General features: G+C 57.3%; 10 protein-coding genes and 2 non-coding genes across 16 annotated transcripts; 4 read left to right on the top strand and 8 right to left on the bottom strand.

Moving 5' to 3' along the window:
* Positions 1-730: 730 nt before the first annotated feature.
* On the top strand, positions 731-5,872 carry TMEM208 (transmembrane protein 208). Its single transcript, XM_032700876.1, has 6 exons — positions 731-777; positions 851-946; positions 1,035-1,094; positions 1,210-1,346; positions 4,292-4,376; positions 5,421-5,872. Exons 1-6 carry the CDS (start codon positions 772-774, stop codon positions 5,556-5,558), a joined length of 522 nt encoding a protein of 173 aa, XP_032556767.1. The 5' UTR covers positions 731-771; the 3' UTR covers positions 5,559-5,872.
* A 620-nt stretch (positions 5,873-6,492) lies between these two features.
* On the bottom strand, positions 6,493-18,184 carry KIAA0895L (KIAA0895 like). Its single transcript, XM_032701522.1, has 6 exons — positions 17,765-18,184; positions 13,489-13,632; positions 9,347-9,479; positions 8,671-8,976; positions 7,833-7,930; positions 6,493-7,315 (listed from the first exon to the last, which is right to left on the bottom strand). The coding sequence occupies exons 1-6, from the start codon at positions 18,182-18,184 to the stop codon at positions 7,151-7,153; spliced, it is 1,266 nt and encodes a 421-aa protein (XP_032557413.1). The 3' UTR covers positions 6,493-7,150.
* A 736-nt stretch (positions 18,185-18,920) lies between these two features.
* On the bottom strand, positions 18,921-25,057 carry LCAT (lecithin-cholesterol acyltransferase). Its single transcript, XM_032700843.1, has 6 exons — positions 24,828-25,057; positions 22,133-22,289; positions 21,569-21,684; positions 21,134-21,229; positions 20,822-21,046; positions 18,921-20,059 (listed from the first exon to the last, which is right to left on the bottom strand). The coding sequence occupies exons 1-6, from the start codon at positions 24,973-24,975 to the stop codon at positions 19,437-19,439; spliced, it is 1,365 nt and encodes a 454-aa protein (XP_032556734.1). The 5' UTR covers positions 24,976-25,057; the 3' UTR covers positions 18,921-19,436.
* Positions 25,058-26,861: 1,804 nt separating this feature from the next.
* Positions 26,862-26,934, top strand: TRNAK-UUU. The gene has a single exon. It is a non-coding gene; the product is annotated as a tRNA-Lys (tRNA).
* Positions 26,935-28,855: 1,921 nt separating this feature from the next.
* Positions 28,856-28,927, bottom strand: TRNAH-GUG. Its single transcript has one exon. It is a non-coding gene; the product is annotated as a tRNA-His (tRNA).
* Positions 28,928-30,370: 1,443 nt separating this feature from the next.
* Positions 30,371-32,845, bottom strand: LOC116793197 (C-factor-like). Its single transcript, XM_032700865.1, has 6 exons — positions 32,571-32,845; positions 32,161-32,212; positions 31,762-31,949; positions 31,282-31,440; positions 30,856-30,978; positions 30,371-30,574 (listed from the first exon to the last, which is right to left on the bottom strand). Exons 1-6 carry the CDS (start codon positions 32,715-32,717, stop codon positions 30,461-30,463), a joined length of 783 nt encoding a protein of 260 aa, XP_032556756.1. The 5' UTR covers positions 32,718-32,845; the 3' UTR covers positions 30,371-30,460.
* A 50-nt stretch (positions 32,846-32,895) lies between these two features.
* LOC116793198 (C-factor-like) lies at positions 32,896-37,255 on the bottom strand. Of its 2 annotated transcripts, none has more exons than XM_032700867.1 (6): positions 37,087-37,255; positions 36,677-36,728; positions 36,278-36,465; positions 35,798-35,956; positions 35,352-35,471; positions 32,896-32,976 (listed from the first exon to the last, which is right to left on the bottom strand). In XM_032700867.1, the coding sequence occupies exons 1-6, from the start codon at positions 37,231-37,233 to the stop codon at positions 32,911-32,913; spliced, it is 732 nt and encodes a 243-aa protein (XP_032556758.1). In that variant the 5' UTR covers positions 37,234-37,255; the 3' UTR covers positions 32,896-32,910. The 2 variants fall into 2 exon arrangements, with proteins under 2 accessions (XP_032556758.1, XP_032556757.1); XM_032700866.1 differs by lacking the exon at positions 32,896-32,976 and adding an exon at positions 34,870-35,070.
* A 1,482-nt stretch (positions 37,256-38,737) lies between these two features.
* On the bottom strand, positions 38,738-41,016 carry LOC116793200 (C-factor-like). Of its 2 annotated transcripts, XM_032700869.1 has the most exons (6): positions 40,707-40,946; positions 40,297-40,348; positions 39,898-40,085; positions 39,418-39,576; positions 39,184-39,303; positions 38,740-38,903 (listed from the first exon to the last, which is right to left on the bottom strand). In XM_032700869.1, the coding sequence occupies exons 1-6, from the start codon at positions 40,851-40,853 to the stop codon at positions 38,790-38,792; spliced, it is 780 nt and encodes a 259-aa protein (XP_032556760.1). In that variant the 5' UTR covers positions 40,854-40,946; the 3' UTR covers positions 38,740-38,789. The 2 variants fall into 2 exon arrangements, with proteins under 2 accessions (XP_032556761.1, XP_032556760.1); XM_032700870.1 differs by lacking the exon at positions 39,184-39,303 and having other exon boundaries at positions 38,738-38,903; positions 40,707-41,016.
* A 1,555-nt stretch (positions 41,017-42,571) lies between these two features.
* Positions 42,572-44,775, bottom strand: LOC116793191 (C-factor-like). Its single transcript, XM_032700856.1, has 6 exons — positions 44,579-44,775; positions 44,169-44,220; positions 43,770-43,957; positions 43,290-43,448; positions 43,056-43,175; positions 42,572-42,772 (listed from the first exon to the last, which is right to left on the bottom strand). Exons 1-6 carry the CDS (start codon positions 44,723-44,725, stop codon positions 42,659-42,661), a joined length of 780 nt encoding a protein of 259 aa, XP_032556747.1. The 5' UTR covers positions 44,726-44,775; the 3' UTR covers positions 42,572-42,658.
* A 1,651-nt stretch (positions 44,776-46,426) lies between these two features.
* LOC116793194 (C-factor-like) lies at positions 46,427-50,211 on the bottom strand. Of its 3 annotated transcripts, none has more exons than XM_032700860.1 (6): positions 50,050-50,211; positions 48,021-48,072; positions 47,622-47,809; positions 47,142-47,300; positions 46,908-47,027; positions 46,427-46,627 (listed from the first exon to the last, which is right to left on the bottom strand). In XM_032700860.1, the coding sequence occupies exons 1-6, from the start codon at positions 50,194-50,196 to the stop codon at positions 46,514-46,516; spliced, it is 780 nt and encodes a 259-aa protein (XP_032556751.1). In that variant the 5' UTR covers positions 50,197-50,211; the 3' UTR covers positions 46,427-46,513. The 3 variants fall into 3 exon arrangements, with proteins under 3 accessions (XP_032556751.1, XP_032556752.1, XP_032556753.1); XM_032700861.1 differs by lacking the exon at positions 50,050-50,211 and adding an exon at positions 48,431-48,676; XM_032700862.1 differs by lacking the exon at positions 46,908-47,027.
* A 7,278-nt stretch (positions 50,212-57,489) lies between these two features.
* Positions 57,490-63,026, top strand: LOC116793209 (C-factor-like). The gene is made up of 6 exons (XM_032700887.1): positions 57,490-57,654; positions 60,103-60,154; positions 60,966-61,156; positions 61,487-61,645; positions 61,919-62,029; positions 62,733-63,026. The coding sequence occupies exons 1-6, from the start codon at positions 57,514-57,516 to the stop codon at positions 62,844-62,846; spliced, it is 768 nt and encodes a 255-aa protein (XP_032556778.1). The 5' UTR covers positions 57,490-57,513; the 3' UTR covers positions 62,847-63,026.
* Positions 63,027-82,012: 18,986 nt separating this feature from the next.
* Positions 82,013-97,876, top strand: RIPOR1 (RHO family interacting cell polarization regulator 1). Its single transcript, XM_032700889.1, is given in 28 exon segments — positions 82,013-82,527; positions 82,529-82,598; positions 85,467-85,593; positions 87,793-87,857; positions 87,860-87,947; positions 88,279-88,325; positions 88,328-88,356; positions 88,669-88,692; positions 89,175-89,227; positions 89,336-89,384; positions 89,386-89,490; positions 89,583-89,646; positions 89,729-89,772; positions 89,973-90,098; positions 90,341-90,489; positions 90,700-90,829; positions 91,034-91,168; positions 91,916-92,507; positions 92,510-92,727; positions 93,181-93,320; positions 93,671-93,845; positions 93,997-94,132; positions 94,303-94,464; positions 94,601-94,759; positions 95,120-95,316; positions 95,422-95,505; positions 95,815-95,905; positions 96,930-97,876. Coding segments are annotated over 28 exon segments (3,735 nt in total). The 5' UTR covers positions 82,013-82,149; the 3' UTR covers positions 97,028-97,876.
* Positions 97,877-104,602: the final 6,726 nt, after the last annotated feature.

Raw genomic sequence — 104,602 nt, 5'->3', positions numbered from 1 at the left:
ACCTCTATCAGTATCTGAAAGGGAGAGTGTCAGAGGATGGAGCCAGGCTTTGCTTGGTGGTGCCCAGCAATAGGACAAGAAGCAACGGGGCAGAAACTGATGCCCAGGAAGTTCCACCTGAACATGAGGAAGAACTTCTTTACTGTGTGAGTGACCGCACACTGTAACAGATCACCGAGAAAAGGTGTGGAGCCTCCCTCACCGGGGCTACTCAAGAACCATCTGGACACAGTCCTGTGCCACTTGCTCTGGGGTGACCCTGCTGGAGCAGGGGTGTTGGAGCAACTGACCCACTGGGGTCGCTTCCAAACTGACTCGTCCTGTCATTTTGTGGGAGGGCCCCGGGGCAGGGATGTCCCCGACACAGGGATGTCCCCCAGGTCAGCAGTGTCCCCTGGGTCAGAGGTGTCCCCGGCACAGGGATGTCCCCCGGCACAGGGGTGTCCCCTCCCGGCACAGGGGTGTCCCCCGGGTCAGGGGTGTCCCCTCCCGGCACAGGGATGTCCCCGGCACAGGGGTGTCCCCTCCCGGGTCAGGGGTGTCCCCGGTACAGGGATGTCCCCGGCACAGGGGTGTCCCCTCCCGGCACAGGGATGTCCCCTGGCACAGAGGTGTCCCCTCCCGGCACAGGGATGTCCCCGGCACAGGGATGTCCCCGGCACAGAGGTGTCCCCTCCCCTTCCCGGTGCCGCCGTTCCCGGCGCGGCTCCGCCGCTTCCGGCCCGTCACGTCCGCGGGAAGCGGAGCGCGGAGCGCGGAGCCGGCGCGGCCATGGCGGTGAGTTGGGGCCGGGGGAGCGGGGCCGGGCGGGCTCCGGGGACGCGCCTGACCGCCTCTCTTGGCTCCGCAGCCCAAGGGGAAGGCGGGCACCAAGGGCAAGAAGCAGATCTTCGAGGAGAACCGGGAGACCCTGCGCTTCTACCTCCGCATCATCCTGGGGGCCTCCGTGAGTGCGGCCGGGGGGGCCCCGGCGGGGCGCGGGGCCGGGCCGGGGTGGGCGGCGGGCAGACAGCCGAGCCATGCTCTCTCCGCAGGCCATCTACGCCCTGGTGAACCTGGTCATCTTCTACCCCGCCGCCTCCGCCTGGACGTGGGTGAGCGCCGGGCACCGTCCCCTGCCCCGGCGGGGGCTCCTGGGCCCGGGTTCCTCCGAGGCCCGCGGGCCCCCGGCCGTGCCCTTTGCCGCTGACCGCCGTGTCCTCCTTGCAGCTCGCGTTCGCCTTCAGCTCGGTGGTCTACGGCACCAGCTACCGGTCCATGAACTCCATGGCAAAGCCGTCTTTCACAGACGATGGCAGCCTTGCCGACGGGGGAATTGACCTGAATATGGAGCAGGGGATGGCAGAGTGAGTGTCCACACCCGCACGAGTCCAGGTGAGCAGGACCTGCTGCCTGAGCGTGCGCGCAGAGCCAGGAGAGGCCCCCGAGGAGAAGGCCAGGCCTCAGCTCCTGCCCCAGATTGCCCATGGTGTGGGCATGAGGGGAGCTGGAAGCCCATAGCTGTGTTTTCTGAGAGTGTACCCTAACTGCCCTGGTTATCTGAACACTTGGCTTGGCGTGCCCCAGTCAGGAGCTGCCACGTGGGTGTGTCAGCCTGGCACAGTCACTGTTCTTAGGGCCGAGGTGCAGAGGTAAGAGATCACAAACGGTTCAGTGGGAGCAGTTTATGATCATTTTTCAGTGAAGAAACAGCACTGACACTGTGCATGCTGCCGCAGCACACAGTGATATATATTTTCTTTTTAAACCAGCACTGCAGGTGGTGCTTGACTGAGCAGAAGGGCATGTGCTGCCAGTTATCCCATCCTGGCTGCAAACTAGCCGTGTCTTGAACTGTCCTACACACTGAAAATTCTCCCCTCTGTCTCAGCCAGCTCCTGTGACCTCCTCAGCCATTTCTATCCCCCATGCTTGTCCATTCCTCATGTCTATCTGCAGACAGTGTTTGCCTGTCCAGTGTTCTTGGCACTGCTGTAACTGGTCTTTCCTTGGTCAAGGGACACATAACAGTAATTCTTGAGAAGTGCTGTTAGATAAAATAAGGAGACAGCAGTACTGGAACAGCAGAAATACCTTCTAGATTTACTTGTTTTCCACCAGTGAGCCTCAAGCTAGTTACAGAAAACTGCCAGGTAGTTGTGGACACATCAGGCTTTGCTCTCTGTCCTCCCTGCCCTCAGCCTGTGTCTGTTGGTCCAGCCTCTGCTGGGGATCTTCAGCACGTGCTTAGTGAGATACTGGGGTCCTCGGCCCCTTCCTTCCCATGTCCTTGGCCTACCATTCAGGGTTTACCTCCATCCTTCCCCTGCTGCCAGGCTTTTGAAGCAGCACAGTGGGGCCTTGTTTCCAGCTGAGCCCTCTGTGTCACATCAGGTGTTCTCAGTGTTGGCAGGGCCACATATTGATGTGTGTAGTTTTAACTTTTCCTAACGTCAGTTTGATTTTTGGCTGGGGATGTTATCAGCAGGCAGACCGACTTGGGGGGCACGGAACCTGCTCTCTGTGCACAGGGTGAGCTCTCATCTTGTGTGTTAGTGGAGTGGCACCTTTTTGTACCTGCAGCAGGAGTGACTCATGTCTGGTGTTAGAGACTCAGCTGAGGGACGAGGTGGCCAAGAGGAGAGGGGGTTATTTCTAGTGTGACCTGTGAGCTGGGTGCTTTACCCCCTCTTCATACTATAGAGACTTCATTTTCCTACTGGTCAGCCAGGTGTTTTTCTCCCATTTTCCACTGGTTTGGCTCTTTAGAGTGGAATTGCAAAATATTTTTAATACCTTTGTAGTGAAACAAAACGTGGGACAGTTGAGGAGGGAAAATACTGAAGTTTGATGTTTGTGGTTGTGAGAGATGCCCCTGGGAGTTGTGCAAGGCAGAGAGGGTGCCCCAATAACCGTCCCATGTGTGTGTGATGGTGCTGCCAGAGGAAACGACTGACAGGATGTAGCACAGGGAGCCCATTACCTGCTCTGCTGCAGTCCTGGTTGCAGATGTACTTCCCTTGGTATTGAGGCATTGAGGTTTTTCTGCCTGAGCAATTGGGCTGAGGTTTATGACACATTAAAATGAATTGATGCTTATCTGAGGCAGGGGTTGTGCAAAACACAGAGGAGGCAGAGCTGTAAGAACAAAACCTGTAGAGCTGAAGTTCCCATCCCTACCCTGTACCTCTAAATTACCTCTTTTGGGACCAAGGAACCACTCTAAGCTAGTGGTTACTTCAGAAAGAAGTGGATGTTCCTGCCTCTCAGCTGAGTGTGCTCCTTTGGAGGTGCTCCTGGAATGCTGTGGCTTTGATAGTGTTTCTCTCGTGCTGTCTGTAACTGAAATGGATGCTTTGTGTTGCTCTGGGGTTGAGGAAGACCAAACTTGCTGGTCTCTGGGAGAGCTGGGTTTGGTGGGAGCTCACCCCTCTGTGGCCTCTGGTGATGCCTGAGATTACTGAACCTCCATGTCTTGTTGTAGAGCTGTTGGTGGTGGATTCTGCAGTGTCTTGACTCGATGTTGTTTGTGGTCAGTTTGCTTTGCACTTTGCCATTGCCTTTGTTTTGTTGTCTCCAGTCTTGGATGTGACTGGAGAATTTCTTTCTCCAGCAGCTGATGATTTAACAAGAGTGAGAGTTGGTGTTTTTCTAACCCTTCATGGCACTCCCTGAGGCTTGTGTTGAAAAACTAATACCTGTTTACCTCTCCTGGGTGTCAGATCCCCTGAGGGTGGTGGTTGAGGCGGGGGTAGCTTGTTCCCCTCCATAGCTGCTCCCAGCTCTGCCTCAGGCTGGCATGGAAGATGCTGGAGTCAGATAAACAAGAGGGGAGGAGGAGCCAGTCTGTTGCTGTAGCTCAGCTTGCTGATGTGCTTGTCCTTTGGTGACCCTGAGTGTGTCTGTCAGCCTGTGAAATGGCACGGGGAAGATTCCTGGCTCCCTTCAGCACAGCCAGTCATGAGCAGCTATACTTTATGTCAAGATAGGTGTCAAATCAGCAGGCCCTGGCTGCTGTTTCAGCTGTAGGGCTGGGTGGCGGTTTTGGTGCTGGTTTCCATTCCCCATCAATTCCTCAGCTTTCTCAATGGCCTTTTTTTTTCAGAGGGAGCTCAGCTCTTTAACCCATCAGATTATTTTTTGTTGCTTGTTTACCACTCAGATTCTTCTAGATAACTGTGTCTGGCAAAGCAGGGCAGTCCTTGGGTTGGGTGGGGCAGGGTCCCTCCCTGGAGGTGCAGACAGGCTGGGTTGGCAGAGGAGCTGGCGTGGGCTGGAATGGAACCTCAGTGCTTTGCTTTTCTTCCCTCAGGCACCTCAAGGATGTGATCCTGCTGACAGCTATAGTCCAAGTGCTGAGCTGCTTCTCACCCTACGTCTGGTACTTCTGGCTCTTGGTAAGCCCCAGCCACTGCTGTTTTCCTTCTTGCTGTGCACTGTCCGTGTCTTTCCCTGTCTTCAGGACTGCGGACATTATTTATCCATTTCAATTCAGTGTCCTGTTTCAGGCCCAAGCTATTTTCTGATATGTTTTTTAATCTCCTTGTCAAATCTTGTTAAAAATGAGGCCATACATGGCAAAGAAGTCCTGATCCCTCTGGGTCAACCACACAAAAACTAGGCTGGCCTTTGCCTTTCCCTCTGGTCCTGTGAAAGGGCAACAAGAAACACGAGGCAGATCAAAGCTGTCTTTGAGCACAGAGCCTGTCTGTGACTGTAACAAACAGTGTTTCTTCTTGTTTGGCTTTCTCAGTCATTCAGCATGGACCAAGGCTGGACACTGTGCCTATTGGTAGATAAAATGCTGTAGGCATTGATTTCCCCTTAACAGACCAAACTCTTTCTGCTCCTAAAACATTTGTCATGTGCCTCCAGCTAAAGCTGCTTGTGCAGAAGGACAAAAAATCTCCAGTTGGTTAAAAAATCCCACAGTTGCTTTGAGGATATCACACAAAGGTACAGAAGGCAATTGTGGGAGAATGGAAAGTTACCCCATTTCAGTCCTTGATCTCATTTCAGTCCTCACCCACAAATTCCTCTCTAGCTGGCCTGGCAGAGGGCAGCCTAGACTTGGTTGTCCCCTGGAGACCATCTGGATCGCTTTTTTTTTCTTTTTTTAAATTCAGAGCAATGTGGGTGTGTTTTCTGAAGGAAGGAGAGACGGAATGTCTGGGCAGTTGGATCCCTCTGGGTAATTCAGACCCGATGCTGGGATTTCCATATATGAAGCCTAAGAGCTGTATACGTATGCGAGTTCCTGAATGAAATGAAATGAAATCAGGCCGTTTATTTTGGCCGCCCGCCACCACCTTTGATTTCCCTGCATCCTGAGGTGCCTCTGATCCAGCCTGTGGGGATACTCCAGCTCCTTTGTCTCCCTCAGTAGGACCAGCCCGTGCTGTCCCCAGAGTGACCGAGTTTGTGCCACGTGTGTTTTGCAGGCTCCGGGGCGCGCGCTCTACCTCCTCTGGGTGAACATCCTGGGGCCCTGGCTCACGGCAGAGGCTTCGCCCACCGCCCAGGAGCCCAATGAGAAGAAGCAGCGCCGACAAGAACGCCGGCAGATGAAGCGTTTCTAGCCCTGGCCGGGGGTAGATAACGTGGTCTCTCATCTCCACGCTGTTGTTTCATCAGGGATGCGACTGAAACCAATCCGAAACCACCGCAGTAGCTCTTGCCCCTCTGCCACTGCTGCCATTCCGCTCGAAAGGCCGCAAGAGACTTCCCTTGGTTGGGTCTTGGTGCCGGCTGAGGCCTTGCTCCTTGGGATGACAAGGGGGGGTGATGCTGGGATGTGTGTAAATACCTTTTTAAAGCAGCGCTGTATCGCGTTCGAGGTTGGGGAGTGCAATGTTGGAGGAAATAGTACATTAAAGAGCAGAGTCTAACTGACCGTGCTGGCAGTGCGTTCACGCAGGGGAGCTGTGAAAAATGCCAGCGTGTTCCTGGAAATCTGCACCAGAGGGAAGCTGAATCCCCAGACACAAGTGCTTTCCTCCTTTTCCCATGCTTGGTCTGTGCTGCCCTGCCTGCCTCAGCCTCTGCACCCTGTGGAGGAACTGCAGCTGCCCTGCGGGATCAGGAGTGTGGGGCAGCTGGGGGGTGCTGGGCACTGGGTTTGCAGCCAAACTTTATGCTTTTGGGATTGAGCCTGAGCTCTCTGGAGCCATAGGCTGGCCTGTGCTACGTTTGCGGGAGCTCAGCATGATGTAAGACAAGAAGCTGTGGGTTTGGTTTTTTTGTATTTTTTGAGGAGGGTTCTCCCAGGGGAGCCATGACTGCTACAGAGTTCATGTGTTAGAGACCAGGGCAGTTTTTATGTTTGCCTACTTTGATTTATTGATGTTGTCCCTGCCCAGTATATTGTTTTACAGACCCCAGTGACCCCTTCCTGCTCCTGACGCACCAGCTCAGACCACGCAGCTTTGCCTGTGCCAGTGAGATGCACAGTGGGCGCTCACAGTGGTGCCAGTCTGGTTTTTGATGCTATCCACAACCTTTTGCCCACACGTCTTTTCCATTACATCATCTTTATTACACGCTTTTGACTAACATCAAGCCCAGTCCCCACCCTGAGTCCTCAAAGCCAGGCAGGGTGGCTGTAGTTGGGGTGCAGAGCTGGGCAGAGATTGGTATTTGGGGGATTAAAGTCCTTCCTCCTGCTGGTGGGGGGCATGATGGAAAGGGTAGGGAGCGGCAAAGGCATTCATGGGGAGATCTGTGCGTGCAGGCCAGCCCTTACTCCCTGCCAGGCACAGCCCAGAGCCCCCAGCCCTGGCTGCTGACCCCATGTCGGTGCCCCCACAGTGCTGGGAGCACCCCTGGAACCCTACGGAAACCCCCCCATTGCAACTCCCCCAGCACAGCCTTCTGCACTCAGGGACCAGCACATCGCCCCAGCTCTGCCCTCCCTCCCCCTGAACACTCTTCTCCAGCTCCCCAAAACCACGTGGAGCTGCACAGCCGTCCCCAAAATACACAGGGACGATGTTGGGGGGGGACACATCAACACTAACCACACCGGCCCTCGGCCGCGCTACCCTACACAGCGGTACATGCACAGCAGCCGCTCCGGCGCCCGGCTCGGGCTCTGCCCTCTCCTCCAGCCCCAGTAAATACCCAATAAATGGCACCAGTTACACCCTTGGGGTGCTGGTTTGGGGGATGCCCCTCAGTCAGGCAGCAGCTGCTCCAGTTCCTCCTCATTCAGGCCGTTGGTGGTGACAATGTGATCCAGCTGCTTCATGTACCGCTCCAGGTCCTGCATGAAATGGGGGATGCGGGCCTTCTCCAGGACCCCGAATTTCTTCAGCCGATTCACATCTTCATAGGAGACCTGATGGGAAGCAGGGAGATGCGGTCAGTCCCCTCCATTCCAAACCCTGGCAGGTGCTAAGGGGGCATCTGGCCCCCTTGCAGACCACCTGGTTCACCCCCTACCCCCCACTGCCCAAATATCCCTCCTGCCTGTGGAGAGGCAGCGGGAAAGCTGCTGGGGATGTGGGATTTGCAGGGATTTGTGGTTTTGGTAATTTTCTGTCACTGCAGGGCCAGGTGACAGCAGGACTGCTGTGGCTGAGGGCCAGCAAAGCTTAACCTGCTGGGTTAAGCCTCTTCCCGAAAGTCTCCCACAGAGGATTATGGATTGTCCTGTCCTTCCTTGCATCCTACCCGGCACTGCCTTTCCCTGCTCCACAGAGACCTGTAAGCGCAGGGAAAGACAAAGAGTGGAAGGGCTGCCAGGCAAGGGCTGGGTTTTGGGAAGCCATGGGATCAAGAGAGAGCCTGTGCGATCTTAGGGATGGGACTCTGGGATGAGCCACTCCCTGCCCCACCCCACTCCCAACCATTACCTTTCCAAGGGCAGCCAGCAGTGGGAAGTCGATGGTCTGCCGATGGCGCAGGATGCGGAGAATCCCATCCAGGTAGACCTGGTCCTTACTGAAACAGCCTGGAAGAGCAGAAGAGGCCTGGGACAGGGAGCCTGGCTTCCCACCACCCACCACTTCCCAACTGTTTACCGATTGCAATAAACACAATGAGAGCACTGGACCACGAGTGTGCCAGGGCTCAGGACTGCTGGGTGCCAAGGCACGAGCACTGGGGAGGCAGCTGAGTGCAGCAAGAGCTCCCCAGACCTCACTGGGATGATCTCATCCTTCTTCCAAAGTAATTTTTTTAATGGTTAAACCAGTGCAAAAATCCAAATGTATCCACAGTAATTCTCATTTTTCCTCTCCTTTGCTGCTTCCCCAGAAGCTTATGCAAGTCACTCCTATGGGACAAGTGTAATCCCAGAGGAGAGTGGTGCTGGGGATGGGGAGGGATGTGAGGCAGGGCTGCCATGGCTACGTGTTGGGAGGAAGGGGTTAAAAACAGAAGACTGGTAGGGTGAATTGTAAACTGCTCAAGTGACCTTGCACCTGGGAGTAACTCTTGATAAGCCTGCGAACAGCAGGCCAGTGATCCTCTGATCTTGTGTACCCTCTGCTTTGGGGATCCCCTGGTTAGTGAGGTAATGGAAATAAATTTACTCTTTGTGTTCCAGCCGCTGCCTGTGCCACCACTACAGGACTGGTGACGCTCAACCCACCCAGAGCAGAACACAGCCACCCACTGGTTTGCCTTTAACAAAAAATACACAGAACCCTTCCCAAAACCCAAAGGCTCTGCACCCCCCCCTCGTGGTACCTGGCTGTGAGGTGTCAGTCTGGCCTCTCTTCGCCCGCACACAGTACTCCCACCGGACACCGGCGTCCTGGACGTACTGCTCCAGGTCCTGGAAGAGGGCGGAGAAGGAGAGGCGGCTGGCCCGCTCGATGGTGTAGTAGAGCAGGGCTGCCCGCCACAGGAAGGGCTGCTTGCGGAAGAGGACGCTGTGCAGGCTGGCCAAGCCTTCCTCCGTGGGGTTGGCGGGTTTCAGGCTGTACTGCTTGCGGCCCTCGGAGCTGTGCCAGGGCTGGCGGGTGTTGTTCACCCCCCGGATGTAGTGGGTGCCTGGGGAGGGGGGACAGGAGTGAGTGTGGTCACCCACAGCCTCCAAAAAGGCTCAGCTCCCACCACCCCTGCCCTGAATTGCTGGGGTTGGGTGCCAGCTCCAGTCTTGGCCGGTGATGATGCCATGGGGCATCTGCTTTCTCTGGTACCCAGGAGGAGGCCAGGACATGAGTAAACAGGTGGGTGCCCAACATGCCCTCCCTGCGCAGAGAGGGATGCAGGTGGCCTCAGCCCCTTCCAAAACCTGCCCAGGATGCCTCCTTGCAGGACCTGTGGGTACCACCTTGCCCCAGGCTGTTACCCCAAGGATGTTCACAGCATCCCCCCTGCTGTGCCCCCCCACCCACAGCCACCTTCCCCCCCTGCTGACCTATCTCGTGGCGCAGCATCCCCTCCAGCCAGTGCTGCCGGGCTCCAGCCAGGTTGATGGCCAGTGTGGGCCTGCTGTCCTCCACCATCATCACTGCCTGGGACAGGAGGTCATCTGTGAGCTGCACCACCACCTGCAGAAGGAGGAGGAGGAGGCAACTGCCATCAGCAGGGTCTTGGCTCTCAGCAGAGCCTTACATGGTGGCAGATGGTCAGAAAAAAGCCACTGACACCACGGGTGGCACCGTTTGGCTCTGCTGCACCATCACCAGCATGTGCTGCAGCTCCCCAAAGGAACCACAGAGAGCAGGAGCCACTGGGGGGAATGATGAGAGGAAAGAGATGATCCCATGCAGGGGATGAAATAGCTCCTTTAATCTCTTTACAGCCAATAAAGCTGAGCAGGCACTGTGGGGGCAGTGGGCAGCTGCTGAGCAGCCTCCTCCAGCATCCCTCTGGCTTCAGCATTACCTCCACCGGCTTGTTCCCATGGACTCCCCACAATTTTGTGGCCACACATGACAGGCATGCTCTGGAGACTTGCCTGGTCCCCCTTCTGCATCCCCAGTGGCAGTGGGATGGAGCACTAACTTTGGCCACCAAAACAACCCTGCTCTGAACACCCAACAGCACCAACGTTGTTATGGGTCCAACCTCTGCACCCCCCAACAAACATCTCCTTAGGGGCTCAAGGCTCTGCCTCCATTTTCATGGACTCCCCTGCAGATTCTCCCCATTCAAGGCTCCAGAACATGAGCAGTGAGGATGGCTCCATGCCAGCCCACCCTCACAGAAGGAACCGTGTGTGCTGGCCATAATTCACAGCAGGGATGGGCATCACATGTGCAGGACTAGTCAGTATCTTTACACAGAAAGAACCAGCTATTTTAGGAAAACTGGCTACTGCAAGCACTGGAGCCAAGGGAGCTGCTCTCCATGAACAGGAGTTAATGTGCAAACCAAGCAGCATTTTTTGACCACCCAACTTCAGACCTGCAGTGACTCAAAGCTGCAGCATGGCTGGAGATGGTCCCTGGGAGCTCTTGCATCCAAGGTTTGGCAGTGGCAATCCTAAGGACAGCAATCAAAACTGTTCCCCTACATACATATTAACTCTACAAACCATCTGTTATTTCGCAGCTGACACTTTTCAGGATGAAAACATGTGCATGCATTACTAAGTGACAGTTCTTTCTTTCAATAAAAAAAAAAAAAAGAGAGGAGACTGAATTGGTTTGCTTTAAATCAGATTTATTATTAATATTATTATTTATTATGAAAGCCAAAAGAGCAGCTTAACAGACTCCACCGCTGGGCAAACGAACAGCACAAAATACTTACAGCGCAACTGCTTACCTGGATTAAAATACACCAGTGTGAAAAGGGATCACTCCAATGCAGAGAAGAGACTTGTCAGTTCACCTCTGACTCCCCACACAGAGCCAGTCACCCAGGAGCACTGGAAAGGGACTTCTGGCATTGCTGGAGACTGCAGCTTCACAAACACTGCCATTCTGGTGCCTGCTGCAGCCCATCCCATCCCACTGAGCAGCACCACTTGCCTTATTTCAGGACCCTCCAGCTTTGCTGATGTTGTTACAACCAAGGTTGTGACTCCGGCCAAAATCCTGCTCCTGCAGCAGCAGCGCCAGCCCTCCAGGTCTGTGACCTCTCTTGCTCTGAGCAGCCTCCCCAGTGCATTCTCATGGCCCAACGAAGCTTCTGCTCAGCTTTCGTGGATTAAATGGTAGAGAAAAAGCTCATCCCAAGGAACGGAGGGAAGGCTCCTGGTGGCCCCACAGCACAGGGTTCTGCCTCTGCCCAGGACACCAGCACTGCTCAGGACCTCCAACACTGAGAAGGCAGCTCAGAGGTAGTGGGACACCAAGGATGGGATCCCAGGAGACACCAGCTAGTGCTGTTTAGGCTGACAGCATTCCACAACCCCAGGGATTACCATGCAGAACTTACCAACGGAGCCAGGTGTTTCTCTGCTGCAAGCTGTGAGCTCGCCAAAATCCATACGGAGACCTCCGAGCTCCGGCAGCGTCACCTCCATCCTGAGGCAGAAGAAAAGCAGAAGAGCTTCAGGATCTGCAGCTTGGACCCCGAAAAAAGCAGCTTTTGAGGGCACAGAGTTAATTACAGCACGAATACTTACCCAGGAGCGCGCTGCCTGCGGTGCCAGAAAGCGGGATCCTTCCTGCCTTTGCCGATCGGTGACGGGGACATAGGGCAGCTGCCTGCAGGGGCTGCCACCAGCCTGGCCATGCTGCCTGCCAGGACTGACTGTGGGCAGGGACACACCAGCCGCTCGGTCTCTGGGCCTCACGCTACCACCACATGAGTTTCTCCTTTTTTTTTTTTAAGCAAGCCATCGTGATTAGTATGAACCAGGGAAGCAAAGGGCACGGCAGAACAGACAGGGCACAGATGGTGAAAGTCAGGAATCAAGAGGTACAGGTGCAGGGAGAGAGATACACGCCTGAAAAAACCACCCAGTTCCCCGACAGGGTGTGAAATTATCAGCGACGCAGAATTTTCAGCAGGTTTTGCTCCTGCACAGGGAGTGAGCTCTGCCAACATCGCTGCGTTGAGAGCAGGTGAAACCCTTCCCTCTTCCCTACTCCAGAGACATTCTAATGGATAGAAAGGAACAAACTAGGGCTTTAATTGTTTTAAAAGCACTTAGCAGAAGTCCCAGATAAAACAGCCCCGTTATCTCGCACACCGATGCGCAAACACAGTGACTGAACCCTGCATTGCCCTGAGTTGGAAGGGACCCACAGGGTTCATCGAGTCCAAGCCCTAATAGCTCTGAGCAAAGGGAGAATTACACAGGGTTGGAAGGAAGCCACTTTACACCATGTAAGAAAAAAAGATGGCTTTCTGCCCAGCCGGAGACCAGTTAATGGAAAAGAAAATACTTAAAACTGATCAGTTAATAAAACCAAGATGTAGAGCTCAACTAGCATGTCATAAGTGTCATGGCCAGCTTTCTGTCTGGGTATTGAGACTGGTTCTGGGCACTCAAAGGCAGCTGAATTATAGGAAAAGATCTGCAGAAATCCTTTCTGTCCAAAGCAAAGGCTTAGGAGGCCAAGGTGCCAAATCCACATCACAGGGACACCCTCAGGAGGGATCAGGGCAAACCAAGGGTGCTGGAGGAGAAACATCCCCTGAGCAGGTGGGGCCTCAGGGAACCACTCATTCCCACTTTTGCAGGTGTGGAATGCTCTGGGAACCACTGGGCAAGGTGATGCTTTGGAGAAATGCTCATCAACAACCGTTTGGAGATGGAGGTGAAAAATCAGAGGTAGGAAACACAGTCTGGCCAAGAGGCAGTGGTGAGGAAGCTGCCACGTCAGCCAGCACTGCATGAGCTCTGCCCTGCAGCCAACAGCCCAAGGTAGCCCTGCAAGCCAAACCATACAAAGCCAGGTCCAGAAATCCTTCTTAGCCCTTGAATCCAGGACACTGGAAGTATTTTGCCCACACCTTGCTGGCAGAAGGGGAAAAAAGAATGCCCCTTTTAACTGCAGCTGTGGGACATCCTGTCCTGGATGCTGCTGGGGGTGCAGAGAAACCAGGTTAAGAGATGCTGAACTCCCCGGGCTCCATCCCACATGGCTACTGTTGCATCTTAACCACCTATTTCCCAGCCTTAAAACCCAAGCTTGGGGTTTCAAAGCACCATGACCTGGCATGTCTTGTAGGACAGCAGGAAATCTCTGCCCCTGGCTTTGCTTTTGGACACGTGGGCAAAGGCAGCTGTTGGAGACGTCTGCCATCCCACCGCCAACAGCAGATGACTTCCCCACAGTAATTGATGCCTCATGCACGCAGCAAAAAGGCTCCTGGCATGGCCACACAGACAAGTAGCAGCTCCCTCTTCTCTCTCAAGCATAAAAGGGAGATACATGTGGAAAAAATCACAGGAAATTGGTGGGAAACCAGCACCCATGTCCCAGTGCCAGGGTACAGCGAACACAGCCAAGCCGAAGATGAAAGGACAGACACCACAGCTCAGAGCAGAAAAATCTCCTCTTTGTAGCCAAAACATTTCTTAATCTGAGTGCTTTTTATCAGAAAATAAATATTTTGCTGTATTTTACGAGCGATAAAGGAGGGATGTGGATTTACCTCTCCCACACAGCCTTCCTTCTGCATGTACTTTCGGATCACGGACCAGATCTGGCACTTGCTCAGCAGCCTCCCGCCCGTGGCAACCTCGAAGCTCTCGTAGGTCCCATACTTCTCCAGGACTGTACGGATGATCCTGATAGCCTGTTGCACACAGAAACAAAACACCAGTGCAAACATCCTCCCTGCTTAAAAATACGCCTTGAAATCCCACGTGTGATGAAGCCAGAGGAGATAATCCCCAATTAACGCCTCTAAAATGAGAGGTGGTTCTGCGATACCTAAAAAAAACAAGAAGACTGACCCAGCTGGAGGCGGCCACCAGGACAGGCAGACACTTCACACAATCAGCACGACCCACAGCATGTCCTTTCTGCTTTTTGTCACCCTTGCAAGCATCTCTTGTGGGAACGGGGCCAAGCAGAAGTGAAACTGCGTCGTCCCAGCGTGGTTAAAGCCGTGATTATTTTCAACCTTTTCTGCTTTCAGTTCTCCTTTCAAACTCTGGTGCTTGCACAAAAGAGCTCCAGCTTCCCTGCTTCCTTTTTCACCCCGAGAGTTTCTCACTACAGCGCTCAATTCCAAGCCTGGCACTGAATTCCAAGCCTGGCAGTAAGGTTGTGCATCACCCTCTGCAGCAGCGCTGCTCCAAAGAGGGTCTCAGCACCACCAGCCTGCTGCACACCCAACAGCCTTCTAGTAATAGCAGCACGTGCTCCGTTATCTGCATTAACATTTATGGAGCACCTATAAAACATGAACATTTATGAGCATGTTTCCTCCCCCCAAAGTGTGTTCTCATTGTAGACATTTTCAAGCAATGACTTTCTCCAGTCATTAGAATATATTTTAATATGTATTAATATTAATATTATAGTAATATATATCCCAAAGCAGATGACAATGGCTTTCAACCAGTTCTGGAGGCTTTCCAGCAGTTTTATTGCATCTGCAAACCTGGCTGAGCTGCTGCCAGGCTCCCCAGCCCAGGACCAAGTGCTGCTCTTGAACAGTGGGTGTTTTACCCCCTCCTGCTGAGCAAACCCACTTTGCTCTCATATGGGCTTCAGGCAGCAGCTGGAGCCCCGTGGAGGACATCCTATCCCTTCTCTCCCTTCCTAAGGTCACCCAGGATCAGGAGATGGGTGTTCACCACCAGTATTCATCCAACACTCCATAAGACAAGAGGAAATGGCCTCAAGTTTTGCCAGGGGAGGCTTAGGTAGGATATCAGGAAAAATTTCTTCAAGGAAATGGTTGTCAAACATTGGGACATGCTGCCCAGGGAAGTAGTGGAGTCACCATCCCTGGTGGGATTTAAAACACCTGTAGATGTGGCACTTGGGGACATGGCTTAGTGGTGGGATTGGCAATGTTGGGGTAATGGCTGAACTCGATCTTAAGGGTCTTGTCCCACCTAAACAACTCTACGACCCTAAAAGGAGCTTTGTGATCTGCATCTGGTGAGCAACCTCCTCTACCCCTGCAGAAGGTACTGATTTTCCTTCCCTGGGCAGTTTTCACAGCTGGTTTTTATTCTCAAGTCACTTACAGTGTTTTCCCAGGAGAAGTTGTGCTCGGTTTTTGTGTTCTGATTTTGTTTTGTGTTCTCTAGGTTGGGGGTTTTTTTGGTTTGTTTTTTTTTTTTTGCTTTGTTTGCTGAATGATCATGCCCATTTTTGCAGTGCTGCAAGATAACCTCCCATCGACCAAGGCAGAAAAAAGACCTTTTGTCCTCCCACCTCTGCTCAGCCACTTGCTCTCTCTCCTCCCAGGGGACCCAAAGCACCAAGCCAAGAGAAACCCAGCACAGCTGGTGCCCAGGAGTAAGAAAACAAAGAGCACGCTCCTCCCTGAACTTCAGTGCACATCCTGGAGAGCAAAATTCCTGAGATATCAGGTTTAGTGTTCCGAGCGTCTCCAAATCAATGCACCCACCACATGCAGTGGGATAACAAATCCTCCAGCGCCAGCTCCATGCTGGTGCTGCTCACATTCACGTGACAAACCAGGGATGTGATCTCCAGGGTAATGAGCCTCCACAGGCTGGAAGAATACTCCTGGTTCATTTAATTTTTCTACTGAATAACCCCCCCCAGCACATGCAGAGCAGCTGGTGGAGCAGCTGGAGGCAGGGAGCTGGTGTTGGTTTGCCTGCTCATGTCCAAGGATGCTGACTTAGCAAAACGTCTCACTTATTTAAGCTCTATGATTAATGAAGGTCTTTGCAAATAAAAACAGTTTATAGCTAATAGTGAGCTGACAAGGAAAAAGGCTTCCCAAAATAAAAGAGACTGGAAGGAGGTCACTGCAGGGAAGAGCAAAGGAACAGTGACATGAATACTGTCCCATCACATGGACACAGGAGAACTCAGAGAAACATTGGTAGAGACACTCAACACTCAATGTCCCTTGCAAAATGTTTCAGGATCCACATTTACAGTGGTTACAAGCTCTTAATTCCATTCATTCAAAGTACTGCCCAGAGAAAAATAATCTCAATTATTCGTCTTTTATTATGCTGTAAGTCCACTGCACCAAAAGAGAAAGCACGGGGGAAACAGCTCCGAGCAACTCATTTTACTGCATGACTCAGGGAAAGAAACAGCACTGAAACACAGGAGGGAAATGCAAAAAAGCCAGCGAGGTCTTTGCAGGAGTTGGAGCATCTTCCCTGCAACAGCCTTGCTGGCACTAGTTTATCTGGGGCAGAGGTATGGCAGGCACTGGGAATGATGAACTGCTTAGAAAGCTGTTTACAGAAAGGGCCTGAATCATCCAGATAATAATCCAGGCAGAGACATGGGCAGTGATGCAGGAAGAAGTAAACATTCAAAAAGCAATAAATAAATCAGCAAAGAAGTTGTTATTTGAACAAATCGCTCCCGACTGGGAGGTGCAAAGAAACAGCTCTGGTGTGCCAGTCAGAATTCAGGATCAGAGGTTTTTATCTGTTCCCTTGTTTGTGTGGCAGGAAGGATGCTCTTCCCAGAGGCAGGATGCTCACCCCTGGGAGCAAACTGGTTTTGGCAAACTGGTTTTGGGGCATGGCTGGGCTCCCAGCACCAAGCATGCAGCAGCTGCACTCCCTGCATCCTGGAAAGGCTCGTTTGTGGGCAGAGCACCCTGAAAGCATGCTCCTGACTCTTTCCTCCTGTTGAATGACCAGGAGCTGTTTGCTCAGTGCTGTGCCCACGGCAGAGAGCAAGTTGGGAATATTTCAATAGTGGAAACATGGACACAGTTACACAAAATCATACAGACTCCTTAAGCAGAGTCTACACCAACTAATATCATTAATGACCATATTTGCTGATGCCTTAAGGATGCTGCCATAACCTTTAGGCCTTCCACAAAACAAGCCAGACTTAACCACCAGGACATTCAGGCTAAGGACAGCTTCCCACACCGTCATACATATGCTCCAGACCCTTGGCTGCCATTTCTACAGCAACAAAGTGCAAAAACACACCAGGAAGGTGCCCCTGATGGAGCACAGCTCCCAACATTAAGCAGGAGACACTCTGATCACAGAATCACAGACTGGTTTGGATGGAAAGTGACCTTAAAGATTGTCTAGTTGCAACTCCCCATCCATGGGCAGGGACAGCTTCCACTAGACCAGGCTGCTCAAAGCCTCATCCAACTTGGCCAACACTGGTGGCATCACCCAGCACCAGTATGACCAGCACCCACATCACCCACAGAGCAGGTACTGTTCCTGCAGGTAGGTGAGGTAACAAAAAACAGGTTTAAGAAATCACAGGGTGAGTGTGCTGAAGGCAGGATACAAAAGGTGTTGATGGGAGCAGGATTAGGCAGCAGCTGGGAAGGAAAGCAGGCTATGAGGTTTCACATGGACAAGGGGGAATGGCTTTGAACTGACAGAAGAGTGGGTTTAGGTTGGACATTAGGAAGAAATTCTTCGCTGTGAGGGTGGTGAGGCACTAGCACAGGTTTCCCAGAGAAGCTGTGGATGCCCCATCCCTGGAAGTGTCTAAGGCCAGGTTGGATGGGACCTGGAGCAACCTGGTCTAGTGCAAGATGTCACTGCCCATGGCTGGAGGTGGGGTCTTTAAGATCCCTTCTATCCCAAACCATTCCAGGATTCTGTGAGCATGGACCAGCGCCTGGCCGGCCCCACCACGGAGCGGTCCCACCACGATACATCCCGGCGGCACGTGGGTACCCCACACCCTCTCGCGGAAAATGTGGCGAGCCAGGGTCCCCCCGTTCCTTCTCCTCCCCCCAGGCCGAGCATCCCTCCCCGCCTCACCTGAGTCACGAAGCGGTCGGATGCGGCCCCGTACTTGTCCAGGACGGCGGCGGGAACCGGCTCCGCGTACTCGAACTGCGGGTCGTACGCGAAGCTGGCGCGGAAGAACCGCTCCCGCTCCGCCTCCACGTTGCGCGGCCGCAGCGCCACGAGCAGGCAGGGGCTGCTGCGGCGCCCGCCGCCCTCCTCGCCGCGGCCCCGCGCGATGTGCGGCAGCGAGGCGGCGGCCCGCAGCCCCCCGCGCCCCGCCGCGCCCTCCCCGCGCCGCGTCCCGGCGCCGGTTTCCGAGAGGCGGCGGGTCCCCCGCGGGCAGCGCGGAGCGGGGCGAGGCGCGGGGGGCGGCGGCGACGGGCAAGGGCAGAGCGGGGCGCCGTGTCCCGGCCCGCCCGCCGCCCCGGAGCCCATCGCCCCCGCGCCCATGGCCGCGGCCTCCAGCGCGGCCGCTGCGGGGCTGAGCCGGCCCCGCGCCCCGCCCCGCCCCGCCCCGGGCACGCACCGCCCGCCGCCAATCGGGGACGGGGACGGAGCGGGGACACAGCGGGTGCGGCGGCATCGCCGGGCACGGCGGGTCACCAACCCCGGCAGTATCGCCAACCCCGGCGGTATCGCCAACCCCGGCGGTATCACCAACTCCGGCGGTATCACCAACCCCGGCGGCGTCGCCAGCCCTGGCTGCACAGCCGAGCCCAATTGCGTTGCCGCCTCGGCAGTATCGCCGGCCCCAACTGTGTCACGACATCTGTATTGCCAGCCCCGGCTGCATCGCCGCGCTGCTTCAGTCACCAGCCTTAGGGTGCTGCATCGCTAACCCTGATTGTGTCACCAGCCCCGGCTGCATCGCCATCCCCGGTTACATCACTGGCCCCAGTTGCTTTTCCAAGGCCAGTCATGTTTCCATCCCAGTTGTTTTCCTAGCACCAGTTGCATCATCAAGCCCCAGTAACATCACCAACCCTGGTTCTGTCACCAACCCCAGCCACATTGTCACCAGGACCATGTTGCCAGCCCTGGCTGTGTTGCCAGCCCCAGTTGCATCACTGACCATGTGTTTTTTCCCAAAGCCCTGGCTCCTGAGGTGCCTGTGGGCAGCGAGAACCTCACTTTTTGCTTACAGCTGGCTTCACTACCCTGCTGTGAAGGACAAGGTAGGCTCAGGATGCAGAAGCAAAGTGTGTTTATTATGTTGTAAATCTGCTGATTTTGAGTTGGCCTTGCCTGAGGAGCCTAGCTCTCTGCTCTTGTAAGCCATACCTGCTGTGCCACCCCTGTGCCACCTCCGTGATCACCCCAGTAAGTCAGAGACTGCTGTCATTGTCCCAGGTGAGCAGAGGCTCCAGGTGAGCACCGTGGGCTCCACAGCCTCTAAAGTGCCTAAACATGGCTTGCTAGCGAGAAGGGCTTGTGCATACGCTGGAATTCACGAGTGTGATGTTAATGAGCTGGCAGCATGGTTAATTATCCACCCACTAGTGGGAGGTGACAAGCCTCCGAAATATAATTAGTCACCGTTCCCTAAAGAAAAACCAATCAGTGTGGAAGTGGGTGCCAGCCCATCCACCTGAGCTGTTGGTCTTGCTCACTTTCCTTCCAAACTCAGCTCTGACTCCTTTGCTCCCCTGCATGGCAGTTTGTGGTGGCCACCATCACGGAGGGAAGCTGGTCCTCACTCCTTTCAGTTCTTTTTAGGCTCCTTAAGGACCTTGTGCCCAGGTAAGTTCTTCCCCCCCTTCCCAGCCTCTGGGTTGGATCTCACTTCCCCTGTCTGGCCCTGCTCCTGTTGGCTCCCCAGCAGGATTTCGTTGATGTAACTGAGCGTCAGGTTGCTGAAGACCATGTTAAAGTGGTGGGCACCTCGCAGCTCCTGGACATGCACCTTCTGCTTCTGCTGGTTCCGCCACCGCTTGCACAGCTCCAAACTGCGTGTGTTGATGCTGTCGTCCCCGTCACCATAAATTATGTCCACGGGGTCCTCGTAAGGGAAACGCTCGTCATACACGTAAGTCTCTGCTGTGGGGAAGCCTGTGCCATAGAGGCAGTACGTGTCCACCCCAGGAGGGGGTAAGTCCTTCAGCAAGTCCTTCATGTCCTCCCACATGTACCAGCCATCCTCCAGGTTGACGTCGGTGAAGAAGCGTTGGTAGTCCCGGTAGGTGTAGTTGTAGGAGGGTGTGGAGATGAAAACGTGGTTCTCGGGCCAGGCCAGGGTGGTTGGGAACATCCAGGGGTTGGTGGTGGTCATGCGCTGCTCCTCACGCAGCTTGATGTTGGACATGAGTGGGATGCCCTGATTGTCACCTGTGGGACACACAAGGGCTCAACAGGAACAGCAACACAATCTACCCTCACAGATGGAGCCTTTGGGATCAGCCCCTCCCAACAGCGACACACGGCTGTCCCCTGGCCAGATCCAGCTCAGCTCTTCCTCTCCTTACCCCTACTCTGCCCATGATCATATGTCCTCTCCTCACCCCTCTGGCTACAGCTATCCAGAGCAGCCTTCCAAACTCTTCTCTCCACATCTCGAGCTGCTTGGAGGGGCTGAGCATAGACAAACCTGGACGTGTGATGGCCCAGAACAACCCAGCCCTGAACTTTCCCTGTAACCCCAGCACCTCCCCTCCTACCTACAGGGACAGGAGTGAGCTGAGCCCGACAGTGGGTGGCCAACCTGCATGTCTCCTGCAAGCCTTGGCATTGTGTCTGGAGCCCTAAGACCACGGAATGAACCCAGAGGACCTTAAAAATACCTCTGGCTCTTGTGGAAACAGAGAAAAATACAAGCAGGTGACTTAAGGGTGATGCAAGGGGCCAGATGTTCAAACCTCCAAGCACATGATTTTTATTCCCATGCATTTTTGGAAGCTCAGCTTGTGACTTGTGGATATTCTGGGCTGTCAGTGTTAGGCAAGTGACTGTGGCTTTCTGGGCTGCAAAGAGGCTAAAGAGGAACTAGGTCCCCCACCTCTTCCACCACTGTGTCTTTTCCCTGCCCATCCTTTCCATTTCTGCAGGAGGGAAAGAAAACAGAGAGGTGGCTGCATGTGAGGAGTCACCCACCGGATGCCAGGATACGCAGGGGCTTCACAGACCCTCCCCAGGGGGCACCGAGGGAGATGAACCCCCCAATGTACTGATCTTTCCAGGCCTGTGTCTGCTGCAGCAGGAAGTAGAGGACATGCAGGTTGCCCATGCTGTGCCCGATGAGGAAGACGCCTCTCTGGTACTCGTCGTGCATCTCCTCGATCAGCGCCTTCAGGTTCTGGAAGTACTCGGGCTGGTCCTCTGTGGACAAGAGGGGAACATGATGGCATGAGGCTTATCCTGCTTCCCTCCCTACACAGAGGGCCTGGCCACAACCCCCAGACTTACGGGGTCCAACCCTCCAGTCGTAGGGGGCTGCCCGAACCGTCTGGTCCCTCACGTAGCCATTGTTCACCAGGTTCTGCACCAGCGTGTGCAGGTAACCTGCAGGCAGAGAGAACAGGTGGGGATTAGGTCTGCGGTCTTCTCTTGCCAACCTTTTTCCATCCTGGTCCTGGTCACAACCAAAATGTTCTCTGGTAAGCCCCATAGCTTGGTGGCTCCAGCCAGATGTAGTGGCTCTGTACATCCCATTGTGTACTGGGGTCAAGGACGGGGTGGTCCCTGCTGGCATTCACAGGGAATGTGTCCCCAAGGCTAATGTCCCTCATCCCCAGAGACCTGGGCTCTCTGCAGAACCAGTCCCTGCTGGAGACATGGGGACACCTCCCCATTTGCAGGGAGCACCTGGGATCCCCAGACACCCCTCACTTCTCCTCTCACCTGCCAGCTTGCTCTGATCCAGGTATTCCACAGAATAGGTCTTGCCGAACCCAGGTACGCGGATATGCACCCCCGGGGCATTGGACATTTTCCGAGAGGTTCGGTTGTACACCACCCTGCAGGGACAGGACAGGAGGCAGCAGAAGAGCCATGTCCCCATGGGGACATGGGGCTGGGGTGGAGATCATTGGGTGGCAGCTGGGACCTGGGGGGCTGTTTCCAAGACTTGTGTGGATGGGGAGGTGGACTGGTGCCCAGCCAGTGCCCATGTCTCTCGCCTGGCACCCCGGGACAGGAGGTTCTGATGGAGCAGGCTGCAGCAGCCCCCTCACCCTGTGGCCCTGGGCAGGGTGGCAGCATCTCCAGTGGGTGCTCAGGACAGTCATGGCAGGAACATGGCAAAGGGACAGGAGGTTGGAGCCAGATAGTTGTGTTCCCAAACAATGCCATGGTCCTCCTGTGTTATTCTGTGTGTGCTCAATCATGGCCAGGGGGAGGAGAGGGGAGGGAGATCCTTGGTAGGTCATTTCCCCAGGGAGCTCCCGGGGTAGGGTTGAATGGTACCTGGTGTTATCAATCCAGCAGTCAACCCCCACTGGCAGGAAGGTATTGAGGTTGAGCCAGATGGTGAAATAATCCTCTGTTTTGCGGTAGCACATCCAGTTCACCACATCCGGCTTGTCCAGCTTGGCTTCCAGCTGGTTCCCAAGGCACCCGGGCACTGGAGGCACCACAGAGGGAGAGCAGAGCAAGCTACAGGCCCCATCCCACTGGCCCCGTGGTGCTGCCCACACAGCTCTTGCCCTGGTTCCCCAAGAAAGGTTTCCCTGGGGCTGCCCAGCTGAGGATGGCTGGGCACCTGCAGGAGCTGCATCCCTGGAGAACAGCCCACTCTGCACAGGATCGAGGGTGCTCAGAACAGAGGTGCAGGGTGAGCATGAAAGCAGTGCTAAAAATGCATCCTCAGGGACCCTTCAAGCTGCCTGTCCCATGGGGTGACCCCCAGAGCTGCCACCCTTGGCCCAAATGTGCCAGTCCCCACCAGCACAAAGCATTTTGGATTATTCCCCCTGCCTGGCTGGGTTTCCACCCTCCTCTCCTCCCTGCAGCCTAGAGGAAGGAGTCAGTGCTGCTTGGCACTGCCCATCCATACTGCATTCCTGGAACCTCGTCCTGGGATAGTGGGACAGCTCAGGGATGCAGAGTTCCCAGGGAGATGAAAGTCCCAGCGCTGGCTCCAGAGACCCATGCACTGTTTTCCTGAACTTTAAACCCTCCAAACAAACTGAACAAGGTCTCTGAAATGGTTTGGTGCTGAGCAGGACTGTACTCTGCGGGAGTTCAGTGGGAATAGTGTGTGAGGGAAACATGGTGCAGCTTTAAGCAAGTTCACTTGTGTGACCTGGGCTCCCTCGATGGAGGATGACAGTCACCAGGGTGTTTGGTCTGCTCTGGGAGCTTCAATGTGGCTCCCAGCAGGCATGGGATACCCATCCCAGTGCCACCCTGATTGATATGCCTGAGCTGGGATCAGACACCATGGAGAGCTTTCCCAGCCGGTGTGCAGGAGCCAAGATCCAGCTCCTGGTGCCAGCACTGACCGTGAGGGTGAGGACAAAAGGTGAAGGGACTGCAGGGGACAGTGAACTTGGTCAGATGGGAACACCAGGTGATTCCATGGCCCCAGCAGGTCCAAGGACTTGCCCACAATACACAGCTGGGGTTGGTGTTGATATTCAATGCCAAGGGCACGGCTGCAGGCTCTGAAAGCCTCGTGCCATGCAAGAGGGGAAGGAGATGTAGCAGTTACCTCCCTCAACCTGCTTCACAGCTCCCATCCTGTGGCATGTCCCCAGGGATATAGGGAGGGTCTAAATACTGTTTTCAAAGCACCTGATTTGAGATCAGGCCATCCAGTGGTCCCTGGTGTAGAGAGAGCCCAGGCAGAGGGGATCTTCCTGGTCAGCAAGAGGAGGGGGACCACGAGCTGCTCTGATGGCTCCTAAGGTGCACAGCCAGCACCCCCTCACCCCTGGCACACAGCCCTGAGCTCTGCCTCCCCTTCCAGAGGACATTAGGTAATTATTAAGGGAGTTCCTGTGGGGGCGGAGGGGTTATCGGCGGTCCCAAGGGCACTGGGGGCTTCCGGGACGCCCGGCCCCGGGGGATGGGTTACTTGAGGAAGCTGAGCAGCACATGGGGCAGCCAGATCCAGATGGGCATGGGGCAGACCCTGGGGCTGGCACTGGGGGGCAAGAGGAGATGCTCCGACCACCACAGGTAATCCTGAAAAAAGGCACCTGGTGACAGCAACCCGGGTCTGCTGGGCACCCCAGGAGGACCAGTCCCAGGACATGGAGGATCCAGACACTGTTCCCTGCTGCCTGATGCCTCTGGGAGGGGAGTTTGCAGGGCCAGCCCTTGGCATTGCGGCAGGGAGGGATCTTCTGCTTTTTCTCTTCTCTTTTTTAAGAGGAAACTTGGCATGAGTCAAGAAAAAGGAGGAAAAAAAACAACTCTGTGCAGCAGAGGTTTCATGGCAAAACCTGAGCTCAGGTCCCTAGAGATGGCACAGGGGCAAAGGAAGGCAGAACTGTGCAGGAGAGAGGTACCAGCAGGTGGTAGCTGCTCACACCTCCCTGAGGCAATACTCCCACCTCTCCCTTCATCTTCCTGTGCCCCTTTTCCTGCTGGCTTGTCCCCAGGCAGGGTTGGCATTGGGTGGGATGTGAGATGGATGCCCTTTTGCAGCAACAGAGGAGGACTTAGCCATCACCAGGGAATGGGAGAAGAACACAGGATGGGGTGGGCTGCAGGGGAGTGGGAGGTGGTGGATGCACCCACTGCACCAGCAGCAGCTGCTTTCGGAAGTGGCAGAGAAGGGTGTGCTGCAGCCCCTGTCCCTATGCCAGCAAAGTTCCCCCAGACCCAAGCAAACTCTCTGGGCCAGATGTGAGATAACAGAGCCTCAGTTGCTTGCTGAGGTGCCCAGCCCGTCCCCTCAGCTCCAGAAAGCTCTGGCTGGGTATGGCCAGCCCTGTGTCCCTATCCCGGTGAATGGGAGGGGACTGAGGAGCCGTGTGTCACCCCCCCCTTCCTTGGTGGCTCCAACTCCAGACAGCCAAGAGCCATCGCAGCCAAAATCCACCGGGTCACCGGCAGCACAGCACCCCAACCTCACTGTCTGCTCTGGGGGGCTGCACAGCACCCACGGTGCCCACCCACACCCCGCATGCCGCCCGCGCCGGCGTGACCTTACCGAGCACCACGGGAGGTGTGCTGTTGGTCGGGGGAGCTTCTGGGGTGGTGGTGGGCGGAAAGAGGACATTGAAGAGCCAGAACTGGGACGTGGGCTGCAGGAGCAGCAACAGCGTCAGCAGTGCGAGCCCGGCGCCGCTGCTCCCCATGGCAGGCTCGGCCGGGATCCTCCGGACGGCTCCAGGCAAAACAGCCTTTTATAATTTTTACGCAGGTCCAGCCAAGAGGCACCCGGGCTGCAGGGGAGGGGAGAGCTGCAAGGGGCTGGCCGTGAGGAGGAGGAGGGACGGGGAGGGACGAAGGATTGGCCTTATGGACAACCCATGCCCTGCCAAAGCCAGTCCAGTGGTGCCCAGAGGCTCTTCGTGCCCCGGGAGCCCTGCTCGGGGGTACCACACACTGAGAAACTTCCCAGTGCCTCAGTGTCCCTCTGCCCTGTGCTGGGGTAGTGACTGCCACATTCTGTCCCCTGAATGGTGCTCTGGGGACAACCCCACAGGGCTACCCAGGGCTGCTCCCTCCCTGCCTGGGGGAATACAGCCCCTCTCTGCTCCCTCTGCCCTCGGCAGGGGATGCTGGTGCTGCCAACATGGCCAGGTGGACCCCAGGCATCTGGGAAAAGATAGTGGGGTTGGGACAAGTGAAGACACATCTGAAGACACATCTGAGCAGTCACATGTCAAGTGGCAGCACTATATTCCCCAGTGTCATTCCATGCACTGCCCCTGCCCTGTGACCCCCTGCCCAGGCTGGCCCATGCAGCATCCTCCCAGCATCCCCCCGTAGGCACTTGGCCCTGGGACCCCACAGCTCCTGGCTGCTGCAGGCTCCAGATCCCCACAGGTGCCCACTCAGTGCCAGCCCCAGATGGGGGAGCCCCTGCAGCCCCAACCTCCATGGGTAGGGCTCCAGGTGACCCTGCCTGCGCTGGGGACTGGGAACCCTCGGGAGCCAGCGATGCTCAGGCTGGAAGGGACCTTAAAGTTCATCTCATTTCAAGCCTCTGCCACAGGCAGGGCCACCTCTCACTAGACCAGGTTGCTCCAAGCCCCATCCAACCTGGCCTTGAACAGGGATGGGGCAAAATCATACTCTCCTGCTGAGGGGAAATTGTTTTCTTCCTCCCAGGGAAGAGCAAGGTGGGATGGGTCTGCGTAGGGCTGGAGGGCACTCGTGGGTGGGCTGGACTGGCAGGGTGGGTTCCCTGAGGGGCAGAGGGGTCTCATCCTGCACTAGGGGGAGGAAGAGCAAGAGAATACGTGGGGGCGGCCTTTGGGTGCCCACCCGAGCTCACGGTTCCTCCGAGGGCTCCGTGTCTCTGTAACCCCCCAACTCCTCGCAGCCGCCTCGCTCCCGCCTTACCCGCTCCTGCAAAGGCGCTGCTGGCGCTCGGACCCGAACCGAGGGTGCTGCAGCCCCAGAGCACGGACCCCAAACCCCTGTGCGATCCCAGCCCCAGAGCACGGACCCCAAACCCCTGTGCGATCCCAGCCCCAGAGCACGGACCCCAAACCCCTGTGCGATCCCCGTCCCAGAGCACAGACCCCAAACCCCTGTGCGATCCCAGCCCCAGAGCACGGACCCCAAACCCCTGTGCGATCCCCGTCCCAGAGCACGGACCCCAAACCCCTGTGCGATCCCAGCCCCGAGCGGGGACCCTCCGGCACAGAGCACGGCCCCTGTACGGTCACATCCCCTCCCCGCTCCCCTCCCACGGCAGGACCCTCCCGCCTCCCTCTGGGAGCTCCGGGGAGCGGCGGAGGTTTTACAGCCGCTCCCGCATCATCCTGCTCCCCTCCCTGCCAGCGCATCCCTACGGCACCGCATCTTCCCAGGGCGCATCCCCAGGATGCCGGATCAGTGCCCGCGGGATTCCCAGGAGCCGAGTGTTCAGCCCCGTGTGCGCTGGCAGCCTCGCTGGGTGCTGTGGGGGTGGGAGAGGTCAGAGCAGGTCCCCACACCGTCCTTCCAAACGCTGCAGCAAAGTGGGGTCCCCCCTGCCCGTGCTGGACATCCCCCCAAACCCCAGACAGGAGCCTGGATAGCTCAGTTGGGAGAGCATCAGACTTTTAATCTGAGGGTCCAGGGTTCAAGCCCCTGTTCAGGCGGTGGCTTTATCCTTTAGGAGCCCGTGGGCAGGAGCGGCATCTCCTCCTGCTGGGACAGTCCCTCCTAGGGGGCATGAAGTGGGAGACTGTTTCCCCTGCTCCCACCCTTACTGAAGGGTGCTCAGGAGCCCAAACCGACATCTTGCAGCGGTTTTCTCAAAGTTTGGGCTCCTGTTGGCACCTGCTTTTTCTGCATGACAACCAGGGACTGGAGCATCTCTCCTGGGAGGGAAGCCAAGCTCTGCTCAGTGGTGCCCAGTGCCAGCACCAGAGGCCATAGAGACACACACTGGAACACAGGAGGCTCCATCTGAACATCAGGAGACACTTTTAACTATGAGGGTGACTATTTTCCCAGTAGAGCCCTGCATTGTTTTAAGGGGAGATGGTTCATATGAAACCAGAGGCTGCACCAGCCCATGGGACCACCACACTGCCTCAGCTGAGCCCTGGACTGCACCGTAGGTGTACAGACACTTCAGGTTATTTTTGCAAAATAGAAAATCCTTTAACAGAAAACCAAAGCAATTTTGGATGAAAAATATCCCCCTTAGGATTCTTGACATTTTTCAGCCTGAATATACATCAGTAACTCAGGCACAGTACATTGTTCTTCAGGCAAGTTTAGTGGCCTTACACCCCACATTGACTTTCTGGGGGAAAAAAAAATAAAAGAAAAGAGGAGTGGAGAAGTTATGTATTTCCTTGTGTTTCTGCTTCTCAGCTGGGTAAAAGCAGGGCAGGCACTGCTGCTGCTAAAGGAAAACTTCTCTAGATGTTTGTCTCTTCCTTACTTGTAATCTTGAGAAGGGAAAATGCTTTTTGAGCTTTCCCTGAGTAAGGAAAATATGTTTTCACTAAATGAAGGTTGGAAGAGTGTGAAGTTGTGCAAGTAGTGCCCTACAAACAGTAAATCCTAACGGTAAATGTGCAATGATTTTTTTTCTCCCTCCATTTCTTGCTCTGGATAAGTTACAAAATAAAATAAATTCATTTTGTGCAATAAAAAAAATCTTCCCTCTCCCTTTCCCAAGCACAAGCCCTGCCGACACCTGAGCCCATCTGACTGAATGCTGCAACCTTCTACTGCTTTCAGATACCCCCACAGTGGTGAATAAGCCGACACCCACTGCTTGGGTGGGTGTCTTCTTCACCACCAGCCTGTGCCATACCTTTTGTGATTTCTCTTCTGAAAGCTGCCGTCCAGTTCTGCACGGCTGTCAGGAGAGGGCACCAAGTCCAAGCAAACAGGGCGACTCCATGGTCTGAAGGCTCCAGGACGGTAAAACCAAAAGTTTAAGAGGCTTCCTCAGGCTGAAGCATCTCCCGGTGCACCCACAGATCTCCACCTGCCTCTTGGTGCCCACGAGACCTCCGGTTCCCAGACCTGCAGTGTGCCAGGGGCATCCCTCAGCTCTGGGTGGGGTTTGCCTCTGCTGCGAAAGCACCTCTGGAGCTGCTGCAGCCAAAATCCCCTGGGGCAGGGAGTGCCGGCAGCTGAGCTTTCATCAGGTTAATTTTCCTTCTGCTGTGTCAGGTCCTTCATACCCTGGAGGGCAGGAGGGGCGAGCTGAGCAAGCTGCTGCCTCCCACCTCCTGTCACTCTGCAGAGCAGCCACAGCATTTTCTGGTCCTCTGCCTGCAAAACTGTGAGGAAGGGGAATGTGGGAGGCTGAGTGAATTCTAAATTCTCACGTTTGCCCGGAAAATGGAGAAGCTGGAGTGCTTTCCCAGAAGTCCCGCTGAAGCCTCACTGGAGAGACCCTGGCCAGTGACTACAGGTCGGGAAATCCTTGTTGGCGTGAGTCTGGTCACTCTCGGCAGAGAGACCACCCAAGCTCGTGGCGCCTTCCCCGGGCGTGGCTTCTTTCCAAACCCACCTCCTCGCAGCCGCCTCCCTCCCGGCTCTTGGCAAAAGTGTTGCTGTGACTCGGATTCGAACCGAGGTTGCTGCGGCCACAACGCAGAGTACTGACCACTATACGATCACAGCAGAAGGTGTCAGAAGGTGTCCTGCCACACGCCAGGACCACGGGGAGGGAAGCGCCTGCTCCGACCCCTCCCCTGGCACGGACACCCAACACAGCCCGGGGAACAAATCCACGCTGTTTTATCAAGGAGGCCACAAATGGGCTTGGATGATGCTGTTCAGAGCTCCAGCAGCATGGAATGGGGCCCTGAATTGTGCAGAACACTGGCAGTGCTGGAATGGCACCTGGAGAGCGAGGCTGCTGCGAAGGGTGGCACTGCTCAGGGGTATCATGCAGTGGGGCCATCACACTACAATGCAGCAAATTCAGGGTTATAATAGTTTCAGCTAAATCCAAGTTGTACAAGGGGTGAGAAATTAACTAACTTTTTAGCACCATGTGTGACACAACAAATTTGGGGGAATTCAGTTAAAAATAAACAGCATGAGGATCTCCATGGGGAGCTGAGTGATGCTGTGGGAAGGATCCAGACAGGGAGGTCCAGGTAACCTGGAATGTCCCCAGGGCCCATCATCCATCATTCCCAGGACCCCACTGCCACCTCACTGTCTGATCATGATCCCTCTCCATGTTTCCCCACAATTTTATGCCTTGAAAATTGTGCTTTGATGACTCCAGAGCTGCTTTTGCTGTTGCTGGCCCCGGATGTAGGTTGGGCTCAGTGCTGGTGGAGAAGAAAGGACTCGGTGGGGGTGAGAGCTCCCTGCTCCACATGCTGGGCAGCCCACAGCCCCCCGGGTACCATCCCACTGCCACCTCCTCCCCAGCCCTCCATGCACCACGGGATATGCAGCAGGGGATCCCTGGTGCCCCCACGGACCCCAGGGCCCCAGTGTGCCCACTGGCTCCCTCACCCATCTCCATGGTGAGTCCCAGAGAGACTGTGGGCACCTCTGCTCATCATGGAGCCTCCAGTGCCGTGTATGACCCACGGGAGCCACCCAGAAGACAGGTAGAAACAGGATTTAACAGGAAGACAGAACAGAGTTTCCATCCCTGAGAGGGCTCAGGACTGCACTTACAGACTTCCTGCTTGCTGGTCTTTATGCATGTTTTAAACTACCTTGATCTCTGCTGGAGGAACAACACAGCAGGGCATGAGCAAGCCAGGAGGATCCCGGTGGGTTTGGGTGACAGCTTCCTGACCTGTGTGGCAGAGGAGCTAAGGAGGAGCAGTGCTCTGCTCCAACTTTGAAGAAGTGCTCACTGGGAGGAGCAGCTGAGTCACTGGAATGTGGAGTCATTCCAAGGGAAAGCTGTGGGACAAGCCCAAAGTCCTACCAGGATGGTAGCCAGGTCCCCAGTTAAAGGAGAACAAATACTCAGGCCAACCCAGCTCAGTGACATGCAGAATAACTCTAAGAAGTTCTCTCAAAGCATTACTGAGGACTCTCACAGTGATAGTTATTAGAAGACCAAGAGGGAGAAGGCTCACACAGTTCTACTTATTGTTTACAGACACTAATTTATTAAGGCACAGGCACAACATTGTGTGGCAGCAAAGGTCCCCACGGTGAGAATCCTGAACCAGCATCTCACCATGGCAAGATCTTCCCTTCCCAGTCCAGGAAGGTCCCAGTCTCCTTCTCAGAGAGGGAGGAAAGCACCTTCAACATCCCTTGCACGCTGGCATCAACTGTCAGGGGGGGCTGTGGGGAAGAGGGAGAAACATTTGTGTGCCCCAGGTCAGGACAGGGTCTGCCCTGGAGCAGATCATTGCTCAGGGATTGGGGTTCTCTGGCATGAGAGAGGAGAGGCCAGCACCCAGCAAGAAGAGATCTCAGTCCCTCATCTCCTCTCACATGCCTCCAGGGTATCAGCCCAGGAGCTCCCACAGAGCTCAGCATACCTGGGACTGTTCAGTCCCGAGGAAGCTCTACATTCCTAAATGAAGAGGTTCTTCCAGACCATGGCCAGAAATATCTCTTACCTTAAATGATTCTGAGTTCCCCCCCATTTCAGTTTGCACCCAGCCAGGGTGGAGAGCGACACAGAGGACCCCGTGCTCCTTGTATGCCAGGGACTGGCACTTGGTCAGCATGTTCAGAGCAGCCTGTGGGGAGACAGGGCAGGGATGGTGGTGGGAGGGGAAGGGGGGGGCAAGGGGAATGTGTGCAGATCTCACAGCTGGGGCAGGGATAGGGCAGTTGGACCAAGCTCCTGGGGTACATGATGCTGCCTAGTCGAGATCCTATCCCATCATGTCCCTCTGGGGCAGGACCTGAGGCCAGGCACACGACTGGACTGTGACACTACCCAGGGACTGGGCACATGGACTGAGGAAGAAGTTGGAAGGCATGCACCATCATCTGGAGGGGAAAAGGTCTGGGTTCCCCGCAGCACACTCTGGCAGTACCTTGCTGCAGCGGTACGAGACAACTTGTCCGAATTCCCACACATAGACATCCTCAATAGAGCCTGCATAGCTGGACATGTTGACGATGGCTGCCTTGCTGCAGCTCAGCCCTGAGCCCGGGCTCCCCTGGGCAGCCTTCTTCAGCAAGGGCAGGAACGCCTGCGAGGAGGAAGAGGAGACAGGGGAGACATGGATGTGGCCCAGGGGAGAGGACCAGCTCCTTCCACAGTGGGCAGCACTGGCACCAGCATCAGAACATTCTCCCTTCTCTCCCCACTGCCCCAGCCTGCCAGGCTCCAGCTCCTGAGCTCCAGCCCATGGCTCCACAAGCTTCTCATCAGTGGACAACCCACTGGGCACCAGAGGGCAGGCAGGACACCCTCTCAACAGCCCTTCCCACCCTCTGTGATGTCCAGCTTGGAGAGCCAGGGGCACAGGAAGGGAGGCTCCCTGGAGCTATGCTGCACTGCTGGGACTCACCTGTCCCAACAACAGGGGTCCAGCCGTGTTGGTGATGTAAGTCTGGGTCATAGTCTCCAGCGTCTCCTTATCAAGTGAACTTGGCTTTGCAGTTCCAGCATTGTTGATGAGGATGTTCAGCCCTGAGCCCCCCAGGAGCTCCTCCACTCTGGCTGCAGCCGCCTTGATGCTGGCGGGGTCGGAGACTTCTGCAGAGCCAAGGAAGGGGAGGTTACTGCCCATGTCCTTATGCTGGCTTGGAGCCCACTCTGTTCCCCAGAGATGGCTTTGCCCACTGGCCCCACAGGTACCAGCCCATTGGCACAGCTCTCTTCCAGCACAGAACTCTCCGGGTGTGCCCAGTGCCTGGACACTCGCCAGAGGAACTGGGGCAAAGGTTCCCCACCTCGGGGCACCTACCGAGTGGGATGATGACCAGGTTGGGGTGCTTGGAGGCCAAATTCTGTAACTCCTGCAAGAGAGGGCACTGTGTGGGCACAGAGAGGCAGGAGGGGCTGCAGAGGGGCTCAGCCCTTCCCAAGCAAAGCCTGTGTCACTCCACGTCTGACCCTCAACCACAGCACGCCCAGCACCCTGACCCGGCTGCCCTGAACCCAACAGATGGGGAGTGCTCCAGGACCAAGTGCCACTGGTCCCTCCACATACACCATGCACAGCTGCTCCCACAGTGTCCCAGCCCAGCTGCCCTGTGCTGTGGGTGCCCAGCTGCAGCTCCAACCCTTTGCAAACCCCCTCTCACATCCAATTTCCCCCCAGCACCGAGTGCTCCCGTTCCCCAGCACAGCCACTGCCTCCCAGCCCGGCCTCACCTGTGCTCGCTGTCCCTTGGGGTCCCGACAGGTTGCAAAGACCCACTGGGGTGGGTTTGGCATCTTCAGGAAGTGCTGGACGAACCCCAGGCCGATGCCTCTGTTGGCCCCAGTCACCAGCACAGAGCGGACACGGAGCCCTGCCATGCTGCTTCTCCCTCTGCTCCAGCTGACACTGTTTGCTCAGCTCCCTAATGCTTCCTTATAATGTTTTCCACGGACACTCCACCCACTCAGGGCTTGTACCAACCCTTGGATCCAGGTACAGCTTCTCCAGACCTTCAAACTCCAGAACACAGATTCTGGCTGGGAGCCCATCTTCATTTCCAAAGGGCAAAAGTCACTTGGCTTTTTTCAGGCAAATTCTGATGGCCTTGGGAAAGCTGGTGCCATAAGCCAGGGGAAGCTGTTGGGAGTGAGGAGGGAGGGAGTGGTATAAGGAGGAGATATGGAAAGCTCCATGACTCAGGTAGGTTTGACATTTCACTGAATGGACTTTCCATATCAGACGCACAGTGCACAGGGAAGAGGCTGATCTCACCTCCTTCCCAGGTCCCCTGAGCCAGGTTGTGCCTCAGGTGGCCGTCAGCAGACATTCTCTGCCTTGCTCTTGCCTCTTCCAAGGCAATGCCCATTCCCTGATTGTCAAGTCAAAGATCTGTGGAGTGGAGGAAAGGCGGTGGATCCAGTCCCCTGGGGGAAGGATGGGGACCTGCATGGCCAGCACAGCACCAAGGGCTGGCCCTGCACTCCAGCTGGGCACAAGCTGGGAGCTTGTCAGGCCTGAACAGAGCGTGGGTATCTTTGCCTCAGGAATTGCTGCCGCTCCTGGAGCAGGCGGCGAAGGGCGCAGGGAAGGAGGGGCTGAGCTGCAGCAGGGCCGTGGCCAGGACTGAGCCTTCCAGGTAGGTCGTGCTGATGCTTTGCCCAGGGGCCAAGTCCCATTGCCCACCTCCACAGCCATTTTCTGCCTGGGAAATGGACCCCCTCCTGCCCACCCGCACCTCGGGTCGTGCTGGCAGGGCTGTGCCTCTTCCAGGCTGCCCAGAACATGGTGACAAGGTGCTTGGCTGCGGAGCTCCAAGAAGAGAAGGGCTTGGCAAGCACCTTCTCTCCCCTTCCCCACCCCACAAATGTCACTGCAGTTCCCCACCTCTGTAAACTTTGGGAGCTGATGTCTCCCTGCTCCATCTCCACATCCTCAGTCTCAACCCTCCTGTTCAACCCAGCACACACTCCCTGTGTGCTGCCCGAGCACAGCGTGTCCGTCCGTCTGTCCCACCTGCAACGTGGCATCCCCCAGCTGAGGGGAGAGGGCAGCTGGTCCCTGTGACCCCCAGTCCCTCAGGCACCCCAGCCTGCAGCTGGGCAGGAGGAAAGCCAGCCCTCCAGGGGCTTGCAAGATCTCTCTCCTCTCAGGAGAGGGGCTCTGCTCTGGATTCTCTGGTGCCTCCCAGAGGGGAGGTCGCCAGAGGTTGGTTTCGGTGCCATGGGACCTGTAGACTGCAAGCCATGGGGGTGCCAGGGCCAGCTGTGGGTCAGGTGGCAGCTCTGGGATGAGGAGTGGGACACCTGGGAAGGGGCTGCCCCGCGAGTTGGCAGCACGTGGCTGTCAGAGACTGAAATGGTTAATGATTTATTCATTCCAGGAGTTTGCAGGCTTTGACTTTTGCCCTAAAAAGGCAAGGAGATACCTCAAATGGGTAGTTGGGCCCATCCCTCCAGTGCTAAGCCCTAAAAAGGCAAGAAGATACCTCAGATGGGCAGTGCTAAGCCCTAAAAAGGCAAGAAGATACCTCAGGTTGGCAATTGGACCCATCCCTCCTTCCAGTGCTAAGCCCTAAAAAGGCAAACAACTCCTCATCCCAGGGAGGTGCAAAAGCATGCTGAGGGTATATAAACTGACTGGTGACTCTGGGATTTGGGGGTTCTCCTTCTCCCCCACTGCCTGCAAATCAAGACCATCACTCTCAAGCATCGCTGGATCCAGTGGGCGGTGACTATGTCCATTTCTTTTGCACTCTCAGCTTCTCTTTTCTCTTACTCTCATCCTGTTTTTTCTCTCCCCTAAGCAGGTTCTCCTCCCCCAAAGGTTATCTCTATGTTGCATTGTTGTATGACAACACCCAAAACGCTAGCATACCTGTTGATACAAAATTGTTAAAAAAACCTTTGTTTTCAGACACCGATTATTTAGTGTCATTTCACTTTAATCCTCCCCAAGGGAATTATTGATAAAAACCTGAGTTACCCCCTCTCCCCTTTTCCTGGGGCAGGTTGTAACAATGGCAGAGCCAGGTGGTCTCACAGAGCTTTATTGAGGATGAGGGGCAGGTGGGAGCAGCGACAAAGGTCCCCATGGCTGCCAGGATCCTGAACTGGCATTTCACCAGGGCACGACCTTCCCTTCCCAGTCCAGGTGGGTGCCGGTGTCCTTCTCAGAGAGGGAGGAGAGCACCTTCAGCATCCCTGTCACGCTGGCATCCACCGTCAGAGGGGGCTGTGGGGTACAAGGGGAGAGGCAGCCTGTGCCCGAGGCCATGGAGCAGCCAAAGCTGGGGGAAGGAGCCGCTCCAGTGCAAGGGCAAAGCTGAAAACCTGGGACACCCTGGACAGGGGGTCTGAGCACGAAACCCAGCACCCGGGACCAGGACAGGGGGCCCTGCCTTGGCAGGGATTGGGCAGGGAAGGAAGTCAAGGGCAGGGGATCAGGGCAGTAATTTCCACCTGTGGAAAATCAGCACATGGGCTCTGACAGAGCCACCATGGTATAATTCCTACCGTGTGTCCATCAAAGCTGCCCATGTCAGTTTGCACCCAGCCAGGATGGAGAGCGACGCAGAGGATGCCATGGTCCTTGTATGCCAGGGACTGGCACTTGTTCAGCATATTCAGAGCAGCCTGTGGGGAGACAGGGCAGGGATGGTGGTGGGAGGGGAAGGGGGGGGCAAGGGGAATGTGTGCAGATCTCACAGCTGGGGCAGGGATAGGGCAGTTGGAGCAAGCTCCTGGGGTACATGATGCTGCCTAGTCGAGGTCCTATCCTGTCATGTCCCTCTGGGGCAGGACCCGAGGCCAAGCACATGACTGGGCTGTCAGAGTATCCAAGGACTGATAGGAGCTTAGTGACAGAGCAGAGGACATGGACTGAGGAGGAAGTTGGAAGGCATGCACCATCATCTGGAGGGGAAAAGGTCTGGGTTCCCCCCAGCACACTCTGGCAGTACCTTGCTGCAGCGGTATGAGACAAGTTGTCCAAATTCCCATATAAACACATCCTCAATAGAGCCTGCAGAGCTGGACATGTTGACAATGGCTGCCTTGCTGCAGCTCAGCCCTGAGCCCGGGCTCCCCTGGGCAGCCTTCTTCAGCAAGGGCAGGAACGCCTGCGAGGAGGAAGAGGAGACAGGGGAGACATGGATGTGGCCCAGGGGAGAGGACCAGCTCCTTCCACAGTGGGCAGCACTGGCACCAGCATCAGAACATTCTCCCTTCTCTCCCCACTGCCCCAGCCTGCCAGGCTCCAGCTCCTGAGCTCCAGCCCATGGCTCCACAAGCTTCTCATCAGTGGACAACCCACTGGGCACCAGAGGGGAGGCAGGACACCTTCTCAACAGCCCTTCCCACCCTCTGTGATGTCCAGCTTGGAGAGCCAGGGGCACAGGAAGGGAGGCTCCCTGGAGCTATGCTGCACTGCTGGGACTCACCTGTCCCAACAACAGGGGTCCAGCCGTGTTGGTGGTGTAAATCTGGGTCATAGTCTCCAGCGTCTCCTTATCAAGTGAAATTGGCTTTGCAATTCCAGCATTGTTGATGAGGATGTTCAGCCCTGAGCCCCCCAGGAGCTCCTCCACTCTGGCTGCAGCCGCCTTGATGCTGGCGGGGTCGGAGACTTCTGCAGAGCCAAGGAAGGGGAGGTTACTGCCCATGTCCTTATGCTGGCTTGGAGCCCACTCTGTTCCCCAGAGATGGCTTTGCCCACTGGCCCCACAGGTACCAGCCCATTGGCACAGCTCTCTTCCAGCACAGAACTCTCTGGGTGTGCCCAGTGCCTGGACACTCGCCAGAGGAACTGGGGCAAAGGTTCCCCACCTCGGGGCACCTACCGAGTGGGATGATGACCAGGTTGGGGTGCTTGGAGGCCAAATTCTGTAACTCCTGCAAGAGAGGGCACTGTGTGGGCACAGAGAGGCAGGAGGGGCTGCAGAGGGGCTCAGCCCTTCCCAAGCAAAGCCTGTGTCACTCCACGTCTGACCCTCAACCACAGCACGCCCAGCACCCTGACCCGGCTGCCCTGAACCCAACAGATGGGGAGTGCTCCAGGACCAAGTGCCACTGGTCCCTCCACATACACCATGCACAGCTGCTCCCACAGTGTCCCAGCCCGGCTGCCCTGTGCTGTGGGTGCCCAGCTGCAGCTCCAGCCCTTTGCAAACCTCCTCTCACATCCAATTTCCCCCCAGCACCGAGCGCTCCCGTTCCCCAGCACAGCCACTGCCTCCCAGCCCGGCCTCACCTGTGCTCGCTGTCCCTTGGGGTCCCGACAGGTTGCAAAGACCCACTGGGGTGGGTTTGGCATCTTCAGGAAGTGCTGGACGAGCCCCAGGCCGATGCCTCTGTTGGCCCCAGTCACCAGCACAGAGCAGACACGGAGCCCTGCCATGCTGCTTCTCCCTCTGCTCCAGCTCACACTATTTGCTCAGCTCCCTGTTGGTTCATTTTAATGTTTTCCACGGACACTCCACCCACTCAGGGCTTGCACCAACCCTTGGATCCAGGTACAGCTTCTGCAGACCTTCACATTCCAGAACACAGATTCTGGCTGGGAGCCCATCTTTGTTGCCAAAGGGCAAAAGTCACTTGGCGATTTCAGGCAAATTCTGATGGCCTTGGGAAAGCTGGTGCCATAAGCCAGGGGAAGCTGTTAGGGGTGAGGAGGGAAGAGTGGTATAAGGAATGGATGTGGAAAGCTCCATGACTCAGGTAGGTTTGACATTTCACAGGGTGGGCTTTCCAAATCAGACACACAGTGCACAGGGAAGAGGCTGATCTCACCTCCTTCCCAGGTCCCCTGAGCCAGGTTGTGCCTCACGTGGCCGTCAGCAGACATTCTCTGCCTTGCTCTTGCCTCTTCCAAGGCAATGCCCATTCCCTGATTGTCAAGTCAAAGATCTGTGGAGTGGAGGAAAGCCTGTGGATCCAGTCCCCTGGGGGAAGGATGGGGACCTGCATGGCCAGCACAGCACCAAGGGCTGGCCCTGCACTCCAGCTCTGCACAAGCTGGGAGCTTGTCAGGCCTGAACAGAGCGTGGGTGTCTTTGCCTCAGGAATTGTTGCCGCTCCTGGAGCAGGTGGTGAAGGGCGCAGGGAAGGAGGGGCTGAGCTGCAGCAGGGCCGTGGCCAGGACTGAGCCTTCCAGGCAGGTCGTGCTGATGCTTTGCCCAGGGGCCAAGTCCCATTGCCCACCTCCACAGCCATTTTCTGCCTGGGAAATGGGCCCCCTCCTGCCCACCCGCACCCCGGGTCGTGCTGGCAGGGCTGTGCCTCTTCCAGGCTGCCCAGAACATGGTGACAAGGTGCTTGGCTGCGGAGCTCCAAGAAGAGAAGGGCTTGGCAAGCACCTTCTCTCCCCTTCCCCACCCCACAAATGTCACTGCAGTTCCCCACCTCTGTAAACTTTGGGAGCTGATGTCTCCCTGCTCCGTCTCCACATCCTCAGTCTCAACCCTCCCGTTTAACCCAGCACACACTCCCTGTGTGCTGCCCGAGCACAGCGTGTCCGTCCGTCTGTCCCACCTGCAACGTGGCATCCCCCAGCTGAGGGGAGAGGGCAGCTGGTCCCTGTGACCCCCACCCCCTCAGGCACCCCAGCCTGCAGCTGGGCAGGAGAAAGCCAGCCCTCCAGGGGCTTGCAAGATCTCTCTCCTCTCAGGAGAGGGGCTCTGCTCTGGATTTTCCGGTGCCTCCCAGAGGGGAGGTGTCCAGAGGTTGGTTGTGGTGCCTTGGGACCTGTAGGCTGCAAGCCATGGGGGTGCCAGGGCCAGCTGTGGGTCAGGTGGCAGCTGTGGGATGAGGAGTGGGACATCTGGGAAGGGGCTGCCCCGAGAGTTGGCAGCACATGGCAGAGCCAGGTGATCTCACAGAGCTTTATTGAGGATGAGGGGCAGGTGGAAGCAGTGACAAAGGTCCCCACAGCTGCCAGGATCCTGAACTGGCATTTCACCAGGGCACGACCTTCCCTTCCCAGTCCAGGAGGGTGCCGGTGTCCTTCTCAGAGAGGGAGGAGAGCACCTTCAGCATCCCTGTCACGCTGGCATCCACCGTCAGAGGGGGCTGTGGGGCACAAGGGGAGAGGCAGCCTGTGCCCGAGGCCATGGAGCAGCCAAGGCTGGGGGAAGGAGCCGCTCCAGTGCAAGGGCAAAGCTGAAAACCTGGGACACCCTGGACAGGGGGTCTGAGCACAAAATCCAGCACCCGGGACCAGGACAGGGGGCCCTGCTTTGGCAGGGATTGGGCAGGGAGGGTAGTCAAGGGCAGGGGATCAGGGCAGTAATTTCCACCTGTGGAAAATCAGCATGGGGCTCTGATGGAGCCACCATGGTATAATTCCTACCGTGTGTCCATCAAAGCTGCCCATGTCAGTTTGCACCCAGCCAGGATGGAGAGCGATGCAGAGGACCCCGTGCTCCTTGTATGCCAGGGACTGGCACTTGCTCAGCATGTTCAGAGCAGCCTGTGGGGAGACAGGGCAGGGATGGTGGTGGGAGGGCAAGGGGGACTGCAAGGGGACCTGCAGCTGTGGCAGAGCAGTGGAAGCAAATCTCTCCCCAGCACAGTGTGACAGTACCTTGCTGCAGCGGTATGAGGTAAAATGCATCAGTTCCCAACCAGCGGGATTAGTGATGGAGCCACCATTGCTGGATATGTTGATGATGGCTGCCTTGCTGCAGCTCAGCCCTGAGCCCGGGCTCCCCTGGGCAGCCTTCTTCAGCAAGGGCAGGAACGCCTGCGAGGAGGAAGAGGAGACAGGGGAGACATGGATGTGTCACAGGGGAGAGGACCAGGTCCTTCCACAGTGGGCAGCACTGGCACCAGCATCAGAACATTCTCCCTCCTCTCCCCACTGCCCCAGCCTGCCAGGCTCCAGCTCCTGAGCTCCAGCCCATGGCTCCACAAGCTTCTCATCAGTGGACAACCCACTGGGCACCAGAGGGCAGGCAGGACACCCTCTCAACAGCCCTTCCCACCCTCTGTGATGTCCAGCTTGGAGAGCCAGGGGCACAGGAAGGGAGGCTCCCTGGAGCTATGCTGCACTGCTGGGACTCACCTGTCCCAACAACAGGGGTCCAGCCGTGTTGGTGGTGTAAATCTGGGTCATAGTCTCCAGCGTCTCCTTATCAAGGAAAACTGGCTTTCCAATCGCAGCATTGTTGATGAGGATGTTCAGCCCTGAGCCCCCCAGGAGCTCCTCCACTCTGGCTGCAGCCGCCTTGATGCTGGCGGGGTCGGAGACTTCTGCAGAGCCAAGGAAGGGGAGGTTACTGCCCATGTCCTTATGCTGGCTTGGAGCCCACTCTGTTCCCCAGAGATGGCTTTGCCCACTGGCCCCACAGGTACCAGCCCACTGGCACAGCTCTCTTCCAGCACAGAACTCTCCGGGTGTGCCCAGTGCCTGGACACTCGCCAGAGGAACTGGGGCAAAGGTTCCCCACCTCGGGGCACCTACCGAGTGGGATGATGACCAGGTTGGGGTGCTTGGAGGCCAAATTCTGTAACTCCTGCAAGAGAGGGCACTGTGTGGGCACAGAGAGGCAGGAGGGGCTGCAGAGGGGCTCAGCCCGTCCCAAGCAAAGCCTGTGTCACTCCACATCTGACCCTCAACCACAGCACGCCCAGCACCCTGACCCGGCTGCCCTGAACCCAACAGATGGGGAGTACTCCAGGACCAAGTGCCACTGGTCCCTCCACATACACCATGCACAGCTGCTCCCACAGTGTCCCAGCCCGGCTGCCCTGTGCTGTGGGTGCCCAGCTGCAGCTCCAACCCTTTGCAAACCCCCTCTCACATCCAATTTCCCCCCAGCACCGAGTGCTCCCGTTCCCCAGCACAGCCACTGCCTCCCAGCCCGGCCTCACCTGTGCTCGCTGTCCCTTGGGGTCCCGACAGCCCGCAAAGACCCACTGGGGTGGGTTTGGCATCTTCAGGAAGTGCTGGACGAGCCCCAGGCCGATGCCCCTGTTGGCCCCAGTCACCAGCACAGAGCGGACACGGAGCCCTGCCATGCTGCTTCTCCCTCTGCTCCAGCTCACACTGTTTGCTCAGCTCCACAATGGTTCCTTATAATGTTTTCCACGGACACTCCACCCACTCAGGGCTTGCACCAACCCTTGGATCCAGGTACAGCTTCTCCAGACCTTCAAACTCCAAGACATAGATCCTGGCTAGGAGCCCATCTTCGTTGCCAAAGGGCAAAAGTCACTTGGCGATTTCAGGCAAATTCTGATGGCCTTGGGAAAGCTGGTGCCATAAGCCAGGGGAAGCTGTTGGGGGTGAGGAGGGAGGGAGTGGTATAAGGAGGAGATATGGAAAGCTCCATGACTCAGGTAGGTTTGACATTTCACAGGATGGGCTTTCCAAATCAGACACACAGTGCACAGGGAAGAGGCTGATGTCGCACCCTTCCCAGGTCCCCTGAGCCAGGTGCCCGTCCCAGGTCCCTAGTGCCTCAGGTGGCTGTGAGCAGACATTCTCTGCCTTGCTCTTGCCTCTTCCAAGGCAATGCCCATTCCCTGATTGTCAAGTCAAAGATCTGTGGAGTGGAGGAAAGCCTGTGGATCCAGTCCCCTGGGGGAAGGATGGGGACCTGCATGGCCAGCACAGCACCAAGGGCTGGCCCTGCACTCCAGCTGTGCACAAGGTGGGAGCTTGTCAGGCCTGAACAGAGCATGGGTGTCTTTGCCTCAGGAATTGCTGCCGCTCCTGGAGCAGGCGGCGAAGGGTGCAGGGAAGGAGGGGCTGAGCTGCAGCAGGGCCGCGGCCATCAACATCTCCACCAAACTGGCATCCCTCGGGCTCTGCCTCGGGGTGCTGGAGGCCCCCATGTACCCGTACCGTGCCAGCAAGGTGAGGGGCCAGGGGAGGTGCTGGGGACGCAGCACCGTGCACGGTGCCCGTGGAGGGGGAAAGGCCATGGGGGCACCCCCTGCCCCGCTCACCCACCCCCTGCCTGGTTCTCCCAGGCAGCAGCACAGAGACCGGCACAGCAGCACCCAGGACTGAGCCTTCCAGGCAGGTCGTGCTGATGGTTTACCCAAGGGGCCAAGTCCCATTGCCCACCTCCACAGCCATTTTCTGCCTGGGAAATGGGCCCCCTCCTGCCCACCCGCACCTCGGGTCGTGCTGGCAGGGCTGTGCCTCTTCCAGGCTGCCCAGAACATGGTGACAAGGTGCTTGGCTGCGGAGCTCCAAGAAGAGAAGGGCTTGGCAAGCACCTTCTCTCCCCTTCCCCACCCCACAAATGTCACTGCAGTTCCCCACCTCTGTAAACTTTGGGAGCTGATGTCTCCCTGCTCCGTCTCCACATCCTCAGTCTCAACCCTCCCGTTCAACCCAGCACACACTCCCTGTGTGCTGCCCGAGCACAGTGTGTCCGTCCGTCTGTCCCACCTGCAACGTGGCATCCCCCAGCTGAGGGGAGAGGGCAGCTGGTCCCTGTGACCCCCAGCCCCTCAGGCACCCCAGCCTGCAGCTGGGCAGGAGAAAGCCAGCCCTCCAGGGGCTTGCAAGATCTCTCTCCTCTCAGGAGAGGGGCTCTGCTCTGGATTCTCTGGTGCCTCCCAGAGGGGAGGTCTCCAGAGGGTGGTTATGGTGCCTTACGACCTGTAGGCTGCAAGCCATGGGGTGTCAGGGCCAGCTGTGTTCGGGTGGCAGCTGTGGGATGAGGAGTGGGACATCTGGGAAGGGGCCGCTCTGCGAGTTGGCAGCACATGGCAGAGCCAGGTGGTCTCACAGAGCTTTATTGAGGATGAGGGGCAGGTGGGAGCAGCGACAAAGGTCCCCACGGCTGCCAGGATCCTGAACTGGCATTTCACCAGGGCACGACCTTCCCTTCCCAGTCCAGGAAGGTGCCGGTGTCCTTCTCAGAGAGGGAGGAGAGCACCTTCAGCATCCCTTTCACGCTGGCATCCACCGTCAGAGGGGGCTGTGGGGTACAAGGGGAGAGGCAGCCTGTGCCCGAGGCCATGGAGCAGCCAAGGCTGGGGGAAGGAGCCGCTCCAGTGCAAGGGCAAAGCTGAAAACCTGGGACACCCTGGACAGGGGGGCTGAGCAGGGAACTGAGCAGCCGGGGAACCCAGCACGGGGGGCCCTGCCTTGGCAGGGATTGGGCAGGGAGGGAAATCAAGGGCAGGGGATCAGGGCAGTAATTTCCACCTGTGGAAAATCAGCATGGGGCTCTGATGGAGCCGCCATGGTGGAATACCTACCGTGTGTCCAGCAGAGCTGCCCAGGTCAGTTTGCACCCAGCCAGGATGGAGAGCCAGACAAAGGACCCCGTGCTCCTTGTATGCCAGGGACTGGCACTTGTTCAGCATGTTCAGAGCAGCCTATGGGGAGACAGGGCAGGGATGGTGGTGGGAGGGGAGGAGGGGCTGCAAGGGGACCTGCAGCTGTGGCAGAGCAGTGGAAGCAAATCTCTCCCCAGCACGGTGTGACAGTACCTTGCTACACTGGTACGAGGTAAAAAGCACCTCCTCCCAAGTATAAGGAAAACTGATGGAGCCAGCAATGCTGGACATGTTGACAATGGCTGCCTTGCTGCAGCTCATCCCTGAGCCTGGGCTCCCCTGGGCAGCCTTCTTCAGCAAGGGCAGAAATGCCTGCGAGGAGGAAGAGGAGACAGGGGAGACATGGATGTGGCCCAGGGGAGAGGACCAGCTCCTTCCACAGTGGGCAGCACTGGCACCAGCATCAGAACATTCTCCCTCTTCTCCCCACTGCCCCAGCCTGCCAGGCTCCAGCTCCTGAGCTCCAGCCCATGGCTCCACAAGCTTCTCATCAGTGGACAACCCACTGGGCACCAGAGGGGAGGCAGGACACCTTCTCAACAGCCCTTCCCACCCTCTGTGATGTCCAGCTTGGAGAGCCAGGGGCACAGGAAGGGAGGCTCCCTGGAGCTATGCTGCACTGCTGGGACTCACCTGTCCCAACAACAGGGGTCCAGCCGTGTTGGTGGTGTAAATCTGGGTCATAGTCTCCAGCGTCTCCTTATCAAGTGAAATTGGCTTTGCAATTCCAGCATTGTTGATGAGGATGTTCAGCCCTGAGCCCCCCAGGAGCTCCTCCACTCTGGCTGCAGCCGCCTTGATGCTGGCGGGGTCGGAGACTTCTGCAGAGCCAAGGAAGGGGAGGTTACTGCCCATGTCCTTATGCTGGCTTGGAGCCCACTCTGTTCCCCAGAGATGGCTTTGCCCACTGGCCCCACAGGTACCAGCCCATTGGCACAGCTCTCTTCCAGCACAGAACTCTCCGGGTGTGCCCAGTGCCTGGGCACTCGCCAGAGGAACTGGGGCAATGGTTGCCCACCTCGGGGCACCTACCGAGTGGGATGATGACCAGGTTGGGGTGCTTGGAGGCCAAATTCTGTAACTCCTGCAAGAGAGGGCACTGTGTGGGCACAGAGAGGCAGGAGGGGCTGCAGAGGGGCTCAGCCCTTCCCAAGCAAAGCCTGTGTCACTCCACGTCTGACCCTCAACCACAGCACGCCCAGCACCCTGACCCGGCTGCCCTGAACCCAACAGATGGGGAGTGCTCCAGGACCAAGTGCCACTGGTCCCTCCACATACACCATGCACAGCTGCTCCCACAGTGTCCCAGCCCAGCTGCCCTGTGCTGTGGGTGCCCAGCTGCAGCTCCAGCCCTTTGCAAACCCCCTCTCACATCCAATTTCCCCCCAGCACCGAGTGCTCCCGTTCCCCAGCACAGCCACTGCCTCCCAGCCCGGCCTCACCTGTGCTCGCTGTCCCTTGGGGTCCCGACAGGTTGCAAACACCCACTGTGGAGGTTTTGGCAACCCCAGCAGATGCTGGACGAGCCCCAGGCCGATGCCCCTGTTGGCCCCAGTCACCAGCACAGAGCGGACACAAAGCTCTCCCATGTTGCTTCTCCCTCTGCTCCAGCTCACACTGTTTGCTAAGATCCACAATGGTTCTTTATAATGTTTTCCACGGACACTCCACCCACTCAGGGTTTGCACCAACCCTTGGATCCAGGTACAGCTTCTCCAGACCTTCAAACTCCAGAACACAGATTCTGGCTGGGAGCCCATCTTCGTTGCCAAAGGGCAAAAGTCACTTGGCGATTTCAGGCAAATTCTGATGGCCTTGGGAAAGCTGGTGCCATAAGCCAGGGGAAGCTGTTGGGGGTGAGGAGGGAGGGAGTGGTATAAGGAGGAGATATGGAAAGCTCCATGACTCAGGTAGGTTTGACATTTCACAGGATGGGCTTTCCAAATCAGACACACAGTGCACAGGGAAGAGGCTGATCTCACCTCCTTCCCAGGTCCCCTGAGCCAGGTTGTGCCTCACGTGGCCATGAGCAGACATTCTCTGCCTTGCTCTTGCCTCTTCCAAGGCAATGCCCATTCCCTGATTGTCAAGTCAAAGATCTGTGGAGTGGAGGAAAGCCTGTGGATCCAGTCCCCTGGGGGAAGGATGGGGACCTGCATGGCCAGCACAGCACCAAGGGCTGGCCCTGCACTCCAGCTGGGCACAAGCTGGGAGCTTGTCAGGCCTGAACAGAGTGTGGGTGTCTTTATCTCAGGAATTGCTGCCGCTCCTGGAGCAGGCGGCGAAGGGCGCAGGGAAGGAGGGGCTGAGCTGCAGCAGGGCCGCGGCCATCAACATCTCCACCAAACTGGCATCCCTCGGGCTCTGCCTCGGGGTGCTGGAGGCCCCCATGTACCCGTACCGTGCCAGCAAGGTGAGGGGCCAGGGGAGGTGCTGGGGACGCAGCACCGTGCACGGTGCCCGTGGAGGGGGAAAGGCCATGGGGGCACCCCCTGCCCCGCTCACCCACCCCCTGCCTGGTTCTCCCAGGCAGCAGCACAGAGACCGGCACAGCAGCACCCAGGACTGAGCCTTCCAGGTAGGTCGTGCTGATGCTTTGCCCAGGGGCCAAGTCCCATTGCCCACCTCCACAGCCATTTTCTGCCTGGGAAATGGGCCCCCTCCTGCCCCCCCGCACCTCGGGTCGTGCTGGCAGGGCTGTGCCTCTTCCAGGCTGCCCAGAACATGGTGACAAGGTGCTTGGCTGCGGAGCTCCAAGAAGAGAAGGGCTTGGCAAGCACCTTCTCTCCCCTTCCCCACCCCACAAATGTCACTGCAGTTCCCCACCTCTGTAAACTTTGGGAGCTGATGTCTCCCTGCTCCGTCTCCACATCCTCAGTCTCAACCCTCCCGTTCAACCCAGCACACACTCCCTGTGTGCTGCCCGAGCACAGCGTGTCCGTCCGTCTGTCCCACCTGCAACGTGGCATCCCCCAGCTGAGGGGAGAGGGCAGCTGGTCCCTGTGACCCCCACCCCCTCAGGCACCCCAGCCTGCAGCTGGGCAGGAGAAAGCCAGCCCTCCAGGGGCTTGCAAGATCTCTCTCCTCTCAGGAGAGGGGCTCTGCTCTGGATTCTCTGGTGCCTCCCAGAGGGGAGGTCACCAGCAGGTGGTTTCGGTGCCTTGGGACCTGTAGGCTGCAAGCCATGGGGGTGCCAGGGCCAGCTGTGTTCGGGTGGCAGCTGTGGGATGAGGAGTGGGACATCTGGGAAGGGGCTGCCCCGCAAGTTGGCAGCACATGGCAGAGCCAGGTGGTCTCACAGAGCTTTATTGAGGATGAGGGGCAGGTGGGAGCAGCGACAAAGGTCCCCACGGCTGCCAGGATCCTGAACTGGCATTTCACCAGGGCACGACCTTCCCTTCCCAGTCCAGGAAGGTGCCGGTGTCCTTCTCAGAGAGGGAGGAGAGCACCTTCAGCATCCCTTTCACGCTGGCATCCACCGTCAGAGGGGGCTGTGGGGTACAAGGGGAGAGGCAGTCTGTGCCCGAGGCCATGGAGCAGCCAAGGCTGGGGGAAGGAGCCGCTCCAGTGCAAGGGCAAAGCTGAAAACCTGGGACACCCTGGACAGGGGGTCTGAGCACGAAATCCAGCACCCGGGACCAGGACAGGGGGCCCTGCTTTGGCAGGGATTGGGCAGGGAGGGTAGTCAAGGGCAGGGGATCAGGGCAGTAATTTCCACCTGTGGAAAATCAGCATGGGGCTCTGATGGAGCCACCATGGTATAATTCCTACCGTGAGTCCAGCAGAGCTGCCAAGGTCAGTTTGCACCCAGCCAGGATGGAGAGCCAGACAGAGGATACCGTGCTCCTTGTATGCCAGGGACTGGCACTTGTTCAGCATGTTCAGAGCAGCCTGTGGGGAGACAGGGCAGGGATGGTGGTGGGAGGGGAGGGGGGGCTGCAAGGGGACCTGCGGCTGTGGCAGAGCAGTGGAAGCAAATCTGTCCCCAGCACAGTGTGACAGTACCTTGCTGCAGCGGTATGAGGTAAATACCACCTCCTTCCAAGGATAAGCAGTACCGATGGAGCCAGCAGTACTGGATATGTTGATGATGGCTGCCTTGCTGCAGCTCATCCCTGAGCCTGGGCTCCCCTGGGCAGCCTTCTTCAGCAAGGGCAGGAACGCCTGCGAGGAGGAAGAGGAGACAGGGGAGACATGGATGTGGCCCACGGGAGAGGACCAGCTCCTTCCACAGTGGGCAGCACTGGCACCAGCATCAGAACATTCTCCCTTCTCTCCCCACTGCCCCAGCCTGCCAGGCTCCAGCTCCTGAGCTCCAGCCCATGGCTCCACAAGCTTCTCATCAGTGGACAACCCACTGGGCACCAGAGGGCAGGCAGGACACCTTCTCAACAGCCCTTCCCACCCTCTGTGATGTCCAGCTTGGAGAGCCAGGGGCACAGGAAGGGAGGCTCCCTGGAGCTATGCTGCACTGCTGGGACTCACCTGTCCCAACAACAGGGGTCCAGCCGTGTTGGTGGTGTAAATCTGGGTCATAGTCTCCAGCGTCTCCTTATCAAGTGAAATTGGCTTTGCAATTCCAGCATTGTTGATGAGGATGTTCAGCCCTGAGCCCCCCAGGAGCTCCTCCACTCTGGCTGCAGCCGCCTTGATGCTGGCGGGGTCGGAGACTTCTGCAGAGCCAAGGAAGGGGAGGTTACTGCCCATGTCCTTATGCTGGCTTGGAGCCCACTCTGTTCCCCAGAGATGGCTTTGCCCACTGGCCCCACAGGTACCAGCCCATTGGCACAGCTCTCTTCCAGCACAGAACTCTCCGGGTGTGCCCAGCGCTTGGGCACTCGCCAGAGGAACTGGGGCAAAGGTTCCCCACCTCGGGGCACCTACCGAGTGGGATGATGACCAGGTTGGGGTGCTTGGAGGCCAAATTCTGTAACTCCTGCAAGAGAGGGCACTGTGTGGGCACAGAGAGGCAGGAGGGGCTGCAGAGGGGCTCAGCCCTTCCCAAGCAAAGCCTGTGTCACTCCACGTCTGACTCTCAACCACAGCACGCCCAGCACCCTGACCCGGCTGCCCTGAACCCAACAGATGGGGAGTGCTCCAGGACCAAGTGCCACTGGTCCCTCCACATACACCATGCACAGCTGCTCCCACAGTGTCCCAGCCCAGCTGCCCTGTGCTGTGGGTGCCCAGCTGCAGCTCCAACCCTTTGCAAACCCCCTCTCACATCCAATTTCCCCCCAGCACCGAGTGCTCCCGTTCCCCAGCACAGCCACTGCCTCCCAGCCCGGCCTCACCTGTGCTCGCTGTCCCTTGGGGTCCCGACAGGTTGCAAACACCCACTGTGGAGGTTTTGGCAACCCCAGCAGATGCTGGACGAGCCCCAGGCCGATGCCCCTGTTGGCCCCAGTCACCAGCACAGAGCGGACACAAAGCTCTCCCATGTTGCTTCTCCCTCTGCTCCAGCTGACACTGTTTGCTCAGCTCCGCAATGTTTCCTTATAATGTTTTCCACGGACACTCCACCCACTCAGGGCTTGTACCAACCCTTGGATCCAGGTACAGCTTCTCCAGACCTTCACACTCCAGAACACAGATTCTGGCTGGGAGCCCATCTTCGTTGCCAAGGGGCAAAAATCACTTGGCGTTTTCAGGCAAATTCTGATGGCCTTGGGAAAGCTGGTGCCATAAGCCAGGGGAAGCTGTTGGGGGTGAGGAGAGAGGAAGTGGTATAGGGAAGGGATGTGGAAAGCTCCATGACTCAGGTAGGTTTGAGATTTCACAGGGTGGGCTTTCCAAATCAGACACACAGTGCACAGGGAAGAGGCTGATCTCACCTCCTTCCCAGGTCCCCTGAGCCAGGTTGTGCCTCACGTGGCCATGAGCAGACATTCTCTGCCTTGCTCTTGCCTCTTCCAAGGCAATGCCCATTCCCTGATTGTCAAGTCAAAGATCTGTGGAGTGGAGGAAAGGCGGTGGATCCAGTCCCCTGGGGGAAGGATGGGGACCTGCATGGCCAGCACAGCACCAAGGGCTGGCCCTGCACTCCAGCTGGGCACAAGCTGGGAGCTTGTCAGGCCTGAACAGAGTGTGGGTGTCTTTGCCTCAGGAATTGTTGCCGCTCCTGGAGCAGGCGGCGAAGGGCGCAGGGAAGGAGGGGCTGAGCTGCGGCAGGGCTGTGGCCAGGACTGAGCCTTCCAGGCAGGTCGTGCTGATGCTTTGCCCAGGGGCCAAGTCCCATTGCCCACCTCCACAGCCATTTTCTGCCTGGGAAATGGGCCCCCTCCTGCCCACCCGCACCCCGGGTCGTGCTGGCAGGGCTGTGCCTCTTCCAGGCTGCCCAGAACATGGTGACAAGGTGCTTGGCTGCGGAGCTCCAAGAAGAGAAGGGCTTGGCAAGTACCTTCTCTCCCCTTCCCCACCCCACAAATGTCACTGCAGTTCCCCACAGCTCCCTCTCATGTGGGGTTCCCAGGGCTGTGATGAGTGCCCAGGCATTTGCCAGAGGAACTGGGGCAAGAGGGAACCTACCGAGAGGGATGATGACCAGGTTGCGATGTTTGGAGGCCAAATTCTGTAATTCCTGCAAGAGAGGTCACAACATTGACACTGACAGGCTGGAACAGCTCTGCAAAGGCTCTCCCAGCAAAGCCAGTCTAAGCCTGTGCCCAGCACCCTGCTCCAGCTGCCCCAGTCCCAATGGATGGGGAGTGTTCCGTGTCTCCCTCACACACCACGTACCTCCGTGCCCTCCACATATCCCAGGCACAGCTGCTCCCATGGACACCTCTGCCCAGCTGCCCTGTGTTGCAGCTGCTCCAATGCGGCTCTAACCCTTTTCAAACCTCCTCCCAGCTCCAACCTCCACCCTGGCACTGAGCACTCCTGTCCCCCAGCACAGCCAGCCCGGCCTCACCTGTGCTCGCTGTCCCTTGGGGTCCCGACAGGTTGCAAACACCCACTGTGGAGGTTTTGGCAACCCCAGCAGATGCTGGACGAGCCCCAGGCCGATGCCCCTGTTGGCCCCAGTCACCAGGACAGAGTGGACACAAAGCTCTCCCATGTTGCTTCTCCCTCTGCTCCAGTGTTGTTTTCTCAGCTCTCTAAGGTTTCCTGACAGCATATTTCACAGACACACCCCAGTCCCTCAGGGCTTGCACCAACCCTCGGCTCCTCTCCAGGAGGAGCATCATTTCCAGGTCTTTTTGCTCCAGGACACAGATCCTGGCTGGGAGCCTGTCCTAGTTACCTAAAGGCAAAAATCACTTGATGCAAGGGCCGGAGCAGCTCTGCTATAAAGACATGCTGGAAGAGTTGAGGCTGTTGAGCGTGAAGAAGAGGAGCCTCCAGGAATACTGTAGAGGACCTTCCAGTACCTAAGGGGGCTCCAAGAGAGCTGGAGAGGGACTTTGGACAAGGGCATGGAGTGACAGGACAAGAGGGAATGGCTTCAAAGTAACAGAGGGAATGGTTAGATTGGGTATGAGGAAGAAATTCTTCCCTATGGGGGTGGTGAGGCCCTGGCACAGGTTGCCCAGTGAGGCTGTGGCTGCCCCATCCCTGGAAGTGTCCAAGGCCAGGTTGGATGGGGCTTGGAGCAACCTGGGATAGTAGAAGGTGCCCTTGCCCATGGCAGGGGGGTGGAATGAGATGAGCTGTAAGGTCCCTTCTAACACAAACTATTCTACAATTGTTTCAATGATTTACCAAATAGCAGTGTGTTAAGGAGTTTTTTTGCAAGTAGATACATGCCACAAATCACAACAAATCTCGGATTTGTTTTTGCTGGGCTGTTACCACATAAATTGGCAGTTTCTGCTGTGGTGGTGCTAAAACAACATCACCATGGACCTGTTTGAGAGAAAACTGCATTTTCCACATCCCATCACAGCATCTCAGCACGGGATAGCAAATCCCTTTGATATTCCTGCATTGCCAGTTGGATCTGGCATGGACATCTGTACCCTGGAACAGGCAGGTTGGTGGCAGCCCCAGCCTTCTTCTCCTCCCATAGTAAGCTTTGCCAGCAGCTGTTCATTTCCCCTCACACACGGAGTAAAACTTACCATTTTGTTTGTTTGGTCCTGGTGATAAAGCCCAGTGCACATGACAGAAGTGCACACCAACACACCATGCTTTTTGGCATGGCAAATGGGAAATAATCTCTGCTGGCAGGTGGTAACCAATGTTTCCCCTCCAGGAACATGTGGAAAATGTTCCCTGCTAATGTATTTGCTTAGTTGCTCCCGTGTTATTCATAAGACTGCATACAGGTACAGTATCAGCACATTAAGCACTCACACACCTTTCAGTCACTTGGACAACCTCATGACCACGGTTTGACCCTTCTCCCTTCTACTGCTTTTCTTTCATGGCAATGTCCCTTTTTGCGGTCCCACAGTCCTGTCTGCACCAGCAGATGCTTTGGCATCGATGGCCATCCAGTGCTGTGCCATCCAGCTTCTGGGTAAAACATTCCTCTGAGGGAACACGACAGCAGCAACCAGCTCCTTCCCTCCTGTGCCTCGACAGCTTGTATGGTGAGCGGGTCACGCATCTCCTCTCTGCTCCCTTCCTCAGCCTCTCCTTCAGTTCCATCCAACTCACTTTTTTCTCCTGTTTTCTTTCCTGAGGTTAATCAGACCTCAAATTTTCTGCATTGGGTTGAGAGATTCCTTTTGCCTTGTGAATTCCTACCACTTACCAGCAGTACAAAGATGTGGGTTTTTCAGCTTCTGTCTCAGACTGATCTCTCATTGAGGAACCCCCAGATGGCTGGACTGGCATTCAGGCTCCTGTAGATCCTTTCAGTCTTTCCTTTTAATGACCACAGACCTCAACTATACTCAACAACAGATGTCATTTGCACCAGAGCTCAACTCCTCCAAACAGACTTTCTATGGTTTCCTTCTTCTACGCAGAGGATGAGGCCATCACCCACAGCCTGTTTGAAAGCTCCACAGTGCCTCAGAACCAGATGGCACCAGAAACCAAATAATTAACCTTTCAAACCTCCTGTTTTTGCTGTGTCACTACATTTGTGTAGCCATCTAATTGTTTTGGAGTTGTAACTTTATAATGTTGACTTTGCTGTGGGGCCCAACCCTGCATTATAGATTATTAAAGTTTAAACAAGCACTGCATCACCAGGAGTCAGAGTCCAACCCGGCACGAAGAGGCAGAGGGGAAAGCAACCAGCCTCACTGCCTTACAGCCCAGCCTTGTCAGAAGGGCTGCTGCTGTCCCCAGGCCTCTGGAAGGGACCTCAGACCAGCCCCTAAGAGGGGATTCCAATTGTTCCTTTGCTCTGAAATGTTCTTGCATGGTCCAAACCTTAAGCTGAGCATTAAAGTCCTTAAAATCATGGGTTGGGAAAGACCTCCAAGCTCAACCAAGAGCCTAACCATTCTGCTAACACTGCCAATTCCACCTCTAAACCAGGTCCCCACGTGCCACACCCACACACTTTTTGAACACTTCCAGGGATGGTGACACCACCACTTTCCTGAGCACCTGCACCAATACTTGAGAACCCTTTTCGCGAAGAATTTTTCCCTAATATCCAATCCAAACATTCCCTGGCACGACCTGAGTCCGTTTCCTCTTGTCACTTGAGAGAAGAGACCAACCCCCACCTGGCTACACCCTTTTTTCAGGGAGTTGTAGAGAGCAATGAGGGCCCCCCCCCCCCCCGAGCCTCCTTTCCTCCAGGCTGAGCCCTCACAGCTCCCTCAGCTGCTCCTTAGCAGACTCGTGCTCCAGACCCTTCCCCAGCTGCACTGCCCTTCTCTGGACATGCCCCAGCCCCTCAATGTCCTTCTTGTTGTGAGTGGCCCAAAACTGGACACAGGATTCAAGGTGCAGCCTCTCCAGTGCCAAGCACAGGGGCACTGTACACTCTTCTCCCATGACCCCCCAGGCAGCTGAAAATTTCACCTAGGGGTGTTTTCCACATCTCCACACCGAGGAGACCCGGGAGCCAGTTTTCCAGTCACGCCTTGTCCTGCCTCATTTGCTGCAAGCCCAGGTGTGCTCACACTCAGGGAGGTGATTGCACAACGACAGTGCTGCTCACAGAAACACGGGGGAACACGCTTTTCTCTGCCTGCCAGGGGAGGGGGGGTGTGGCACAATTAGCTTTAGCACATTTAATCTACCACAAATAAGAACAAAATGTCTTCTATTTATCAAGCAGATTTGCTCCAAAAGGCATTCAGATCTGTTTGGGACACATATTAGTCACTTGCTAAAGAATCAATAGGTGGTGATGAACGAGCCACTGATCAAAGGGTGGGGTGAGACCCAGCACTGAATGTGAAGCTGGGCAGGCTCCCACCCGCCCTGACTCATTTTCTTTTGGGCTAAAGAGGATTAGGGATCTCGTGGGTGTTGGAACTACGAGATCTGTAAGGGCTCTTCCAAGCAAAGCCATTCTGTGAGTTTATTATATGATTTCATGACTAGTGACATCCCATTGCAAAAGAATGCAGGGACTTAGGGGTGAGAGCCTGAGCTTGACTACAGCTCCCAGGCAGGGTTTCCCATGGCCCCTTTGTCACAGCTTTGCTGTTTTCCAAGAAGACTAATCCAAGTTACACCTGCATTATATCAGAGCTGGAGAGGGACCTTGGACAAGGGCATGGAGTGACAGAACAAGGGGGAACTGCTTCAAGCTGACAGAAGACAGTGTAAGATTGGGTAATAGGAAGAAATCCTTCCCTATGAGGGTGGTGAGGCACAGGTTACCCAGGGAAGCTGTGGCTGCCCCATCCCTGGAAGTGCTCAAGGCCAGGTTGGACAAGACTTGGAGCAACCTGGGATAGTGGAAGGTGTCCCTGCCCACGGCAGGATAGCTGGAACAGGATGGTCTTTAAGCTTCCTTCCAACTCAAACCATTCAGTGATTCTATGACTGAGATTTAAAATGCACAGATCTCCATTCAAACTCCCTTGGGCCACAGCACTGGGACCCACTGCCAGCCTGCGGCCTCACACTGAGTTCAGAACCTCTTTTCTGGGGATGTTCAAGCAGTCAAGGTGCCTCAGCTACCTGGGTGCAGCCGTGCTGGCAGCACTGGCAGTTGACCACAAGGACAGAACTGCATTGCCAGGACCCATGGGGACACCACAGATCCCCACTGACCTTCTTTTCTGCCACCCTCTAAGGATAGAGGGATGAGTTATCCTTCCTGCTTCAGCACGATTCCATGAAGAGGGACCTCAGAACTACCATGCAAGACAAATTTGCTTTCCCACCATCACATTTGCTAACAGGGATGGCTGAGCACAGGCTGTTGTATGTAACAGTTTCGCTCCATCTCAGGAACACTAAGGCTTAAATGACCAGCTCGTGACTGGCTTGGTTTGACATCCATGTGTTAAAGTGAGAAAAGGAGGCATGTGTTAGTTTAAGAATAAATACAGTAATAATGCAGATATTAATTTAGGAATCAATGTGAAAAAAATCATTAAGTCTTATTAAGGAAAGACATTTCATTGTGAAACAGTGGATCTTTAACACTACAATCTTTGCTGTACAATCTTTACAGTAAAATCTTTAGATTAAAAAGCATATAAGGAACTATTGAAAATTCACTTCCTGCAAAGAAGTTAAAAGCTGAGCCCCCTGCTACTCCAAAAATGTCATGACAAGATAGATGATGTGACCTACTGCCCACAAAGCTGAGCAGAAAATGCAGTCTGTGAACAGCAAAAATTCATACTGTAAGTTCTGTAAGTAGCTGTGGGAACAGCACACTTCTCGGGTAAAACAGGCTGCATTGATATTTTATCAGCAGAAATTAAAACTTTCCATAGTTGTTCCTTCTGGTTTCAAAGTGTATTTGTTAAGAGGGAAAGAAAAAGTTACTTGCCTTTTTTTTTTTTTTCTGTTTCCCCCTCTCCCTCTAACTACATTTTTTTTCTAATTCCAGTGACTAAAGCAGCACTTACAATGGATCCATCAGCTCAGTGCAAAGGACATGTGCCCACATGTATTTTGGTTTTTACAGCGTGGAAACTTTAATCGAATTACAAGATCAACGAGCTGATAACAGGAATGACTAGTTTAGATTTTCAGCTAAGTGAACTCAAATATTTCTTTGTATTCTTATAGAAGGTTTAGTGGGATGTGTCATGGCAGAAAGGTGGGAACTAGCTGATCTTTAAGGTGCCTTCCAACCCAAAGCATTCTAGGATTCTATGATTTATACTCTCAAACACTTAAAATGCATGAATATCTGACTCAGGCTTTATCAGGCAGCAGGAGTTTCCCAATGCACTTGGGTAAGCTTTGGGGGTTTTTTTGGTTTGGTTTGGTTTTTTGTTTGTTTGGCTGGGTGGGGTTTTCTTCTTTCTTTTTGGTTGCATTTCTTATTATTACCTACTGAAAGCCTCTCAACTCTTCACTAACAAGGTTTTTCAAAGAATCGATAATCCCCTATTTTATATGGGAACAGAAGCACAAAAGCAGGTCAAGCCATGCCCTCAGCGGGAAGTATTCGGTTACAGGATGCTCTGAGCTGCCTCCCTTTCACGGATCACATTTGCATTCAGAACAGGCTCCTCCTGCCTTCAGCTGTGGCTGCCCATTACCCGTTTCTGCACAGCAGATCACGGGGGGGGGATCCCTGTATCCAAGGCTTTTTGAAACAAGCACCTAGGAAGAGCCTGTTAATGCAATATGCCTGCAGTGTGCAGGATCTGTGTGGAAGAGGTGGCCAAAACCCCATCCCACAGTGTGATTCACCGTGACTGTTTGTACCCCAGTCCTTCTTTGCACAGAAGGAGGCATCAAAAGGAGAATGGGACCTTTAATCCAAATATCTGCCATAATGAGGGTTTCTTCTTTTTAGTTTATTTATTAGTATAATCAAAGATTTTTATTAAATCCCAACTTCCGTACATATCTACGAAAAAAGGTTCTCAAAGCACTTTAATATCCCAAACTAAACTGGGGAGCAGAGGCTCCACCATGGAGAAGGATAAAGTTAACACAAATCACCTGATGCTACCACTACATTGATATAAGTATTTAGTTTCATTTAGAGATGATTTGTCTAGTGTTTGTCAAGCAAGGATGAAAACAAGCAAAAGAAATAATGATCCTTAGGTGCACCAGGGTTGCTCAGTCATTACTTTGCTGCTGAGCTCCTGATTATGTGCTCACCCTAATGGGATTTCAATGTTGGTTGTGCATCTGGTTGTCCACATAACAGCTGAAAATAAAACACCAACACCCACCCCCAGGCTGGCAGCAGGGCTGGTATATGCAGGCCCCTTCCAGACACTGTCCTCCAGGTGATGTTCATTGTCTCTTTTCTGTATTTCCTTTTCCCCTCAAGCCCTGTTTTCCCACCCCTAGATGCCAGCAAACCTTTTCCTTGCTTTCCTCCTTAACTACACCTTTGGTACAACTGTTGAACCAGGTACCTGACACTTAGCAGCAAAAATAAGAAGAAAACATCTCCCAAAACAACTGCACCCCCAACTGCAGTCTAAGTCACAGAACGGTTTGGGTTGGAAGGGACCTTAAAGACCATCTCATTCCAATCCCCTGCCATGGGCAGAGACACCTTCCACTAGCCCAGGTTGCTCCAAGCCCTGTCCAACCTGGCCTTGAACACTTCCAAGGCAGGCACAGCTTCTCAGAGCAACCTGTTCCAGGGCCTCACCACCCCCACAGGGAAGGATTTCTTCCTATTATCCAATCTAACCCTGTCCTCTGTCAGTTGGAAGCCATTCTCTTGTCCTGTCAATTCATGCCCTTATCCAAAGCCTCTCTCCAGCTCACTTGTAGGCCCTTTAGGCACTGGAAGGGGCTCTAAGATCTTCCTGGAGCTTTGTCTTACCCAGGTTGAATGACGCCATCTCCCTTAGCCCTTCCTGGAGATCCTCCAACCTGTGAAGATCTTTATGGCCCTATTTAGTTACCAGATTTATTGCATCTGATGCTCAGGGAAAGAGCCAAATCAGGTGCATATCTGGGCAGGCAATAAAAACAGCTGTGAAGGGACTGGTACCTTCCGGTGCTAAATAGGTTTATGGTCGTTTGGTTTTTTTTACCCTTATCTACGATAAAGGTTACCGTGCTTAAGGTGCTGAAGGCACCACCCAAGAACCCCTGCAAGCTTTCTGCCTCTCACACCGCCCTTGGGAAGAGATGGGGGTCTCCTCAGCACCCCCCGACCCCCCCACCCCGCACATCGCTCCTCCCCGCGGGGACGCCAGGGCTGGGATGCGCTTGGTGTGTTTGTACTGAATATTAGATGGGAAGGCAAAAACGCAGCCCAGGCGTTGCCCTCCCGCCCCCGGTGGCCGGGGCACCCCTGTCCCGGTCAGCGGGGCCGGGAGGCGGTGCCAGGCGGGCCGGGGAGGCGGCGATGGCGGCGGCGCGGACGGTGCTGCTGACGGGCTCCAACCGCGGCATCGGGCTGGAGCTGGTCAAGCAGCTGCTGGGGTCGCCCAGACCCCCCGCCTGGATCTTCGCGACCTGCCGGGACCCCGAGGGGCCGCGAGCCCAGGTCAGTGCGGGCAAGGGGGGGCCGCGAACGGGTCACACGCTCGGGCAGCGAACAGTGAACAGTGAACATTGCTCGCTGCTGCTGCCGCGGGCACCGGGTGCTCGCAGCGCGCCCTGCCCCGGGTGGAAGTCGTTTGAAGTGCTCCGGGTGAAGAATCGGCCGCTGGGCTATTTTGGGCCGTGTCGGAGGTGTCCCGATCCGCCCTCCCGTGCCAAGGGTTCGCCCCGATCCGCCCTCCCGTGCCAAGGGTTCGCCCCGATCCGCCCTCCCGTGCCAAGGGTTCGCCCGTGCGCCGCGGGCGCGGCCGGAGCTGGGCTGACTCAGTGCCTGTGGCTGGGTGAGGAGGTGGGAATGGCAGCGGTGCTGCTCCGGCTGAATCGTCACACTGCGCTCTGCAAACCCAGGAGATTCAAACCCAGGGGATTCAAAACCTGGCATCTGCAAAACCGGTGGCCCTTGGAGGTGTGGGATTCCCCTCCTCCTGCTTCCCACTTCACTAGAGTTGGAGAGTGTCGCTGTTGCGGCGGTCAGTAATAAGAACACACAGACAGTCTAGTTCCAAGCAACCAGGAGAGAGAGGGATAGAACAGGACAGGATCTTTATTGCAACCGATCTCTGACATTTATACTCTTCGGTGTAACACACATGTTGCCTTATAATTGGTGTTCCTTTATAAACATACCTTAGGATTGGCTGCCCTGTAACAAACTCACCATGACTCAGCATTTGTAGTCACTCAACCCTGACAGGAGAGACTTACATGTGTTGCTTCTGTAGGGAATCACAAAGCTTTCCCCGTGCTTCCAGCTTCCCTTAGGTTCAGCTTTTCAGTCTTCTGCTTGCTGTGTCCCACTGAAATACAAGCAGGGAGAAGTTTGCTCTCTGATAGATCCTGGCTCCAGCTGATTTGTTTGTTGCATCTTCTTGCATGTGTGGATTGCTCCATCTCAGGAGTAATCCTGGCACAGTGAGAATCCACCCTGCCAAGCCAGGGGTGCCCAGCTCCTGCTGCAGCTGGTGCCCAAGTTGGCTGGGTCAAAGCTAGGTCAGGTCTCTTATTTTTGCCTTGTTCTTCTCTCCGCCCACAACCTGCAGGACTCAAGTAATGATGAGATCAGGGACTTGCCACAGCGCATCGAGGGTAGAGTGTGACTCCACCAGGCTGGGGCCACATTGTTCCTCCTGCCCCTTTGTGCCTGGATCTGGTGGTGGGGTGGCTGAAGCTCATGCTGAGATGGTATGAGACTCTTGAGGCCAGCAGCTGGACAAAACAGGGGAGGAGAAACATCTGTTGGCCACCACAAAGCATTTAGATGGATTTTCCATCATTTCCTGTGCCCAGGGCTAATGTGGGAACATGGGGTCTGGTAGGGAAACTCAGGGATAAGTGAAGGTGGACCACAGCCCGTGCCAGCAGCTCTCCCTCTCCATTTTGGTTGGACAGGTCCTCTCACAAGAAACCACCAGTTTGTGTTTCTCCTGCAGCATTCTCTGTGTGTGTGTCTGGAAGAAGTTTTCAGTTCTAAAAGTAATCCATGGTGTTTTGGGTTCTGTTGCCTGGAAGTTGCTGTAGTTGAAGGAGGCTCAGAGCAAAGAGCTTCTAGAGACTGAAAAGTAGAAAGTTTTCTTTTTTGGAAAGAGCTTCTGAATCCTCCACTGTGTGAGTAGGCACAGGCAGGCAGCCAGGATGATCCATGGCTGAATCATAAAGAGTTAATTTATTTCTGTTATCTCACTAACCAGGGGATCCCTGACAACCCTGGGTAGAGTACAGAGGTACAGGAGATGCAGGCATTGTTAAGATCCATGCTTGCAGATCACTGGCTGCTGTTCATGTGGTTTATCAAGGGTTATTCCCAGCTGTAAGGTCACTTGAATGATTTACAATCCTCCGCCACAGTCTTCCGCTTTTAAATCATTCCTCCCAATATCCACATTCGGTGAAAACAGTCAATAAAAATGTGCAGAGTGGTTCATTTCACTTGAGTGGGTGGGGTGCAGTGTCCAGAGCAGAGTGGGCCTGGGACTGGACTATTTGGATCCAGATGTAACTTCCCCCAAGGTCAAATCTGATACTGGCACTCGCAGCTGTTCCTCCTCCACCTCACTTCCAGCAGCCTCTGGGAGACACCTCTGGCTGTATCCCCAGACAGTTTGCATAATTTCCTGTGTGAGCTGGTCCTTCAGGGTTTGCTGTCATCCTTTGCTGTGGCTCTGGCTGGGCTGTGCACATACACTCTTTGCACTTGCTCTGTGCATGTGCACGTTGCTTTATGAGGCCCAGGAGAAGCCTGGGGACCAAGGCAGGTCCCCAGCCCAGCTGTTCACAAGCGCTGAAGAAACATTTGGAAGATGTTTCCCTCAGGATGGGCCATCACTGGTGCCCCAGGATGATGCTTGGCATCGTCTCTGCCTTGTGCTGATTGTTTCCGTGTCTCTTTTTGTAGGAGCTGAGAGACCTGGCAAACAAACACCCAAACCTGGTTCTTGTGAAGCTGGGTAGGTGCGCTCTGTCTCTGAGCCGGTAAATTCATGACTGCTGACCACACTTGGCCCATTTCTCCTTCCCTCCCTCTCTCCCTACCTTCTGGTTGTACATGGAGATCCAGTTCTTCAGAGCTTCTTCAAGTCCTGCTGCTAAAAGTCCAGACCTGTCTCTGCCTCAGTACCCCATTCCCTCGAGCCTTCTTGCTCCATGGCCACAGGACCAGGATGTTCTTGAGACCCATCCTGGGCAGCCTCTGGCTCCCCCAGCCAAGTGGCCACATCCTTGCTCTTGCCATGCAGCTGAACTGCCTTCATCCCAAGTCCCAGCTGAGACTAAGAGGGCTCTGGAAGGAAGGCAGCTCCTGTGGAAACGCTGCGTGATCAGCCCAGAGCCTGGGCAGCAGCTGTAGGACCTTGCAGACCTATCCCACAGCAGGTCCCAGCACAGCTCCCTTGGGGACCTGTCCCCACCAGGACTGCCCTGGGTTCTCCAGAAGTTGCTCAGGCGTGGACTTCGGAGGTGCTGCCTGCTGGGAACTGAGCCAGCACGGGAGTCACAGCAGCGCTTTGCCCCCATGGTGGGCTTTGCCCGGTGGGCTGCCCAGGGGCAGGACTTTCCGCTGCTGGCGGTGGGGCCGAGGAGGCAGTTTTGGGATGAGCTGGGATGTGCCGGGGTGCTCAGAGCTGGTTTCACAGCACCATCTGGTGCTCACGGATGGAAGAGCCGCGCGGGTCGGGACGTGGGGCTGTTCGGCAGCACCTTCCCCTCCCTCTTCCCCCCAGCTCCCCCAGGGCTCTCAGACTCCACTCTCTCCCACTGCAGATGTCTCAAATCCCTCTGCTATCACCGAGGCAGCGAAGATCGTGGAGGTGAAGCTGAACGGCCTGGGCCTGAACCTGCTGATAAACAACGCCGGCATCTACACCCCCACGGCGTCGCTGGACACGGTCGATGCTGAGGACATGGTCAGGACTTACAAGACCAATGCAGTGGGGCCAATGCTGATGGCCCAGGTACGGGTGAAGCTCTGGGGATGAAGTTCACCACGGAATTTAGCCCAGCTTGAGGGTATCCCGGGCTGTCCGTGGTCACAACAGATATCTTGGAGGGCTTTGTTAAGTTTCCTGGGGCTGCAGGAGGGAGGGGGCAGTGCTCTCCCAGCCCAAGCCCTCTGTAGCCCCCCTGCATTGTGCTGGGCTAACTGGGAGCAGGCAGGGCCACTGCAGCAAAACACCCGGGCTCTCCTGGTTCCCCACCAATCTTCCTCTTCCTCCCTGGGTCGTGGTTGCCATAAGTGGGGCTGGCTTGACACACAGGTGTCCCACAAGTTTGCTTCTCCTCAGGCATTCCTGCCTCTGCTGAAGAAGGCTGCCCAGGAGAGCAAAGCAAAGGGCCTGAGTTGCAGCAAGGCAGCCATCATCAACATCTCCACTGCCATGGGCTCCATCAAGAAAACAACCGATTCCTTCTCTCCGCCTGTCATCTCCTACCGCTGCAGCAAGGTATGGAGGCTGGCAACCTCCCCTGCTCCTGAGCTTGCTGGGAGGCAGAGCTGCCCCTTGCCAGGCCTGATCTCAGGGAAGCACCTGAGATTGCGAGATGGAGGGACTGATCCACGCTTAGAATTGCCCAAGCTGCTGTGGCATCTCCGTGCCCACGCAGGGGAGACACACAATGTCTCTCGAAGACCTGGCATTGCTTTTTCTCCCTCAGCAACAGGGGAGGGAACCTGGAGCTTTTTGCTGCCCGTGGCTGATGCTTCCTTCCTCCCCCAGGCTGCCCTCAACATGCTCACCATGTGCCAGGCTCTGACCTACGGGGAAGCCGGGATCCTCTGCGTGGCACTGCACCCTGGATGGGTGAAAACGGACATGGGCACCCAGGAGGTGGGTTCTGGCTGAGCAGGTCGAGAGGGGAACCCATGGGTGGGACCCAAGCCTCCAAGACTTCACAGGAGGTAGCTCAGGTGGCTCTTGGGAGAAGGCATCCATGTGAAAATGAGCTGCCTCTTGGTTCTCCAAGTTGCCCACATGTGTGGTGGGCCGCTGCAGAACATGTGATGCCTCCTGGGAAATAACATATTTCCACAGCACATATCCAGGGTGAGCAGGAAACCTCTTCGGGGGGAAAGGGGCTTTGGGCAGCCTAGAGGTGTGCAGAGAAACTGAATCTGACAGAGCAAGGAGGAGAGGGAGCAGCACCATTCCATCCTGTGCCCCCTTCCTCGAGGAGCTGCAGGTCCACGAGGCCTCCGTGCATCCTGCAGGATCCCTGTTTTGCAGTGGGGGTGGTCCCTGCAGCACTGGAGTTTTGAGAAGCCTGCACATAGCATCCCATTTGCAGTGGGGATCTCCTCTGTGTCTGTTTTGGTTAAACCTCTGGCTGGCTTTCCAGCCCAAGCCACCTCCATCCAATCTGGCAGTGAGCATGCAGATACCCAGCCATCCTCCCACGTAGCAGGCTTGTCCCAGCTCCTGTGGCTCTCTGCTCACTCTGGGTGGAAGGAGCCTTGCTGCCCATGTGCATGAGCCCAGTGGGTGCTGGTGGATGGCCTGGAATGATGGTGGTGTCTTGTTGTGTCCGTTGCAGGCTGACCTGACAGTGGACACAAGCGTGCGGGGGCTGCTGTCTGTGCTGCCAGTCCTTTCCGAGAAGCACAGCGGGACTCTGCTCAACTGGGAAGGTAAAGCCATCCCCTGGTGACTGCTCTCTGTCCCTGTGAGGGACCCCACGGTGCCAGGGCACTCCCTGGTGCACTGGAGCACTGGGATGCTCAGTCCTGTGCACGTCTGCAAGGAACCTACTTGGGACTTGGTGGGTGTACAGAGTGTGATCCCTGCCTTCACCTTGCTAATAAATAAAGTCAATTAGTACCTTCTCCCAGCTGGCCAGGTCCCCGCTGAGACTGTCTCTGCCCTGGAGCGGCTCCTGTGAAAAACGCTGGCATTAATGGTTGGACTTGATGATCTTGGAGGTGTTTTTCCAAACCTATGATCCTAGCAGTCTGTCTGCCTTGTCATCAAGCTGCTCTGAGCTGAAGGGAGGCTACCAGGGGCCACCTCTCTGCCCCACAGAGGTGAGTTGTGCCCCACCAAACTCCAAGAGCAGCCCCTGCAGCCTGGTCAGTCACAGGCACTGGTGAGTTTTCCTTCCTCATCAGCTCTAGTTCCTCCCGAGCCGGTGGCATTTTTGGTGGTCGAGACTTTCAGGGCTGGGAAAGGGAAAGCATGGAGTGTTGCCAGGCTGGGCTGGGGGCAGGGTGCCTGTGCTAGAGATGGCAGCACTGCCAGAATGGGAGCTCAGCCCCCTGGCTCCTTGTACCCATCCCTGGGGATCCTGAGCATTCAGGTGCCAGGCATGGATAGGAGGAGAGGCAAGATACCCCTGTAGAGAGGGGAGTCCCTTACTCCACAGGCACTTCCATAATGGATTTGCAAGTCCTTTTTGGAGCACTGCAGGAGGTGGGACAGCTGGATCCAACCTGGGTCCCACTTCTCTTCTGGAGCTGGTACTCCACTGCCCCATCCCTGGTGTGGGGCTAATGCCAGCCCTGCCTGGCAGTGTGTTCCTCGAACCCAGGCTGACTTGGAACACAGTGTGTTCCAAGCCCATGCTGTGCTTTCCAAGGCCCTCAGGAGACAGCACTGCCAGCCGCATGTGGGGAGCTGCTGTATGGCATGCTGCCTGGCAGGGAGACACTGGCTCAGCTCATCCTCCGGGGAGCTCTGAACCACCTGGGCTCTTCCACCTGATCCACGCACCTGATTTCCATGCAAATGCTCATTGTCTTTGCTCTTTCCCAGCTCACAATCTGTGGCCAGAGGAAGTCAGTGCCCACCTGGGCACCTCCATATCAGTGCTGTGATGGCAGCAGGAGGAGGGAAGTCCCTTGGGGAGAATGGCTGAGGGAGCGTGGGTGAAGGGCCTGATCCTGCCTCTCTATGGCTGTGCTCAGCCCAGTGCTGGCTCAGAGACACGGCCAAGCCTCCCCCGAGTGCCCCTCCCTGCCCTTGGCAGAGATCTCCTGCCCCAGTTACTCCACACAAGCCAGCTGGAGCCCAGCCAGTCACAATGGGCTGGCTCCATGCCCGTCTCTCTCCATGTTTCCCCCCTTCTGTCCCATGCCACGTGCTGGATCGTAGGAGATGAGCTATGCCAGGGACCCCACTGTGGTTTGCTGACAGCTCGTAGTTGTCCCCCCCTCATGATCACTGCCAGCCCCATGAGATGGATGTAACTGCTCCCTTGGGAGCATGGGGAGAAGCAGGACTGCTGAAGGCTGGGAACAAGCTCCATCAGCTTGGCTGAGGGTCTGCAGAGCAGGTGGACACAGGATGGTTGCCCACATGCTGTGGCAGTGGGGTTTTAGCTGAGCTGAGGGGGCGGTAGATCCGTGAGCGTGTCTCCCCAGTGAGAGGCCAGATGGGCAGGTCTCCCTGCTCCAGTGCTTGCCAAGTGGTGTCGGCTTTTCCTCTGCCACGAGCTCTGCATGTTTGTGCTCATGGTTATCTCCCCGTTTCCTCCCCTGTCGGATGTTTCCTGCCCCTCTCCCTCCCTTTTGCTGGCTTTGCCCTTTGTGTCAGGCTTATTTCCTGGCTCTGGGCAGTGTCAGACCTCGGTGTTCCCCCTGCCCACCGTGATGGCAACACGCAGCCCTGTGTCCTCTCACTGGGTGCAGCACAGTGCCCCAGGGGACACTTGAATGCTGGCTACCACCAGCTAGCAATTCCTTGGAGCACAGGCAAGCTTGGACAGAGTAAGGGTCATTTAGGATCTATCTGCTTTTAGCAGCTGGTCCATCTCTATTCTGCAGCTGCAGCACAGGTGCCAACTGGACCAGTGTGTTGCCACAGGGGACTGTTGGGTCCAGCAGTAGGGGAAGCTGAACAACCCCTGGGGACCCCTCCTGGGGCTGCACAAGGGCATGGGTACACGTCTGGGGACTTCCAGGGAACATGGGTGGGGAGGTTGTCACCCAGAGCAGCTCAGATGGCCTCCCACCAGCCCCTCTGGAGCCATAGTAGCATCTGGGGGCAAACATCTCTCTGCTCTGGGAGCCCAGCAGCTCTCCAGGCTCCAGGGATTGACCTCAGTGGTGGGAAAGGCTCGTAATTCCCAGGGTCTTCCACCAGCTACCTTCTTCCAGACCACTATCCACTGGTAAAGACTTACTGCACCAGGAATTGGAATCAGGCAGGTACATGGTTTGGGACAGGAGCAGTGAGGATGTGGAGAGCCTTGACCTGACTTGCCAAGGTCAGGGCAAGACCCACTTTGCGAGGGACCCTCCCATGCCCAAGTGGGGCAAATGGCAGCAGGCAGAGCCCCTGTGAAGGGCAGAGCCCCTGTGAAAGGCAAAGCCTGCTACAGGAGGAGAGGGTCGAAAAAAGGAAACAGGGAACGGAAAAGGGCTGCTCCTGTGACAGCAGTGCAGCTGTGGAGGTGGAGCAGCAGGCAGAAGGCAGGTCACAAACAACCAGCACACGAGGAAGTGCTGGGACACCACCCAGCGTGGCCAGGGCGGGCGGCCACAGCAGCTCCAGGTGCAGCAGATCTTCACTGGCCAGGGAGGGACCAGGAGCAGAGGCAACCAGAACTGCAGGGACCTCCACCAGGACCTGGAGATCCCTTTGGCAGGAGTCATCTTCCAGCCAAAACTTCCTTCTGCCAAGGTGTGGGCACTGTCTGTGGTGGGGGGGGGACGGGGCAGCAGGATGGGGATGTTCCTGTGCTGGGTGGTGCAGCAGTCCTGGGGCTCACAGCCTTGGGTGACCATTCCCAGAGCCATCAGCAGTGGAGAATACTAATGCTGGGAAGGCTGGATTGTCTGGGAGTGCAAGTGCTGGGAGGGTACTGAGGTCCAGGGCTGCCATCAAAGTACAGGGATCCAATGTGGGTCCATGAGAAATGGGGCTCTAGAGGAAGAATGTCCCAGTCCCTGCAGCACCAGGGCTGCTGAGGAAGCCAAGTGGGACCAGCAGATAATGTGCTAAGGCTTCCTCTGGCATGGCTGCAGCTGCAGGGCTGGGGTTGCTCCATTGCTATCAGTCCCTGCAGAGCCTTGTGCATCCCTTCTCCCTCCCTGTGTTATTGTTAGCTGGGAGGAAGCAGCTTCCCAAGTCCCACCTCAAGCTTTTAACCCGCTGCTGCCTGGCCTGATGCTCTGCACTCCCATCAGCCAGAGCCAGGAAAGCTCCACATCTGCTTTGGGAGGATGGTTTGAAACTGGGGACTTGCTCCAGGCTTTACTTTCTTGAGGACCAGCAGCACCCCCTGGCTCGTCTTCCCCAAGCCACATTATCTCCCACGGGTCTCCCACAACCCCTCTTGCAAAGGATGGACACTGGCATTGTCACCTCTGAGGCCCTGAAAGATTTAGATGCCGATGCTTCCCTCCTTCCTCTCTCTTCCCCCTTTTAGTTGGTCGGATCCTGCCTTGTGCTTCCTCTGGAAGTCCCCCCTGCTCTGCCGGGGGAAGGCACCATGGAGGCAGCAGCTTTACCAGCTTTGCACAGACTTAACCCAAGCACCTGATAAAGGGTTTGGAGGAAATCCCTCTTGAGGAAGAAAACGGCGGCACTTCACCGGCTTCGTTTGACGAGCTGGGGTTTAACTGAACCCCGGGATCTCCAGAGGTGCTACCTGCCACTCCTTGAGGAAGTGGATATCAGACAGACATCTCAGCAGCCTCTTCCAGACTGTCATCTTCTCACGCAGCTGAACTCTGCCAAACTGCCCCCCACTTCTCTCTGGGCAGGGAGGGGACCTCAGTGTGCCATCAGCACAGGCTGGACTGTGCCCTCCCTGGTGACAACCACCAAGGGACACCTTTCCTGAGCATCAGTGTCCATGCAGGAGCAGAGGTAGGTCACAGAATCACAGAATCTGTCGGGTTAGAAGGGACCACAGTGGGTCATCTGGCTGGTCACCCAGCTGCTGAGCCTGATGGGGTGATGCAGGGATGCTCCACCTCCCCTGCAAATATATCACAGATGTTGATGTGACCACCACGTGCCCTGTGAGCACCCCCAGAATAAACCAGAGGTTTGTCTGCTCCATGTCCTGGAGCCCTGGCACAGCCATGCACATGGATCTTCAAAAAACCCTGTTTGGGAGCACCCCTGGGTCACGGTGAGGTGCTCATCCTTCCTTCCACAGCTGGGCTCTGCCCACACCTTTGCCCCCAGCAGTGCCTGGAGTGATCCCTTGGTCCTGCTCTGCAGGGTCCTGCTGGGGGTTTGGAGCAGATCAGCCTCTCCCTGCCCGTCCCACAGCACCAGCTGGGCCTGAATTTCCAGCTCTTCCAGAACAAGTTCCCGGGTGGCTGCACCTGAAGCTGGCACTGTGCCGAGATGTCAGTGTGCCTGTCTGGTGCTGTGACCGTGCAGGGGGGGGCTGTGGAGATGGCAATGGGGTTCAGCTGCCGAGGGCATGCCATGGGCTGGGGCAGGCTTCCTGCTGCTGCCTGCAGGACAGGAATCACTAGAGGGGTCATCCCCTCAGTCCCCAGCATGTCAGCACATAAATGTGTCTGTTCAAATGCAGTGAGTGGCACGGGGAATTTGGGATGTCCCTGGAGACCAGCAGGTACCTATCCCATCCCCTCTAGCCACATGGTTTGTGTCCCTGCCTTTGTCAGGGGTGCAGGGTGACATGGCTGCGATGCACAGAACCAGACTTGCTCCCCTGGAGCATCTTTCCCCCCTTGTTGTCCCGAGGGAATGGAATTAGACCCTGTGATGGCAAGAACAAGGATCCAAGCTCATTCCGATGAGCTCTCTCCCGCATGTCCCTCTCCTCGGAGCCAGGGAAGTGACGCTGGGGAGGAACTTGGCTGCTCTTGTTTGTTATTACAGGATAAAGTTACCCTTTAAAGCAGAGCCAGTGCTGTCAGGGCTGCATACCATCCGGGAACATCGCTCCTTCCCAGCGGCTCCGGGACACTTCTGGTTATTGTGCTCGCAGGGAGCCAGTCCAGCCCCAGTCACAGCGAGGGGGACGCAGGTGGGGGGATCCAAAGAGGAGCCTCGAGGCTTTTTTCACACCCTGGGAAAGTTGGAAGCAAAGGGGAAAGGCCTCTCTCTGGAGAGAGACAGCTCTTCTGACTCTGGGATACGTGGGAAAGAGGAGCAGAAAGCAAAGGCTGGGAGCAGTGGAAAGGCAGGGGGAGCTGGATGTGGTTGGGGGTGTCTGTTGCCTCCTGGGATGCTGATCTCACCCCAGCTCAGCTGGGGACCCTCTGGTGAGGACAGACTGCTGGTTCCCATCGGGGAAACCGCTGTGCACAGGCTGGGCAGCAGCGTGCAGCTGGCACCCATCTCACCCCCCCTGCAAGTCCAGCGCCAGCTCGGCATCTCCAGGCCATGCACGGACAAGAAGAGGGCTGGCTTCTCCTTCGAGCTCCAGCCTCTGTCCCTGGGATCCCAAATCAGGGGAGCCCCCCTGCCCCCCTTGGCACCCCGGAGGACACCCTAGCACCCCAAGGCTTTGCAGACATGGGGTTCTCAGCAGTACCCTGGCCATCCCACCCAAGCTAGACCCTCAGGAGGGGGCTGGGGGCTTGCTCAGGGCTTGATCCCCCAACACACAGAGCCATGACGTGCCTGTGGGGTGGAGGGGAAGGAAGCTGACCCGGTGGAGCTGAGCCAGGGAGAGCTTCCTGGCAGTGAGCTGCAGCCTCCAGCGCCTTCCCTGCCACTGCAGATGGCTCTGAGCGGGATGCAAAGCAGGCAGAGAGCTGTGCGAGCCCTTTCCAGCCATTCCCCAGCCTGGCATCCACCCGCTTGTGCCGTGTGGGAGGCGAACGCCAGCTGGGGCCCTGACACCGCCACCTCAGCGGGGTGTCGAGGGAAGCCTGACTCATCCCCAGCAGGAGAATGTGAGACTTGCACATGTAAACAGAGCTGGCCCCAGCGCGCCAGGACACGTGACAGATACAGGAGAGACAGGCTGGAGCCACAGCCTGGGGCTGGTGGCATCCACACGTGTGCTAGAGGCACGACAGAGAGCCAGGATGGGTCCTGCTCAGGGGGCATCACTCAGGTGGGGAGGATGTGGCAGGATCCCTGTTACCAGCGTGTCCCCCCCGCTGTCCTACCCCTGCCCCACTGGGGGCTTCTGGCAGCTGGTTTTACCCCTGGTCTACCTGTTTGGCTGCATCTGCTTTCCTCCAGGGACACCCTTCACACTGGGGACTAGTTTGGACCAGCAGCTCAAGACAGGCAGAAGAGGTGCAGGATGGTTTAGTGGCAGTCTTGGCAGTGCTGGGTTAATGTTTGGACTGATGATGTTAGAGTCTTTTCCAACCCTAATGATTCCATGATTCTATGAGAGCAAAGCTCCTGAGATGCCATCCCATGGTGCCAGCCTCAGGAGCAGAGTGTGGCTTGTGGTGTCAGGAGGTCTCCCTGCATCTTCTCTTCCACAGGGATGGAGAGAGTATGGTGGCAGTCTGGGAGCACGGGTGTCTGTTCCCATCCTTGGAGCAGGGATCACTCAGAAACCTCCAGGTTATTCAAGGAACTCTCCAGCACGTGATTTCCCCTTGGGTTGATCTGTGCTCTGCTGTGGGCTCAGGGCTGGGAGAGCTGCAGGCCAGCAGGGAGAGGAGATATTACAGCACTTCCTATCCTTGCTTACCCTGTGAAGCTGGTTTCATTTCCTTAATCCCCATCCCAGCGTTTTCTCTGTTGTTTTCTTTGGAAGGGAGGGAGCTTTGCTGAAGGCTGGTGCTCACTGCAGGGAGCACTTTCACGCTCTGGGAGATCAACGTGGTTGCCCACTGGCTGTTCCCAGATGGATTCACTCTCTGCTCTTGGGTGCAGTGGAGCAGATCTGGGTGTGTGTGGGTTCTGCTGCTCTGCTCAGGGAGGACCATACTCACATGCTTTTGCATACAGCTCTGCCAAATTTGGAGACTCAGCCCTGCCAAAGCACCTCATGTTCCAAATGCCCGTTTGCTCTTGCACCTCCTACAGCACCAGCTTTGGGGCAACATATTTGTAGCACAGCTGACTGGATGGGCTGAGCTTTGCTTCACCTGGTGCGACATTGAATCCTCAGGCTGCTGATGCCTGAGCTGTGCTGTGGTCCAGCCATGCCACCCTCCCTGCCACTGGCTACATGTGCTCAGCTGGGCTGGTTTCTGGGCTTGCCCATGACCTCAGCCTTTTTGCTTAGTGTTGGACAGTCCCAGGAGACAGTAGGAATATTGTGAATCATGAATACTTTTGGAGTGATCCCTGGGGCGTGTGCCTGAGATGGTTCCTGCTGTGCTGAGGTGGGCATGGCTGCCTGGTTGCAGGAGGTGGAGCGGTCCCAAGAGATGTTCAGCCCCCCAGGCTGAGCAGGGACAGGGGTTGGAGATGCTGCCTGCCACCTCCCCAGGGTGGAGGAGGGAGTTAGGAGAGGAGACAGCTGGCTGACGGCCAGAGAATCTGGACTAGCACCGTTCTGCAGCTCCCTGCCCTCCTTGGCCCATGCTGGGGCTGAACCTGATGCAGTCCCAGTCTGGATGTCCTGGCTTTGCTGCAAAGCCCTGACTCGTGTCCTGCTTGCTGGCCAGAGTCTGGGAGAGCTGACCAGCACCCAGTGCTGGCAACACCGAGCAGGTTGTGGCCGCTCTGGGGGTGTCCTGTCCTCCCTTCTCCAGGCTCTGTGGGCAGGCACAGTGCTGGGACAGGCAACTCTGCCCCATGGAAAGGGACAGGCTGGGTCAGGGTTGTGCCTCAGCCTGCTGCCACCGTGAGCTGGCCCCGGGCGCGTTGGGGGAAGGTTTTCCAGCAGAGCTCAGAGGATCTGCTGGCACAGCCCTTCCGCGCTGCCGGACAGTTCCCGAGCGTGGCCAGGGCTCCGGTGAGTCAGCTGGAGCGGCAGCTCACATTGCTCATGCTGCATCAGCCCCGCCCTGGCTCCATTAGCTTTTGTCCCAGGTTGTGTTCCCCAAAAACGCGCATCCTTGCAGGATGAGAAGCCTGGGATTGCCCTGCCTCCAAGGTGGAGGCAGGATGGTGGCAGGCTCTGTGGAGCAGAGGCACCTTGGCTGCTCGTGGGGATGTTGGCCGGGCTCCCACCGTGCTCAGCACACGGGGGCTGTACCGGTGCAAGGCTGCGGAGCCCTGGGCTGTGTGTACTGCCTTGCTCCAGCGCTGAGCAGGAATGCTGAGCACGCAGCAGCTCCAGCCTGGAGCCAAGGGTGGCCTCCAGCCCTCCAGAGAGAGGGGAGAGGAAGACGTGGCTCCAGGCCCAGCCTGCAGTGAGAAGAGCAATTTGGGCAGAGACCTGCGGTGCGGGGCTCCGCCGATGGCTCAGACCTTCCTCTGCACCGCGGCAGGCGGATGCAGGCAGCTGGCACGGCTGGTTGCTGAAGCTGCCAGGGAGAGGGGAATGTGCTTAGAGTGGTCCTGGGTCACCAGGCTCTGGAAAGGTGTAATCCTGTGGTGGGAGGAGCTGGGCAATGCCAGATGGTTCTCAGAGAGGGTGCCCCTGTGCTCAGGAACTCCTGCCTGCACCAATATCCAGCTTCCCAGTACCGGCAGGGACTACAGGGAAACCTCCTTCAGAGACAAGAGTCCAGGAGTAACCATCTCTATGCTGTGAGGGTTAACCCAGGAGTATCCTTATCCATACTGGAAGGGTTAACCCAGGAGTATCCATCCATATCCATGCTGGCAAGATTAACCCAGGAGTATCCATATCCACAATGAAAGGGTTAAACCAAGATTAACTGCATTCATGCTGGGAAAGTTAACCCAGGAGTATGCAAATCCATGCTGGCAGGGTTAACCTCTGCCAGCCAGCAGGCATCGTGCCTCCATGAAGCCAGGAGGGAGTTTTGGGGGGCAGGCAGGCCAGAGGTGCTGCAGGAACTCGGGCAGGAGCCTGTCCTTGCTTTTGTTTGCCAAGCTGGTCTGTGCTGAGCAAGCTCCCAGAACAGCGGGTGCGTTGCTCCAGCCCCGGCCTTGGCACAGGCAGTGCTTGGCTCCATGACCCAGCCTGGCAGGCGTGTGGCTGACAGGAGGGTGCTGCAGGCAGCTCTGCCAGCCCCAGCCTGGCCAGGTCCCCTCTCCTGATGTCTGCAGGGATACAGCTGCTCCCCATCCCAGCAGCAGCCAGGAATGGGGCTTTGCCTTGGGATGGTGGTGCATAGGTAAGCAAATGTGGTGGTGTGGGTCAGTCCACCTCCAGGCACCCCAAGTCTTTGCTGAGAAGGTGGTCAAACCCTGGAACAGGCTTTCTGGAGAGGTGGTTGATGGCCCAAGCCTGTCAGGGCTTGTCAGAGGCATTTGGACAATGCCCTAAACAACATGCTTTGATTTTGGGTCAGACCTGAAGTGCTGAGGCAGTTGGCCGAGAAGATCCTTGCAGGTCACTTTCAACTGAAAATTCTTTTTCTTTTCTTTTCTTTTCTTTTCTCTTTCTTTTCTTTTCTTTTCTTTTCTTTCTTTTCTTTTCTTTTCTTTTCTTTTTCCTTTCCTTTCCTTTCCTTTCCTTTCCTTTTCCTTTTCTTTCCTTTTCCTTTTCCCTTTCCTTTCCTTCCTTTCCTTTCCTTTTCCTGCTTTCCTTCCCTTTTTTTCTTTTTTCCTCCTTCCTTCCTGCCTTCCTTTCCTTTCCTTCCTTCCTTCCTTTCCTTCTTCCTTCCTTCTTTCCTTCCTTTCTTCTGGTTAGATTGGATATTTGGAAGAAATTATTTCCTGTGAGGCTGGTGAAGGAGGCACTGGCATAGATTGCCCAAAGAAGCTGTGGCTGTTCCATCCCTGCAAGTGTTCAAGACCAGGTTGGATGGTGCTTGGGGCAACCTGGTCAGTGGAAGGTGTTCCTGCCAGGGGGATTGAAACAGGATGGTCTTTAAAGTCCCTTTCAACCCAAACCACTCTGTGACTGATCAACCACCTGCCTGGGTGGATCCACCCTTGCTGCCTCCCTCATTGGCCCTTTGGTTTGGTTTTCCCTGTTGACCTCAGGACCTGCTGTCTCTCTCCCATCTTTGCAACTTCCTTCCCTGTAACCAGGCCAGCCAGAGGACTGGGCTGGGAGCTGGGACGTCCTGGTTCTTGCTTAGCAACCTCGACAGCAGTGCTCTGCTCCTCAGTGTGGCCCCAGGAGAGTGACAGTGGTGCAATGATTTCTTTGTCACTGATATTGTCCTACTCTGCTGAGCTCTGAGACCTGGCAATGGTCTAATTAGTGTTTCTGCCTCACAGGGCTGGTGGGAGCACCGTGCTGTCTCGTCCTTGCGTGGAGGATGTCTCACTGGGGCTGCAGAGGCATCAGTCCCATTTAAAACTGGGTCGACTCAACAGGATCTAGGACAGGTAGGAGAAAGATGGGCTTGGGAGAAAGGAGAGGAGCAGGGAGCATTCCCCCAAAAGGCACGGTGATGGGGAAGTGTGGCTTCCTCTTCTCTCCACCTTCAGGGATGCTCAGAGGTGTCAAGGTTTAGGACCTGCACTGGCAGTTGTGGAAGCAGCACCGTGTGACTGTGGCATCCCTGGGGTGACAGGCTGCATTTGCACTGGGGCCACCTCTCCCTTAGCTGGGGACACTGGGAGCACTCCTCTGCTCCTTCCCGGTGGAGCCTGGAGGCTGGTGGGATGGGGAATGCGGGTCAGCACCAATACTCTGCTCCCAGGGCAGACTTGCTGCTCAGCAGAGTTTGAGCACAGCTCAGTCAGGCTCAGAAGGTGCAGGGGGTGCTGGGTACCGGAGAGCTGGGATCAAAGGTGTTGGGTGTTCCCCTGCCACGACTAACTGCACAGCCTTGGTCACATCACTTCGCTGCCGCGCTGTGCAACACGCTCGGGGCTGTCAGGGAGCGCTGAAGCTTGGGAGGCTGTGCTGGCCCTCGTGGAGGGAGAGAGGGGTGAGGGAGGAGAGGGGGCTCCAGCCATTGCTGCCCTGGCAGGGGGGAGCTGCGGGCACTGTGTGCACGCAGGAGGGCAAAGAGCCCAGGGCCAAGCGAGCCGGGCTGATCCCGCACCCCTCGCGCCGGGGGAGGTGGAATCCTGCTCCGGCTCTTGGTGGAGCTGGCGGACCCTCGGGGGATGCTGGTGGTCCAGGAGGGCCGGGACCCCCGCAGGGCCACGGCGGCGGTGGCAGGGGCGGTGTTGGTGGTGGCGGTGTCAGTGGCGGTGTCAGTGGCGATGGTAGCGGTGGTGGCTGCGGTCTCCTCGGGGAGGGAGGCGCTCCCGGCCATGCAGCCGCCAATGGCGCTGGCTGGGCCGTGGTTTCCTGCCGAAATCACATGGCTCCCGCGTTTCCATGGAGAGAGCCGGGGTGGGCGCTGCCAAGAGCCTGCACGAACTCCCGCTTGCTCCCGTCCATGGGAGTGGAACAAAGGGGATGCACCGAGCCAGGCCCGCTCTCGCCCCCGCCTCTCCTGGGACATGTGAGTGCCACCCGCAGCTCCGCACCCCGCGGTCGCGGGGGGGTCGGGGGGAGCGGGGTTGGTGGCTTTAGCAGGGCTACACCCTTGGGGGGGCCACGTCGCCGCAAGCCACCGCCCGCCCGCCCGAGCCGCCGCTGCCCCGCCCCGGTGGGCGCCCGGGGCAGGGGGTGTCGGGCACGGCGGGAGGGGGCACGGGGACACGGACACGGGGACACGGACACGGGGACACGGACACGGGGATCCGCTCCGCCGCCCCACTGCGGGCTGGGGGGCAGCTCCGCACCCCGCGGCAGGGCCGGCACCGTGGCCGGAGAAGGAGCCGACTGACAGTGGGATATCGGGTCCAGCACCCCCAGTGTCACCCAGTGCCCCCCCAGACCCGGTCCGGGGTGTATCTGCTCCTCCAGCCGCTCTTTCCCTCCCGGGTTTGGGATGACGCTGGTGGTATGAGCCGGCCTGCCCCGAATCCCTGGGACGCCAGGCAGGAGTATGGGCAGGGGTACGGCGGGCGGAGGGGAAGCTGCCCGTGCCCATATAGGGCCGTGCCCGAGCGCTTGCGGGACGCCAGAGCCATGGATCCCGTGGGAGAGGCTGCACCCATCTCCCCCCACGCCGCTCCTGCGCCCAGGCGGGACCCGGGGGGGCTCCGGAGGGACCTGGGTGCACCATGTCAGCTGGGTGCTGCCTCCTCCTCCAGGGTGACGGAGGGAGGAATGCTCGGAGGAATTAATGAGACAGATCTCGCTTTGTTGCTGGCCCGATCCTCCTGTCTCCCAGCCCTTCCCAGCCTGCCAAGAAGTGCTTGGGAAGGCCTCGCACCATTAACCCTTTCCCTGCTGCACCTCCGGCCATCCCAGGGCGTGCAAACAGCCTCAGTGGATTTTACCCTTGCCACATTCCCAGAGGAGACTCCCAAGGGCATTGGGAAGTCCCAGCCATCCTATAAAACCATATTGGCCAAGGACCTGTCCTGTCTGGTGGCCTCACTACGTCCCCTGGGCAGGGCTGGGACATGAGTCTGTGACGCTGTGCAAAATCCGGCAGTGCGGGGCTTGTCACCAGTCTGTCACCAGCAGCGTTGCCTGCTCTCGGCTTGTGGGGGTCCCCGATGCATCACTGTGGTCCCCTGGGTGGAGAGCAGCTGTGGTGGCATGGTGGTATCCTTAGAGTGGTGGTGGCTGAGCCCCCATGGAGGACATGGCATGATGGGTTTGAGCGTGGGAACAGGGCCAGTGGTGAGAGGTGTCAGGGTGGGCAGCTGAGAGGTGCTGGGGTGCAACTGTTGATCTGCAGTGAGCACAGTGGTGGGGACAGGAGTGTCTCTTCCCGAGCCTTGCCTGAGGCTCCTGGCCTCCTGCTTTGCCCAGGAATCCACAGCCTGGGTTGCAGCAGGGTGCCTGAGGTGGGCATTGTCCACTGGGCATGAGGAGCTGGATGGGCATAGGGATGCCCCGCAGAGATGTCATCAGACTGGGCTCCAGCTTGTGCCCGTAGCTGAGGCTCAGCGGGTGCATTGGAGCTCCTGCCATGGCACTGACCTAAAGGACAGGACCCTGGCAGACCCACAGCATGCAGGGAGCTGGCATTTGGGATCCCCGGGGCACAGCGAAGGCGGCCCAAGCCTTGGCTTTGCGTGGGCTGAGGCCAGTGCTGGGCTGGGACGAGCTCCCCGCCGCGTGCTTTGGGGTTATTTATAGGGCTGCCATTTATATCGCTTCTATTTCTGCTGCCGTGTGGGGACCGTGTGAGGAAGCGAGGGGGGAGGGCTCCAGTCTGCTGCTGCCCCAATGCCCGGATGCGGGGTGCCCGGCCCCTCCGGCAAGGGGTGCTGCCGGCGGCACTGGTGCCAGCCTGGCTGTGGGTAGAGCCTGGCTCAGCGCGAGGGCTGGTTCCTCTCCAGCCCTCGGGGCATCTACCCGTGGAAAAAAAACCTCTGCGTTGGGCTCCCGGGATTTTTTGGAGCTGACTTCTCCAGTTTTAGCAAGAAGTAAAGCCCGAGGGGTCGGCTGTAGCACTGTGGTGGGGGTGACCACCTGCAGCTTGTAGGACCAGCTGTCCCAGCCAGGACAAGCCACTTGGTCACTTACCATGGTTCTCCTTCAAGCCATGATGGTGGATCTTCTTGCCAGAATTGTCACCTCCTGCCCACTCCTAGGTCCCCCATGGCCAGGAGCTCTTTGTCCCCTCACCGGGCTGGTGCTGACATATGCTGGCATCATCTCCTGAACTTTTTTGGCCAGCCATGACTTCTGCACCCGCTGAAGCTGGCCTGTGCCCATCCTGTCATGTTCCCAGGCACTCAAGGGTGTCTGTGGCTGGGGAGTACTTGTCCAGAACAGCCTGAAACAGTTTCTTCACATTGGCCTATGGTGCTGGTCCATCTGTACAGTGTGATCCTGGGGCTAGTGGCTTCTCCAGGGCTGGGCGAGCTCAGCCTCAGTGCTGTGGTCCCAGGGCCAGCACGGAGAAGCTGAGTCCCCTAGGACTCTGTGCTAGCAGGACATGGGGTCTCTGGGAAGCTGGTCCTGTATCCCAAGGCAGGCAGGGAAGTGGGGATGTCCTCCTGGAGTGTCTGAATTTTCCTTTGCCTGCACACAGACTGGCTGTGGCTGTACACATGTGTCCAAGCACAGCTGCTCACGGAGCATTTTGTTTGCATGCTCAGCTGTTGTGGTTGGGGTGGGGACGCCCAGGGCAGCTCCCCAGGCCTGGCACAAGAGGAGGACATAAAGGGACACCTCAAAAAGGGTGCACCTGGAGCATTACACCCACATCCCTGCTGCAGAGGGATGGAGGAAGCTGCCTGGCTGGCTGAGCTGAGCCAGGGTGGTGAGTATAGAGGGAAGTCCCCTGAGCTGGGGGGTTACCAGCACCCTGCATGGCCATGGGGATGTCACCTTCTTTGCATCCCCACCATGCCAGGCCAGGGCCAGGGATTCATTTAACTCAATTAACCCAGGCCCTGGTGCTGCTGGCACCACTTGTGCCCTTCCTCTGCCCTCCCTTGGCAAGGTGTCCTGGATTGTCAAGCCCTGCTGAGTGCCTTGCAGGGTGCTGTGAGGTGCCCAGAGGGAATGGCTGATGTCACATGTCCTTCTGGCATCCTCTTGCCACCTTGGAATGCCTGACCCCACCTCCTGCCTGCTCCTGCTGGTCTCGCCAGGGGTGATGCCCGGGATGGTGCCATGCCAGGCAGCTCACCCACGTGTCAGCTACCACGAGGATCCCCGGCAGTGCGGGCAGGGCCGAGCAGCAAGCGGCACAGCCCGGCTGTCACCCCTCTGTGAGGGAAGCTGGATGTCCCCTCGCTCTGCGTGGCACCGGGAACGCCTCTCCCGTGGCTCGGGCGGCTTTAGCGTGGCTTTCTCATTAACCTTTAATGAGAACAAACAAGCTGGCATGGGCCGTGGCCGCGGGCGCGCTGCCTGGCCGTGTGCCGGGCACTGGCTCCGCGCGGCTGCCAGCGCGGCGCAGGCTTTGCGGAGGGATGGCCAGGGCCGGGGCGGTGCCGGCAGCGATGCCATTCCCTGGGGAGAAGCAGCACGGGGTGAAAAGCCGCGTGGTAGCCCCCTGCCCGTGTCAGCCGCCGGGATGGGACCGTGCCCCTCCCTCAGTGGGGAGAGCCGGGGGGATGCCTCCTGTCCGTGTGAGGCAGGAGACGTGGCCTTCACGCAAGTTCTCGAAGGCTGGGGTGGAGATGGGCTTTGCGGCGTGCTGGGCTGCTGGCTCCCTCCGTGCCCGTGGCACTGGCACAGAGGCTGCAGGCAGGTGGGCAGTCTGGGATGGTTTTTTCTTAGATGCTGCTCAGAGCCAGCCCAGCCTCACCAGCTCTTCTCCCAGCTGCTCTCCCCGTGGGGCTGGTGCCGTGTACCCACCTGGGCACCAGGACCTGAGGGTGCCCTGGGTCACAGCGCTCTTTGGTGACACTGCTGCAAGTCCCAGCTCTCCAAGCCTGGCTGTGGCTGGCTCCAGAGCCACGTGTGGGTGACCATGGTGGGGCAGCCAAGCCACCCTACGAGAAAGCCCCAGGTTTCTTGTTGCCTGCAGGACCTGAAGGGAGGGGACCATCTCTGGGCTGGGGAAGCAGCCCCACAACAGGCTGACCCTCTGAGGGAAGGGGTTAACTGTCTGGGAGGACCCCATCTCTTCAAGCACCCCCCAAGACTCCAGTGCTTTTCCTCCTGAACCTGGCCTGACCTCACTCTAAAATCAGCAGCAAACAGGAAAGGAGCCTGGGAGGAGGTGTTTCTTCCTGCCCCAGTGACGTGGTGATGGCAGCTGGTCCCAGCCTGGCTGGAGCTGGCTGCTTCAGCCTCTGTCAGAGCTAGAAGGGGGTGCCAGGCCTGGGTGCCCCAGGACCAGGACCTATATAGGGACCTACAGCACTGGAGTGGGGTGACAACCATGCCACAGAGTCCCCTGGTTGTTTAGGGCATCCCTGTGCCCTAAACAGGGAGTTATGAGGCTGGGAGGTGCTTCTGGCCTTGGCATGGAGGGCAGGTGGGTTTGTCACACTGCCCCATGGGAACTGGATCCCCATGGGGAGCAGGACATCCTTCTTTCCCACATGAGAATGGCACCCAGCATCTTTGGAGAGCCCTGCAAGGAAGCCCTGGCTGAAGCCAGCCTCTCCAAAGCTTTGGAGAGTCAGAGGATAAAAAGTGGGGACTTATGAGCAAGGAAACCCTTTTCCCAGTGGCTCTTGGGCGTTGCATGGTGCCCACAGGCATGCCATGGGAATGGTGGGAATGTGGGAAGCCTGCAGCAAAGCCACGGCGATTTTATACCCTATATAAATATATTTGCATATTTATATATATATTTAAAACCAAGCAATGCAGAAGCAGGCAGCAGTGGTGAGCATCGGCTGCCCACGGCTTTGTGCCTGCCCGCAGCGGAGCCGGCAGGGATGGGGGCGAGGGGCTGTGCATCCCCCCTGCCCCGTCCTGGGGGCCTGAGCAGCTCAGGGACAGTTGTGTGCTGGGCAGGGCTGTGTGTGCTCCCTGTCTCATTGCCAACCCTGGGTGCCAGAGGGAAGGGGTCTCGAAGGGAAGAGACCGGAGAGGGGCCGTGGGGGAGTTTGCACTGCAGTGCCCTGCAGTGTGTTCCCTCCCTTCCACTGTGCCTCAGTTCCCAAGGGGGGAAGGATGGGGACTGAGCTGTGCTGTGTCCGGGAGTAGCCGGTGCTGGTGGGGCCCCTTCCCTCCGAGGGGTCAGGAAATCCTCCGTGTCCTCTCATCCTCCGTCCTCCGCCCTGAGTCACCCGGGGTAACTGCGGCGCTGGCAGTGATGTCAGCCCTCGGCAGGGGAAGGTGGTAGGGAGGACTGCTGCCCGGGGGGAGCCCTCCGGCACGGCCCCCACACTCTGACAGACAGACAGACAGAGGGACGGACGGCATGAGAGAGCAACAGCCACCCTGGACGGTGACCCCAGTCCGAGGGGGATGTGCTGCAGCAGCGCGCCATGAATGGCAAACGGAAAGGTACTGAGCACCGGTAGCACCGGGGCTCCCCAGCAAATGGCGTTAATTTGGGGATGCCCCGCTGTTTGAGGCTCCCGGGTGACGTGGCTGGGCTCCTGCGGGGTTTTTTGGGGTGAGGGGTTTCCTCGGGAGGAGAGCTCTCCCTGACCGGGGCACCAAGGACACACAGGCACCCGCCACCTGCAAGGGACACGGTTGTCACCGCGGTTTGCAGCGACGGGGTGTCAGATCAGTGTGTCCATGCAGGATAGGACCCACTGGCTGCCCAGCATTGCTAGTGCCCCCACTGAGATCCAGGTTCTGTGTCTCAAGGCAGGAGGGGGTGCCACAGCTGCCTGCTGCTCCCGGGTGATGCACCCCTGATGCCACGGCGGCCCCCGATGCCCCGGTGGTGCAGCTTTCCTCTGCAAACTGGTTTTCTGCCCCTCGTGCCCTCACATCTAATGAGGGCAAACAGAGCCTGGCTCTATGTCGAACATCCCTGGCACAGTGGTCCCAGGGGAACTGGGCAGAACAGAGGGTCTTGGGACTACTCTTGTGCACTCAGACCAAGTTGCCCGGGCAGGATTTGTGGGGGAAGCTACTAATACCCAACAGAGCACCCTGGAGATGTGCAGGTCAGGGGTAAGGTCATGGGACCTCTGCAAGGTTATGCCAATCCCAGAAGGATCTTTCTGGAGGATCCCAGCATCCCTGAGAGGGATCACAGCCCACTCAGGAGTGGGGTCTGGTGCCCCTGGCCAGGCTGCAGTCCCATCTCACAGGGCATGGGAGTGAGCAGTGTCTGTGCGGATCCTGGCTGGGTGCTCGGTCTGTGCCTTTGGTGGTGGGGGACCATGGTGGTCCTCGACTGGTTTTCAGGAGCCACGTTGGGCTCGAGCTCTGACAGGCCCTGAGGAAACCCCTGTCCCAATGGTGGCCACTTCCCTGGGTCACAGTTTGGGGCTTGCATCCCCCTCTGGCTGGAAACAGGGAGGCTGTGGGATGGGTGCTGGGGTGGGAGGCTGTGAGCCCCCCCAAGGGACTGGCTGTGAGTGTCTGCCTGTGCCGTGCCCTGCCCTTCCGCAGGGATACTCCACGGGGTAAATAAGCACTTCCTCCAATTCTTCCCATTCGCAGCTCCTTCCCTTTCCTGCTGCCCTCCCACTTGGTCCAAGGAGCCAGCGGCCTCCCACGGCCGCAGGAGCGGATATCACCACCATGCCCCTACTGCCACAAGGCCAAGAGCACCCAGCACCCATCCAACCCAAACAGCTGAGAGCATCCAGAACCCATCCAACCCAAACAGCTGAGAGCACCCAGTGCCCATCCAACCAAACCAGCACCCCCTGCTCTGGTGGGGGCTGTAGGGCTGTGACCTTATGACTGGGAATTTCTCTCCCGACTGAGTCACAGGGCACCAGGATCCATTCACTGACTCATCTGACTCCCAAAACCCCCCCGTCCCCATCCTCGCCCAGCACGAGGGGGAGCTGGGGGGTGTCCTGCCTTCCTGGAGGAGAGGCAGAGCATGGAGGAGGTCAGGGAAGAGGCGGCTCCCAGGCTCCCTGTGACCAAGGCGGGATGGTGTCAGTCCCCGGATGCTCCCATCCTCTGGGGCAGGGAGGGATGAGGAGTGATGGGAGGGAAGAGCTGCTCCAGCCCACGCTGGGAGCCGTCCAAGGGCCGTCCCGGGGCCGGAAGGGGCCGGCGGGGGCCGGGGTACGTGCTGGGGTTAGGGCAGCGGGGCCACAGCTGTGCAAACACGGATGCAGCGGCTGCTCCGAAGGGAGCTGTGCCAGTGGGCGGAGTTCACAGGCTCCCGAGGTCACCCCCACCGTGTGCTCGAGTTTCACCCAAGGGTGCTGGAGCAGGGGCTGGCAGGACCCCCCGCTTGCCTCAGACACTACGGGCGAGATGGATGGTCCTGTGGCCACCATGGCCTCCCCACTGCAGGGGGACACTGGTGTCCCGCTGTGCCCCTCAGTGCCATCAGTGTGGGGACCACAGCCCAGCCCCTCCTGGGGAAGCCCCTTGGCCCCCAGGGGCACGTTTATCGGTGCTCTGTGGGTGCTGCTGGCTGGTCGTGGGTGCCCCCACCGAGGTCAGGGGTGCTGGAGGGTGCTGGTTTGGCCACCCTGGGCATTGGTGGCCATCAATGAGTAACATCCCTGGAGATGCTGATCAGAGCACCCCCAGCTCCCAGGGCAGCAGGCTGGGGATTCGGGGGGAGCAAGTTTGGGGCGTCTCCGACCAGGGCAGTGTTGATAAACCCGCTGGAGCGACCTGAGGCTGGTGTCTGAGTGTCGGAAACAGAAACCAGCTGGGACCAACCCAGCCGGTCGGACTGCCCCCTCCACCGCTCAGACCAGCATTCTTGGGATCCCAATCATCTCCAGAGCACCGGGCGTCGAGAGAGGAGCTGGCGGCCGGGCTGGAGAGCCCCGGGGTGGGCTCCAGCACCCCACGTGCCGCCTGTCCAGCTGCTCGCTGCCCTTTTGGCCTCTGCCCATGGGCAGTGCTGGCTGAAGACGGACAGACGGACAGACTCCCAGGATTGTGTTTCCTACGCCGGGGGAGCTGGAGGCAGTCTGTGGCACAGAAAAGGTGAAAACCTGGTTGGGAGGCAGGTTCGTTAGCACCGAAGCCCTAATTAAGGGGAGGGGCAGTGGGGCTTGCTGGGACTGAATCTTTGGGGCAGGACCTCTGCGTCTGCTTCTCAGGAAAAGGAGGGATGTGCTTGGGGCAGGGACATGGCAGGGACATGGCAGAGACACGTGTGTCAGTGCTCTGCTGGTGACAGCCTCCTGGTAAGGCTGGTGCGGGGCTCACCAGCCTGGGTGAAATGCGGTGGCCCTTCCAAGGGTGCCCTGGGCTCTGCTCCCTGCAGGGGCTGCCTGTGCTGCTGGTACCAGGTACCTCTTATCTCGGTAATGTCAGGAATGCACTATGCTGGGTTTTTCCTCCTCTGTGAGCCAAGCCCAATCGTGCCAGGAGCAGAGACCCCACCCTGCCTGCCCTGCTGCACGCAGGGAGTGCTGCCCTTTGGCACCCGGCTGGCTGCCCGCTGGTGCCGGGCTCAGCAGGGGCATGGGGTCCCTCTCCTCAAAGGAGATTTGGGGTCCTGTCCTAGGATCTGTGTTGCAGGGTGCCAGGGGTGGGGATGCAGGGTGCCATGGTGTGTTGTGGTGGGTGTTTGGGGGAGAGCTGGGTCTCAGAGGTGTAGCACAGGGATGTGGTCCTGTCAGCAGCCACTGCTCATGGCACTGCTCCCTGTGCCAGTGCAGGAGCCTTTGGTGCTTTGGAGCATGACCCAGCACGGCACAAGAGGCTGCTGGAGTCTCAGAGGTGCTGGGGCAAGAGGCTGGGGTTTGCTCTGACTCTGCTGGGGAGTTGTGCTGCGGCATCAGTCCCCTGCAGCACCCCTGGCATCCTTCACTCCCACAACACCTCCAGTGTCCTTCTTTCCCTGTGACATCCTCAGCATCCTTCTGCTGTGATACCTCCAGGATCTTTCTTCCCTTGTGATGCCTCCAGCATCCTCCTCCCCTGTGATGCTCTCAGGGTGGGCTCCTGCCTGAGAAAACCTCTTTAGAGCTCGCCCTGAGCCCCTAGATGGCAGCATGGGCTAGAGAAGGATGGGCTGGCAGGACCATGCGCACCCAAAGGAGCTGTGACCCACCCCACACATGGAGAGCCTCATCCTAGGGGTGGTGGGTGCTGTCCCTGTGGATGAGCTGCTGTAGTGCCCAGCTGAGGAGCAAGCACGGGAGCCACAGGCCTGGCTCGCTCAGTGGGGAGCAGATTAAAGAGCCCTGCAGAGGGTAATCTGCCCAGGCCTGCAGGTCAGCCGGGCTGCCAGGGATTACAGCTCCTTCTAATGAGCTTAATTGGGACAGTGTTGTCCTGGAAAATGGAGGGACTGGCACCCAGATAGCACCGAGGCCACAGGACCCGCCGAGCAGCTCCAAGGTCCTGGGCTGGGACCCGAGTGCCGAGGGGGAAGCAGATGGACCTGCTGCCTCCCAGCTCCACTGGGATAGAGGTGAGCGGCAGTGGCTGCCTTTGACTCCGAACAGCTCTGGCTCATCCCAAGCACTGCAAATCCCTGGCCCCAGCCTGGCGTGTGGGGCGGCGAGGGGCACAGTGCGGGGGGGGTACCCACTGGTGGTTGAGTGGGTGTGAGCCGCGTAGGGCGAGGTTGGGCCAGGGTCCTGAGTTTGTTGTGCTTGGGGAAGGAGGGGGAATGGTGGTGGAAGCCCCAGCAGAGCCTGTGTCCCTGTGGTGTCCACTGGCTGTCAGCCATGCTGGAGGCAGGAGTGAGCCCCTTGGGATACGGGGAGGTGGCTCTGGCCTAGTTTGCCAGTCAGGGAAGCTGTGCATCCCTAGGGCCCTGCCTGGCCTTTCCTGGCAGGGTGTGTGACTGCTGGATGCCATGTGGGCTCATCCCCAGCAGCTCCTGGCTCCCTAACCCACAGCTCAGCTCGGGGTTGTCAGGGATAGGGCACTGAGCTGCCATCAGCAGTGGGCAGAATGAAGTGGAGCATCCCACATCCCGCTCCTCTGTGGCTGCCCTGTGGGCTGGGCTCCTCCCTGTGCCCAGCTGGCACTGCTGGGGGTGGCTGGGAGCCCCAGACTCCCCTGCCCTTGCCTTGTGCTTTGGGCTGCTCTTTGTGAGCTCCAGCCAGGGCTGCAGGGATGCTCCTGCCCCAAGACTCAGAAATCTGCATCGTCCTGGTTGGCATCCACTGCACCGGCCGTGGTGGGGACAGGCAGGTACCGGCACCAGTTTCAGGTCTCCTGGCACCGTCACTGCAGGGGTGCAGCAGCTGTGGGGCTGGACATGTGCTGCCTGCATGGACTTTCCAGGGTCTGGCAGGGAATGGCTCAGCCTTTTCTTCCCCAACACAGAGCTCCTGGAAAAGCCAGGAACTTTCCAAAGTGCTTTGTTGTCCTTGGGTTTCCCTCCTGGTTGCTGGAGTGAGCGGAAGTGAATGAGGAGACAGTGAAGGGCTGGGCGTCTGGGTCCAGCCCCGCGCCCTTCCTGCCCCTGCAGCAGGGTGGCACGGGTGATGGCAGGATGTGGGACAAAGTGGGGTTCAGGAAGAGGTGTCTGGCCTGGGACACAGCGTAGGGTTTGCCATGGTCATGTCTGGGAAGGGCCATGGCAGGCACTGGGCATCAGCCCCCTCCTGTGGCTCCTATGGGGCCGAGCTCGGACACATCTGTCCATCTGTCCCCACTGAGTGCTCACAGTGTCCAGGGCCCTGCTTCACCCAGGGCAGGCCACTGGCAGCATCCCTGGGGGCAGAATGGGCCCTGTGTCCCAGTGCCACCAGAAGTGTTCTTGGACAAGAGGCTGGGAAGGCTCGCAGTCCATGGTCCATGGGTGCCACTCTCAGTCCCAGCGGCACCTCTGTCTGCGTGTGTGTCCCCACCCGGCTGCTGGTGACCCTGCTGTGTCATTGTCCCCAGGGAGGCCCTCCAGGTCACACTCAACGATGTCACTGTCTGTGCGCCCGCAGCGCCGAGTCCTCGTCACCAAGATCAATAGGAGCCAGTCCTTTGCCGGAGTGAACTCATCGGCCGACCGGCCCTTCAGGTAGGAGATGGCTCTATCTTGGGACAGGGACAGGCTTGGGCGTGTGGTGGGACCTGCTGCACATCCCGAGGCTCCTCCCATCCGGCTGTCCCATCATCTCCCTCAGGGACCTTTGTGGTAGCCAGGGGACGTTGCACAGGGGGCTGCAGGGAGCACTGAGGCCAGTGGGAGACAGAACCCATCACCCCAACCCTCTGCTGTGCTGTATCCCAGGCAGGGTGAGGACCGGCAGCCACTGGAGCATGGAGGGGACAGGTGTAGCTCACCTCATTCTTCAGCCCGCTCTTAGAGCTTCCCTGTGACCATCTCATCGTGTTTAATGGGTGCGCTGGAGCTGGGGTGGCTTTGAAGTGTCTTGATGGCCTTGACATCCTGAGGCGGCCAGTTTCGGGGTTGTGAGTGCTGGTGTGAATCAGGGTTTCCTCAAGGTCACCTTCAAACCGGTCACTGAAGGTTTTACTGGCCTCCTGTCAACTGTGGTACGAGCAGCAGCCATTCCCTACTCATCCTCTCCGTCCACTGGCCATGTTATGGTCCCATCATCCCCTTCCTCCTCCTTCTCTCTGCTGAGCCTCCTGTCAGTGACAACCACCCCACGCACTGCTTGTCCCCCACCACCTCCCTCCCCACCATCCCTAGCTCCCAGATACCCTCTCAGAGGTGGTTCTTGGGAATGCCACAGGTTGGGTTGTGGGACTAAAGCAATTTATTGCTTTTAATCCCTTTCCTAGTGCTCCACCCAAGCTTCTAACTTTCCGGCGCACCCACCGGTGCTAGGGGAAGAATCTCTCAGCCAAATGGCCAAGGAAAGCAGTGCCAAGCTGCCTGACCACGCTGGGGGCATTTTCTCGGGTGGCACAAGCCCAGGAAAAGCCTCCCTGTGCCCAGAAATCCTCCAGACCTGCTCAGCTCTTGTCCCCAGGTCCTGTCCTCTGGACCAAGTAACACTTTGTAGGTTGATCTGGGGGTGTAGAGGGGGTTGCTTAGGGACAGGGAATAGGGAGGATTTTTTAGATGCCTGCAGCCAAGTGGTTGGTGGGGAGATGCTTGGGGGAGATGCCTCCAGGGACTCTGGAGGACGGGAATGAGGAGGACTGGTGGAAATTAGGCGCTTACCCATCACTCCAGCTTGGGAGGAGGCCAAGACATTCATTTCCCCGACGGATGATTCGGGGAAGTGTTTTGGTCACTTCTGCGAAGAGCGGCACAGGATGGGAGGTACAGCCTGAGGCTGGGAACTGAGGAGCCCCTGGTGTCTCCTGGGCACCGGTGGCATGACGATGCTTTGAAAGGAGGGAAGGGAAGAGCCGGTCTGAGCGAGGCGTTGCTGGCTGGGCTGGGGAGTGACTCCATTGCACAAGGCAGGAAGGGAGGTGTTCGGGTCCCGGGCGCTGGGTCGGCACGCTTGTGGGTTGGCTGGGGGAGGCAGCTCCATCCAGCAGGTTTGGTGACATCTGAGAGGCACAGCATCAGTGAGATTGTCCTTGTCCCATGGGGCTGCGCTGTGTGATGGGGTGACAGTGCTCCGCTGGTCCCCAGAGTTATCCTGTCGCTGCACACCCATTGGGATCTCTGCCTGATCCTGGAGCGAGGTGACAGGCTGTCAGCCAAAGGTGGCATGTGTCACCCTGCCACAGTGCCCAGAGAGCATTTCTAAGCCCCTGGCAGCCTGGGGTGCTGGGGATGGAGCAGAGCATGGCCCCTTCAGAGGGGCACCAGGCTGGAGATGTCCCCACAGGCACTCCAGGAACACAGATTGGCTCCAGCTGGTGCCAATCTCCGTTTGCCTTTGCTCACCCTGACCAGCACCTGGGACCTCCCCACCGTCACAGAGGCTGTACCACAGCCAGACTCTTGGAACCCCGCTGGGATGGGGTTACCTCCACGCTCCTCTCCAGCTCTACCCTTTGTGGGTTTCTCCTTGTCTTTCCCATGGTTTTGGAGCAGCCCAGATGCATTATAGGGGGCTGCAGGCATGTGGTGCAGGCAGTGCTGCCCAGCTTTATGCTCTGTGTCTTCCAGCCCGCTGGTGGTTAGACTGACTGCTGGGGAGTCCCGGAGAAACAGGTGGACCTGGCCTCCATCCCAGAGCTCCTCTTGTCTTGAGACAGGGTGCCCAGCAGGCTGAGGCATCCAGGAGGACCTTGGTGCTGTGTGCTTGACTGCGGCCATCCTGGCTTTGCCTGCCTCTCTCCCCAGGAACCTCTCGCCCTTCACCTCCCCCACCGTTTCCCGCAAGACTGGCTCCAGTGTCAGTAGGATGTTCTCATGTCCCACAAATCCCCACCACCCAAGGTGCCTCAGCCCAACCGCCTGGACGAGGTGTATGAAGCTCTCAAGAAAGGCCTGACGAAGTGCTGGGCTCCCTGTGGCCAGGTGGGGGGGAGGCAGGGAGCCCCTGAGGGGCCACAGGGACAGCTTGTGACGTGGGTGGGGTTGGCAGCTCTCTGCTTGCACCAGGCAGGGGCATGCCAGGTCTCCTGGGCACGGTGCCCTGGGTCCTGGATCTGTGTGGGGTCCTGCATCCCACCAAGCCCATGTAGAGGCATGAATGGGTTCCCACGCCTGGGTGCTGGAACAGGGAGTGGGGATGTAGTGCCAGGTGTGCAGGGTTGGTGTGGGCTGTGGGGGCAGAAACCTGGGCACGGCATCCCAGCCTGACCCCCATGGTGTGTTTTCCCTCAGAGCCTACCTTGAGGTGCACCAGCTGGAACTGGAGAAGCTCAGCACCCAGCTCGTGAGTCCAAGAGGAATTCACGCCTGGTGAGTGCTGCTTGGAAGAGCCTTACAGGAGCGGTGCCTTGGGCAGACAGCCAGGGTTGTGGCACAGCTGGGGCAGCTCGTGGTCCATCTGTGTCCTGGGGCAGAGCCTGTTTCTGTAGGATGTGGGGGCCAGCCAGGCTCTGGTGTTGGGCTTCACAGGGCTCCTGTCCCTTTGTCATGCACTCTCCAGCCCCGGCTGGGTGCTCTGCATGTCCCACTGCCATGCTATGGGTGGTGGGTGCAATGTGCTGGGTCTCCTTGGGTGGACAGAGCGGGCTTGTGCTGCATCTTATCCCTCTCCTCTCTCCTCAGGGCTTTCTCTACGATCTGGATAAGGTAAGCGGATCAGTGCTCCATCCCCCTCGTATCTCCCCTTCCAAGTGCCTGGGATGTTCTACTGCCAGCCCTGCTCTGCTAGCACTGCCCTGCTGCCTGTCCCCTGGATCAGGGTGGGCAGGGATTGGGGCTCTGCAGGCAGGGTGGCTCTGGGCAGGGGATGAAGCAGAGATGTGCTCGTAACCTGCTCTTGCAAACGAAAGCTGTTGTTAGCAGTGCTGGGCTCAGGTTGTCTCTGAGGCTGGGCAAAAAGGCACCCTGGAGCCTGGCTTGGCTCCTGGAGGACCCTCAAGAGCAGGAAGCCTGGAGGAGGCTGCAGCACGCGGGTGCTCCCTGGTGGCTGCCACCCTGCGCTCCCAGGCAGGGCTGGTTTCCAGGACGTGTCCCAGCCACAGCATGGGGGACACAGAGGGCACATCCCGAACCTGCATCTGCTCAGAGCTGCTGCGCTGCCGCTCACACCATCTCCTCTGCTTTTCCAGCAAGTCAAGTCCATTGAGCGCTTCCTGCGTCGCCTGGAGTTTCATGCCAGCAAGGTGAGAGCCTGGGGACGGTGGGGTCACATTGGGGTAACCTTGGTGCCACACAGGGTGGCCGTGCTGTCCAAACCCTGCCCCTTGTCACAGCTCAGGCCTGTCCTTGCGATAGATGAGCTGTATGAGGCTTATTGCATCCAGCGGCGGCTCCGGGATTGGAGCCCACAACATGGTCAAGGCTTACAGCACGGCTCACCGGGCCAGCCGGGAGGCACGGGAGAGCCTGGCCGAGGCCAGCAAGGGCTACAAGGAGTACACAGAGGTGAGGCAGCTGGCAGGGGTGGGCTGGCAGGGTGCTGGGTCCCATGAGCAATCTGCTGATGGGTCCTTGTCCATCCATCTGTGTGTTCCCAGAACATGTGTCTGTTGGAGAATGATCTGGAGAGCCAGCTGGGCGAGTTCCATGTCCGGATGAAAGGTACCATGTCTCGCTCCATCCCTATCCCTCTGCCTGCCTGGCTGCCTGCTGCCTGCTGACGCCCCTCTGCCTTCTCTTGCAGGACTGGCAGGCTTTGCCCGGCTTTGTGCTGGTGACCAGTATGAGGTTTGTGGGACCATATGGGTTGGTTCTGCTCTTCTCCTGCCCTGTGTCCTTGGGCTGTCTCGGGGGTGTAGGTGGGCGCTGGCGTGGAGGGCATATTGCAGGGTGGTGGTGGGTGGCATGGGTCCATGGCCATGCCTGGGGACACACAGAGAGCACCCTGGTGTCCTGTCTCCCCCATACCCACACCTCTGCATCCCCAGATCTTCATGAAGTACGGACGGCAGCGGTGGAAGCTGCGGGGGCGCATTGAGGTGAACAGCAAGCAGGTGTGGGACAGCGAGGAAATGGTTTTCTTGCCCCTCATCACCGAGTTCCTCTCCATCAAGGTACAGTGCAGAAGAGGGCAGGGATGGTGTGGGCCAGCTACCCCCCTGTATCAGAGTCATTTAGGTTGGAAAAGACCACTATGATGAGTCCAGCCCCACCCTTAAACTGTATCCCAAGTGCCACATCCACACATTTTTTGAACATTTTCAGGGATGGCAATTCCACCACTTTCCTGAGCCTCCCTCCAGCACCTCACTCTCACTGTCCCGTGGCTTCATTTCCTCCTCTCCTCCTTCTCCAGGTGACAGAGCTAAAGAGCCTGGCCAACCATGTGGTGGTGGGCAATGTGTCCTGCGAGACCAAGGACCTCTTTGCGGCTCTGCCCCAGGTAGTGGCTGTGGATATCAATGACCTGGGCACCCTCAAACTCAGCCTGGAGGTGACCTGGAAGTGAGTACCTCAGCAGGCATTGGTGGTGGCACATGGCAGTGCTGGGGATACCCAGTATGGCATGGCAAGAGGTGACCTGCCCAGGCTCTCCCATCCCAAAACTGGCCTGTAATTATGAAAAACCAGAGCTGGAATGGAGGGGATCCTGATGTCCTGAGACTTCCCCCCCAAGCTGGCACACATCCCTCACCTCCCTGCTGTCCTCCCCAGCCCCTTCGACAAGGATGACCAGCCCTCAGCAGCCAGCACCGTCAACAAGGCACCCACAGTGAACAAGAGGTTCTCCACCTACAACCAGAGTCCGCCTGACACGCCGTCTCTTCGGGAACAGGCGTTCTATGTAAGTGTGCACCAGGCAGGGCTGCTCAGGAGAGGTGGGCGCTGGTGGGGTCCACATGGGGATGTGCCCACGCTGCATCTCAGAGGGTGGCACAGCTCAGGGACAGGGGTGGGCAGCTCCTCTCCAGCCATCCAGCCACGACTCCCCGGTACCGGTGCCTGCTCCTCCCTCCCGCGTTCACAGCTCCTCTTCTCTCTGCCCAAGAGCCCGGAGCGGGCGGCCGACAAGCGCGGTTGGTCCTTGCTGGACATCTTTCGGGAGACACTCTTCGAGAAGCTCTCTCAGAGCTGCTCCTGTGGCGATGTCTCCTCGGCCGAGCTCGGGAGACAGCAGGGCCGCGTAAGTGCGGGGCTGGAGCAGGCCAGTAGCTTAGCCCAGCAGTGTGGCCATCCCGCAGTAGCCGTAGCCGCTCCTTGTCTCCTACTCACCATCCCTCACTGATGCCCTAAGGCCTGATCCTGCCAGGCTGGGGTCTGGCCGGTCCTGCAGACCTAGGGTCTGGCAGACCTAGGGGAGCCTGGGTTCACCCCCGTGCAAGAACCGGGCACTAGTGAGTAGAAAGCTTCTCTGTGTCCCCGTGCTGGTGGCATTGGTGTGCTGTGCCGTGGCATTGGCATGGTGCTGGTGACGGTGCTGGTGTGATGGTGTCATGGTGCTGGTTTGACTCTAACATGATGTTGACGTGGCACCGGTTCAGTGATGCTGAACCATGACGTTGGTGTGATGGCTGGTGCCATCCCCATGAGCTGATGCTGGACCTGTTTCAGTCCTTGCAGCCATGGTGGGTGGTGTCCTTGGCTCTAGGTGTTGCATCCCACTGTGCTGGGGAGCAGCTGGCACCCCAGGGCTCCAGGGGCTGGGCATAGGGAGGCAGACTGCCTGCTGGCATGGTGTGAGATCCAGGGCTGGAATAGGCAGCCGTGGTCTGCTGGGACTTCGCTGCCCATCCTGCTGTGCCAGCAGAGCTTTGGCAGTCTCAGAGCCCTCCAGCTCAGCTGGACCCTGCCCCTGGTTGACAGGAAGACAGCCAGAGGAGCGGGGGCAGCAGGAGGAGGGTCTTGGCTGACACCACTCTCCCCTCTGCAGAACATGCTGCGGCGCCAGGAGGAGCTGGAGAATGGCACAGCCTGGTCCATCTCCTCCGAGTCCTCGGACGACTCCTCCAGTCCCCAGCTGTCCGGCAGCACCCGCCACGCCGCCCACAAGCCCATCGTGCAGCCTGAGGTGCAGGCCTCCGCCCCGGCCATCGAGATCTCCTTCTCCCAGCAACCAGACGAGGCCGAGACTGGCCTTGGGACCAGTGGCAGCAGCGTCTCCCCTTCCGGGAGCCAGCCAGAGGAGTCGGGCAGCCGTAAGAAGGATACAGTGGCCAACGGGCACGTGCCCTACTCCCGGACTCTGAGCCACATCAGCGAGGCCAGCGTGGACGCCACAATGGAGGCCAAGGCTGTGGAGAGCCCCTGGGAGCCCATGCCCAGCCCAGAGGACACAGGGACGGGCGAGCAAGATGCAGACTCTCTCCCTGGTGCCGAGGTGGCAGCGGCTGTGGCAGGGCAGGACAGGGACGCTGAGGCCAAGCCCCGAGCCTCTGCGGCGTGGGCCACCTCCTGCGAGGTGGAGGCTGGCAGAGCCGAGCCAGTGCAGAGCCAGGCGCCAGCACAGAGTGGCTGTGACACGAGGTCCCTGCGGCGCTGGCACAAGCCTCTGTGGAGGAGAGGCCTGTCCCCACCCCACCGCTGCCTGCCAGTGCCCCCGAGGTGCCACGGGGGAAGGTGGTGGATTCAGGGCTGGAGGAGGCAATCAGCCTTCTGGGCTCAGCCCTGGAGGACTATCGGGGGCAGTTCCCAGAGCTGCAGCCCCTTGAACGGGAGCTCAAGCGTCTGGAGGAGATGCTGCTGGTGAGGAGCTCTCAGTGGTGTCCAGGGGCAATGGAGACAGGGCATTTGTGGCTGGCAGTGTGTCTGGGGACAATGGGGACAGGGCCAGCCCTACTGACAGTGCTCAGGGATTATGGGGACAGGGCTATCCCCTCTGACAGTGTCTAGACACAAGGGGGATGGGTCCATCCGAGCTGACAGTGCTGGTGGACAAGGATAGAGCCATCCCTGCTGGCAGTGCCCAGGGATGATGGGAATGGTGATCATCTCTGGTGGCAGTGCTTAGAGATGATGAGGGTAGAGTCACCCCGGTTGGAAGTCTCCAGGGATGATGGGGACAGGGTTCACCCCTGATGGCAGTGCCCAGGGATGATGGAGATGGGGCCATCCCTGATGGCATAGCTGGGAATATGTGTGGCAGGGCTGTCTTGGCTGGTGAACCAGGATTCGACCCCACCATGTCTTCCTCCACAGCAGAAGCAGGGTGTCTTCCTCAGCCGGGCTTCCAGCATCAGCCTGACAGTGGAGCACGCACTGGAGAGCTTCAGCTTCCTCAACACCTCTGACATGGAGGATTCAGAGGGCTCTGAGGAGGAGCCTCTCCAAGATGAGAGGTGCACAGTGGGGCTCATGGGATGGGGCACGGGGCAGGAGGCACCCCTGCAGCAAGGGATGGGGAATGGCCACCTCTGCCAGGGTGCCCAAGCACGTTTAGACTGGCCCATCACAGCTCAGAGAAGGGCCAGGCCAAGAAACAGCAGTATCTGGTCCTTCTGGTGGCACAGTGTCACCCTGCATCCCTCCATGGGGCTGGGCTGGAGACAGCCCCTGTGCCTCTGGGACCTGCTCCTTTGCCCAGCTGTGATGCTATAGGTCCTACAGAAACTCTGCCCTGTGGGTGGGGAAGAGCCAGATCCAGGTTTCCTGTGCTGATCCAGTGCCTTGATCTCTCCCTGGCTTGCAGGAAGGCTGGCAGACCCCTGCGCAGCACCCGGGCCCCCAGCGCCGGCGAGATGGGGGCAGATGACACTGGAATGTGCAGCGGCTCTGAGGCCAGCACCGACCCCATGAGCACTGGCAACGAGTTCCTGGATAAGGCTCTGGTGCTTCACCTCAATAACTGCAACTGCCTGCTGCTGGTGAGGAGCAGGGATGGGGTACAGCAGCTGGAGACATCCTGGGGTGGGCTGTAGGTCCCCCCTCAGGGGGTGCCTTGCTGTGGCACAGAGGCACTGTGGTGTGGGCGGTGAGTTCTGTCCCTGAGGTGTCTGTTTTGGCTGTGCCTTGCAGAAGCTGGGCACCTTCGGTCCCCTGCGGTGCCAGGAGATGTATGCCCTGGACCGGCTGCTGCGGGAGTCTCAGGTGCTGGAGATCGTGTGCCAGCTGACGGAGGAGCGCGCGGGAGCAGCCAGCTCGGCCGCCGACGGTGAGGACATGCAGCTGAGGGGACCCTCTGTGCCACCCTGGAGACTGTGTGAAGCCTGGTGTCCCCTCGCGGGCACGGCTGGGCAGCAAAGGGGCCATGCCAGGCGGAGGGCAGGAGTCACCTGCCTGCTGCCATGGCCTCAGGAGGTTTGACAACCCCTGTCCCTGCAGTGGTGCAGTTCTCGACGCGGAAGGAGGGCGTGCTGCCTCTCTGGGACCTTTGTGTAGAGGTGCCCAACGTCTACACCTGCTCCGTGGAGCGGTTCCTGCAGGTGCTCAGTGCCCAGTATGCAGCGGCCATCAGTGAGCAGCACCCTGGTTTGGCTGATGCTGGTGAGTGGGTGCCAAGGGTGTGCTGGGAGTTGGCAGCCTCGCTCGGTGACCATGAGTGGGGGTATGTGGGGGCCAAGAGCCCCTCAGAGGGGTGACCACAGCTGCTGCACACCCTGATCCTGGCTCTTTCCCACAGTGTGTGTGAAACTGGTGGAGGACGTGCTGAACCGGCGGCTGCCCCGGCGGCCTGGGAGTGCCCAGAGCGAGCAGGTCACCATCTTCCAGTACTGGAGCCACTTTGAGTCGCTCGGCACCCTGGTGCTTGACACCTACATGATGGAGCTGGCAGAGGAAGGTGGGTGCCCTACCATCCTCCTTAGGCCCTGGGATGGGGTGCCAGCGCATGACCATAGTCATTGATCACCCTGCAGCACTGCCATGGCTGCCCTGGGGCATCACCCAGAGGCTCAGCCATCCTCGGGCTGGGCAAGTCAGTCTGATCCAGAGCGCAGCCCACTCCCATGCTGCCTTCCCAAGTCCTTGCTGTGGGTCCCCAGCATCTTGAGGGACAGCTCCATGTATGAGCACCCTGTGTGGGGCCACCTCTGCCCAGCATGGATGCAGGGTGCCCAGGGATGGGTTCCCTGCAGTGATGGGTGCAGGGGCAGTGCCACATGGCTCCCCAAACCCTGGCTGAGCCTTTGGCTTCCTGCAGCACTGCTGGCCCAGAACCTCAACTCCGACGACCAGGACGTGGTGCTGCGTGCCCTGAAGCGTGTGCCCGAGGCCCGCCTGAAGAAGGAGGGACTGAAGGCGCTGAGCCTGCTCCTCGTGGAGGGCAACAGCAAGGTGGTGAGCGCCGTGTCAGCCCAGCTCCGCAGCCTGGCAGAAAACCCCCGCTTCCGCCAACGGGTACGTACTGGGCAAACCAAGGATGAGATGGGCTGGGGCCACAGCCCCTGGGGGGCTGCCCCCAGCTCTGCAGCAGGTGGTGGCACTGACTCCCGTCTCCCCCAGGCCCTCGTGTGCTTCCTGGAGCAGCTGGAGGATGAGGAGGTGCAGACACGCGTGGCGGGGTGTGCGGCACTGGGCTGCCTGAAGGTGAGAGGGGTGGGGGAAGGAGGCAGCAGAGCTGCATGTTCCAAAGGAAGAGGAAATGCCTGTGGCCGGTGACTCCAGACACACCTGCACAGCCCTCTGCTGCCGGGGAAGAGGAGCTGGGGGTGCCCCAAATGTGCTGGAGCAGCAGGCAGGGGCAGGGCAGGAAAGGAAATGGGGAGAGAAAAGGGACAGGATGTGCAGTTTCCTTGCACTGTGGGGCTGCAATGCCCTGTGCTGCCTTCCCCTCTGGGCTGTGTCCCTGCTCCCACCGTGCTAGCCACACTCATCCCCTTGTCCCTTCTTCTGCAGGCCAAGGAGAGTATTGAGCAGCTGGTTTACCTGTGCCAAACCGACAAAGAGCCCGTACGGGAGGCAGCCAAGCAGAGCCTGATGCTGTGTGGTGAGTGTCCCGCTATTTCTCTGCTCCCTCTCCACCCACAGCATCCCAAGAGACATCTCCTGGTGCCAGCAGTGCCCACAGACGACCGGGCTCCAGGGCTGGTCCCTGCCTACCCCACACACTCTGGCTCATCGTGCCCCGAGCTCTGCCGGGCAAGAGCAAGCTGGCAGCGGGCAGCGAGGGCCAGGCATCCTGTGGCCACAGCACTAAGCCTGGTTGTTATTTATTATTTGCTAGATGGCCCTGAGAGAACCATCTGAGTGGGTTTCTAGGCCTCCAGATCGCGGCAGCTGCTGCACAGGTTGGGACACGTGAGCCGTCCTCGTCCCCCTTGTCCCCGCTCCTGCCGCTTTGCTCACGAATGTCTCCGTCTTAGAGCCTGTCAGCCATGTCACGTTTCGGAGTCTGTGTGTCTTGGTTGTTGATAGTGCCCATCCCTGTGGCACCCCGGCACATGTAGACGCCTTGTGTCCTATGTCCCAGCAGATTGTCCATGTCACCACCTCTTGCTGGGGATGGCCACTGTGGGCAGATTTGCGTGTGAGGGTGCTGGGCAAAGAGCTCAGAGTGAGCCTGTAGCATGGGTGTGTGCATCCCTGTGTGTGCTCAGGGGTCCTGGGGGAGCTCTCGGGACCCCCGTGCCAGTGCATGCAGATCTGCACAGCTGTTGGAGCCACCGGAGCTGGCACAGCCCTGAGCACTGGTCCCTTGGCCCCAAGTGAGGCTCTCCACAAGCCAACACTCCTGCAGCCCAAACACGGGTGATCCCTGCCCCACGTGGGCAGCTGAGGAACAGGATTTGCAACCTCTGAATCAGGAGCTCTGGGGACTTTTTGAGCCGGATCCCAGCTGGGACCTGCCCAAGGGTGTGCTAAGGAGGACAAGAGAGGTCTCCATGCTGTAGCATGCAGGCTCTGCCAGGCATTAGGCATGTTTCCCTGTAAAGGCCGGGAAAGGTGGCCAGGGATGAGCAGGGGACAGAACTCCTGCAGTTCGGATCACTGACCATGGTGTGTACTTGCAGGGGAAGATGGTAAATCAGCTCACCGGCGGCTGGAGGAGACCCTGGACAGCCTCCCACGGATCTTTGCACCAGCCAGCATGGCCAGTACAGCTTTCTGAGACCCACGCACGCCCACCTGCCATCCCTGAGGGCACAGGCACCGCCGGGCCGCCCGGGCTTGCACGGACTGGGGACCCGGCAGCTCCCGCTCTCGGCACCACACCGCAGTATTACCCCCGCCGGCAGCTCGCCACGGCCGCACACTGCCTTACGGAGCACCGCTTCCCCGGCCCCGGCCCCGCGGGGGCCACCTCCAAACCGCTGGGCAGGGGGCTCGCTGCACATCCCACCCTCTGATCGCTATTTAAAATACCCGCGGAGCCCACCCTTCCTGCCCCCCGGGGCGGCGGGGAGAGGTACTGGATTTCTCTGCTCCTCTTGCCTTCCTCTTGCTCGAGGGCGCGCGCCCTGTCCCGGAAGGACCTGCACTTTGGAAACTTTGCTGTTTCTTTCCAGGAGTTGCCTGGGCCATGGGGACTGCTGCCCTCTGCCACCTGGAGTCCCCAGGACTTAAATAAAATGAGATATAAGATATTAATATATTCTGCTGGCGTTTCTTCTTTCCAGCTCCACATGCTCCTGTCGCTCCCCGGCTGTGGCTGTAGGGAGAGTAGTGAGGTGTGACCCCAGCCCAGAGCCTTTCCTGGTCTGTTGGGAAGTGCCGTGGAGGGCAGGGGCAGGAGGAGCAATAGAGGGACGGACAGACGGACAGACAGAAGCTGCCACCATTTTTTTTTGTTTTGTTTTGTTTTGTTTTATTTTATTTTTTATTTACAGATTTTTGCAGAAAAACAAAAGCAAAAAATTCTTTTCTATAATGTCTCTATAAATCTATATATAATGTAATTACAGAGAATGACTAATTTTGATTTTAAACCAGAAATAAAACCAAACGTTTAATGAGTGTCGGTGTCGCTGTGAGGGTGTTTCTTTGGCCCCAGTGCCCTGGGACAGGGCAGGCTGAGGGTCAGCTTAGACAGCTGGAGGGTGATGGGGTGTTGTGGGAAATTACTGTGATTTCTGGCACTGCCTGCACCTCAGCCAAATGTTGCCAAAATTTGGCTGCTGGGCACGGGAAGTATCACCCAAGGTGGTATGAGGTGGCCACACAGGATGGGAGCCACTGGAACCAGGGCTGGCTCTGGAACAGTGACAGCCCTGTGTGTGTGCATGCAAATCCACACATTCCCCATCTCCAGCTGCTGCCATGTGGGAATGGTTATCCAGGCCCTGATCTCCAGTTTGGACCAGTAAGGACCCATGTCCAGCACTGGGAGCAAATTGCAGCAGCTGCGGTGGCCATAGCTGTGTCCCCAGACGCCCTCGCACCGGATGGGTGTGACAGGGAATGCTAAACCACCCTAAGCTGCTGTGCCTCATCCCAGGATATCCGCTGTCCCCACCTCGCTGTGTGGTACTGGGCTGGGAGAAGGGACTGCTCCCTGTGTCCCCTCTTGCTGCTTTTCCCTCACCACCTTCCCCTGGGGCTGGAGGTTTTGTGCCCCTCCTGTGCAGCTTGCCTGGCACCTATGAGCTGCTGGATTGCTGGGAAGCTTGCTGGGAAGGAAGCTTATTGGAAGCTTACTGGGAAGGAAGCGCTGTTTCCTCTGGCTCTCCCAGGAAGGAACTTTGACCTCTTGGTAGCTGTGATGGGGGCCACCTCCCTGGCACTTGCAACACAAACAGTTCTCGCTGCTTTGGTTTTTTTTCCCGAGTTCAGTAGCTTTGGCATTGTGTGGCTGGTGACATGGAGCCTTCCTCCCCACCGAGGAGGAGGTGGCATTGGGCTACAAAGTGCATGGCAGAGCACTGGGTCTTGTGCCACCTCCCAACAGGCTGGGCAGAAAGAGGGGGAACACTGGAGATTTGTGCCTGCACCACGGAGTGGGGCTGCCTGCTTGCTCCTGCGTGGTGTCACCGTGGGGCTGGGGAACCCTGGAACTGCTCCCCCTCTCCCTGTGATGTGCCTCTGCGGTTTCAATGGAGGGGGGTTTTTTTAAGCTTTATCTCTTTTGCCTTCCTCTTCTCCAAACCCTGTCCACAACCTCCTGCTGGTCCTTGCAGGTCCCTGAGCAACCCCAGGACAGGCTGGGGGCTGACCTGCTGGAGAGCAGCTCTGCAGAGAAGGACCAGGGGGTCCTGGTGGACAAGCTGTCCACGAGCCAGCAGTGTGCCCTTGTGGTCAAGAAGGCAAATGGTATCCTGGGATGCATTAGGAAGAGCACTGCCAGCAGCTCGAGGGAGGTGATCCTGTTCCTCTACGCAGCCCAAGTGAGGCCACATCTGGAGTGCTGTGTTCAGTTCTGGGCTCCTCAGGACAAGAGAGCTCCTGGACCAGCTTCCAGCAGAGGCCAGAGATGATTAAGGGACTGCAGCATCCCTCTTACAAGGACAGGCTGAGGGAGCTGGGCCTGTTCAGCTTCCAGAAGAGATGACTGACAGGGGACCTCTATCAGTATCTGAAAGGGAGAGTGTCAGAGGATGGAGCCAGGTTCTGCTTGGCGGTGCCCAGCAATAGGACAAGAGGCAACGGGCAGAAACTGATGCCCAGGAAGTACCACCCGAACATGAGGAAGAATTTCTTTACTGTGCAGTGACTGCAGACTGAACAGATTGCCCAGAGAGGGTGTGGAGTCTCCCTCACTGGAGATATTCAAAAACCATCTGGACACAATCCTGTGCCATGTGCTCAGGGATGACCCTGCTTGAGCAGGGAGGTTGGACCAGATGACCCACTGTGGTCCCTTCCAACCTTACTATTCTGTGATTCTGTGATTCTCTAACCCCCACTAGGTATTAATAAGAGATGGACAAGAATCCCCTTCTCAAGCCTTTGTTTTTCCAAGCTAAACAGTCCCAGCTCTCATGACAGCTGCTCCAATCCCTTAATCATCTTAGTGGCCTTTACAGTCCTGGGAGGGGAGTAGGTTAGAGCAGCAAAGATGTCCCCAAAAAGCAGCAGAGGCAGGGACCTCCCCTCCAGTATTGCCCCACAGTGCTGCCAGTCACCCATGCCAGAGCAGGGGCACCGCCAGCACCAGTGAAGCTGGGGATTTAGGGCCCCTAGGCCAAGCAGTGTCCTTCCATCAGTGCTTTCTGGTGTTTCTAAGCAAGCTCCAGGAGGGTACAGCCTCCACTTCCTTCTTCCTCGCTGTAGCAGAGCTTTTTGGGGCTGGCTCAGGCAGAGTGTAGCACGTCATGGTGTATGGGATCCCATCTGGGATACTGCCTCAGCGTAACTTTTGGGTATAGTTTTATCTGCAGATGGGATTGTGGGCCAGGGGGGACACTGTTGCATCACTGCTGCCTCAGCCTTCTTCCACCTGTTTTGGAGACTGGACAAGCCCCAGGAGGAAAGCACAGTGCTTCTCCCAAAGCACTGCATCCCACTGTCAGCTGTAGGCAGCAAGAGGTGAGGGATGTGGGTCCCAGTTGACAAATGCAACTGTGGACAAGAGCACCAGAGAGGTGGAAACTGGCCCAGCCCTCTTCCACGTTTGGTTTCATTTCTTTACCCCCCTGAATAACTGCTGGAAATAAAACCAGCCCGGTGTCCCAGTAGCCAAAGCCACAGATTCAATTCATTCACCCACCTGGGTGTTCTCCTTGCCCTGCCAAGACCTAGTCCCCTCCCTGCAGCACAATTCCACCTTCCGAGATAAGCTACACCTTGACTATAGAGATCAGAGCAGGAAAGAAGACTTCTGTCAGGGTAGGCAGGGAGCTGCAGGCCAGGACAAAATGACTCTGCTCCTGGAGTTGCAAGATCATTATTTATGCGGCTTTAAGAACATGTGGGGGAAAACAACCCAAATAGGTTAATTCAGGAATATATTGCCCAGCCCCTTGCTCTGAATGGGTGTATGCCAGGATTGCCAAAGACCTATGCCCCACGACTATGACCAGGTCGCCTGGAATTGCAGGACTGACATTTTAACGGGGATAAACTTCAAAAAAAATGGTCTTGCTTTTCGGACCACACCACCTCACAGGGTGAACTCCCTGGGAGCCACTCTCGCAGCACCCGGGGACAGACACAGCACCACAGAGCACGTTCTGCGGCAGCATTTGTTATTTCAAAGGAGACAGTGTGCCAGCACCGTGTTTGTCAGCCAAATCTGTGTCAGCACTTAAAACATCCCCCTCCTGTATGGACGTGCTTGTGCTCAGCAGCTACTTGCTTTTCTTGTAGGAGCTGCAGCCCGTGGGAGGGTGTCTGTGTCACAGTTACATTATCCATGTGCTCTGGCTTTGGAAAGATGTTCCTTTTCCCCATTTACTGCTGTTTTTTCTTTTAATTAAAGGGGCGCATATGGATTCTGGAGCACTTTGTGGTATTGGTTTTTACCTGCTGGTCTCAGGGAAGTGTCCTGAGGAGACCCTGCAGACCATTAGCACAACGTTCCCTCGTCTTTGACAGAATTGGGGCTGGTGCAGCTGCCCAGGGTTGACACCAAGAACACCCAACAGTCAGAATGACCCCAAGCAGACACTGCCACTTTGGAGCACCACAAGCTCCAGTCAGCCCTTGTGTAAGAAATTACTTAAATCTTGAGGCCAAGTCATTTTTAGGGGGTTGTGGTTTGGGAATCTCCGGTTTGAGCAACCTCAGAGTTGGACCTCTCACCTTATCCCAGGCCTGTGGGAAATCATGTTTTCAAAGCACTCCCCAGGGCACTCAGAGATGATTTGAACAGCTGAGCTGAACCACAGCAAAGGAACAACCTCCTCGGGAGCACTGACATGTTCCTTGCAGGGCTGACAGGCACATACACATGGGCTTGTTCTCCAAGGGCCACTCCTGGGGTGACAGCAGGGGCCTCATTTCATACAGAGACCAAAGGGTGCTCCGGGCACCCTCCAAAACTTAAATTAGTGCTCTCAAGCTCAACTGCTGTCTTCCTTAGAGCTGAGAGGGGAGTGGTGAGTCCTGAGGGCTTGTGAGTGTGATGGAAGCATGGAGCTGGAAGGAGGAGGGTGAGCTCACCCAGTGCCTCAGCAAGGTGGTCAGGAGCTCCTCACCTTCAGTTCTTGCCATTCTGCTCATGGGCAAGGTGTCTTCGGGGAAAGCCTCGCTCAGGCAGCTTTCCTAGAAGGAGCTTCTGCCTCTGGGTGTCTAATTTGGACAGGCTCGGAGGCCCATTTTCAGGAGCACTCACAATTCAAACTGAAGCTGGGGATTTGGTTTCCCTGCAAGTCAGCTCAAAAGCGCCTCCAAGTGAGGAAACCCAGGATCAGTAGGGCAGACCCCCAGCACTCACTGGATGGTCAGGGACACTTCCAGCAGAATTCCAAGTATAGGTGTTTGCCAAAACAACTTTTGCTTCCCAAGCAGCGACATTCCTACTACAAAAGATGCAAACGTCTGCCATAGGATGGCTACAAACAAAAGGCACAGGGATCATTAGCATCCATCTACTCCCTGCCCTGGGTGAGTATTTAAAGCAGCTGTAAGAAGCAGTTTAACACACACCCAGTGCTCCTCTCCATTTTGGTTCCTGCCTGAACTAAATTTTAAGCTTAAAGCAGAATTCAAGGCTACAGATGAGAGATACGCCATCCTCCTAAAAATTACAGCACGAGAATTGATGGTTTGACAGCTTAGCATGTAAATGACTTTTAAAAAATTCACACTACAGAAATGTTCTGAGCAGATTCTTCGTGCTGTGCTGACTTAATTTCCTTCTACACCAAATCATCTAGTGGCCAAAGGGAAGGCCATGGATGTGGGTTTTCTGGATTTTAACAAAGCGTTTGATTGCCCATCACTGGACTCAAAGACCCTTGTGGGTTCCTTCAAACACAGGATATTCTGTTTCGATGATTCAAATTTCTCATGTAAGGAAGACCCCAGAGCTCACGGCTGTGGGCTACACCCTGTCATAATTAATGGCCACTTTTTGTCATTGCTTTGTGACTTTTTTTCTCCTTCAGCCAGAGCTGCATCGTTGTGACTCCACACAGCTTGTGCCCTCTGGCCTCCAGGTAAGCTGCCCTGGCCCTGCTGGAAGGAGCTAATGGACTCATCCAGGTGTCATGATTGTCAAAAGGAAACTTGTTCCGGGTTGTCAACAGCCCCGAAAGGAGTATTGGTGCTCAAAACGCAGCCCAGGGTGCTCTGCTGCTTTGCAAGGACTGGGAGAGATTAGATTTAGGCAGGAGAAACCTGTAAAGCCGGGTCAGGGCCTGATCTCACTCTCAGCTCAGCTCCCCACTCACAGGCCTGGCAGACCCTCTCAGTGCAGCTCAACAAGTCATCACAGCATTATTCAGACCAGGATTTAAGGGCAACTTACACATGCTAATGTATGCTAATGTTTTTTCTGACGGGTTTGTCACTTGCTAAGCAGGTTGTGGTAAAGCTGAGGCTGTTGAACAGCTTTTACCCCAACCTGCAGTGACATCTCAAGAGGCACAAATTTGATGCAAGGTTTTTGATGTCCATTTCAACTGTAACAGCCTAACAATTCTTTGGTCCTACCATCACAGGCTTGTGTTGAGGTTTCTTTACATTTTAGATTTCTCTCTGCATTCCTGACCTTCTTGTCCTCCAGGGATTGATAGAGGAGTAAAAGGAGAGAAAAGCAGCTTCCTTCCAATGCATTTGATTTTTGAACTATTAATATTTTAACCCATTACTCTTGCTCCATTTCACATGGGTTTATGGTAGGAAAATACCAAGAGAATGCATCATGAGCTCATAGAATTCTCTCCTCCTTAGCTTGCCTGTCAATCAGTTCTGGGTCTGCTACAGCACTGCTGGAGATGAGAAAGTATGTTAAACCCAAAAGATTCAGCAACACAGGGAACTGCAGGAAATGAAAGACAGGCAGGCCCTGGTGCATTCTCACATAAATTCACGCATCTCACCATGGATGCCGTGGCTCTTTCCACCTTTTGGGGAAAATTTGTGGACAGAAAACACCGTCGTGTCTAACTTCTGATGGAAGTCAACCTTGTTGACTTCCCCAGAAGCTCACTACTAAACACTGGCAGCACATCCACCATTCCTGCAGTGCTGAAGCTAACTGGAGCGGTTTCTCCCACCCAATTACGAGCTTGGCAAGCCCAAGGTCTTTTGAAACCACCAGGCAAACACCATCTCAAATCACAGAATTGTAGAATGACAGAACCTCCTGAGCTGGAAGGGACCCACAAGGATCATCGAATCTAACTCCAGGCCCTGCACAGGATAACCCCAAGAATCCCACCACATGCCTGAGAGCGTTGTCCAAACGATTCTTGAGCTCTGTCAGGGTTGGTGCTGTGACTTCCATGGGGAGCCTGTTCAGTGCCCGACCACCCTTTGGGTGAAGAAATTTTTCCCAATATTCTAAAACCTAAACCTCTCCTGGAATAGCTCCAGATGTTCCCTCGGGTCCTGTCAGTGGTCACAGAGAGCAGAGGTCGGTGCTGCCCCTCCAGTGCCACCCATGAGAAGCTGCAGCCCACAATGAGCTGTGCCCTCAGTCTCCTCCCCAGGTTGAACAAGTGCCCTCAGACGCTCCTCTTACAACTTCCCCTCTTAGACCCTAATTCCAGTCACTTGTTGGTATTTACAAAACTGCCCTATGACTTTCCTGGCAATTAATTCATGACCGTATTGACTCCTCTTCCAGCTTAAGGAAAGCTTC

The sequence above is a fragment of the Chiroxiphia lanceolata genome, chromosome 13 (assembly GCF_009829145.1).
Source record: "Chiroxiphia lanceolata isolate bChiLan1 chromosome 13, bChiLan1.pri, whole genome shotgun sequence".
NCBI classification, from domain to species: Eukaryota; Metazoa; Chordata; class Aves; order Passeriformes; family Pipridae; genus Chiroxiphia; species Chiroxiphia lanceolata.
The sequence above is the reverse complement of the archived record's forward strand: the minus strand, read 5'-3'. Positions and strand labels throughout refer to the sequence as shown.

Bases quoted from the DNA above. Each gene is read 5' to 3' on its own strand.
- LOC116793191 (XM_032700856.1), bottom strand. From the start codon at position 44,725: ATGGGAGAGCTTTGTGTCCGCTCTGTGCTGGTGACTGGGGCCAACAGG. The intron at 44,221-44,578 runs GTGAGGCCGGGC...CCTCTCTTGCAG, and splicing joins CCAAGGGACAGCGAGCACAG to GAGTTACAGAATTTGGCCTC. The intron at 43,176-43,289 runs GTACTGTCACAC...GTCTCCCCATAG, and splicing joins CCTCGTACCAGTGTAGCAAG to GCTGCTCTGAACATGCTGAA.
- LOC116793209 (XM_032700887.1), top strand. From the start codon at position 57,514: ATGGCGGCGGCGCGGACGGTGCTGCTGACGGGCTCCAACCGCGGCATC. The intron at 60,155-60,965 runs GTAGGTGCGCTC...CTCCCACTGCAG, and splicing joins CCTGGTTCTTGTGAAGCTGG to ATGTCTCAAATCCCTCTGCT. The intron at 61,157-61,486 runs GTACGGGTGAAG...GCTTCTCCTCAG, and splicing joins GGCCAATGCTGATGGCCCAG to GCATTCCTGCCTCTGCTGAA.
- LCAT (XM_032700843.1), bottom strand. From the start codon at position 24,975: ATGGGGAGCAGCGGCGCCGGGCTCGCACTGCTGACGCTGTTGCTGCTC. The intron at 22,290-24,827 runs GTAAGGTCACGC...TGGTGCCTCCAG, and splicing joins CACACCTCCCGTGGTGCTCG to TGCCCGGGTGCCTTGGGAAC. The intron at 21,685-22,132 runs GTACCATTCAAC...CTGTCCCTGCAG, and splicing joins TGCTGGATTGATAACACCAG to GGTGGTGTACAACCGAACCT.
- TMEM208 (XM_032700876.1), top strand. The intron at 1,347-4,291 runs GTGAGTGTCCAC...TTCTTCCCTCAG, and splicing joins ATGGAGCAGGGGATGGCAGA to GCACCTCAAGGATGTGATCC. The intron at 4,377-5,420 runs GTAAGCCCCAGC...TGTGTTTTGCAG, and splicing joins TCTGGTACTTCTGGCTCTTG to GCTCCGGGGCGCGCGCTCTA.
- LOC116793198 (XM_032700866.1), bottom strand. From the start codon at position 37,233: ATGGCAGGGCTCCGTGTCTGCTCTGTGCTGGTGACTGGGGCCAACAGA. The intron at 36,729-37,086 runs GTGAGGCCGGGC...CCTCTCTTGCAG, and splicing joins CCAAGGGACAGCGAGCACAG to GAGTTACAGAATTTGGCCTC. The intron at 35,957-36,277 runs GTGAGTCCCAGC...TCCTCCTCGCAG, and splicing joins GACCCCTGTTGTTGGGACAG to GCGTTCCTGCCCTTGCTGAA.
- LOC116793197 (XM_032700865.1), bottom strand. From the start codon at position 32,717: ATGGCAGGGCTCCGTGTCCGCTCTGTGCTGGTGACTGGGGCCAACAGA. The intron at 31,950-32,160 runs GTAGGTGCCCCG...TTGGCTCTGCAG, and splicing joins CCTGGTCATCATCCCACTCG to AAGTCTCCGACCCCGCCAGC. The intron at 30,979-31,281 runs GTACTGCCAGAG...GTCTCCCCACAG, and splicing joins TCTCGTACCGCTGCAGCAAG to GCTGCTCTGAACATGCTGAC.
- LOC116793200 (XM_032700869.1), bottom strand. From the start codon at position 40,853: ATGGCAGGGCTCCGTGTCCGCTCTGTGCTGGTGACTGGGGCCAACAGG. The intron at 40,349-40,706 runs GTGAGGCCGGGC...CCTCTCTTGCAG, and splicing joins CCAAGGGACAGCGAGCACAG to GAGTTACAGAATTTGGCCTC. The intron at 40,086-40,296 runs GTAGGTGCCCCG...TTGGCTCTGCAG, and splicing joins CCTGGTCATCATCCCACTCG to AAGTCTCCGACCCCGCCAGC.
- LOC116793194 (XM_032700860.1), bottom strand. From the start codon at position 50,196: ATGGGAGAGCTTTGTGTCCACTCTGTCCTGGTGACTGGGGCCAACAGG. The intron at 47,301-47,621 runs GTGAGTCCCAGC...TCCTCCTCGCAG, and splicing joins GACCCCTGTTGTTGGGACAG to GCGTTCCTGCCCTTGCTGAA. The intron at 47,028-47,141 runs GTACTGTCACAC...GTCTCCCCACAG, and splicing joins CCTCATACCGCTGCAGCAAG to GCTGCTCTGAACATGCTGAA.
- KIAA0895L (XM_032701522.1), bottom strand. From the start codon at position 18,184: ATGGGCGCGGGGGCGATGGGCTCCGGGGCGGCGGGCGGGCCGGGACAC. The intron at 13,633-17,764 runs GTGAGGCGGGGA...TGTGTGCAACAG, and splicing joins CCGACCGCTTCGTGACTCAG to GCTATCAGGATCATCCGTAC. The intron at 7,316-7,832 runs GTAATGGTTGGG...GCTTCCCATCAG, and splicing joins TGCTGGCTGCCCTTGGAAAG to GTCTCCTATGAAGATGTGAA.